We start from the raw sequence: 121,896 nt of genomic DNA on the forward strand, positions 1-121,896 counted from the left end.
CGTTCCAAAAAGGTCCAACAAATGGCGCTTCAACTGATCAGAATAGCAGTAATTAGCATAACAAAGTAAGACAAAGCAAAGATGATCTTCTTTACAGGAAATGCTCAATATGTCCACCATCATTCCTCAACAGTAGCTGTTGTCGAGGAATAATGTTGTGAACAGCACTGTAAAGCATATCCGGAGTTATGGTGAGGCATTTGTGTCGGATGTTGTCTTTCAGCATCCCTAGAGATGTGGGTCGATCACGATACACTTTAGGTAACCCCAAAGCCAATAATCGCACAGACTAAGGTGTAGGGCCCTGGGAGGCCAAGCATGACGAAAGTGGCGGCTGAGCACACGATCATCACCAAACGACGCGTGCAAGAGATCTTTCACGCGTCTAGCAATACTTTGTTTTTCTTTTGGTTCTAATAAAAACTCATGTCATTGCAAACATGTGTGTCAATTTTTACCTCTCTACCTACATTATTCCTTGGTTTATTAAGTTTTCAAATGTATACTGACTTTTTGATCACCCTGTATTTATTAAGTAACTGTTCCGTATAATTTTGAAGATAATTCAGTGCTTCAATTGTTCTTTTTTCATTTTTTCCTCATTCGCAAAATTTTTTCACTCTTTCATCTGAAATTACTTTTTTCCGCCCGCTGCCACCTCTAAAATTTTGCCGCACTTGGCAGACGCCTAATCTTTCCTAATTGTAGAAACGGTCCTGGTTTCATGTAATAAACTGTAACAACGCCAAGTCGAGGGCAGGTACTTTTTTCTTCCATCCTTGTCCCGCCTACAGCTCAGTTATATTGTGCAGTATACAAGATCCCCCCGTTTCTAAACTGATACTGTTATTACTCAGCTCAGCTGCGAGTCCGTAGAGGGTGGTATATGTGACGCACAGTATGACAGCTCTCGTAAATGTCGTCCCGCCCATATTCTTCATCGGCGCGTTTGATGTCTCTGTCGGTGTAAGCTAATTATCTGAAACTGTTGTCGGTCAACTTTGGGGTACCTATTTACTCGAAATTAACGTTCAGAATGCCGTAATATCACTTTTATTCATATTAGATCAATAATGAAACACTCATGTGACAAACTACTCGTATCCGAGAGCATGGCTACCATCGAACAAGACAGGAAGAGCTCTTAACGCCGACTGCCGATATTGGCGCGCAGTCCGTATCTCTCCCTAGTTTCATCATAGTTCGTGGATTTCCGATAAAGTTCGTACTTACTAAGATACGCATTTGTTAATGAACGGGCGTGAATTTTAACGAGGTAAAATTATGATAAATAGTTTTAAACATCCAGAGGCTGCTACTAGTATTCATGTTGTCATAAACGACTTTGATTATTAAATATAAATAAATAACAACGGTGACTTTGGCGCCAAGATGGCGGTACTTCCCGTCATGTATATTTCCCAGGCTGACGCTTGTTGCTAGGGTCCAGCGCCGAGCCCCACCCCACTACGCGCGACACACGGTCGCTTCGTCACCTAGCCAGCCAGCGTGGGAAATGCTCTCCGACTCATTGCCGGCTACGGACTAGAGCACTTCCTAACTATCGTGAATACATCAATAAGAGACAATAATTTATTAAAACTGGTAAAAATGTCTTCCTCGCGTAAGTGGCACCTTACAAGTATCAGATCGGTATTATTGAGATGCGACAGGTATGCGGCCGCTCGCTAGACATAAGCGAGGCCGTCGAAAATTAAAAAATCAGTCACAGGTTTTATTTACACCAGGTCATCAGTATACTGTCAGGAACAGACCTGTGACAAGCTTCCGGAACATGTTTGAAACATTCTTGTTCAGGGAGGAAAGATGCATTGGTCGCTTGCTATTGACAGACAAATTATGACCTATTTTCCGTTTAGTCGTGCTAGATTTCTGTGATAGCATCTCAGCCTGTAGTAACTTTTATTCGTTTTAAGATAATTTTTCCTCTTTTTTCAGGTAAGCCTAGTGAATCGCCTAGTGCTAGAAGTAGCATGTCGATGCTGCCCATGCAGTAAGGTCGACGGTCAACGGCATCCAGCGGGTGCGGCACTTCGAGCACGAAGGGGAAGCTGAAAAATGACGCCGTTGCCGGAGAGGCGTTGGCGAAGACGACGGCGTGATATGGCAGGTAGGAAACTAGGCAAGTGGCCGAACAGCAAGCCGCCATTGCAGAGCAGCGGGAATAGAGCGCACAGCGCAACAAGTGGCCCGTAGCAGGCTTTCTCGCTAACATAGGCGCTAGAAGCTACATGTCTTATAGACCAGCCGACAACCTGCGTATACGTAGATTCCAAACACGAGCTGTGTTCCGAAAGTAAGGTCCGATCGGCTGCTAAATGAAAACCACAGTGAAAATCAAAAATCGTTTTTACTTGCAACAGTTAGCGACACCTCCCAGCTACCTCTCTAAATAGTCGCCACTCCGACTGAGACATTTGTCGTGGCATTGTACAAACTTTCCAGTACCCTCGTCACAGAAAGCAACCGCCTGTGCCTTCCGCCAATTTTCTACACTGGTCTGCCTTTCGTTGTTTATGCCGAAATGACTTCGTAGCCAGCGGTTCATGTGAGCAGCGGACCAGCTTTATCTATTACTGTAAATATTTTCTGTAACTCGGCTACGGATGGCGCAAAAAAAGCTGTGTCGTCGCCATACCGTAAGTCCCATATCTTCACTCCATTTACTTTTATACGAAATAATTATGTCTTCAATGGATCGAAAAATCTTGTCCAGATACAAATGGAACAGTAATTGGGATAGTATACAGCCCTGGCGGACTCCTTTGAGTATCTGCACAGATTCTGTTTTTAAATTTTTGTTAACTCTGACCTCTGCTCTCTGATTGCTGAATGATTCTTATGTCCTTACCATCCACTCCTATTTCTCGTAAGATTGTGTTAAGGGGGTCATGATTAACGGTGTCAAATGCATTCTCATAGTCGATAAAGCGTATATGGATATCCTGCTGATAGTCATAGCATATTTGCATCAGTATATTCATGCCAAATAACGCTTCTCGAGTTCCCATTCCCCTCATAAAACCAGACTGGGTTTCTCCACTATGCTCCTCACATTCATGATAAATTCGGTTACGTATAATTCTTAGAAAAGTTTTCCGAGTATGATTCATCAACGAAATCAATCGAAATTCTGAGAACGTGTTTGCATTTGCTTTCATCGGTAATGGGACGAAGATCGATTTCAGCCATTAGTCCGGGATCTGGTCTGAGCTGTAAATTTCTTTGAATAGAGCTGCCAACGCTGCTGCGTTATGCATTTTAAAATTTCAGTGGGTAAGTTGTCTCCAACAGGCCCTTTTTTGTTCTTTATTACTTTCAGCGCATATTCTAGCTCTGATTGTAAGATACGTTGACCAGATTCTTCTTCATTCTGATTTACTATCAATCAGGAATATACAAACGTAACTGCAACTCATGTCCAAAAACATACATAGGCTAAACAGGGAGAAACTTCAGCATACGGTTTCGAGAACACATGGATGCTCTTCGTTTAAAAAACTTAAATAAATCCACATTCGCCCAACATGTAGCAGAAGAAGAACATCAAGTAACAGACATATCCCATAACCTACAAGTTCTCCACTTAGCCAACAAAGGAAAAAGAATGAACCTCCTAGAAGAAATCGAAATTTATTCACATAAACATGCATCCCCTTCTGAAATACTTAACGACCAAACAGAGCTGCCAAACCGAGTATTTCTAAAAAACTTTCACACTCACTCTACTTATCAAACCACTTACTAAGCACAATCAACAAACAACATAATCTATTATAAATCCAGCAAATGCATGTAATAATATAAAACATAAAAATCTTAATTCTAATATCTTAATTCTATCTTTGTTATATTGTAAATGTATGAATTACTGCTTTGTATAAATGTGTTGTGTTAGAATACTTCTATCAACCCAGTCAATATTTAGAAAACAATAGCTTATCTTAGAACCTCAAAACTTTCGTAAAAATATAACTCTGTCCATAGATAAACCATTTGTATGTAAACAAAAACTGTCAGTCGACAACATGGCGGATAACGCAGTGCGCCTGTGCAAAATACGTGATAAAAAGTGTTTGTGTCGTTGCAAAAAAGAAGAAAAGCCAGGAAAAAACAAGGAGAGGAGAATGTAAGTAAAATGAACAGCTGATAGTGTGTGACTTTAAACTCGCGAAATTGAAGTAAATGATTGGAGTCGTTGCTTTTGCACAGGCCTGCTGCAGCATCCAAACTGCTGTCGAGATTGTACTACTGTAGTAACTGAAGATCCATGTAATTTGCCAGCTGAAGATGGGTGCAAACCCGAAATGCATATTGGCGTAAATAAAAAAACGCATTAAAAAGTGGCTGGTTGCCGTATTTTTTCAGTGAAATATCAGTTCTCTATTTCTTCATCGCTCTTGTCTGCTGTTGGTGCATATATCTGATCTATTTCCGAACTTTGGTTGCCACTCCATCTTTCCCACTTGTAGGAGGTCCTGAATAGAACACTCTTTTGTCTTATTGACTGACACATCCACTATGTGGCCATTAATTTTCACTGATACCGATTATATCTATCTTTAAGCATGTCATTTCCTTGAAGAAATTCTGCATCTTTTCTCCTTCTAATAGACTTCGTACGTTCCGAGTAGCACATGAGAAGGTATTCTTTGTTTTACTTGTATTCTGTCTTTCACACGCTGGTCCAGATTTCCCAGAATTCTCTAGCCTAGTTGCACCACTAATGGTGGAGGACTTCCCTTGCGGGTTACCTCCTAGGGTAGTTTTCCATTTTTGTTTTTCCATCACGTGTTAAAGATGAGGGAGAACAGGTTTACCTGTGAGTGTCCTGGGGAAGGAAAGAACACTGTGGTTTTCCGTTGGCTTCAGTGCTTAGGTTGGAAACTGAAAGACACCCTCAGGCCTCAATACGTAATACCATCGGGGTCGATGTAAACATGAGCTGGCCAAGGTAGGTCGACAGGAAAGAAGACAGAAAGGTGTCACACACAAGTAAGTAGAAGAAATGCCAGACTCAGCTCGGGGCCCCATGGATGCTACCCGCGTACTTGTAGATGAAGTTCCCTTACACCAATATGCTAAAATCTACTCAAATAAGAGCAGCGACTCACATACTGTACCTGCACGAGTAACCATTAGCAGACCATATTTAAATAAACCCATGTAAGTCGCGTGCTTTACGTACATTATTTTGGCTACGTGTACGTCATTGTTAAATAATCAGCATTGGCGGCCGAAGACTTCCGGCATAAAAAGTCAGCGTCATTCTGCCAACGGCCTTGTCAAAGAGGGCGGAGGAGCGGATAGAGGTTCAGGGCACTCTTATGTCCTAGGGGTGAGAAATTTCCCCTAAAGGCAGAAGAATCAGCAATGATCAACGACATGAGGATGCAGAAGGCAATGGAAACCACTGCATTAACGACACGTAACGTGTATCCACAGGACATGTGGCCTGTAGTTGAAGATGTGTCATGATGATCTCTCCATTGGCAAAAGATTCCGGAATAGTCCCCCATTCGGATCTCCGGGAGGGAACTGCCAAGGGGGAGGTTACCATGAGAAAAAGATTGAATAATCAACGAAACGATAATTTTCTACGAGTCGCGGCGAGGTATGTCAGAATCTTGAACGTGGTAGGGAAACTAGAAAATCTGAAAAGGGAAATGCAAAGGCTCAATCTGGATATACAGGTAGTAGGGGTCAGTGAAGTGAGGTGGAAGGAAGACAAGGATTTCTGGTCAGATGAGTATCGGGTAATATCAACAGCAGCAGAAAATTGTGTACCAGGTGTAGGATTCGTTATGAATAGGAAGGTAGGGCAAAGGGTGTGTTACTGTGAACAGTTCAGTGACCGGGTTGTTCTAATCAGAATCGACAGCAGACCAACACCGACAACGATCGTTCAGGTATACATGCCGACGTCGCAAGCTGAAGATGAACAGATAGAGAAAGTGTATGAGGATATTGAAAGGGTAATGCAGTATGTAAAGGGGGACGAAAATCTAATATTCATGGGCGACTGGAATGCAGTTGTAGGGGAAGGAGTAGAAGAAAAGGTTACAGGAGAATATGGGCTCGGGGCAAGGAATGAAAGAGGAGAGAGACTAATTGGGTTCTGTAACAAGTTTCAGGTACTAATAGCGAATACCCTGTTCAAGAATCACAAGAGGAGGAGGTCTACTTCGAAAAGGCCGGGAGATACGGGAAGATTTCAATTAGATTACATCATGGTCAGACAGAGATTCCGAAATCATATATTGGATTGTAAGGCGTACCCAGGAGCAGATATAGACTCAGATCACAATATAGTAGTGATGAAGAGTAGGCTGAAGTTCAAGACATTAGTCAGGAAGAATCAATACGCAAAGACGTGGGATACGGAAGTTCTAAGGAATGACGAGATACTTTTGAAGTTCTCTAACGCTATAGATACAGCAATAAGGAATAGGGCAGAAGGCAACACAGTTGAAGAGGAATGGACGTATCTAAAAAGGGCCATCACAGAAGTTGGGAAGGAAAACATAGGTACAAAGAAGGTAGCTGCGAAGAAACCATGGGTAACAGAAGAAATACTTCAATTGGTTGATGAAAGAAGGAAGTACAAACATGTTCCGGGAAAATCAGGAATACAGAAATACAAGACGCTGAGGAATGAAATAAATAGGAAGTGCAGGGAAGCTAAGACGAAGTGGCTGCAGGAAAAATGTGAAGACATCGAAAAAGGACAGACTCAGCATACAGGAAAGTCAAAACAACCTTTGGTGACATAAAAAGCAACGGTGGTAACATTAAGAGTGCAACGGGAATTCCACTGTTAAATGCAGAGGAGAGAGCAGATAGGTGGAAAGAATACATTGAAAGCCTCTATGAGGGTGAAGATTTGTCTGATGTGATAGAAGAAGAAAAAGGAGTCGATTTAGAAGAGATGGGGGATCCAGTATTAGAATCGGAATTTAAAAGAGCTTTGGAGGACTTACGGTCAAATAAGGCAGAAGGGATAGATAACATTCCATCAGAATTTCTAAAATCATTAGGGGAAGTGGCAACAAAACGACTATTCACGTTGGTGTGTGGAATATATGAGTCTGGCGACATACCATCCGACTTTCGGAAAAGCATCATCCACAAAATTCTGAAGACGGCAAGAGCTGACAAGTGCGAGAATTATCGCACAATCAGCTTAACAGCTCATGCGTCGAACGTGCTTACGAGAATAATATACAGAAGAATGGAAAAGAAAATTGAGAAGGCGCTAGGTGACGATCAGTTTGGCTTTAGGAAAAGAAAAGGCACGAGAGAGGCAATTCTGACGTTACGGCTAATAATGGAAGCAAGGCTAAAGAAAAATCAAGACACGTTAATAGGAATTGTCGACCTGGAGAAAGCGTTCGACAATATAAAATGCTGCAAGCTGTTCGAGATACTGAAAAAAGTAGTGGTAAGCTATAGGGAGAGACGGATCATATGCAATATGTACAACAACCAAGAGGGAATAATAAGAGTGGTCGATCAAGAACGAAGTGCTCGTATTATGAAGGGTGTAAGACAAGGCTGTAACCTTTCGCCCCTACTATTCAATCTGTACATCGAGGAAGCAACGATGGAAATAAAAGAAAGGTTCAGGAGGGGAATTAAAATACAAGGTGAAGGATATCAATGATACGATTCGCTGATGACATTGCCGTCCTGAGTGAAAGTGAAGAAGAATTAAATGATCTGCTGAACGGAATGAACAGTCTAATGAGTACACGGTATGGTTTGAGAGTAAATCGGACAAACACGAAGGTAATGAGAAGTAGTAGAAATGAGAACAGCGAGAAACTTAACATCAGGATTGTTGGCCACGAAGTCAATGAAGTTAAGAAATTCTGCTACCTAGGCAGTAAAATAACCAATGACGGACGGAGCAAGGAAGACATCAAAAGCAGACTCGCTATGGCAAAAAAGGCATTTATGGCCAAGAAAAGTCTACTAATATCAAAGGCCGGCCTTATTTTGAGGAAGAAATTTCTGAGGAAGTACGTCTGGAGTACAGCATTGTATGGTAGTGAAACATGGACTGTGGGAAAACCGGAACAGAAGAGAATAGTAGCATTTGAGATGTGGTGCTATAGACGAATGTTGAAAATTAGGTGGACTGGTAAGGTAAGGAATGAGGAGGCTATACGCAGAATCGGAGAGGAAATGAATATGTGGAAAACACTGATAAGGAGAAGGGACAGGATGATAGGACATCTGCTAAGACATGAGGGAATGACTTCCATGGTACTAGAGGGAGCTGTAGAGGGCAAAAACTGTAGAGGAAGACAGAGATTGGAATACGTTAAGCAAATAATTGATGACGTAGGTTGCAAGTGCTACTCTGAGATGAAGAAGTTGGCACAGGAAAGGTATTCGTGGCGGGCCGCATCAAACCAGTCAGTAGACTGATGACAAAAAAAAAAAAGAAAGTCATGGTTTGTTGGCTGCATATAAGTGTCATCGAGAGATAGTTTACTCCGTGAGATATTTATGGCGATTCTACTACTTTTTGGGGCTTTCTGATAGGGGCATTTTTGCCCTGTGCCACGTCTATATGCAACTTTGTGATACTGAACAATAGTGCAGACAGTTCGGTTTTAATGATGCGTCGTATACAAAAGCAAAAATTTACGGAAATTAGAACTTCATTGTTTGTCTTTCTGCCTTGGCTTTCTTGACCAGGCGTCAACACACTAGTTTGAAATCGATCAGAATTTTCTTTGGTTGGAAATCATGCACGACATTTGACATGGAGCTATGTCTGCTGTATGATGTATATTCGGTCTGTTTTCATTTAGCCACGACTTACAAGTAATTATGAAATTATGGTGCCCTACAGGTTTACTATTTCTAATTCGGCCCTTTTTATTGATCCATGTTTTAAGGTGATAGTTTTATTTTATTGCTACATTATTTCTTTCAGTAAGTAACGTAAGTGTTTGGTACTTATGCATATTGCCATGGTGGTGTTGTTACACTTTTAAAGTGTGCTATGCCAGATTGCTGCATTTAGTTACACGTTACCTATTGTAATTTTTTATAATGACAATATGTAAAAATAAAATTCATATGAAGTTTGTTACAAGTTAATGCAACCTCAGGTGCTGCACTGCTGTTACTATGTTGTTCATAGCGCCTGATAATAGCATAAAGGAATGCCGAAACCGGTTGCCTCTGGAATAAATCAGAGATGAAAACGCAACTGTTCGTTTATTTACTGCTAGTTATATATGTCAGTATATCGGCTGTAGCCCTATCGTCCCTCCTATCAAGGATGGATGAAGTGCTACGAGACGACTGTGGTTTGTTGTAAGACGTTTACAAAGTCCTTAAGTTTTTTTCTGTTAAGTCAAAATTTCAATGTGTGTCTCATGTCGCACGTGGAACATCAAGGCGATATTCGAGTTCTGCTCTTATGCAGGTAAGCACTGTTGGATAACTGTTGTGGTTGCTTCATTGATTTCAGCACGAGGGTAGCGATGTGTCATCGGAAGAGTCGGAGACTACGGATGCAACCACCACGACCCACCAGTTTCTCAGAAACTGTGCCGTTCAACCAATCCAGGACGTTCAAAATCCACTTGTGGATACAGCTTGATGCTGGAAGATGATGGCCGATTGTATTTCTTCGATCTGTCTTAGCATATCCAGGTTCAATCTTCCCGTCGTGGTCTTCTCTGCGAATAAAAAATCGGCCTTTCACCCTATCGTACATTACGCCATATGAAACACTAATCTTCAGGCTATGACGGATGTGATCACACGTCTTGTGCAGGTTTTCGGAGCTCGAAATGATACTGTTGTGGCTACTCACATGTCCAGAAATGTAGAATGTTGCTTCATCATTTTCAGTTTGTCATTGTCGGCAACTATGGAGTCTAGTACGGAACTAGCGAATATATACTGCGCAGGATGATCGTCGGCTACAAAGCAAAAAGGCGTAACCGCTTATGTAACACTTTATGTACAGTATCTCTCCCTGCGATTCGCTTAATGGACAACGAACTGATTTCTGCGTTGAAATGCGGCTAGCTCTCCGTCAACACGTTCGTGGGACACAGGAGGACATTCTCTTCGAGGGAGGCTTTGACACTGCCTGTCTCCTTAAAGTTTTCGGACCAACTCATTACTCTTAATTTTGCCGCTGTTGGCCTCTCATATTGGCTTCGATAATTCCGCAGTACAGTTGTCACAGATTCAGATTCTGTGTAGCAGATGACACATAGCTCTGTTCCCATTTTGACGCACTCCAAGTCAGATCCGCAACAGAGCTCGAGTACAATCACTATATTTAATGGACAAGATTTCGCTAGAACTATTTCCTCTGTCTTCCAAGAATTTCCACGCAGAAATAAAAATTAAAAACATAATGTATTGTGTGGTATCACTTTCAGGAACAGATGACACACTATACGCTAAAAATGACAGTTGAATAAATATAATGTTACGAAAAATTGTGACTTTCAATACGTTATGCACAGTGTGGAAAAATGCATATTATTTAAGTAATGTATTAGACATTTTACTGCAAGTACCTTTCCATTTTATTGAAAAATATTTACGTGTTGTGTTGTTGTGGTCTTCAGTCCTTAGACTGGTTTGATGCAGCTCTCCATGCTACTCTATCCTGTGCAAGCTTCTTCATCTTCCAATACTTACTGCAACCTATATCCTTCTGAATCTGCTTAGTGTATTCATCTCTTGGTCTTTCTCTACGATGTTTACCCTCCACGCTGCCCTCCAATGATAAATTTGTGATCCCCTGATGCCTCACAACATGTCCTACCAACCGGTCCGTTCTTCTTGTCAAGTTGTGCCACAAACTCCTCTTCTCCCACATTGTAATCAATACCTTCTCATTAGTTATGTGATCTACCCATTTAATCTTCAATATTCTTCTGTAGCACCCCATTTCGAAATCTTCTATTCTCTTCTTGTCCAAACTATTTATCGTCCATGTTTCACTTCCATACATAGCTACACTCTATACAAATACTTTCAGGAAAGACTTACTGACACTTAAATCTATGCTCGATGTTAACAAATTTTTCTTCTTCAGAAACGTTTTCCTTTCCATTGCCAATTTACATTTTATGTCTACTCTACTTCGACCATCATCAGTTATTTTGCTCCCCAAATAGCAAAACTCCTTTACTACTTTAAGTGTCTCATTTCCTAATCTAATTCCCTAAGCATCACCCGACTTAATTCGACTACATTCCATTATCCTCGTTTTGCTTTTGTTGATGTTCATCTTATATCTTCCTTTTAAGACGCTATCCATTCCATTCCATTCAACTACTCTTCCAAATCATTTGCTGTCTCTGACAGAATTACAATGTCATCGGCGAACCTCAAAGTTTTTATTACTTCTCCATGGATTTTAATACCTACACCGAATTTTTCTTTTGTTTCCTTTACTGCTTGCTCAATATACAGATTGAATAACACCGGGGAGAGGCTACAACCTTGTCTCACTCCCTTCCCAACCACTGCTTCCATTTCGTGCCCCTCGACCCTTTAACAGCCATCTGGTTTCTGTACAAATTGTAAATAGCCTTTCGCTCCCTGTATTTACCCCTGCCACCTTTAGAATTTCAAAGAGAGTATTCCAGTCAACATTGTCAAATGCTTTGTCCAAGTCTACAAATGCTAGAAACGTAGGTTTGCCTTTCCTTCATCTTTCTTCTAAGATAACTCGTAGAGTCAGTATTACCTCACGTGTTCCAACATGTCTACGGAATCCAAACTGATATTCCCCGAGGTCGGCTTCTATCAGTTTTTCTATTTGTCTGTAAAGAAGTCACGTTAGCATTTTCCAGCTGTGACTTATTAAACTGATAGTTCGGTAATTTTTACATCTGTCAACACCTGCTTTCTTTGGGATTGGAATTATTATATTCTTCTTGAAGTCTAAGGGTATTTGCCCTGTTTCGTACATCTTGCTGACCAGATGGTAGAGTTTTGTCAGGACTGGCTCTCCCAAGGCCGTCAGTAGTTCTAATGGAATGTTGTCTACTCCCGGGGCCTTGTTTTACGTGATCTTTTATAAATCTACAAGTGAATATGTTAAAATGAAAAATCATGTAATACTGCAGGTCACCCACTGATGACATCTTGTTAAAAAGAAGAAATGCGTTTGGGCTTATGAACTAAAATTAATGTGTAGTATGGAAGAAACTTCCTCGCTAACTGCTACAATTTATGTGAGGCTGCTGCGAAAACCGGCGTTACAAGAAACATGCAAACATAAATATACGAGTACTGTATGTTGAATCCTGCCTACTCGTCAAATATCGGGTGCTTAGGAAACCTGCTTTCTCGGGTCGCTAGACAACAATTCAGGCAAATGGTATTAAGGTATTTCGTTACAAAAGGAAGTGATGACAGTACTTAACTTTGTGTTAAACAGATGTGTCGCAAGCAAAGGCCGACATGCAAAATAAACATTGCTTTTCAGCATATACAATTCGTAAGTTGCTGGTCTTGAAGTGCCTAATCTTGATGCTGCTGTACAAGTGGACCGCGACCAGTCTTAGCGGCGCTTATGTCTTCTTCGTATAGAGGGCACTGCATGCGCGTTGTCGTGCTGGAGAGTGGTTGGTCAGCGTGCACTTCTTCGCATCACTCTCTGCTCTCTCATTCCCTATTGGCGTCCCGGCGCTTGACTTCAAGCCATAACATTGTACGCCTTGTTTCTGTTAGTGTTGTTAAGACCACGAGCTTATACGGTGTTACTATCTCTCTTCCCTGTCATTTGGGCATAAACACGACGGTTCAGCTCTCCTCGTCACATTTTCAGTGCGATTTGCCTCATAGTAACTACACGCTGAAATAGTGTTGTCGTCTGCGGATTGCTGATGACTGAATTAATGGCTTGTACGCCATTCGAGAGTTGGAAACGTGTAGAAACCATAAAAACTTCAATTTGCAATTAGAAGACGAACATCATTGCATTTGGTGTCAACTTACTGTATTACTCATTTCTTTGAATGTTTACAGATAGAAAACTAAGTCCTGTTATTATCGTATCCTTCGGTACTTGTGGGATATCAATTAACTTACTGAAAAAGGAAAAATGGTTTCAAATTTTCATTTATAATCGCATTTATTGACGTCTTTCTCAGAAGACAATAGGGTATAGTGACACTATATAATATGTAAATTAACTGTCGAGCTACAGTATATATCTTTGCTCTAGCTTTACATTAGCTCACAATATTTTCTGAGTCTGAGCATTAGGAGACTTAAATTCGCCCTGTAACGGCGGAGGGAATGCATGTTGTGTGCATTATAAGAAATTTTGCTTATTATCAAGAGCATCTGGCAGTTTTCTATGCTATTCAGTTGCCTACAGATCCGAGTTGATTCCATCGGTAACTGTCCAGACCGGTTAACGTTGTATGAAGAAATGAAGCCCATAAAACTCACACAATGTATGGTCTAATTGTCTCTCTTCATTTCTCCCCTGTCATGCACTTCTGTCTTTTTTCATCACTTCTGAGTAATACTGCTTATGTTTCTAAAAATCTATTGTAATATAGTTTCTGACATTAAGACCATCCTGTCAGAGAACAAGATTCCAATTCAATTTGTAAAGAAATGTAATATATTTAGTGTTAGTGACTGAACTATGTGTTTGATCAATAAGTGTTCAGCAGTAGTGATTGTGCATAATAGATGTAATGTGTCACCGCTTTTTATTTCCTAACTTAAACAGAGTGTTTTGAAGACAGCTCTCATTTTCAGGGCTAATACTGAACATACGCTCTTCCTGTATTACTCCTGATGTACACAGTAGCACTGCATACATTAACTTATGACATCCTTTTTCTAAGACGTTATATTACCATGTGCTCAATGTATGATGCACAGGAAATGTTTCCGTATTTAGTCTTAGTGTCTTTGGCCATCATATCCACCGAGCGTGATGACTACTGCTATTTCTGTAGGTTTCAGTTGGTACATACCTTTCTTAGTTGTATGCTGGTGGAGATTATGAAATAACTAATGGGACACCTGCCTGTGGCTTGAAGAGGCTTTCAATTTATTTGGTATTCACACATCGACTTTTGTCGGTAATAGCTCAGTATGATTTCATATAGGCTTATGACACCATATGAATAACATGTATGCGTGTGTATAGACAATACGAGACATGAGTATGTTAAAGGGTACAAGAACTTTCGGCCATGTAATGGAGCTTCCTACATCTATATGTATACTGTGCAGGCTATCTTAGTCAATAATTCAAGTTTTTAAGATTTTAAAGGTGAAAGTGCATGAATTGTTATTTTTTCAGTAAAACCTATAGACACTTATTTACAGCACTATATCTTTAACATTCCGACGTAAGAAAAAGAGTGGTATCATTTTAACGGAGTGTCATTGCCTTTTATACACGAAAACGCTGTTTCACCCTATTTGACGAGGAGAGGCTAGGATCAGTGAGATCCTTTATTGAAGCGTCTTGCCATAGGCCACAGATACAATAGGCAGCATATGTTCTCACTTTACTGTGTTACCGACATCTTGATAGTGCCTTATAGAGTAAACTTTTTCTTTGTTACAGTATTTACAGGCAAGCTATTTACTGTAGTAGTGAAGTCTTGTGAAGTTCACGGAAAACGCATGAAAGGAATAAATATTTTAGTCGTTAAATTTTGATACATATTTTCTATATAAGTTCATTGAATTATACGCTTAAAGGCTGAAATTAAGGAATTATATCTTTTACGACCAGTTTCGAATCGTCTGTTTTAGGGACGATATTTCTGTATAAGTGTTGTGGTTTATTGACAAAGATCATCCTGTATCTGCCTCATGAATGTAGATGCTTAAATTTAATAAATTTGAGTGATATTGTCTTTATTTCTTTAGTTTATTTCACGAACTTTCTTTTATGTAATCATCACTTTTGCTAACATTTTCCCATGGAAAGCTGTCGTAGGAATGTTTCGCCCCTTCCCTACAAAAGGAAGAACATACGTAAATTTAATCTGTATAGCGTTTGAAAGTTAGTGTACCTACAGATTTTGTTTTTTGTTAGGTAAATATCTGTTATTTAATGTATGTAAAAGATAGAGTTGAGAAAGAAACGACTAGGAATACCCTTCTTTGAAATTTCTCTGTTTTTCATTTATAGTATCTGGTGAGTAACAAACGCTTTGTATTACTTTTAGCGCTTCATTCGTAACATCATCTGGCATCATTTAAATTATTGGTAATGAATTTGCTATTAGCACAAATTTTATTTTATATTTCTCTCCTTACACATTGCTTTTTGTAACACACAACTTCCCTTTATTAAGCTCCTGTCTAAGAGATTAAGATATAATATAATAAAAAAATTACATAGGAATTAACTTTTTAACTTTAAGATAACTGCTGTTCCCACAAAAAATGGCATTAACAGAGCTATGTTCTTACTATCACAGCTATTTTCTCATAGTTGTGTTTCATTCATTGTATTAATCTAAGAAGCATTCTCAAATTTTTTGATTCTAGTCCAGAAGTATAATTTTGCTTATGACAAAAATGTATTTCTCAGTTGCACATCGCCATGTAAGACACCGAACGTAATTCTCTAATATACATTCCATAGGTGTTGGAAGATTCTAACTATGTACTGCACTCTATGGAGAATTATTGTGGCCCATTAAGCTCATCTATAACAAAAATACACGATATGTTGAAATATTCAGCAGACATTTACGCAAAAGTGATTATATTCCTTTAGCAGTTTCAGGCAACTGGTGCTATTCTTCATAAGATTATAATTATCGCGTTCTTAGAAAGCGTCAGAAATATCTGTAGAGATATGGAGTATGCAAACCAAACATCAACTACAAACATCATTCCATCTTCTGAACAAGGGCATTAGGTGACTAAAAGCGATAAGAAAATAAAATTTCTTTTGTGTAACTGGTTGCTGTTTATTTCAACAAATAGAAGCACAGTTGCTGAAGACGGATAAAATTCTAAATATACAATAATTAGGAGATTTTAGTTGCAAAAACCAAGTAAAAAAAAGCACTGTCACTACAGTGATATCAAGATTATAGGAATATTACCAGGGTAGTACTCAGGACATACAAAAATGGGTTCTATCTGTAGAACATTATGGTGGGAAACCAAGTATTGATGTGTGGTAATTTTGTCAGAGACACACATTTGATTTTGCTTTGGACAAGATACTTTTGTTGGCACTCAACATATTAGATGAATTCACAAAATGCTTTATAACGAGAACGATTCATGTCAGTTTCTGAACTTGGAAGTTTCCATCTATCACTCAAGTTTAAAGCTGTGATTAACATTAGCTTGAAATCCTTAAATAGCTATACAGTGCATGTTTCAGACGGCAAACCTGTTAATAATGCATGCCTGATCACACTCGCGTTCTCAACAGACATAGCAGTGCAATATATCGTACTTTCAGTTTCTTTTTTTTTTTTACTAGATTTAGTAGAGATCACGAAATGAGAATCCTCATACAGGATAAAAACCGGACATGGATAAAGCGAGTGTTATGTCTGACAGCACAAAAACACATGGTTTTCTGAAATTGTCTAAAGACGTAGTACTTCCTAACAAACTGATCTATTGTGTCCACATCCTGTGTTAGACGTAAACTAGATGATGCATAGTGGGACAAAAATTGAGAATTTAGCAAACAGAAAACATTTATGGCGCTTTTAAAAGATATGGACAAAAAATACCATACATACAATGGATTTGGACAGTATTTTACCTGAGATGACAAATATGGCACGAATATCGGACATTTGGCAGAAATTTCGTTATTTTTAATTATATATACGTGGTACTAACACAGCTGTTCATCTTATTATTTAATCTGTTTTTCCTTTAACCTGAGATAAAGTTGTCATCAGTATGAAGATTGTGATGAACACCAATAGAAATGGTTCTACTGGAGGTATCATGCCCTTGCGACCCTCGTGCTTTTGAGCTGCATTTCCACATTAAGAAACATTGATAGATGTGAGCGGAGTAACGAGTGGAAGAAAAAAATTCTGTGAGCGACCTGGGATCAAACCCCAGAGCTTTAGAGCCGTAGTCGGAAGATTTACTACTGAGGCATAAAGCTTAGGTATCGCAAAAGAACAGTGACAATCACATCCAACTGCGTTAGTGAATAGTGGCGCTTTTAGCCTTATTCCATCTGTCACGTAACTTTGAAAGTAGTTTCAAAAATAAGCAGTATGGAACTTGAAGAGAGCGACATGTCTGTTTATCTGTGTTCTAAGCTTTTGACCCCTTTTCTTAGAAGATGCTGGTGCAATTGATGTATGGGAGTAGAGCTAATGCTTTTACAAGGTGTCTGGGCTAGAGATAAACAAAAACATTTATTTGTATTTCTAGCTATTAAAGTTTACAACTTTGTTTGTCCAGCCTTGTACACAGCATCTCAATATATGCTGGTGCAGTTCATTGTGGACATCGTCTATAGCTCTACAGATGCCGAATCATTATTCCACTTCTCGTCACATGTCCATAAGCATGACAGGTGTTATGGCCTCCACTGTCGCGCATAGCCCCGTTGTCTCTGATCTACCAGCTCTCGAAACCTTGTTCTGTAAGCAATGTCCTTGACAAACCCCTTCGCTCCTTCAGATACAAAACACAGAAGTCAAACCAGGGGGAGGGGCAGGAATCGTCCTGCTGGAAGTGACGTCGGGTGGCATCTATGGAACTGCATAATTCGCTATTATGTCGAGATACGTGTGCTCTGTCACTAGCGAGCATGCCTCATGCAAATCAGCGCTGTTCATAGAATAGCCAGGATCACATCTTGGAGAATTCTTTCGTTACACGTTTTTTTTCTGTATATCTCTTGCCTGCAGACCCTTCATAAGGAGCCGTTCACACCAGTGAAGTTGGTCATCCAGTTGATGGAGCATGTAAGATGAATTTAAATGCAGATACAAACGAATACTATATTGGGAACAATTTGTATATGATGTGAAGTGAACGTATCCTCAGAGTCCTCAGATTTCAATTAAAAAATTTTATTACTGTACATTATAGTTCGGTGTATGTAAATGTATATCTAAATTTCAGCTCCAACTCAGTGCCTTTTTTAATGTGGATTTTTGATTACAAATGTACCATAAAGGGAAGGACCTCTCCCGAAGACTATTCCGCTTTCTTTCGTTCACTTGAAAAGGTGCATGTTCCGCCGCTTTGTTTTTGCCAACCACTGTGGGCTATCAGTGTAGTTGTGGCTTGCAATGCTAGTGAACACATCCAGCCCAGCCGACGTTCAGTCATTGTCGGTCGGATGGTAGCAGTGAAGAAATCGACGATAGAGAACATGGAAGTGTGAGTAGAAGTAGTGATAATTTTAACATTGGGGACAGAGTATTGACGGTGCATGAAAGATGCAATTGTCACATGTAAAATAATGAAACATGTATATTTGGCAGCTGTCTGACATGATTAAGCAAAGTGATGCAATTGGAACTAGCATTATATTGTAATATTTGGTGCTGACAAACAAAGTGAACATTACATTACAAAACAATTTTATCTGGGTTTCTTTTTTAATTTATTCGTTTTCACACAAAACGCCACCCCATAGCGAGTGACGCACATGACAACAGTTCGATGCCATCCCAAAGGTAGAGTAGAACACATTGATATTCTCTGGAAAACATCTGAAGCATGGAAGACGGATCACGACATACTTTTTAACATAAAGACTATGGGAATCACTGATCAACTATAAATATTGCTTGTTGTAGACTCTTACACTAACATTTCCTTTCACAGTTAACATTCAAAAATTGTGCAGTTAATTAACTACACTACAACTGACAATTAACTGTGTATGATATTCATGAAGTAACGGTGCGCCGAACTCACTATAGTAACTAAGCATACAGCAATTCTATTACAATGGAATCTTCCTTCATCTGTCAAAATCTTAAAGCTTCTTCATGTACAAAATACTGTGTATGCATACTCCAGCTCTCTTATCACCATAAGCCTTCTTATTTGACGTTTTCAGTGGTGAATAATTAGATGCACATGCTGAAAAGATTTCTGAGGAGCGAGATTTGGGACAATATCATACACACAATTTCACGTCTATTTTAATAGATTCTTCAAATCAGTGGCTAAAGAAAATAAATTTTGAAATGTAACGCATCAATTATCAAGAAGAGGCACATTTCAGATTACGACTCAGTTTAGCAGTATTCTGGAGACAATGCTTTACTACAGGGTGAAACAAAATGTTATGCAAACAGAAGTGACAAATTTCAGAAATACTTGTAATGCAAGATAGCACATCATTGGGAGTTGTTGATAATGACATCCTTTGCACCACTGAGTTCCTTGATAATGTCCTCCAGAGGTCGTCCCTTGGTTTCTGGTAGCAACCAACATTCGATGAGAGCACAGACCAAACAGACAGCTGCAAAGAACCAGAAGGCGCCGTAAGCTCCCATTGTCTCTGACATGGTTGGATAAAGTTTGGAAATGATGGTTGAAGAGCCAGGGAGAATTGTGTACATGATAATGGCGGCCACAGGTCTGATCCTTGGAGCCACTATTTCAGCTAGCACCACATATGGCAGTGCGTTCAGTCCAGCTGCCAGTGTCAAACAGTATATAGAGAGACATGTGGCAGGAAGCCAGCCAAAGGAAGACAGGTCCACCTCCATCTCTTGCTTGAGGTACATGTAGACACCCAAGATTGCTACCGAAGTCCCGACAACCCCATTAGAGAGAAACAGCAGGGGTCGTCGACCTAGGCGGTCTATCACCAGTGCAGACACCAAAGTGCCAACAACCTGTCGAAAAAGGCAACAAATGGAAAGTCAACATTCAGAAATATTTGTACATTGCTTGTTTTCGAAATATTTTGGTAATGAGGATATGACTGTTTAAGTTATTGTAAATATTATTTATGAATATACATACAGTTTAATTGGAAGTATTGTTATAGGCAGTGCCAGACAGCATATAAGCATGTTAAGAACTGCGTTAAACCATACACAGATGTACTAGTTATTCTATTTTTTAATATTGACTTTGGTCAATTTCAGATATTCCACGGGTCATCTGCACACAGGGAACAAACTATACATAAAATATATACAATGACTATACCTCACAAAAGATTGTTCATACATACATACATACATACATACATTTGATATGTATGAGTATTATGCACACAGTGTGACATAGATATAACAACATATATTCAAACTTGTTCAGCTGCCTATTTCCCAACTGCAATGGTTACTCATTCTGAAATGTACTAATTCAGTATAAGATGTGTTATACACAACATCTCCTATATCATAGAATATAAACATTAAAGTGCATGGAACAGCCAATAGTATGTATTTTACTGCTGCTGTTGTCCAAAGATCTTATGTTACAGACACAACAATATGTCAAACAGCTAATTAGGAAAATTCACTCGCTGTCTAATTACAGTGTGGGATAGTATGTAGTTACAGAAATACCACCAAAAAATAAAAGATGCAGATGGTGCCTATGGTTAAACAGGCACATTTTTATGGATGAAACACAAATGACACTGGCTTAATATTACACGAATAACAAGGCTGAATCACATAGCGTAACTCATTATGATTATATTTATGGGACAAATATATTCTTCCCCCCCTCCCCCTTCATGAACCATGGACCTTGCCGTTGGTGGAGAGGCTTGCGTGATCAGCGATACACATGACGGTACCGTAGGTGCAACCACAACAGAAGGGCATCTGTTGAGATGCCAGACAAACGTGTGGTCCCTGAAGAGGGGCAGCACAGCCTTTTCAGTGGTTGCAGGGACAACATTCTGGATAATTGACTCATCTGGCCTTGTAACACTAACCAAAACGGCCTTGCTGTGCTGGTTCTGCGAATGGCTGAAAGCAAGAGCAAACTACAGCCGTAATTTTTCCCGAGGGCATGCAGCTTTACTGTATGATAAAATGATGATGGCGTCCTCTTGGGTAAAATATTCCGGAGGTAAAATAATCCCCCATTCGGATCTCCGGACGGGGGCTACTCAGGAGGACGACGTTATGAGGAGAAAGAAAACTGGCGTTCTACGGATCGGAGCGTGGAATGTCAGATCCCTTAATCGGGCAGGTAGGCTAGAATATTTAAAAAGGGAAATGGATAGGTTAATGTTAGATATAGAGGGAATTAGTGAAGTTCGGTGGCAGAAGGGACAAGACTCCTGGTCAGGTGAATACAGGGTTATAAATACAAAATCAAATAGGGGTAATGCCGGAGTAGGTTTAATAATGAATTAAAAAAAATTTAGTACGGGTAAGCTACTACAAACAGCGTAGTGAACGCATTATCGTGGCCAAGATAGACACGAACCCCACACCTAATACAGTAGTACAAGTTTATATGCCAACTAGCTCTGCAGATGGTGAAGAAATCGATGAAATGTATGATGAGATAAATTATTCAGGTAGTGAAGGGACACGAAAATGTAATAGTCATGGGTGACTGGAATTCAAGAGTAGGAAGAGGGTGAGAAAGAGACGTAGTAGGTGTATTTGGTTTGGGCTAAGAAATGAAAGAGGAAGTCGCTTGGTAGAATTTTGCGCAGAGCGTAACTTAATCACAGCTAACACTTGGTTTAAGAATCATGAAAGAAGGTTATATCCATGGAAGAACCCTGGAGGTACTAAAAGGTATCAAATAGATTACATAATGGTAAGGCAGAGATTTAGAAACGAGGTTTTAAATTGTAAGACATTTCCAGGGGCAGATGTGGACTCTGACCACAATACATTGGTTATGAACTGTAGATTAAAACTGAAGAAACTGCAAAAAGGTGGGAATTCAAGGCGATGGGACCAGAGGTTGTACATAGAGCATAAGGGAGCAATTGACAGGAATGAGGGAAAGAAATGCAGTAGAAGAAGAATAGGTAGCTTTGAGGGATGAGATGATCAAGTAGGTAAAAACACGAGGGCTAGTAGAAACCCTTGGGTAACAGAAGAAATATTGAATTTAATTGATGAAAGGAGAAAATATAAAAATGCAGTAAATGAAGCAGGCAAAATGGAATACAAACGTCTCAAAAATGAGATCGACAGGAAGTGCAAAATGGCTAAGCATGTACGGCTAGAGGACAAACGTAAGGATGTAGAGGCTTATCTCACTAGGGGTAAGATAGATAAGGCCCAAAGGAAAATTAAAGAGACCTTTGGAGGAATGAGAACCACTTGCATGAATATCAAGAGCTTCGATGGAAACCCAGTTCTAAGCAAAGAAAGGAAAGCATAAAGAAGGAAGGAGTATATAAAGGGTCTATACAAGGGCGATGTACTTGAGTACAATATTATGGAAATGGAAGAGGATGTAGATGAAGATGAAATGGGAGATATGATATTGCGTGAAGAGTTTGGCAGAGCACTGAAAGACCTGAGTCGAAACAAGGCCCCGGGAGTAGACAACATTCCATTAGAACTACTGACGGCCTTGGGTGAGCCAGTCCTGACAAAACTCTACCATCTGGTGAGCAAGATGTATGAGACAGGCGAAATACCCTCAGACTTCAAGAAGAACATAATAATCCCAATCCCAAAGAAAGCAGGTGCAGACAGAAGTGAAAATTACCGAACTATCAATTTAATAAGTCACAGCTGCAAAATACGAACGCGAATTCCTTACAGACACATGGAAAAACTGATAGAAGCCGACCTCAGGGAAGATCAGTTTGGATTCCGTAGAAATATTGGGAGACGTGAAGTAATACTGACCTTACGACTTCTCTTAGAAGAAAGATTAAGGAAAAGCAAACCTACATTTATAGCACTTGTAGACTTAGAGGAAGCTTTTGACAATGTTGATTGGAATACTCTCTTTCAAATTCTGAAGGTGGCAGGGGTGAAATACAGGGAGCGAATGGCTATTTACAATTTGTACATAAAGAAGATGGCAGTTGTAAGAGTTGAGGGGTATGAAAGGGAGGCAGTGGTTGGGAAGTGAGTGAGACAGGGTTGTAGCCTATCCCCGATGTTATTCAATCTGTGTATTGAGCGAGCGGTAAAGGAAACAAAAGAAAAATACGGAGTAGATATTAAAATCCATGGAGAAGAAATAAAAACTTCGACGTTTGGCGATGACATTGTAATTCTGTCAGAGACAGCAAAGGACATAGAAGACTAGTTGAATGGAATGGACAGTGTCTTGAAAGGGGGGTATAAGATGAAAATCAACAAAAGCAAAACGAGGGTAATGGAATGTAATTGAATGAAGTTGGGTGATGCTGAGGGAATCAGATTAGGAAATGACACACTTAAAGTAGTAAAACAGTTTTGCTATTTGTGGAGCAAAGTAACTGATGATAGTCGAAGTAGAGAAGATATCAAATGTAGACTGGCAATGGAAAGGAAAGCCTTGCTGAAGAAGAAAAATTTGTTAACATCGAGTATAGATTTAAATGTCAGGAAGTCGTTTCTGAAAGTATTTGTATATAGTGTAGCCATGTATGGAAGTGAAACGTGGGCGATAAATAGCTTGGACAAGAAGAGAATATAAACTTTCGAAATGTGGTGCTACAGAAGAATGCTGAAGATTGGATGGGTACATCACGTAACTAATGAGGAGGTATTGAATAGAATTTGGGAGAAGAGGAGCTTGTGGCACATGAATAAGGGATCGGTTGGTACGACATGTTCAGAGACATAGAGGGATCACCAATTTAGTATTTGAGGGCAGCGTGGAGGGTAAAAACCGTAGAGGGAGACCAAGAGATGAATACACTAAGCAGATTCAGAAGGATGTAGACTGCAGTAGGTACTGGGAGATGAAGAAGCTTGCACAGGATAGAGTAGCATAGAGAGCTGCATCAAATCAGGCTCAGGACTGAAGACAACAACAACAACAACAACAACAACAACAATAGTATCCTTTCCAATGTATAAGGCCCCAAAATATGTATATCCATTGAGGCGAGCCAATCACTTTGGTTATAGGCATCTACTACTGACCAGGCTGTCACAGTACAACTTCATAATTTGACTGGATACACTGTTCTACTGATTTCTCCTCACAGCTAGAGAATGCATAAGCATAAGAAACAAAATTTATCATTCTGACATCTTAAATGAGTATGGATATCCGCCTTTTATAAGCACATGGTCAACTGATTCTACTTACATAATTTATTTTTGAGTGAAGTATGGTGGATTGATATAGCCACATGCTAAATTACACTAATCGATTTTAGGAGTATTAACTGCACAGATTTAAAAGAGTAAATATACATATATAATGTGTGTGTTGGGGGTGGGGGGTGGGGTGGGGAGGGTTGCAGTGGTGAGTGGGTGTTATTGTGTTGCATTTCTAGTTTACTAAAACTCCTTTGGAAAGTATGTCAATATAAAGTAAGATTGATATAAAGTAAGATTTAACACTGTAATGCATTCATCCTCTTAACATTCAGTGAAATTAGGTGCAGTACCTGACTGGAACAATCCACAGAAGAGTCAATGAGTATGTGGATCATTCTGAAAATTGTTAGATAATTATTCTGACATCTCAACATTAATGGGCATTACTTGTGTTAAATATCAGTGGGGTACTGTAGTCGATATAATATAATTCAATGATAATAGTCATATAATCAGAATAAACTATAATTCCTAAGGAATTTTGATCACATATAGTGCATTAATAACTTTCATTATGAGTTAAAACTGCATTTGGATTTCTTTTCTCGGTATTGGTGCTTTTGATGATGCACTACAAATTCCTAATTAGATCTGATGGACGCGTCATGCTCTTTATATCTGGGCTATGGTTACAGTAACCACTATAATTGGACTATGTTTCTAAAACAATTTCCTCTTAATAGTTTAATGCAATTAGACTGTTTATAAAGCAATTTGCTTTTGTAATTGGACAGTTTATACGTTTTTTATACGTTTTTAATGTAGGAACTGATTTATATTTGCAAAACAATTTGGTTTTTATATGTGGACCAGATCTGTATATTTCATATAATTGGGCTTTATATAAAAATAACCAGTAAATGTTGTAAGATGAACTTTATATAAGTGCATAGACAACCAGTAATGTAATTTTTTATTTCCATTCCTTTGTCACATCATTTTAATGATAATATCGACTTCTTCATTTGCTCCCATTTTTCTTCCTATCTTTCCTATTCTGCTTGTATTCTTAGGTCATGTGTCTTCAATTAATTTTATGTATTAATTTTGATTTATTTTCTTTGGTTTTATCACCCTGTTTGTTTTGTCCACATTATCGGGTTCATTATATCTTTTACTCATTTTTTAAAATTTCGTTGTACTTATAAACCCTGCTTTCATTTGACTCTTCGTCTGCGTTATTTTGTCTATAGTGCAATAGGTATTTAGGACATGTTTTAAATGTTCATATGACGATTACCATCAAAAAAAAGAATGCACATCTGGTAACGAAAGATACACACACCAAAAGAAGTTTTGCATCACCCTAATTCCCAGAACTCCTGAAGATAGACGTTGACTGTGGATATTGTATCACAGACTGTTGAGAGATGTCACTAAACCCGCCCAAAGATGTAAACAACCATGCATGAGCAGCGCCTATTTGACGGAGGGTGTCCGACAGCCGATCAGTTCGTCATTCCACCAAAAAGGAGGTACACTGCTCGCGTTGTCTGTAGTTCACCCGTGGCTAGACGGTCATTACCGCGGTTCGATTGCATCCACATAGTTACTTTGTGCCAGGAAGGGCTGTCAAGAAGGGAAGTGTCCAGGCGTCTCGGAGTGAGCCAAAGCGCTGTTGTTCGGACATGGAGGAGATACAGAGAGACAAGGTCTATGATTTGCCTCGCTTAGGCCGCCCAAGGGACACGACTGGAGCTGATGACTGCTACCTACGGATTATGGGTCAGAGGAAGCCTGACATCAACGTCACCGTGTTGAAGAATGCTTTTCCTGCAGCCACAGGATGTCGTGTTACGACTCAAACTGTGCGCAATAGGCTGCATGATGCGCCACTTAACTCCCGACGTCCATGGCGAGGTCCTCCTTTGCAACCCGACGCCATGCAGCTCGGTTCAGTCGGGCCCAGCAACATGGCGAATGGACCGCTCAGGATTGGAGTCACGTTCTCTTCAGAGATGAGTGTCGCACATGCATTCAACTAGATAATCGTCGGAGACGTGTTTGGAGACAACCGGTCAGGCTGAACGCTTTAGACACACTGTCCATCGAGTGCAGCAAGGTGGAGGTCCCATGCCGTTTTCTGGTGGCATCACGTGGGGCCGACGTACGCCATTGGTGGTCATGGAAGGCGCCGTAACGGCTGTACGATACGTGAATGCCGTCCTCCGACCTGTAGTGCAACCATATCGGCAGCATATTGGCGAGGCATTCTTCTTCATGGACGACAATTGCCGCCCGCATCGTGCACTTCTTGTGAATGACTTCCTTCAGGATAACGACATCGCTCGACTAGAGTGGCCAGCATGTTCTCCAGACATCGAACATGCCTGGGAGAGACTGAAAAGGGCTGTTTATGGACAATGTGACCCACCAACCACTGCGATGGATCTACACCGAATGCCTTGATGAACTTGTGGATAGTATGCTACGACGAATACAGGCATCCACACAGACCTGCTACTGGGTATCAGAGGTACCGGTGTGTGTACAGCAATCTGGACCATCACATCTGGAGGTCTCGCTCTATGGTGGTACAACAGGCAAAGTGAGGCTTTCATGAGCAATAAAAAGGGCGGAAATGATATTTATGTTGATCTCTATTCCAGTTTCTGTACAGTTTCCGGAACTCTCGGAACCGAGGAGATGGAAATCTTTTTTTGATGTGTGTACATGTTTCACAACACTGCAGTCAATATAAACATATTTAGTCTTTCGTTTTTTAACTGATAAATCGGAATTTTTTAAAAAATAATTTAATACTATAATTGATAAATTTAGTGAAATTCATATTCACCAACATTACGATGGAAATAGAATGATATAAGAAAAAATTGAAACAAATGAAAAAAGTTCATACAAAGATTAAAATGATGTGAAATAGAAATTGCAGTTAAAGTAATTAACTGAATAAAAATAATGATCAACGTAATTTCGATAAAGATTTATGAATGGGAAATTTGCTATATGTGACAAGATTCGCACCCACAACTTCAAGGATGTGAAGCTATAATCCTATCGATTACGCTACGCAACTAGAAAACTTTACTCAACTTTTTTAACAATACGGAACATCGCGCAAAATTCTGAAATTTTGTTGACAATACTTACAAATGAGGGCTCACCAGGGTTCGTGGCTACAGTGTGTGATACCCTGGGATATTAACCTACACAACCGTAGAGATGGTTTCAAAAAGTCGATCCCACCACAGGAAATCTCTCCTAGTTAGTGTATTTAATCCTTTATTGAGATAAACGCGAGTTACATATCAGTAATTCTTATTCGATTGTATGGCAATGAAACATGGACTGTGGGAAATCCCGGAACAGGAGAAAAAAAAAATTTGCTCGGAGGACTATCGGCTTAACTTCTGAGGTCATCAGTCCTCTTGAACTTACAACTACTTATAACTAACATCACACACATCCATGCGCGGTTCCAGACTGTAGAGCCTAGAACCGCTCGGCCACCCCGACGACGGCACAGGAGAGAATCGAAGCATTTCAGATGTGGCGCCACAGACGAATGTTGTAAATTAGATGGACTGGTAAGGTAAGGAATGAGGAGATTCTGGCGGGATCGGAGAGGAAAATTATTATTGTTTTTTGGTCATCAGTCTACTGACTGTTTTGATGCGGCCCGCCACGAATTCCCGAATTCCTTTCCTGTGCTAACCTCTTCATCTCAGAGTAGCACTTACAACCTACGTCCTCAATTATTTGCTTGACGTATTCCTATTTCTGTCTTCCTCTACAGTTTTTGCCCTCTACAGATCCCTCTAGTACCATGGAAGTAATTCCCTCATGTCTTAGCAGATGTCCTATCATCCTGTCCCTTCTCCTTATCAGTGTTTCCCACATATTCATTTCCTCTCCGATTCTGCGTAGAACCTCCTCATTCCTTACCTTATCAGTCCACCTAATTTTCAACATTCGTCTATAGCACCACATCTCAAATGCTTCGATTCTCTTCTGCTCCGGTTTTCCCACAGTCCATGTTTCACTACCATAAAATGCTGTACTCCAGACGTACATCCTCAGAAATTTCTTCCTCAAATTAAGGCCGGTTTTTGATATTAGTAGACTTCTCTTGGCCAGAAATGCTTTTTTTGCCATAGCGAGTCTGCTTTTGATGTCCTCCTTGTTCCGTGCGTCATTAGTTATTTTACTGCCTAGGTAGCAGAATTCCTTAACTTCACTGACTTCGTGACCATCAATCCGGATTTTAAGTCTCACGCTGTTCTCATTTCTACTACTTCTCATTACCTTCGTCTTTCTCCGATTTACTTTTCAACCATACTGTGTACTCATTTATTCCGTTCAGCAGATCATTTAATTCTTCTTCACTTTCACTCAGGATAGCAATGTCATCAGCGAATCGTATCATTGATACCCTTTCAGCTTGTATTTTAATTCCACTCCTGAACCTTTCTTTTATTTCCTTAATTGTTTCCTCGATGTACAGATTGAAGAGTAGGGGCGAAAGGCTACAGACTTGTCTTACACCGTTCGTTCTTGATCGTCCACTCTTATTATTCCCTCTTGGTTGTTGTACATATTGTGTATGACCCGTCTCTTCCTACAGCTTACCCCTACTTTTTTCAGAATCTTGAACAGCTTGCACCATTTTATGTTGTCGAACGCTTTTTCCAGGTCGACAAATCCTATGAACGTGTCTTGATTTTTCTTTAGCCTTGCTTCCATTATTAGCCGTAACGTCAGAATTGCCTCTCTCGTGCCTTTAATTTTCCTAAAGTCAAATTGATAATCACGTAGCGCATTCTCAATTTTCTTTTCCGTTGTTCTGTATATTATTCTTGTAAGCAGCTTCGATGCATGAGTTGTCAAGCTGATTGTGCGATAATTCTCGCACTTGTCAGCTCTTGCCGTCTTCGGAATTGTGTGGATGATGCTTTTCCGAAAGTCAGATGGTATGTCGTCAGACTCATATACTCTGCTCACCAACGTGAATAGTCGTTTTGTTGCCACTTCCCCTAATGTTTTTAGAAATTCTGATGGAATGTTATCTATCCCTTCTGCCGTGTTTGACAGTAAGTCCTCCAAATCTCTTTTAAATTCCGATTCTAATACTGGATCCCCCATCTCTTCTAAATCGACTCCTGTTTCTTCTTCTATCACATCAGACTTCCTTCTTTCATCAATCAACAGAAGTATTTCTTCTGTTACCCATGGTTTCTTCGCAGCTACCTTCTTCGTACCTATGTTTTCCTTCCCAACTTCTGTGATGGCCCTTTTTAGAGACGTCCATTCCTCTTCAACTGTGTTGCCTTCTGCCCTATTCCTTATTGCTGTATCTATAGCGTTAGAGAACTTCAAAAGTATCTCGTCATTCCTTAGTACTTCCGTATCCCACTTTCCGTATCTCCCGGCCTTTTACAAATATACCTCCTCCTCTTGTGATTCTTGAACAGGGTATTCGCTATTACTAGCTGAAACTTGTTACAGAACTCAATTAGTCTCTCTGCTCTCTCATTCCTTGTGCCAAGCCCATATTCTCCTGTAACCTTTTCTTCTACTCCTTCCCCTACAACTGCATCCCAGTCGCCCATGAATATTAGATTTTCGTCCCCTTTTACATACTGCATTACCCTTTCAATATCCTCATACACTTTCTCTATCTGTTCATCTTCAGCTTGCGACGTCGGCATGTATACCTGAACTATCGTTGTCGGTGTTAGTCTGCCGTCGAAGCTGATTAGAACAACCCGGTGACTGAACTGTTCACAGTAACACACCGTCTGCCCTACCTTCCTATTCATAACGAATTCTTCACCTGGTAAACAATTTTCTGCTGCTGTTGATATTACCCGATACTCATCTGACCAGAAATCCTTGTCTTCCTTCACTTCACTGACCCCTACGACCTGTATATCTAGATTGAGCCTTTGCATTTCCATTTTCAGATTTTCTAGTTTCCCTACCACGTTCAAGTTTCTGACATTCCACGCCCCGACTCGTAGAACATTATCCTTTCGTTGATTATTCAATCTTTATCTCATGGTAACCTCCCCTTTGGCTGTCCCCTCCCGGAGATCCGAATGGGAGACTATTCCGGAATCTTTTGCCAATGGAGAGATCATCATGACACTTATTCAACTACAGGCCACATGACCTGTGGATACATGTTACGTGTCTTTAATGCAGTGGTTTCCATTGCCTTCTGCATCCTCATGTCGTTGATCATTGCTGATTCTTCCGCCTTTAGGGGCAATTTCCCACCCCTAGGACAAGAGAGTGCCCTGAACCTCTATCCGCTTCTCCGCCCTCTTTGACAAGGCCGTTGGCAGAATGAGGCTGACCTCTTATGCCGGAAGTCTTCGGCCGCCAATGCTGATAATTTATGTAAATTTAGGCAGTGGCGGGCATCGAACCCGGGACCGAAGACGTTTTGATTATGAATTAAAGACGCTACCCCTAGACCACGGGGTGGAAAACACTGTCAAGATGATGGCACAGGATGATAGGACACCTGTGAAGACATCAGGGAACGAATTTCATGGTACTAGATGAAAGTGTAGAGGGCAAAAACTATAGAAGAAGACAGAGATTGGAATATATCCAGCAAATAATTGAGGACGTAGGTTGTAAGTGCTACTCTAAGATGAAGAGGTTGGCGTAGGAGAGTAATTCGTGGCGGGACGCATCACGCCATTCAGAAGAATGATGACCAAGAAAAAAAGATGCAAGTCAAAACGCGAAACAACGCTCATTTCAACAGTCCAGTAACTCGATTTCTTATGCACTGTTTCATTCCCCATCATTGCTAAGCTGTAATAGGCTACAAAATCGAAATACAGCATCGGGCCAGAAGCATCCGTACACCTATGTTATGCGGAATTGTTCACTAGACGTCACACGAGGCAAACTCGCCAGTATGAAAGGAGGCGTGGAGAACTGTGTTGACAGTAGAAAAGCAGTAAGAGCAGAAAGGGTCACTCAAGAGAGATGAATGGCTTCGTATGTCGACTAGTCACTGGATGTCACCTGAGTAACATATCCATCACAGACATTTCATGAATTTTATCCATAGTGGATGCTGTCGAACTCCGTGACTGTTCCTTTATGGGGTTGTAGAAAAATATCCGCTACCAGTCACAATAAAAGGTTGTTTATTCGTCCCACGATCGGTTTCGGGCTTGCTCCCATCTTCAGGTGTTTAAACATTCGTTTACATTTTTGTACTGTTCGAGATCACTGTATAAATACAAATAAAAATTATTTGCTGGCGACTACACTAATACAAGTGGGACAGTTGTAAGTCGTAAGGCAGCATTTGACGAAAATATATCTGTACTTACAAAAAGATGAAGCACCATTATTACAGTCATGCTGTGACGATAGTTTTGCCACTTAGTTACACACTTATGGTCATTTTCACGTCCATATATCAGGTATAGCTCCATATTACACCATTGTGATGTGCACAGATATATGGGGAGATGAAGGATCGTGCACAGTATAAATTAGCATGGAGAGCTGCATCAAACCAGTCTCAGGACTGAAGACCACATCAACAATAAGGCTCAATATCGCTATAACAGCACTGCAAGAAACCAGGCTACCAGAAGAAGGCTCAATACGGGAAAAAAATCTATACTGGTTTCTGGAATGACAAAGATTTTGCTAGACCCAGACAGCATGGAATCGGTTATACTGTCCGCAATGATCTCTGAAGGCATTGTGACTACGATGCACAACAAACAGTGGACCACTGACTCTGATATCTGTATATGCACCGACACTTACCTTAGCTGCAAATGCCAAGGATCAGTTTTATGAACAACTCAGTGACGTAGTACAAGGAGCGCACTCCGGGACCGTATATGCAACCTTCGTCATTTCAACGCTCGTATTACGAGTGATTTTGCCGCTGGGCCTGATTGCCTAGGCAAACACGGAGTGGGCAAAATGAATGATAATGGTCTATGGTTGCTTGAATTCTGTGAAAGCATCAGTTATGTGTCACCAATTCATACTATAAAGGCAAACTGACCCACAAGGTTTCCTGGATGCAACCCAGCTCAAAACATTGGCACTAATTAGATCTTATTCTGACTGAAAGGAAAGATTTGCGTTACTTTCTTCATACAAATTCTGTTCTTAGTGCAGACTGTGACACGGATCAAGCACTGGCAGCGACAAAAGTGCGGTTCGTTTCACTTTGCCAGAACACCTTGCAAAACAGAAATTAATCTTTGCCAAAAAAGAAATACTGCTGCAGTAAATGTATTTAGTAAAGAGACACGAAAAGAGGTTAATCCCTGGGACCCAGCCGCTCCTATTTCTGAAGACTGGCAGAATATAAAATCGCATCTTATCGCTACGGCTGGAAATGTGTTCGTAATCTGGAAGCAAAATCCCAGGATTCGTTCATCGAGAACGTAGATGTCCTGAAACCTCTCCTTAAGGCTAAGCGTCAGGCCACTGTCACCTGGTATAAAAACCCACGCAGTTCTACACGCAGGGAGCTAAGAAACTGCTGTTCAACGCACTCTCTGCGACTGTATCAATACCTATTGGGAACAAGTTTGCACTGGCTTACAGGAGTATCTCAATGCTGGCGACGTTGATGGTGTGGGCTTGAAACGGGCCAGTGGATCCATTCCAAATAAGAGCGTACCACTCAAGGAAATAGATGTAAATGTCATCACACGTCGAAATCGTCAATTGCTCCGTTGGATAGAACATTACTTCAGCCTCTACTCACATCCCATCAACATTAGTTCAGAAGCAATGGATGAAACTCCTCAGATGACACCGTACCATGACTTATAAGTCACGCCTATTATGCAGGAGCTTCAAAGAGAAATTGCACTGTTCAAATGTGGGAAGTGCCCTGGCAAAGACAACATCTCCACAGAAACTGTAAAACATAAGCCAGTTTTTCCGCTCCTTTTCAACCTCTTACTGAAATGTTGGGCTGAGGCTACTGTGCCGCAAGGCATGCGTGATACCAATATTGTTGCACAAAGGTAAAGGCGATCTCGGCGATTGTAACTGTCACCGTGGAATCTCACTTCTAAGTATACCTGGAAAAATCATTTGCCATTGTGGTGTTCGGCAGACTTCAGAAGCTTGCCGAGCGCATATACCCTGAGGAAAAATGTGGGTTTCATCCTCAGCGATCTAAAGTTGACGTGATCTTCACACTCCGACAAATTCAGGATAATTGCCGCGATCAGAAAACCCCTCTGGTCATTACCTTTATCGACCTATACAAGGCTTTCGACACAGTCATCACCGAAGGACTGTATGTAGTACTTTTGAAAACAGGGTGTCCTCCAAAGCTCTTAAAGATGATCAAGGATTTCCAAGAAGATACGGAAGGTGCTGTGGTCTTCGACGGAATCACATCTGACTCGTTTGCGCCGGCCGGAGTGGCCGTGCGGTTCTGGGCGCTACAGTCTGGAACCGAGCGACCGCAACGGTCGCAGGTTCGAATCCTGCCTCGGGCATGGATGTGTGTGATGTCCTTAGGTTGGTTAGGTTTAATTAGTTCTAAGTTCTAGGCGACTGATGACCTCAGAAGTTACGTCGCATAGTGCTCAGAGCCATTTGAACCATTTTTCTTTTTTTGACCCGTTTGGTGTGAAAAGAGGGGTTGCGTATTGGCTCCCACTCTGTTCAATATCTTCTTCTCAGCACTCCTCAAAGTTGCTTTTGGTGAAATTAATCTGTGCATTCGTCTGTATGCCAGAGCTGAAGGGGAGCTCTACAACATTTCTCTACTCAGATCCAAGCGCTTCCGAGAACACTTAATTGTAAATAGCCTTTTATTTGCTGACGATGCTGCATTTGTAGCGCACACTCAAGACGATCTGCAAGAGCTTATGGATAGATTCTCTACTGCATCCAAGCTCTTCTCCATGGCTGTAAACGTAAAGTAGACGGTTGTCATGGCACAAAGATACACAGATCCTCCTTGTTGAAGGTACTCGGTAAGTTTTGCTATCTTAGTTCAATAATGACAGAAGATCTCTCCCTGGATGCACGAATAAGAAAGGCTGCCAGTACTTTCAGGAAGTTCCGCACACGTGTATGGGATAACAGACATCTCACATTGTCGACAAAAATTCTTGTGTATCAATATTGTGTGCTGAGTACTCTCTTGTACGGAGCTGACACTTGGACGTCGTATGCCAAACAGGAACGGAACGAATGCTCAACGCCTTTCACCTGCGGTGCTTACGCCGCGTGTTGGGAATATCATGGAAGGATCGTGTGACAAATGATTTGGTTCTGAAAACTACAAAACAACACATTAACACTGCCACGCTGAAGCAAAGTCGCCTGCGGTGGTCAGGACATCTGCATCGCGTGGACCACCCCCGTCTCCCCTGGCGCACAGTACGCAGTGAAATAGCAGGAGCAAAGAGACCTCGTGGAAGACGTTCACTGCGCCAAGCCTGATACGTGGGCAGTTGATATTGACAGTGACAAGTGGGAGCAACTCGCTGACGATAACAACAAATATAGGAAACTGACTACAGATGGTAGCGAGATGCCCAACCAATTATGGCTTCACAACTTAGCTGTAAAACGATCGCGCACACATGAACTTATGACTAACCCGCCCGCTGGAGCGACTCGTATTTGGCTCGCTTGAGGGCGCCAAGTCGGCTCTCGCATCGGACTTCTGAGCCACCAGCGTAAATGTCTCCAGGATGCCACTTGAATCTTCCGACAGGAAGCACCAGGCCATTGTACATTATACAGGGGGTCCATTGATAGTGACTGGGACAAATATCTCACGAAATAAGCATCAAACGAAAAAACTACAAAGAACGAAACTCGTCTAGCTTGAAGGGGGAAACCAGATTGCGTTATGGTTGGCTCGCTAGATGGCACTGCCATAGGTCAAACGGATATAAACTGCGATTTTTAAAATAGAAACCCCTATTTTATTTACATATTCGTGTAGTACGTAAAGAAATATGAATGTCTCACTTGGACTACCTTTTTCACTTTGTGGTAGAGGGCGCTGAAATAATCACAAACGTATAAGTACGTGGTATCACGTAACATTCCGCCAGTGCGGACGGTATTTGCTTCGTGATACATTACCCGTTTAAAAAGGACCGTTTACCAATTGCGGAAAAGTCGATATCGTGTTGATGTATGGGTACTGTGATCAAAATGCCCAACGGGCGTGTGCTATGTATGCTGCTCGGTATCCTAGACGACATCATCCAAGTGTCCGGACCGTTCGCCGGATAGTTACGTTATTTAAGGAAACAGTTAAGGAGAGAGTTAAGCCACATGTAAAACGTCAACCACGACCTGCAACAAATGATGATTGCCAAGTAAGTGTTTTAGCAGCCGTCGCGGCTAATCCGCACATCAGTAGCAGACAAACTGCGCGAGAATCGGGAATCTCAAAAACGTCGGTGTTGAGAATGCTACAGCAACATCGATTGCACCCGTACCATATTCCTATGCACCAGGAATTGCATGGCGACGACTTTGAACGTCGTGTACAGTTCTGCCACTGGGCACAAGAGAAATTACGGGACGATGACAGATTTTTTGCATGCGTTCTATTTAGCGACGAAGCGTCATTCAGCAGCAGCGGTAACGTAAACCGGCACAATATGCACTATTGGGCAACGAAAATCCACGATGGTTGCGACAAGCGGAATATCAGCGACCTTGGCGGGTTATTGTATCTTACGTCATTATGGGGGAAGGATAATTGGCCCCCATTTTATCGGTGGCAATGTAAACGGTGCAATATATGCTTATTTCCTACGTAATGTTCTACCGATGTTACTACAAGATGTTACACTGCATGACAGAATGGCGACGTACTTCCAACATGATGGATGTCCGGCACATAGCTCGCGTGCGGTTGAAGCATGAATAGCATATTTCATGACAGGTGGATTGGTCGTCGAAGCACCATTCGGTGGCGCGCACGTTCACCGGATCTGATGTCCCCGGGTTTCTTTCTGTGGGGAAAGTTCAAAGATATTTGCTATTGTGATCAACCGCCAACGCCTGACAACATGCGTCATCGCATTGTCAATGCATGTGAGAATATTACGGAAGACGAACTAATCGCTGTTGAGAGGAATGTCGTTACACGTATTGCCAAATACATCGAGGTTGACGGACATCATTTTGAGCATTTATTTCATTAATGTGTTATTTCCATGTAATCACGCTGTAACAACATACGTTCTCACAAATGATAAGTTCGCAAAGGTACATATATCAAGTTGGAATAACCGAAATGTTCAAACTTACCTACGTTCTGTATTTTAATTAAAAAACCTACCTGTTACCAACTGTTCGCCTAAAATTGTGAGCCATATATTGGTGACTATTACAGCGTCATCTACCACAAAGCGAAATAAGTGGTCCAACTAAAACATTCATATTCCTTTACGTACTACAGGAATATGTAATAAAAAATGGGGGTTCCTGTTTTTTAAAAAAATGTAGTCGATATCCGTTTGACCTATGGCAGCGGCATCTAGCGGGGCAACCATAGCGCCATCTGGTTTCCCACTTCAAGCCAGACAAGTTTCGCTCGTTGTAGACTTTTCGTTTGACGCTTATTTCGTGAGATATTTGGCCCTGTCACGATCAATGGATGACCCTGTATATGTAGTCAATGTTAACCGAAGCTTATAATGATATAAAGAGTGACGCCATTGGGCAGTGGGTGAATGGAAATAAATTATTTGGGTTGATGAATCACGTTTTTCCTTATTACAACCCAATGGAAGGGCTTGCAAGTGGCAAATGAGTAAGGACACTTACTAGCCATCCTGCGAAGTGCCAAAAATGAAATACGAAAGAGATCGGGATACGGAAGGTTGGTCAGGGTGTAGTCCCCTTATTGCCCTTAAGAAAACAGTAAATGTAGAAGGATAGCGATACAACTTGTAGAACTGTGTACACCGTGCGGTTGAGGAATAATTGGCACACGATGATTATTTGATCATTCTGAGAATGCACCGTGTCATAAAGCAGCGCGTATGAGGCAATGATTTGTGGAGAATAGCATTCCTGAAATGAAGTGGCCGCCAGAGACTCCCGAACGAAACCTAATGGAACACCTTTGGGATGAATTACAACGCCGACTTTGCTTCAGACTCTAACGTCCTAAAATTTGTGGTTTCGGCTTTTTAGGAAGAATGGACTTCGATTCCTCCACAGACATTGAGACAGGCCACTGAAAGTGTCCGCAGCAGAATTCGAGCCATCATAAACGCAAAGGGAGGGCACACCTCATCTTAATGTCCAGTAATAAGTGTTCAGATATTTTTGATCAGGCAGTATATACTCTTTGCACTTGCGTTGGATCATTTGGTATAAGGAGAGTGGCTTCTTATTTAAGTCGAGCTCAAGAAAAAACGATCTGCACACAAGAGAGAGACGTAGGCCTTATGGAAGTGCTGCTCCTCAGAACTCAATACGAAATTTCTCATGATTTCTTTCCGTATAAACCAACAGAAAAATCGCAACACCGATTGTGTTGCACGGGTGCTGGATACCAGTTTGTGCGCTGGAATTCTATGCCTCTTGCTCCTGATCGGTCAACAAAGGTACGGTTAATGTTGTTTGTCGATGAGACTGGAGTTGTTGTTCTATGACATGCTACATCTGTTTTCGAGCTGTTGATAGAACAGGCCATAGCAACATGTACACACCCTTCTGAACACGTTGGGCTACAACAGCACTAAGGGAACGAGCGTTATCCTGTCGGAAAACACCCGTTGAACTCCGTTCATAAATGGCAACAATGAAAATTGAATCACTAGACTGACTGACAATTTTGCAGTGAGGGTGCGTGGAATAACAACGAGAGTGATTCCGTGCCATACGAAATGGCACCCAAGACCGTTACTTGTGTGTCTAGCAAGCGGACAGGTTAGGTACAGATGCTCAACTGGCCTCCTCCTAATCAACTCATGGCTATCACTGACACTTTTGGTGGGGAAACACAACATACCTGCACCGTGCCCTCCAGCGAACCCTAGCTTGAGACCAACGAAATCACAAACGGCGGTGGTTTCAGACCAGTGGAATGCAGGGTTCAGGGCGTCTGGCTTGAAGCTTTCCTTGAATTAACCGATTCTGTCATTGTGGTTCCAAATGCTGCTCAGATTGCTGCTACAGATTCAGTACGATGCGGCACAGCCACACTCGGAACATGAATGTCTGCAATTGACTGCTTATTATTTCATTCCTTATTTTTGTTCCCCCTCCTATTCCACCCCCCTCTTCCCATTATTTTTGTTCTGGTTCAAAAATGGTTCAAATGGCTCTGATCACTATGCGACTTAACTTCTGAGGTCATCAGTCGCCTAGAACTTAGAACTAATTAAACCTAACTAACCTAAGGACATCACACATATCCATGCCCGCGGCAGGATTCGAACCTGCGATCGTAGCGGTCGCTCGGTTCCAGACTGTAGTGCCTAGAACCGCACGGCCACTCTTGCCGGCATTTTGTTCTGCCTCACGTCTTCGCTTATCAGAAAAATTCGCCTCGTGCAGACCAAGATTTCTTTAAGCGCAACATGTTGTGGAGGATGTTTGGTGTAGTTGTTATGTAGAGATGTAATGAATAACCTGTGGTAAGAGTCAACTGAGTAAGACATCACACCAAATAAAATACTGATGATTAGATTTGTGATGAGACGGGACTTTAGATCTGTCAATTAATTGTGAAACTTCATTGTAGATGACACACAGATGTTTATTTTTATGCTCAATGCTACTTGTTTCGATCAGTAGACCATTATCAAACCGAAGCCTAACGGACAGACAGAACCGTTGAAGTGCGTAGGTAACAATTTGCTGACAAAATAAAAATTATGACTTTAAATAACATAGCAATTACTTACAAAGCGTAACCAGCTTATCACTACCACATTTGAAGTAAACAACATCGACGTAGATACACAAATGTAGCTTCTGTTGAAACAACTAATCTCCAAAAGATATAGTTATACAGGGTACGCACAAAAGACGACAACACATTTCAACTTGAAGAAAAAAAATTTAACAGCATAGATCTAATTAAAATCGCTGCGAATATTGGACAAAGACGGTAAGAGATCTTGAGTAGCTGTATTATCGATCATGTGTACACATCGAAGGTACATGTGAGAGATTTGGAGTGTTTTGTAGTAGATAGATGTAACAACGATGTAAATTTAACGAGAAACGTACTTAACAAACGGTGTCAACAAATCATAATCATGAAAACGCTTACAGTAAAGTGGCATGGGAAGTGATAGAAAGCTTTAGAAAACGTGAAATGTCAAACTAATAAAAAGTAAATACGAAAACATGGAGTTAATATGCTTTAAGGTTATGTGTCGTATTTAAGTGAATTTGAGGAAATTAGCGTTTTTTAATCATATCAGTGAAAGGAATATGTGAACAGTGGCATCTCAAAAAAATGGTTTAATTGGCTCTGAGCCCTATGGGACTTAACATCTGAGGTCATAGGTCCCCTAGAACTTACAACTACTTAAACCTAGCTAACCTAAGAAAATCACACACATCCATGCCCGAGGCAGGATTCGAACCTGCGACCGTAGCGGTCGCTCGGTTCCAGACTGTAGCGCCTAGAACCGCTCGGTCACACCAGCCGTCAGCGTGATCTCAAACAAGTAAACCGGCACATACGAGGAATTAATCTTGCATCACATCTATCTTTTAATAATGTAAATAGTCAAATAGCTGTTGTAACATATATATTTACTACAAGTCCTTTAGAGCCTTCTTCAGTCTGCAATGTACGATCGTCCTGTGTGCGTCTCCTACATATCTATGTCTTTTGCAGATTATTTGTTACAACAGAAGCTACGTTTTTCTATCTATGTCGAAGTTGTTTACTTCAAATGTTATAGTGACAAGCTGGGTACGCTTTGTAAGCAATTGCTGCGTTATTTAACGCCTAATTTTTATTTTGTCGGTGTATTGTGAGCTGTGCACTTTAAGGACTTAGTCTGTTGACCGAAGCCGGTAGCGCGGAGTATAAAAATAATACAAAAATAAAGATCTAATGGTCAGCTACAATGAAGTTTGACAAATATCGTTAACTTAAAAGGGAAACGTTGCAGGCGGAGACTGCCTCACATACTGAGCTACGTAACGTACCTGCAGCGCACCTAGAATGATTGTTGCCACCTCTGAAGGCACAGATCCGCCAGCCTCATCGAACATCATGACGGCGTAGTTAAGCACAGCGAAGGAGCCGCATAGCTGCATATTGGCGCCGAGGATGGTGATGTTGGCGAAGCCCTTGAGCGGGGCTCTCGAACAGATCTCCTTGAGCGTGACGCGTCCGGCGCCGCCATCTTGGGTGCCGTCTCCAACCAGGGACGCCCGAATGCGTTCCATCTCACGCTCCACCTGCTCATCTGAGATTCCACGGCGCAACCACCTCAGCGCCTTTGACACACAACATACGCCTTCTCAGAAAATGCTAATAAATTGTGTGACATTATGATGTTAATAAACGTTTCTTCAAATGGTTATACACTGCCTGCAACTACACTGCAGGAAAAAAAATTACTACACCCTTTTAAATGTTTCCAGTTCACTCAAGATTTATTGTCGCAACAGCTCCTACAGAGTACACGAAATTATTACATTTATAGGTCAATAGCACTCTAACATTCTGCGTGGTGTTTGTTTGTTCTAAGTCGTGTCTCCCTACCACTTTCGCGCGACGACGCTCTGAGCGTGTTTTTTAGGGAATTCACTAGTTTGAACCTGGGACCTGTTGCTGGTAAGGAGACGCCAGACCACACATGACATGCAGAATTCAGAAGAGTTCAGTAAGACTAGCGATGATATAATCAAATACTTAATGATTTCAGCGTCATCTCCACTGCACTCCCTGTAAAAGAATCTTAACACTAACTAAATTTAGTGGAAGGGGTTCAAGTCTTTCCTATTTTTAGTTAGCTGGTAAAATAACATCGAAAAAGCAGTTACGTTTACCACTGGAATTTTTATTCTACTCACAAAGCATTGTATATAAATTGTACTATTGATGAAAGGAAATATTTTAATACAGGATGATAAAAACCAAGTGCGTTCAACAAAAATGTGAACGAATATTCCCTGAATGGGTTTCCAAGTTCTACAATGGATCGAAGGCAGACCTATGCCATATCACATATATAATCTAGGTTTAAATTAAGTTTCATAAAAGAGAAAAGTATCAAAAATGGTCTACATTGACCCTCAATTATCATTAATTACTTATTTACCTTGTTGTGAATTACAGTGGATGATGTGGCTTCTCAGTAATTATATAACAGAAAAATCATCGCGTTTGACATTTTAACTTCAAGCAGCAAATGTGAATACCACGAAGTTTAATTGACGACCGACACTAGCATTACGTAAAAAGGGGGTGTAACAGATGAGACTTCTGCAGTTCTGAGAGAAGCCTTATGCATTCTTATGCAGCACCGAGTCCGTTCATTACCTTGTCGGTGGTTAGCAGCATCAGGGGTGGCTGGCGGCGCATCTGCACACACCTCGCTGTCTCGGTAGCAACTCTCTCGAACTTATCCTTACTACTGTTTACCGAAGTTGGTTTAAGAAAAAGGTATCTGGCGGTGTTTTCAAGTGACCAATCAGGGTCTCAATGTTAAGCTCTGCCTTCAAAAATTCTGTCTATCCAATCAGAAACATTATACTTTTCGTGGTGGGCCAATGTTTTTAATGTTTGCTATGTAACAGAGATGCGTTAAGTCTCACGCTAAAATTTGCTGCTGGTGTGGCCCTTTTAGTGCTATCGTAAGATCTATACTGTTCTTCTAGACGGGTCTATCTTTTAACATGGGCTGGGGGATGGACCTTTTGGTGGTCGACTGGTGATGAGGGTGTCCCATTGTCCCGCTCGTATTGTAGGGCCTTCTAGCCTACACGGCTCTGCTCTCGGCTTCTGTTCTCGTTTCTCCCCTTGAAACTGCGTCTGTTTCACGGTGGGAAGGTATGACATACATTTAGGCGTTCTTGTGTTAGTCTGTGGTATTCCATTTGCTCACTCGTTGATCGTATTGCTTTGGTTAATTTAATGCCAGGATTTATTCGGAGCTGTGTGACATATTGCCGGATTTGCTATCATGTCAGGGTTTTCATGGAAGGCGTTCGATTTGCCTGATACCTTACAGCACAAGCAGCTCTGAGGTACCAGGTATCGGCCCTTGCTGAAATACCAAATTTAGAAAGTGGTGTAATCTTCAAGCGTGGCACTGCAGGCGCTGACTGGCATCCAGTCGATCATACAGTTGTCGAATACTACCTTGGGATACGTTATGCCACCCGTGCTCGATCTGTTCATGTAGTCCTGTAAGGGTTGTTGGTCGTGGAGTTGTAAGCTTCACTTCTCTTCCCATCATATCCTCACCTGCTCTATTGGAGAGTCTAGAGATCTTGGTGGCCGGGGAAGGTACTGCACGTCTCGTCAAGCATATTGAGTTTCACTTGCAGTGTGTGGGCGAGCATTATTTTGTTGAAAAAAACACATCGCCTTCTGGCAAAGGAACTGGTCTAATAACACTCTGCACTCACGGAGCAGTGTTTAACGTCTCCTCCACAAACACCAAAGGTTGTAGCTTGTCGCACCCCTGTCCATGAAACCTGGGGTGCAATCAGTGTGTCTTGGACGAATGCATTCTAGGAGACAGCGCTTGCCAGGTCCATGTCGTACTCGCATACAGGCACAATCGGCTATCGTTGCTGAAGACCACGGCGCTCATTCCATCCTTCAAATCATCCTCTGACGGCACCAGTCGAGTTGTGCCCATTGACGCTGTGACGTGAGTGGAAGACGAGCTAGAGGGGTGCATACCTGAAGCTCCACTGCCAGTAAGTTCGCAACAGGTCGTGTAAACATGTCTGGGCTCACAAGCTATCTCTCTTATCTGCCACTGCTCCCATTACAGTATGACCATCCTGGCGGACGTCTGTGATGTGCCGTAGTCCAAAATTCGTCTACGGGTGTGCGTATGTCACGTGACCAGTGATGTCACTACTGCTGCGCAACTGACGCAGCACGTTGAATTTGCGTAGCAATTCTTCGAAAGGACAATTCCGCCACTCGGAAGGCCATAATTTCACACCTTCCGAACTTGCTCATTTGGCTGGAGGATCCACGAGTCGCCACGGCTTGGTTGCCTGCTTACTTCACACGTTTGCACCACACTGATCTCTCTGGCTGTGATCATTCAGGATTAAAGGGTAGACACAGATGGCACTCTGGTTGTTATACCACTACGCTGTATGATACGCTGTATGATAGCGGACGACGTTGAAACCGTTACTAGTACATCTGCTGTCCCCCAGGTAGTACATGTCGTCAGGGATTAAGATCGACATCGTCTTTCCAGGTGAAGTTTCCGGCTGTGTATTTGGAAACAATCGTTGTTTGTCCCAACAGTACTACAACTTATTTAGTCTCTGCTGGCTAGCGCGGTTCGCGCCGTTCCCTCAGGTACAGGTGAATTTTTTCTCCTTACCGTAAGTTACCCTAGGGACCGATGACCTCAGCAGTTTGGTCCCATAGGACCTTACCATACATTTACAATTTTCTGCTGGCTATTGGCTACTATTTTCACAGGAAACACTCAAAGATGCAAATCAGAATAATACAAATACATGACTTCCTACAATCTTACATTGTGCAAAAATGTTTGAAGCATCGGCGAATGAGCGTCAATTATTCAAACATGAGGGATACCAAGAGATGAATACACTAAACAGATACAGAAGGATGTGAGTTGCAGTAGGTACTGGGAGATGAAGGAGGTTGCACAGGATAGAGTAGCATGGAGAGCTGCATCAAACCAGTCTCAGGACTGAAGACCACAACAACAACAAATTTTCGCCAAATACGGCAACATCAACCATGCCATGTGCAGAATTATTACAGTAATTGTTGCACAGAATTTACACACTCGAATTTTGATAACATGTACGTTCTTGATCTTAACAGCAAAGAACCACCACAGGCTCAGTCCCGTAGGGGAGTATGATCTACACAATCAGTATATAGTACACAGGTCGTAATTCAGTCCAAAGACGGTCCGCAGCTCGTGGTCTTGTTGCTCCAGACGGGGTCTATGGAAAGGTCGCCTGGCCCTGATGACCTCCCACTGGATTTTTATCAGACATTTCGTCCCCTTCAGGCGCCAGTGAGGACGGAAATTTGTCAGGACCTTATGTCACATTTCATGCTAATTCCAGACGGTTTCCTCGATGGTTTGCTCATCCCCATCCACAAGCCTCGGGGTACCTCACGGATGTGCAGTTACCTCCCCTTGACGTTATTCAAAGGCGACACAGGGATTTTTATCCGACTGTTAGCTGCGCGGCCTAAACGGACAGCTCGGTACGTGGTTTCTCCCGATCAAACTTCTTGAAGGAGGTGCTAACAACATCCGTACTGCCCTCTGTCGCTATCAGGACGTAATCGCTCTTCCTCACGCTTATTGTATGACTGAACTTTTGGCAGCTCTTGACTTCAGCCAGACGTTCGATTGGGTCAGTCCCGACTACCTAGAAGGGGTATTCCACAATACGGAATACCAGGATACTTCGAAGACGTCGGAATGCGGATCCTTCGCGGAGCTACGTTCCGTGTACTCTACAATGGCCTTTTCGCTCTTCCCATCTCAATACGTCAATCAATTCATCAAGGCTGCCCGCTCTGTGCACTGTTGTATGTTTTCGCCATGGAACCGTTGCTTTGCAGCCTCCTTTCTGGGATGTCTCTCGGTTACCGTGTATTGCTTATGCGGACGATCTCGTCATCGTTCTCCGTAGCGGTGCTGAAGGTCAGGGAGTCACTGGTTATGGTTACCACCTACGGCGAAGCTTCTGGTAGGTGCCTTAACGTCCACAAATCGAGCACGATGGCTGTAGGTGCGCAGCTTCTTGCGGACAGCGCTGCTCTTTTGCGCGTAGCTAATACTATCCGATGCTTAGGACTCTTCCGTAAAGGCTTCATCGCTACTGCTGTGGAGGCCGAGTCGCCACTTTTGTTACGGTAGGCCGAGTTTGTGAGTTCGTCAAACGGCTTCTGGTGTAGTACACCGCTAAGACAATTTCTCCCTGCCACTATTACACAGCTATGCCCAAGGGTCAGGTAATAGGATAGGAGAACGAAGGTTCTACAACACTCCAACAAATTAGTAACAAAGTCACACATATGAATTAAAAAGGTTTACTTCGTGATTTTGAATAATGAGGTTTGCAGCACTGCATGATGGAACACAACACAAAAAATTCCTCAACTGCTAAGTGACTATAATCTTAAGTAAACTTCACAGTAAAATGCAAATGCAATTCACAGAAACTGCCTCTTCACTTCTAAAATTTCACCAATCGACGCTCCCTGTCTAAGTCAGACCTGGAGAATGATCTGCAACCAAGTGGGCGAGAGCTGTTCTTCTGTCTTCCGAGTAGGCTTCTGTCCGTTGTCGTCCGGTCATTAGGGGATTGTACTCGTCCGGCATTTGGCCGAGGCAAAGTAAATATCTTCATCCTCAGGGCAGCCCGTGGCGCTGGTAAAAACTTGCGCAAGTGGCCAGTCTCTATGATACTGGCACCAGATCGCATCTTTGCGCCTGTGGAGCTTTTTCCCTGTCTGTGTCTTGTTCGGATGACGCAGGAGACTCGATTACGCAAATGATCTGCGGTGCAGTACTACCCTCAACAGCCGGCGTCTTCTTTCCCAACTACGTGGTGGGCTGTTAGGTCACCGTTTATGAGAAGCCGATCTTCTGCAACGGACACAATATCCTTATGTATAAAATCCTCGTGTCACAGTGTTAGTTGCATACTCCTCCGAAACGGCTCGATCGATTCTGATGAAATTTGACATGTATGTTTGGTAGGTCTGAGAATCGGTCGCAATCTACACTCCTGGAAATGGAAAAAAGAACACATTGACACCGGTGTGTCAGACCCACCATACTTGCTCCGGACACTGCGAGAGGGCTGTACAAGCAATGATCACACGCACGGCACAGCGAACACACCAGGAACCGCGGTGTTGGCCGTCGAACGGCGCTAGCTGCGCAGCATTTGTGCACCGCCGCCGTCAGTGTCAGCCAGTTTGCCGTGGCATACGGAGCTCCATCGCAGTCTTTAACACTGGTAGCATGCCGCGACAGCGTGGACGTGAACCGTATGTGCAGTTGACGGACTTTGAGCGAGGGCGTATAGTGGACATGCGGGAGGCCGGGTGGACGTACCGCCGAATTGCTCAACACGTGGGGCGTGAGGTCTCCACAGTACATCGATGTTGTCGGCAGTGGTCGGCGGAAGGTGCACGTGCCTGTCGACCTGGGACCGGACCGCAGCGACGCACGGATGCACGCCAAGACCGTAGGATCCTACGCAGTGCCGTAGGGGACCGCATCGCCACTTCCCAGCAAATTAGGGACACTGTTGCTCCTGGGGTATCGGCGAGGACCATTCGCAACCGTCTCCATGAAGCTGGGCTACGGTCCCGCACACCGTGAGGTCGTCTTCCGCTCACGCCCCAACATCGTGCAGCCCGCCTCCAGTGGTGTCGTGACAGGCGTGAATGGAGGGACGAATGGAGATGTGTCGTCTTCAGTGATGAGAGTCGCTTCTGCCTTGGTGCCAATGATGGTCGTATACGTGTTTGGCGCCGTGCAGGTGAGCGCCACAATGAGGACTGCATACGACCGAGGCACACAGGGCCAACACCCGGCATCATGGTGTGGGGAGCGATCTCCTACACTGGCCGTACACCTCTGGTAATCGTCGAGGGGACACTGAATAGTGCACGGTACATCCAAACCGTCATCGAACCCATCGTTCTACCATTCCTAGACCGGCAAGGGAACTTGCTGTTCCAACAGGACAATGCACGTCCGCATGTATCCCGTGCCACCCAACGTGCTCTAGAAGGTGTAAGTCAACTACCCTGGCCAGCAAGATCTCCGGATCTGTCCCCCATTGAGCATGTTTGGGACTGGATGAAGCGTCGTCTCACGCGGTCTGCACTTCCAGCACGAACGCTGGTCCAACTGAGGCGCCAGGTGGAAATGGCATGGCAAGCGGTTCCACAGGACTACATCCAGCATCTCTACGATCGTCTCCATGGGAGAATAGCAGCCTGCATTGCTGCGAAAGGTGGATATACACTGTACTAGTGCCGACATTGTGCATGCTCTGTTGCCTGTGTCTATGTGCCTGTGGTTCTGTCAGTGTGATCATGTGATGTATCTGACCCCAGGAATGTGTCAATAAAGTTTCCCCTTCCTGGGACAATGAATTCACGGTGTTCTTATTTCAATTTCCAGGTGTGTATCTTAGCCTTCTGTAATTATGTGAATGTGTTTTAATTCACTTAATAGCTCACGACAACAGAAATCCGCATTGTATTCATTTGACATAAGAGCTATTGTAAACGAAGAGGAAACGGCAAAATCACCAAACGTAAACATGGATCACGTGGAGACTACCCTCTCCCCTCTACAACTCAAGACTGCTCTGCGCATACGCGGATCTGACAGCTTGGGCGCCGATATAGCTAACAGCCACATTTTAAACAGCCAGAAGCAGGAGAAAGTACTGCTCATAGGCGACCAAACTGCGCATGAATCCACTGGCGACTACATGGAACCTAATTTAAACAGTTGTGACGTTACACTCATCGGAAGCAGTTTGCTGTTACAAAGTACTGCATAGCCTCCATCCTAAGGTCCTCGATACGTTTCGCTGTTGTCAGACGTTTGTGTGTGCTTTGTTCCTTTGCAACTACAGTTTTACTTCTTTTTTTTCTCTCTTTTATGTTTTATCTCTGCAGTATTATACTGCAGTAGCGGGATACACTAATATTTTTCTTAGAATGTCAGTTTTAACTGAAAACTGAAATAATGAAAAATTCCCGTGTTTTGCGCGTTTTCTCCCGGATGCACTCTGATAAGGTACGAGACCCTAACCCTTCCGCGGTGCAGGGGCGGTTTATGTCTGTATCATGTGCCTGACAAAGGGTAGCCCTTTTCAGTGGCTTTAAAATGACGTTGTGGCACCGTCGCCCTACGTGCCTTATTAGCTTATTGCTGGAGGCCCTCGTGCCACACGCACTCTCAGCATCTATCCTGCTTTCGGTTGTCCGTTCACCGTTCTTTTACTTCCGCCAATTTTTCGTTGAACTGAGCTACGTCCGTACTGCTATAATGCCAGCGCACTTGACATCCACGAAGGTGATCTGTGGTTTTCTTCAGCAGCACAGGACACCGGATGTGGTTGGGGGGTAGCATCCCCATGTCGGCTTGCTTGCTGTTTGGCGATCGGTGTGCGCTCCTTATCTCGACACTGACGTCCAGTCTGCATGGTACCCCTTACTGTCAATGTGAAACATGTATGCCACACACGCATTCACCGGATTCATCTCGCAGATACCCCGTTGTGTATCATCTGTGATGTTTTGGACACAGATGAGCACGCGCTGGTGTGCAGATCGGCAAGGGGTGTCTGTTTATTGTTGCGACAGATGTTGTCCGTAATTATCCGTACGATTCCTCATCAGATATCTATGGAAGTGCTCCTATAAGACGAATTCTGTGAAGTGGATTTGTGGACACGCAGCTCATTACTTGTTTGCTGATTGAGAGAAAATTATCCTTGATTTTTGGCAGTTCCATAACGGATGCTATAGTGCAAAATACAAACGATTTTTCTTCAATTTCCTTTGCAGTGTGTTTCTTAACCCATCCCAGAGCTTGATGTTCCTGTCATGAAGAACTGATCCCCACCTCTTCCACACTTAGAACCGATATATCCTCTCGTCATCGGAGTATCCTCGCAATAACTACAAGTCGCTAGTCTCAATGAGTTAGTTGTCTTGCTGCGCCCTCCTCCTCGCGACGCAGTTTCGCAGATTTCCTGCTATTCTCCGTGGCATCAATGTTTATAAGAAATGTAAATAACTAAATAAACCATTTATGTTCATTGTATCCCTACTCCACGTTCGCTACGCTTCCGTTGGTTCCTGGAAGGTGGAACGGTACATGGTGGCCAGACCTCGGGTTGCGACCTCTGTCCACTTTGCTTCCCACCTCTCCCTTTGGGCGCCAGGAAGGCACCCAAAAAAAAAAAAAAGTGCCTAGCGTTGCTGCCTCTGGATCACGGGCTCCTGATTCCCGATTCCCGATGTGTCGGAGAGTTTCTCCAACCACCGACTGGGTGTTTGCATTTCCCCCTCATTTCATTATCATCGGGAAAGTGGCGAGGCTAGACTGTGTAAAGATTGGGACTTTTACGTGCACTGATAACTGCGCAGTTGAGAGCCCCACAAATCAAACATTGTCATCATCATCATCAGTCCAAAGATAAAATTACAATGTTAAAAATTAATATAACTGAATTAATATTAATTAAATTAAGATTAGTAAGTCTGTACATGTTAACTCATTTTGACTGTGTAAATCTAATAAAGTGGAAATTCATTGAAACAATTTTTATGATTATTCGACACACATATGTTACCGTATTTGACACAGAAGTATTTCTGAATAATTGGTGTAGATCAAGTAAATCATATGTGATGCTTCAAGAATTTTTGCGGCTACTTTTATGTTGTAGGATTGTAGGAAAGAATAAACTTGTGTTATCCTGTGTTGCACCTTGCAGCAGTATCTCATGTGAAGACAGTAGCCAGTAACGAAACCGGTAGAGACTAAATAAAATTGTGAAGCTGGTGGTAGAAAAACATGATATTTTCCAAATTCCTGGGTTTAACGCTGAGCGTTTCTTCTGTGCTACCCTGAAATCCATGCTCAAGGCAATCGGGTGGAAAAACTATTGGTCTCTGCACGATGGAAACATTTAGCTCCAAAATAGCGGTCTTGTGGAGTATCAAACAAAATATGGACTGAGTTATTTGAGAACGTAGTTTTCCGTGGCGACATTCTTGGATTAATGCTTCGCAAATATATATATCGATGTTCTTCACCTGTTCATTGATCGTATGAAGAGAATACACCTTACTAGCTGTTCCACAAAAAAATGGTTCAAATGGCTCTGAGCACTATGCGACTTAACTTCTGAGGTCATCAGTCGCCTAGAACTTGGAACTAATTAAACCTAACTAACCTAAGGACATCACACACATCCATGCCCGAGGCAGGATTCGAACCAGCGACAGTAGCGGTAGTTCGGTTCCAGACTGTAGCGCCTAGAACTGCACGGCCACTCCGCCCGGCGCTGTTTCACAGCTGGGATGTAGAGAAAAAGAATATTTTACGATATTTTGCTCGAACGAAAATCAGATGGGCTATTAGAACATTCTGTTTACTGGAAGGCGACACACACTGGCCCATATCTCATGGCGCAAAGCTCTTGAGTGTCAGACCCCTGGCTGATTTGATGGAGCCCACCGCGAATTCCTCTAATGTATCAACCTCTTCTGCATCTGCACCCAACGTCCTTAGTTACTTGTTGGATGTATTCACATCCTTTTCTTTCCCTATAGTTTATACAACTTACAGCTCTCTCTATGAACAAGGAAATTATTTCCTGACGTCTTAACATATGTCATACCATCCTCTCCCTTCTTCTTGTCAGTATTCTCCACTTGTTTCACTCCTTACCGATTCAGTGAAGGAACTCCTAATTTCTTACGAAATACCCAGGTTTTCAACGTTCTCCTGTAGCACCACATCTGAAATTCTTCTATTTTATTCCGTTCCGGTTTTCCGATAGCCCACGTCTCATTGCCATACAATGCTATGCTCCAGACGTAAATTCTCAGAATTTCCCTTTTCAAACTAATGTGGATGTCTGGTACTAATACGTCTCTGTGTGTTACTCTTCTCGGCAACTTTGATGCCTTAGTTCTTAAGCGGACTGCTCGATAGTTCTCGCACAGGGTCGGATAATTTGTCGCCAATCTGATAGACTGTACACACTGACTTGATTACTCGTTTGTTGCCACTTCCCCCAATGATATCAGAAATCCCTAAGGAACGTTATCAATGACTTCCACTTTACTTGACTGCAAGTTTTCCAAAGTCGTTTTAAACTCTCATTTTAATATTGGAGCCCCTGTGTCCTCAATATCGATTACCATTTCTTCGTCTATCACGTCATCAGACAATTCCTCGTCCATGGCTTCAGTGCACTCCTTCTACCTGTCTCTCCTCAGAATTACACGGTGGAATTCCTCTTGCACTTTTATGTATGTTGAATCAGTCCTAACTAGGGGAGGAAAGGAAAGGAAATTCAATGAAACAATTTTCATGATTATTCGACACACAGATGTTACCGTATTTGACAGAGAAGTATTTTTGAATAATTGGTGTAGATCAAGTAAATCATACGTGATGCTTCAAGAATTTTTGCGGCTACTTTTATGTTGTAAGATTGTAGGAAAGAATAAACTTGTGTTATCCTGTGTTGCACCTTGCAGCAGTATCTCATGTGAAGACAGTAGCCAGTAACGAAACCGGTAGAGACTAAATAAAATTGTGAAGGAAAGGAAAGGACAGGACAGAGATTGCCGATGTAGGCTGCAGCGGGACAGTACGCAGAATCAGCAGCGACGAGTAAAAATGTGTAATGGACGCGGATTCGAACCCGGGATCTCCTCCTTAGTAGGAGTGTTACTGCAACTGCGTGGACTATCTCGACACGCCTCATGACCGATCCACATTCTCAACAAGTACCACATGTCCTCACTCCCTGTCCATTTCTTCGAATCTCGCTACTCTGAGATTCCGACATTGACATATAGATATTCGTCACTAGAAAATGCTGTCAACGACACACTGTTATCAGACTCTGTAACTACACTGTAGACGGCTAGGCTTTTTGTAATGAATTGCACTACAGAGGGTGGGGCAAATAGAAGTGGCCTAGACGAGTGGATACCATTTGTGGCAGCATTAACGGAGGAGGAAAAGACCTACATTTACTTCCTACAGAATGGAGAAGCTGTCCATACAGCCAGCTGACCCTCGGAGTACATTTATGCATTTTTCATGACAGAACTGTTAGCAGAAATCAGTCTAGTTGCTGGCCTAGCTTGTCACCCAGGTCACCTGATCTGTCGGTGTGTGATTCATTTGTCTCGGGAGCCCTCGAGTCTAAGGTATATGTAATGTATACCATAGTCTTCAGGAACTACAGTAGAACTGTACGGGTGAGATTTCAACAGTTCCAGTAGTCCAGCTTCGATCTACCTTCAGCAACTTCCTCACCAGTACCCACAAGTGCCAAGAGATGAATGTTGGTCACTTTCAACATCTGGGATAGTCAGCTTAGTACTGTATTCCCTTTCCTCTGCTGTGTTTCTTTGACCCTGGAACTCCATTCTCCAGACCACTTTTATTTCTACAACTGTGTAAGTCCTTAATTACCCACGAAATTCATTAATTATAATTTTTTGTGTTGTAGAAGAATTGCCTTGTTCGCAACACGTAGTTCATTCATAAATATTTTCTTCTCGTTCTTCGTTTTCCGTATGCGAGGCAATTTCGTCTTCTAAATTTGTTCACAATCACGATTTTGCCTTCAAACCGTCCAGCTGTTTCCTCTTTAACTCTGTTAGAATTGCATTTATTTTGTGTATTCCCGAAAAGTGTTGATCAGAAAAAAAATGTGGTGATCATAGTGTTCTCTCAAACAAGAATAATAAAATTCCAAAGTGTTCTTCGTAAGTTTGCCCTTATCATTTCCCTACTCGATCACTGTCATCCGCAGTTTCTATTTCTCGAGTTAATTTCACCATTCGATACTAGAACTGTTTTCTTTTTTTTGATCTGAGACACTTTCTTCATGTCACACTTATGGATTTATCAAATTGTCCGTCCCGAAGAATACTCACACTGAATTTCCAAAATCCTCAAGCTCAGAAAGTTTTATGCCTACTACAACATTCTCCACATTGGTCGGAAAGGCTGGTTGGAATTGTGTCTCCGAAGATATACCCTCCATTAGGCTCTCCGTTATACACTGAAGAGCGAAAGAAACTGGTGCACCTTCCTAATATCGTGTAGGCCCGCCGCGAGGATGCAGAAGTGCCGCAGCATTACGTGGCATGGACTCGAATAACGTCCGAAGTAGTGCTGCAGGGAACTGACAACATTAATCCTGCAGGGCTGTCCATAAATCCGTAAGATTATGAAGTGGTGGAGACCTCTTCCGAAGAGCACGTGCAAGGTATCCCAAGTATGCTCAATAATGTTCATCTCTGGGGAGTTTGGTGGCCAGCGGAAGTGTTTTAACTGAGAAGAGTGTCCCTGGAGCCACCCTGTAGCAATTACGTGCGTTTAGCGTGTCTCATTGTCCTGCTGGAATTGCCCAAATCCGTTGGAATGCACAATGGACATGAATGGATGCAGGTGATCAGACAGGGTGCTTACGTACGCGTGACCTGTAAGAGTCGATCTAGACGTATCATGGATCCGATGTCACTCCAACTGTACACGCCGATTCTGAAATCTTCATTCTCTACAGATATTTCGTGTTTCACTAAAACTGGAGGCCCACATTCACTTTTGAAAGACACTCTTAAAATTTCTTGGCCGTATCGTGGTCACAGGAATCGACTGTTCAGTCCTTATTCTCCCTTTAACCACACTGGTTCGCTCTTGACCCGCAGCGTATTTGTTATGTAACCTATGATTACTTTAAGTTCTTGCAGAAGTCTCTGCCTAATATTCCTTCACATGAGATATCTAAGTCGACGCCTGCTGCATGAAAGTTGGGTTTCACACAAACAAAATTCTCCACTACCAATGTTAAATCATTACTCCTCGCATCTCTGTTACTGCATTCGTGATGACTAATGAAATGACGCAATTTTAGAGACTTTGTTGGTGTCGATACAGATATGATTTTACGCACATACAATGAGGCGGCGAGTAAAAATTTTTACCAAGACCGGGAACCTAACCCAGGGCTCCTGCTCACGATGCAGGTGCGTTAGCCATTAAGCCACCTTGGCATACACAACTACACTGATTATACTGGCACGCCACTCTCCTCTATCCACTTGCCACTTAAGCCTATGTGGATTATAACATATATATATGAGTAAATCCTCTGAAACTACATCATTTCAATTGTATAAGTACCTACACGTGGGTTTCAGGCTGGATCTCCCATTTATGTTCGATGCTGAGATGCTATTACAGAACATGGATGGCCACGGCTATTCTGTTCGTGTGTATAAGGGGGAATTTAAAGTACTCTCCGCTGTCTGTGAGAACTTGGATCGAGGAGGGAGGCTTGCCAGTGTAATCCGTGCAGTTGTGTGAACAGCTGTGGCAAGGTAACTTACTGGCTAAAGCACCTGCCTAGTGAGCAGAATACCCGACTTTGATTCCGGGCGTTGGTACAAATTTTCACTCTCCACTTCGGTGTGTGTACATAAAATTTTATTCTTTCGTTGATGCTTCTGCTCACCATACTCTTCAATGCTGACTCCTTTATTAGACTATCCTGAGTTATAGTGTGTACTCTGAAATGCGGGGTTCCTGCGCTTCCCTGGGTACATCCTATAATTGGGAAATCACTTTTGTCTTTGCAGTTTAATGGGTATAACTTTACTGCACGGGTCGACTGTATCCTCATGTAGTTTCATATTTTCGTTGTTTGTACTTGATAGCCTAGGATTGGAATTACACTGTTGGGGTGTCTTGGTTGATTACAAACGTAACATCTCACGGCTTTCGCCTTATTACAACGCTCTGAATGTCCTTGAGGACCACATCGACGACACAGTTTGTCGTGTCCTTTCAGTTTTCCTGTAATGCCCTCTGCATAACCTCCCTCTCCTTCTTAGGGATGACATTAGACTGGGTTTCATTTCTCTCCTCCTTTTCAATTCATGTGCATAGCTGATGTGACACTCTTAGTGCAGTTTCTATCGTAACGGCCTTCACATTTAAAACAATAATCTCTTGGACGGCTGGATTCATCGAACACTTCCTTGCAAGAGACGTCTGAGGCTCGTTCTGTTAGTGCTAGATCCACCACAAGGGCTAATGCTAACCCCTCTTACTCTCTCAACTGTTTTATTCCTTTCATCTTCTATTCCTTTTAGGAATGCAGCTCGTGTTAGCTTTCCAATTAGAACCTCGCTCTACGTAATGTTTGATTCCCTCACTGGCGGCCAGGTTGGCCGAGCGGTTCTAGGCGCTACTGTCAGGAACCACGCGACCGCCACGGTCGCAGGTTCGAATCCTGCTGCGGGCATGGATGTGTGTGATATCCTTATGTTAGTTAGGTTTAAGCAGTTCTAAGTTCTAGGGGACTGATGACCTCAGAAGTTAAGTCCCATAGTGATCAGAGCCATTTGAACCATTTTTTTGATTCCCTAACTACCCCTTGGACGGCTTACCGTAACTGGTGCTACATTGCGTCAACCCGACTTACCCATTTGGACAGAGACTGTGAAACGCAATTAAAGGGTAACTTTTTCGGAAAGCCGAAAAAAGTGAAGAGGTTGAAAAAATGAGCCAATAAGCTGCAAAACTAGGGTTTATTAGCCCTTGACCTAGCTTTCGATATTTCTAAAAATACTTCCTTCAGGTGGTGTGGGCCCTGAAAATGTAGACTACCATTTACTAAATTATTTTCCACACATAAGAAAATATTAACAGAAAAATTTTGGGAGGTAAGCGTACTCAGTCGTTACATCACATGATGAAACATAACATTACCTGAAGCCAAGCTGCTTTTGTCATATATAAAATTGACAAAACAAGAATTATCTGTAGCCATGGCATTAGATAGCAGCCAGATTGCATTTAGCTTACTTCAGAATGAGCGCTCACTGGTAAATACCCACTGGTAGAGGCTTTTGTCAATATAAAATTCTAAAAGAAGTCAGAGGATAAAACTTTTGCATAAGGTTAGTGTACAACATGCCAGAGGCTGTGGCCAACTGTTGCGATTATACAGGCTCAAGCGACCAGGCAAAACTGGGCTGCAGAGGGCGCTAAACACACGCGCATAAGAAAAGCGTCTTGCTTTCTTGCTTATGTTGAATAACATTTTACATTAAAGTAAGCATGAATTTACCTTTATAAGGCTACTAAAATGTAATAGATTACTGGTCTACATTACTTATAAAATTACTGATACATTTGCTGACAGATTAATAGTGTACGTAAATTCAGAATGCAGAAGGTAAAGTTATGTTTACAAAATATCACCATGCATGGGGAAAGAAGAGCAAATATAAGCTAAACAATGTCAGTAAAAAGAAAAAAAAATCTGCTTGACGCTACGGTAGCTTAAGCGATAAGCAAAGTGGGAAAGCAGATGGCGCTGTATACATGCGCACAAACACTGCGTCTTGCTGGGCTTAAGTATGACAATTTCTTATAGGAGGCCACTAAGAAATGCAGTAATTTTAGAGGTATACACTAAATAGAAAATTAACTGTAAAATATTTATGTAGCAAAGTGATACTGCACGTAACTTTAGTGTGCAGAAGGTAAGTTACAAAAAATTAATTCTGTTACTACAAAGGGTGGAGGACGTAATACGTTGATAAAGTTACAGCTCAACATAAAAAAGAGCATCTCCTGCTTAACTGTATCGATACGATTTTTGGAATATTAACTGTGGTAACAGTCGCTCGAGCACTTGTATTCGTAACACTTGGCCTTAGTCTCTAGCATGATATGCACGTAGCTTAAGCAAATATTTTATCCTGTGCCTCCTGTTACAATTTTATGTTGACAAGGGCCTCTACCTGTGAGCTTTTTAGTGTGAGCAGTCATTCTGAAGTACACTAACTGTAATCTGGCTGCTATCTAAAGCTAAGGCTTGGGGAATTCTTATCTTGTCAATTTTATATATGAGTAGAGCCATCCGGCTTCGTTTAATCTAATGTACCATCGCATGATGTAACGAGTGAGTACACTTACCTCACAAATATTTTCCTATTAATATTTTGTTACATATGTAAAAATAACGTACCTTACAAATATTTTTCTATTAATATTTTGTTACGTATGTAAAAATAACTGGTTATATACATTTTTAGGGCCACATCCTCTGAAGCAAATATTTTTAGAAATATCGAAACCTAGGTCAACGGCTAATAAACCATTGCTTTGGAACTAGCTGGCTGATTTTTTCAACCTTTTCAGAGACACACAGTTGCTGTTTTGCATCCACGTTTGAGATTATTCCAAAAACGTCTTTTACTGCGGTGTAGAAGTTTCAATTTGGGTAAAAGCTGTCTACAGCCTTTCTCTGTTATGGTGCAAAAGCGTGGCTTCATAGCGCAAAGTGTCGATACATGCAGAAAAACAAGGCCAGAGCTCAGAAACTGATGTAGGTGTAATGTGGGCCAATGATGTCACATTGGCACCAGATATCACCCCAATCCTGTCCAACGCCACCGTGGACGGGTCACACAATGGAGATCGTCACACCCCTTCTTACACACGTTACCACGTCTTTCAATACCTCTGTGATACAGGTCAGAACCGCGACACACACAGTCCTATTCGCGCGGTTTTCTTATTGGCCGCTCGTAGACTGGGTGTTGTGTTGTCCTCATCATCGTTTCATCAACATCGCTGGCGTGGAAGCCGCCCAATGCGGCGTTGCCTGAAATAAGACTTGCAACCTGGAGGCCGAACTTCCCCGGCCTGGACCTCTCGGCCATCAATGCCACACGGCCAATTTTTCTTATGGGTGACTGGAGCAGACATTTAAGACCCACTGTCAAAAAGCACCAGGGGGTGGCATAAGGACCATTAATGATCGAAAATGAAACCACCTCTTGCCTTGAGAGGATGTTTGCTGTCTTTGGCCCGAAAAAAGCATGTTCTTTGAGAATTTTTTTCTCGGGATGTATTAAAGATATCAACTGAAAACTTGGTCAAAGTGTTTATTGATGTTTTCTCTACAAACTATAAATTGTAGACAGGAAATGTCGAAGATCAAAGGCTGGAGTGCCGTCGGAATGAAACAAAATTTCAATGTAGACCTCCACGCACTGTATGTCACAGGTTATCCGGCTCGTTTGAAATCAAAATTGAGTTGACGTCAGCGAGTTATATAAGAGTCCTAAGAGCTATACTTCGCATAAGTTATTTGGACCATAGGAAACAAAATGGCGGCCATTTGGAAAAAATAGTGCTTCTTTCATCGTTTTTTTCGACTTCGTCGGCCAAGTAAGAATATTTATAGTTGATGGATCGAAATAAAAGTGGTAGAAATCCTACACAATTTAGTTAGTTTCATCGGAAACAAAGAATCATGCCAATCAGTTCAGTAGATTTGAAGTTACCACACCGTGCGTCAAAAAGAAAGTCATATCGAGAAAAACGCGTTTCAAGTTCTGACTACATATAAATGCAATATTATGCAACTTACGTTCGATCTGCTACTCCGGGTCCATAAACTAGTCCTTCCTCTTCCTCATAGAGGGCGTTCTGCTCGATCTGGGCCATCCTGCGCTGCTCCACAGCCGCTCGTACAGCCGGTGACAAGCGGTTTTCGGACGCTTGAATCTGGTGGTCGACCGAATGCTTGGCGAACTGCGTCGAATAGAGTCCCAGGGTGACGTCCATCGTTGTCATGGTCTTCAGAACTGCTGAATACCTTTCGTTGAAGCTGCTCATTGCCAGGAAAGTCGCAATCTCCACAGTCTTCGCGCCAGAATGCAAATGCTTGGGGGCTAACTTTCAAACACATGCATTCAAACATCCATTTGAATTTTGTGTGTTTCCTCCCAAGCACCGGTAAAGTAACTGGTGCGGGAAAAAGGCCGATTTCAGGCAGGGGCATTTTTTTTGTTCAACCGCGAATAACAAACATTTACGTCCCGTATTCGGAAAAACAGTTTCAGATGTAGATTCTAAACACTTTTATGGGTCCAAAAATGCTATTTAAAAGAAATCGATTTTTTGAACCAAAAGATAGTAAACCGCGCCTTAAGGCTTTGACTCCCACATATTTCAGATACATTCCTAGATCTCTAATATTTTCGCTAGCTCAGCGACGTACCGCCATTCAGCTCTGTCGAAATAGGTGCCTGTCACACTGGCGCCTATGAATCGTTGAATGGCTGTCTCTGTACAGGGATAATACATTAAAGTGTCCAACAAACGTGATTGGATGGCATCGATGGAGTCTCGCAACTGGGGAGTTTAGAGGGATGTATTGCCGTTTTATTCACACACGTGTCAATATCACACCGCTCCATCATTTCGTCAAGGCCGGGCATGAAGCAGAGAGTCTAGAAAAGCATAAATATTATTTCTAGCCTCAGATGACATTCAAATTTCGTCGGTTTTGAAAGGTCCTAGTGGTTCCACCCTCCTTATCAGAGCAAAAATTTCGATTGCGCTGCACTAAAAAATGGTAAGGTCACATTCAGTGAGGTAGCACACCCAAGGTGTGGACAGTCCAGCAGAACGTCAGCAAAGGTTGTCAAGAACGTCGTCTCGTTGCTCGACACACTGGGAAATGTTTTCGACCGCGAAATGTGTGAGAATCAACTCTACAAGGAAGGTCTCGTTTCGTTGGTGCCCCACTATGCCAAAGCTTGAGACATTTTCGTGTCTCTTCAGAACGACAGTGTGTCTAAAATGATATCTTCCGCAACCCTAAAGGAAACAGCGTGACTTCAAAACTAGGCACCTCGTTTCTGACCTCAGTCACAGGCGGGTCAAGAGAAGGAGTAAAATGATTCTAAGAGGGCTGTGACGACTTTCCATCGTGTGGCACGTCCACAGTGGCGTTAGGCAGAAGTGTGGTGAAATTCGGTGTCGATATCACATCATTAAGGGGGGTAGGACGTCAAACGGGCCGCCGTGGAGCAGGAGAGGCACCGCAGGACATTTTAATTTCCACTGTCTATAATTTTACAAATAAATTCATAAAACTTTGTCAGCATGACCAGAAAGGATTCAGAATTCACACTCATAGCAGTGGAAGTTCGAAAACATAACGAGGTAATTTTTTTTTACATTTGAAATTTCATCATTTTTTTCACTTACAAATGAAAGCATTTGTTGCTATAGGTACACTTTTCTTCATAAGTAAGAGAGATTCTTCTATGAATTTTGCACAGCATAAAACCATACTTAAAGGTGTATGAAACTCTAGAATTTTCCAAATGTATTAAAAACTGTGGTAAAAATTGAGGTAATTAACTATAAAATTTGTGTTTTTCCTAAACACGAAGTTTAAAATATAACAGCTCATTTGTTTTTTCATAAATTAAATAAATTCTAGAGTTTCATGCACTTGTAAGTATGGTATGTATGCTGTGCAAAATTTATCGAAGAATCTCTCTAACTTATTAAGAAAAGTGTACCTATAGCAAGAAATGCAGCCATTAGTAAGTGAAAAAATAATGAAATTTCGCACGTAAAAAAAGAAAATTATTTTCTTATGTTTTCGAATTTCCACTGCAATGATTGTGAATCCAGAATCCTTCCTGGTGATATTGACAAAGTTTTATGAACTTATTTGTCAAAGCATAGACACTGTAAATTAAAATGTCGTGTGATGCCTCTCCTGCTCCAAGTCTGCCCGTTTGACGTCCTACTCCCCTTAACTCACCTTACACCCGACATGAACTCCTGTGCTCGCATTTGTCGACAGTATGCTGCTGGAAGTTTCGCCAAGCCTGAGGCTTATGTCGCAGAGCGATATTCTTTTGCACCGTAACAGAATAAGGCAGTAGGCACCTTTGAGCCAAATTTCAAACTTACGCTCCGCAACGGGATGCAGTTACGGGGTTTCCAAAAAGTGGCTCTTTAATTGTGTAGGGCAGTGAACTTTTTGCCCTAGAACGTCTATCAGAAAATAACAGACAAGCATTGTAATCCGAAATTAGTTCGACTCATAGTTCTGCAAGAGGATTCTCTTCACATCTGCCCAAGTAGTGCTGCTATCATGATCCTAGTTTTAACAGATTTTGATAAAACATCAAGACTGTGGTTTGTTCAAATGCTGTCACAATCTTCTTCGAGCTATAATTTCCCCTCAAAAGTTCCAGTAACTAACTCAAATGCCTAATATAAATTTGCAGTACTAGCACTCCTGAGGTAAAGAAGAACCTCTGTAAGGTTTGGAAGGTAGGAGACGAGGTACTGGCAGAAGTAAAGCTGTGAGGATGGGGTGTGAGTCGTGCTTGGGTAGCTCAGTTGGTAGAGCACTTGCCCGCGGAAGGCAAAGGTCGCGAGTTCGAGTCTCGGTCCGAAACACAGTTTTAATCTTCAAGGAAGTTTCAACTACTGCATCTGTTCACTGAACTAGAAAAGAAAGCTCCACCTGTTCATTGCACCTCATCTACATCGAAAGCCACGTGGAGACTTGTCCAAAGACAAGGGTTGTTAGATTTCCAGAGAGAAACTCCTATCTTTCGGACTTTGAGGCACCTTACTTCTTAGTTAACATATTCGGCCAGGTGTCGAAACGTGAACTGAACACTTGGCATCAGATTATATGTCATGGGTCGTAGCATACTTCTTGTGAATCTGATAACTGATTTGGAGATCCTTCAGATGTTTCACGTAGTCTCTCTCCTCCACTTCAGTGCAGCGCACAAAACTTTCATAAAACCATGTGAAACTGTCAGAAGAGACCTTCTGTGAGGCGTTTGTCAACTCGCATGTCACACAGGCTTGACTGTCGTAATGTCGTGGAGGCGTTGACCGTTCACGTGAATTTCTGGACTTTATTGTTTCGCGGTGGATTCGTATTGATTACACGTGAAGGACCGTCACCTGTGATGATTTTTTACAGAAAATGATAGTCCGCATTTTTAATCTCAGTCAAATTGAGGAGGTGTCCACGCGTCGTCTTTGTTTTGGAGTCGAGGTGTATAGCAGAAACTTTGTTCAAAATGGTTCAAATGGTTCTGAGCACTATGGGACTCAACTGCAGTGGTCATTAGTCCCCTAGAACTTAGAACTACTTAAATCTAACTAACCTAAGGGCATCACACACATCCATGCCCGAGGCAGGATTCGAACCTGCGACCGTAGCAGTCGCAAGGTTCCGGACTGCGCGCCTAGACCACCGCGGCCGGCCAGAAACCAAGTACACTATTTTCTTTGCAGGAGAATGTCTTGAGACCGGATGTGTTGCCTCACAACGGATGCCTGGTTAGGGGAAATAAATACGAAAATAAACAAATAAATAGCTCCATTCATCTTATTTAAATTCAATTGGTATAGATCCTGAAGACACGGTTAGCCGTCGTCTCCTATCATACGTGGTGCATCCTTACATCCCATAAATAAATTCTGGCTCTTTTTTTACATGTGGTACCACCAGTGACAATATAGGTTAGGGTCAGGTCTGTACTCATTATCAGACAGCCATCTCGTTAAAGTGACAGTTTGCGAAAAGCAGGAAACCCAGGATTATGTCCTAAGTTTGTCCAGATTTTCATTACTGGAGAAAAGCTTCCAGACTTACAAGGAGACGGCACGACGGTGGGATCGGGGATTTGTCCGAAATTTTGTGTGGTGCAGGAGGACCCCTAACACCTCACGTGGTAAAAATATTAGGACGCACTACCCGGAAAATCCCGGGAAAAATCGATCCAAAATTCTTAGGTGCCGTATGAGTATGAAATGTTAGTGCTTTGCCGAGGCGCCGTCAGGCCTAGATGTTTAGGGCTCGGACTCTTACGCCAGAGGTCTCGCGTTCGATTCCTCCTCCGGCACTTTTTTTCTTCTGTTTCATTTTCTTTTGTTATTCCACCAATTATTCAGAAAGTTTCCCAAACCTACATTGTATTTAACAAATTAGTTACATTATTGAATAAAAATTATTTTCTTTTTGTCCAACAACACAATTCATGGCGGTGGGTTTCCCATTTTTCATTGTAAAATATATGAGGAGAAACATTGGGTTTTTAACCAGAATAGCAAAGTCGATTGGGAAACATTCAAGTTTTAAACATATAATAATTATAAACAAGAACCGCAGTGGTAATTATCGTAAATACAAACAAAGCAATCGTTTTTTCGACATCTTGGGCAACATATGAGAGCCGAGTTTTTACAATCACAGGGCGTTTGAAAAATCTGTACAAAAACATGCCCCGTTAACGTTTACGAAAATGTTTTGAGTTTCTGATAATTTTGATGCAAACCAGGAATATTGAATGATGTCTCGGAATATTGGTGACGATAATTTATGGTGAATTATAGAATGAATTTTTATACAATCTTCCCGAAAATTAATTTCACTTTTCTCCTGTAACAATGCGCTGCAATTTTGCAAGCAACAGAAGGAAAAAAAAATGTGCATGAGGAGGAATCGAACCTGAGACCTCTGGCATAAAGGTCCGAACGCCATGTAGGCCAAAAGCCGGCTCCGCAATAGACTAACACTTTATACTCATACGGCACCTAAGAAAGTTTGGATCGATTTTTCTCGGGATTTTCCGTGTAGTGCGTCCTAATATTTTAACGACGTGAGGTGTTAGGGGTCCTCTTTCACCACACAAAATTGCGGACAAATCCCCTACCCCACGGTCGTGCCGTCTCCTTGTTAGTGTGGAGGCTTCAAAAAGTGTAAGTAAATGGCAGTATTTTTTAAAACAATAACACAATTTGTAGCAATAAATCTTTTTCACAATTGTTTTGATAAAGCCACAAAAGGTAAGCCACAGAACACCATTACCTTTCTTGCCTCTTGATATCGATGAGTAGATGCCAGCCTGTATGGGGTCTCAGGCATGAAGGCGAAACAGATCCAGAAGATGGCCACAGGAACGACGTTCACATACAGGACGACGTAATAAGGCAGGAAAGCGCCGATGATGTAAGCGAACAGGATGCCGCTGTTGCACATCAGGGGCTGCATGCAGGCCAGGCTGCCCCGCACCTCGTCGCTGGTTGTCTCGCTGACGTACAGAGTCGTCAACATCAGACAGGCGGCACACTGCACACCAGCCAGCACCCTGCAAGCCGAGGAGATATGCAGACGGTTGTTGTGTTGCGTACACGAAGTATAGAAATGGCAGTGCGTTGCCAGAGTCATTTGTACTCGCGTGATGCGAAGTACTGGCTATACAGACACATACATACCCTTACTTGGAAATTTTACGAGATAGAATCAATAAACAAAAGTGAAGATAATGTGTTTAATGTCACTGTAATTCTGAACTAAATATATGTACAGTCTACTCTGGGCCCTTCCTTGGGAACCTCGATAGGAGAAATCAGCTTTGAGACAAGTAAAGAGACAGTGTAGTTCCTGGCTCAGGCAGCCCACAAGGTCAAGGTCACTCCCCCACCTTCTTCCCTGCTCGCCTTCTCCTCCTTACTTTTCTAGACCAACGGGATGAGTTACAAATGCTGGGAAAGTCAAAACTGCCCACCCCACAGATGTTGTATGGCCACGCTTGACACCACTAGACTCTTGTCTACGATGCGAAACCATGTCAGCCACAGTCAACACTAGGGAATGTGACACCTTGGATGAAGGCTGTGGCCGATCCACCCCCCAAGCAAAACGACGAGTTTTTTTGCCTCTCTACATCGAAACAGATTATTAAAGGCCATGATCAGCCACATGTCTTATTGCCAGAACATTGCCTCCCTCTACTGATACTGTAAGCAAATCACAGCAGGTAGGACTGGTGCTTCCTTAGAGAGAAGGACCTCAATGAACTGTGTTTTATTGCCAGAAAACTTCCGATGTGTGGAGAACCTATTAAAGAAAGTACACCTATCAGTCCTCCTTTACAGTACTGTATGATATCCCTGTTAGATAATACACTACTGGCCATTAAAAATTGCTAAACCACGAAGATGACGTGCTACAGACGCGAAATTTAACCGAAAGGAAGAAGATGCTGTGATATGCAAATGATTAGCTTTTCAGAGCATTCACACAAGGTTGGCGCCGGTGGCGACACCTACAACGTGCTGCCATGAGGAAAGTTTCCAACCGATTTCTCATACACAAACAGCAGTTGACTGGCGTTGCCTGGTGAAACGTCGCGATGCCTCGTGTAAGGAGGAGAAATGCGTACCATCACGTTTCCGACTTTGATAAAGGTCGTATTGTAGCCTATCACGATTGCGGTTTATCGTATCGCGACATAGCTGCCCCCATTGGTCGAGTTCCAACTACTGTTAGCAGAATATGGATCGGTGGGTTCAGGAGGGTACTACGGAGCGCCATGCTGGATCCCAATGGCCTCGTATCACTAGCAGTCGAGATAACAGGCATCTTATCTGCATGGCTGTAGCGGATCGCGCAGCCACATCTCGATCCCTGAGTCAACAGACGGGAACGTTTGCAAGACAACAACCATCTGCACGAACAGTTCGACGACGTTTGCAGCAGCATGGACTATCAGCTCAGAGACCGTGGCTGCGGTTACCCTTGACGCTGCATCACAGACAGGAGCGTCTGTGATGGCGTACTCAACGATCAACCTGGGTGCACGGACGAATCCAGTTTCTGTTTACAGTATCGTGATGGTCGCATCCGTGTTTGGTGATATCGCAGTGAACGCACATTGGAAGTGTGTGTTCGTCATCGCCATACTGGCGTATCACCCTGCATGATGGTATGGGGTGCCATTGGTTGACTCGGTCATCTCTTGTTCGCATTGACGGCACTTTGAACAGTTGACCTTACATTTTAGATGTTTTACGAACCATGACTCTACCCTTCATTCGATCCCTGCGAAACCCTACATTTGCGCAGGACAATGCATGACCGCATGTTGCAGATCCTGTACAGGCCTTTCTGGATACAGAAAATGTTCGACTGCTGCCCTGGCCAGCAAATTCTCCAGATCTCTTACCAACTGAAAACGTCTGGTCAATGGTGGCCGAGCAACTGGCTCGTCACAATACGCCATCACTACTCCTGATGAACTGTGGTATTGTGTTCAAGCTGCATGGGTAGCTGTATCTGTACACGCCATCCAAGCTCTGTTTGACTCAATGCCCAGGCGTATCAAGGCCGCTATTACAGCCAGAGGTGGTTGTTCTGGGTACTGATTTCTCAGGATCTATGCACCCAAACTGCGTGAAAATGTAATCACATGACAGTTCTAGTATAATACAATTTGTCCAATGAATACCAGCTTATCATCTGCATTTCATCTTGGTGTAGCAATTTTACTGGCCACTAGTGTATTCTGTTTCATGAGTTATCTCGCCTTGCCACTTCAGAAAGTGATTTGTGTCATTATGGAACACCCTCGTTTCTTTGCACAGAAAATCGTTCCAACCTGCTACCTATTACTGGTTATGCAGACTGATATCACAATGACAAAAATAAATCCCAAAAAACTACAATGAACACTTATGGGAGGACATAACTGATTTACCTTTCAACCCTGACACAATCCGTACCTACACTCCCTATAGAGTTTATAATGGATCACATTGTATAAATGTGGTTTTCCCGCAATATGATATAGTTTTTATGAGGATTATACTAAAAAAATCATATACATAACACCCGCATACCATCTTAAGATATTTGGTGTAGAGTACAGCAGTCAATTTAACCTCTGTTTCCGCTCCAGTTGTGTGGTAAATAATTTCTGCCCATATCAGCCGCTCATAGTGTCCTGTGTTATCGACATTGTACACACACACTTATTATAAGCATCTGAATATCTGCTGGTGTACATTACTATGGGGTGAGTTTACTGCTCGAAATGAAGACTGTTTTTTGCTATATTCACTTGGGCAGAATTATTGTTAGTAAATCTTTTTATTAACAATAATTGCTCATTGTGGTCATTTCACAAGACATATATGGAAGTTACGTTACCCTGAGTGTACACTATCAGAAGTGAAACAGAGGTCATCCAGTGATAAGCGACATGTATCTTGTACCAAATACCATTAGAGTTTGTTGTCTAGCGTCTCCATAACAATTGTGCACTGTTTTGCACTGGGTCTACTCATACTCTGCAACCACAGGGGACATATCGTAACTGTGGTATCGATTTTCTTTCTTATCCTGCTCCCATGTACTGATAATACACTTTTTTTCCTTCAGACCTAAGGTAAAGCAATATGCATACCAGATTTAGGTACAATATAACCATACTTTTTAAACGAATCCAAATATGAATGGATCTTTGTAAAGAAAACTGCTGTATTCTTGCTGTATTAAGTATCCATGGATCCACTGATTTCTGCGAGTTTTCCAACATATAGCCACTTTCCATCGGTATTAACGGCAAATGCTGGTATTCTGTACTCGTTGATCATTTCCAAAGGTTCCCCTTCACTGTGGTTAAAGTAATATGCGAGCCTTACCCTCACAATTGCAGCGTCCTGCTGTCTTTCCAGCAGTAGTTTATGACAATCGTTTTCGTCATATACCACAGAATTCTTTTCTATGTGCAAAACATATTAACTGCACTTCGCCCTTCCGCTTCCGTGGGAGTGTGTGTACATATCCTGGTACGGCGTTCCCCAGGTGCTGTGGACGTGTATACACGCGCCACTTGGGATTTTTACAGTGTTTTGGACATCTGTATGTGTCATGAGCTGCCGACCTCTCACTGCTGCGGATGAGTTACTTACACATTAAGATGAATAAAAACATTTCGAGTATTTATCATACTATATATCTGACTCATTGCGTACTATGATTCGGTTCGAGGCCTCGAACAGTTTATGAGATATGACGATAGTTATGACCACGTTTCGTGAAGCGCAAGGACGTGAAGGGGAGTGTCGGTCTCGACCGTCCTTCGGTTATAGAACCCAATAACTCGAGAAAGAAATGAAATATCCTTTAGCTCCCAGTTTTAAATAAAATTTCGGTACCTTATCTGCATTTTATTTGCTTCTGGGATCTAAAATCAATCATATACAAAGTTTACGCAGTGCGTTTGTACCTCAGCAAAATCTTTAATATTTCACGTAATGTTTTACTTAATTTCATGCAGCATTGTAACTATGGCATGTAACGAAAAGAAATTCAGTCCTTAATGATATGAAAATATAAGACTGTAAGATGTGAAAAAAAATCAGATTTTTTCACCTAATACTTTTCTAGAAAACAGATGAGGAGTAATTCTTAGCTGCCAGCAAGTCCTCATGGACCGATGTGGGGCACGCCGCGCTTGCCGTCCATCTGATATAAAACCCAATAACTTGAGAACGAAATGAGATATCGCTTTGCTCTCAATTTTAAATAATATTTCTGTAATGCTTCCTGGCAGATTGAGACTCGAACCCGGGACCTTTGCCTTTCTCGGGCAAGTGCTGTACCAAGCAGGAGAGCTTCTGTAAAGTTTGGAAGGTAAGAGACGCGGCACTGGCAGAAGTCAAGCTGTGAGGACGGGGCGTGAATCGTGGGTACCTAGTTCGAGCGTCGGTCCGGCACATAGTTTTAATCTGCCAGGAAGTTTCATATCAGTGCACACTCCGCTGCAGACTGAAATTCGCATTCTAAAAATTTCTATATCTTACGTACATTTCACTCACTGCAATGTACGACATGAAATCAACCACACGCAAAGTTAAAACAATGCAAACTTTAAAATTCCGTGCAATGTTTCACTTAACCTGGTGCCGCGCAATAAGTAAGTCGTATAACAAAAATAAATTCACTTCTATATTAAGTGAATTCATTAGAATGTAATATGTGAAAGAGTCAATATTTTCACCTAATTGTTTTCGAATCATCAGATAGTAAGTATTTCATATCGACCAGAACGCCATCTCTTCGCACAAGCACCAATACTTAGCGAGGAGTACAGCCATAACAAAAGCCGCCCCAGGACGGAATTCAAAGAGCACGTCTCTAACAGTGAGAGTGTTAAAAGGAGTAATGTCTTTAATAATTCCATTTGGCAGACTTGTTACTTTTCCCAAGATCATTGAACCAATTTTGTTTGTGGAAACCAGTAATATGTACATTGAAGAGCCAAAGAAACTGGTACATCTGCCTAATATCGTGCAGGGTCCCCGCGAGCACGCAGAAGTGCCGCCCACGACATGGCATGGACTCCACAAATGTCTGAAGTAGTGCTGGAGGTAACTGACAACATGAATCCTTCAGGGCTCTCCATAAATCGGTAAGAGAGGGTGGAGATCTCATCTGAGCATCCCATATATGCTCGATAATGTTCATCTCTGGGGAGTTCGGCTGCCAGCGGAAGCGTTTAAACTCAGAAGTGTGTTCCTGGAGCCACTCTCTAACAATTCTGGACGTTTGAGGACGTTTTGTCCTGCTGGAATCGTCCAAGTCTGTCGGAATGCTCAATAGACATGAATGGTTCAAATGCCTCTGAGCACTATGGGACTTAACTTCTGAGGTCATCAGTCCCCTAGAACATAGAACTACTTAAACCTAACTAAGCGAAGGACATCACACACATCCATGCGCGAGGCAGAATTCGAACCTCCGACTGTAGCGGTCACGCGGTTCCAGACTGTGGCGCCTAGAACCGCTCGGTCACTCCGGCCGGAAGACGTGAATGGATGCCTGTGATCAGATAGGGTGATTACGTACGTGTCACCTGTCAGAGTCGTATCAAGATGAATCAGAGTCCCATATCACTCCAACTGCACACGACCCACAATGTTACAGAGCCTACACCAGCTTAAATAGTCAAATGGTTCAAATTTCTCTGAGCACTATGGGACTTAACATGTGTGGTCATCAGTCCCATAGAACTTAGAACTACTGAAACCTAACTAACCTAATGACATCACACACATCCATGCCCGAGGCAGGATTCGAACCTGCGACCTTAAATAGTCCCCTGCTTAACTACAGGGTCATGGATTCATGAGATTGTCTCCATGCCCGTACACGTCCATCCGCTTGAAACGAGACTCGTCCTGCCAGGAAACTTGTTTCCAGTAATCAAAAGTTCAATCTCGATGTTGACAGGCCTAGGCGAGAAGTAAAGCTTTGTTCCTGCAGTAATCAAGGGTATACGAGTGGGCCTTCGGCTCCGAAAGCCTATATCGACGATGTTTCTTTGAATGGTTCGCACACTGACACTTGTTGATGGCCCAGCACCGAAATCTGCAGCAATTTGAGGAACAGTTGTACTTCTGTCACGTTGAACGATTCTCTTCGGTCATCGTTGGTCGCGTTTTGCAGGATTTTTATTCCCAGCCGCAGCGATGCCGGAGATGTTTTACCGGATTTCTGATGTTTACGGTATGCTCGTGAAATGGTCGTACGGGAAAATCCCCACTTCATCGCTAAGTCGGAGATGCTGTGTTCCATCGCTCATGCGTCGTCTATGACACAACTTTTAAACTCACTTAAGTGTGTAGCCCTTGTAGCAGCAGTAACCGATCTAACAGTGGCGCCAGATACTTACTTTCTTATATAGGTTTTGCCAGTCCTGGCAGTTTACAAACTTCCATATCTGGATACGCATGTCTATACCATTTTCTTTGGTGTTTCACTGTATATTGGATTGTGTTGTGAGGAATAATCTTCTAAAACTATACAGACTAGAAACCACCAATCCGTCCCAATCTGTTTGGGTTGTTTTCGATGACTAAGTTCAGTGATCAAAGATCTGTAAGCATCTGAACAGCACATGGCTGCAGGGACAGAGAAGTTAAATATGAGGGATTATACACTATCATCATTTTCATGGAGAGTTTACATCGGAAAATGAAGAGCTGCAACATATTTTAAAGCTTTTTCCCCTGTTGATCATAACTTAGAAGTATATGCTTGTGAGTTGTTTCTACAGCGTAATTTTAACAGTTCAAATGGTTCAAATGTCTATGAGCATTATGGGAGTTAACAACTGAGGTCTCCAGTCCCCTAGAACTTAGAACTACTTAAACCTAACTAACCTAAGGACATCAGACACATACCTGCCCTAGGCAGGATTCGAACCTGCGACCGTAGCAGTCGCGCAGTTCCAGACAGAAGCGTCTAGAACCGTTCAGCCACTGCGGACGGCTAATTGTAACAGTCTACAGATTAACTCTAGAGAATTTTCAGCTGTTTGTGAAAAATCTGGATGCATTATTTAGGTAACTGGAAGACAAGAAGGATCAGTAGTTCGCGGAGATTTCAGTGTAGCTTTCTTAAAAGACACGGGCAGTAAAAATGAACCAGAATCACTACTTGGGTGTTTCACTCTAATTTCAGTAATCATCATTTTTATAGACAGTGCTCAGGCTGCAGCAATTAATGTGTACCCAATCGTTAATGGAGTATGTGATCACAATGCATAGCTAATGGAGATAAACAATGTGTCACCTTCCAGCCCTGATAGAGTTCATATATAGCAGCGGGGCCTATTAATGATAACAGGCTAAAATGTTTTTAAAGGAAGTTAAAAGAGATGGAATGGAATGAGGTGTACGTATGAAGACATACTAACGCCAAATTAAATTTATTCCTTAGTAAATTTGTGTCAATATCTGAAAGTTACTTTTCTAAAAAGACTCATATAAAAGTAAGTCATAGCTGTGGAAGGGAATTAAAATGTCATATAACAGGAAGCGGCAATTTTGTATAAATGCCAGATTAAATTAGATCTGACGTTATTAGTATATTACAAAAAATTCTGTAGTATTTTAAGGAAAGTCATTAAAATGTATGCACGTCCTGGCGGAAATAAATAATGCAGATAATAAGATTAAAATTATGTGGGATAGTATCAAACAGCTGGACAGACAGCCAATCATTGTACAAGATACCATATCAAAGTAAATGCTAATGTAGTGATTGATAATTCTCAACTTGTAAGTACTTGTAACAATCACTTTCTAAATGTAGCAGCAAAAACAAGATTAAATTGGTCCAATTGAAGGACCAAAGACTATATTCGAAATGTCATTCCACAAAACTTTAATCAGTCAGAATGGGCACCAACTTCCTTCACTGTAATTAATAGCTCATGTGGTGCTGATTGAATTTCGAACAGAATTCTGAAAAATTGTTTCCACTTAACAAGTAATGTCCTCATTCCTGTACGTAATGAATAACTGGCACAGGGAATTTTCCCAGAGAGGTTAAAATAATTAATTGTTAGACCTCTTCATGTGAAAAGTGACAGGCCAGACTTAAACAATTATCATCCCATTTCTTTACTTACCTTTTTCCAAAATACATGAAAAAGTAATTGCTCAAGAATAGTGTGACGCTTACATAGAAGCAATTTGCTTTGCATACCACATTTCTGATTCATTGCTCGACTGAGAATGCTATTGACACATTTGTTCATCAAATATTAAAACATTTACCTATAAAACATTACCAGTTGATATTTTTTGTGATCTTTGTGAGGCAAACGTGTTACTCTCGTAGAAAAACTAAAGTTTTATGGAATTCATCGTTTTATATACAGATGGTTTGAATGTACTTAACCTGCAAAATGTTGTTCTGAATAACTGAAACAATGTTGAAACGGTAGAAAGTTTTAGTAAATGGGAAGAAATTACAAAGGGAATCGCAGCCTGAAACGCCTGCAAATACTGCATGCCTGGTTTCCATATTCTCTCACTTGATATGCGCAAACAGTTAGTCCTACAGAAACAATAAACCGGACCTTTTTGTAGGAAAAATGGTAATGCAGCCCTTTCTGCAAAGATTACGTAGTCTCCGAGAGGCCCCTGATGTAGTGGTACTAAAGGCTGACAAAGATAATGCATCCGCTTTTTTACCTGTGTTTAACGATAAGATGCATGGTCGGCAAAGCTATTCTACCTATAGGGTCCATTACGACCCTACAGGACATGTGCTACGGAAAACGTCTGACTGTTAAATTCCTCCTTCAGTATCTCAGAAGATCATTAAGAGGTTAAGACCACATGGTTGTGTACCACCAAGACTGTATGGCTTTCCCGAAATTCACAACGAAAGTGTTCTACTACGTCCAATAGTGGGCAACAATGAAGCGCCTAAATATGATTCACCCGTGGTCTTGATTCATAATCAAAACGCCTTCGGTCCCGGCTTCGATCCCCGCCACTGCCTAAATTTTGATAAATAATCAGCATTGGCGGCCGAAGACTTCCGGCATAAGAAGTCAGCCTCATTCTGCCAACAGCCTTGTCAAAGTGGGCGGAGGAACGGATAGAGATTCAGGGCACTCTCTTGTCCTAGGTGTGGGAAATTGCCCCTAAAGGCGGAAGAATCAGCAATGATCAACGGCATGAGGATGCAGAAGGCAACGGAAACCACTGCATTAAAGACACGAAAAGTGTATCCACAGGACATGTGGCCTGTAGTTGAAGAAGTGTCATGATGATCTCTCAATTGGCAAAAGATTCCGGAATAGTCCCCCATTCGGATCTCCGGGATGGGACTGCCAAGGGGGAGGTTACCATGAGGAAAAGATTGAATATTCAACGAAAGGATAACGTTCTACGAGTATGGGCGTGGAATGTCAGAAGCTTGAACGTGGTAGGGAAACTAGAAAATCTGAAAAGGAAAATGCAAAGGCTCAATCTAGATATAGTAGGGGTCAGTGAAGTGAAGTGGAAGAAAGACAAGGATTTCTGGTCAGATGAGTATCGGGTAATATCAACAGCAGCAGAAAATGGTATAACAGGTGGAGGACTCGTTATGAATAGGAAGGTAGGGCAGAGGGTGTGTTACTGTGAACAGTTCTGTGATAGGGTTGTTCTCATCAAAATCGACAGCAGACCAACACCAACAACGATAGTTCAGGTATACATGACGACGTCGCAAGCTCAAGATGAACAGGTAGAGAAAGTGTATGAGGATATTGAAAGGGTAATGCAGTATGTAAAGGGGGACGAAAATCAAATAGTCATGGGCGACCGGAATGCAGTTGTAGGGGAAGGAGTAGAAGAAAAGGTTACAGGAAAATATGGGCTTGGGACAAGGAATGAAAAACGAGAAAGACTAACTGAGTTCTGTAACAAGTTTCAGCTAGTAATAGCGAATACCCTGTTCAAGAATCACAAGAGGAGGAGGTATACTTGGAAAAGGCCGGGAGATACGGGAAGATTTCAATTGAATTACATCATGGTCAGACAGAGATTCAGAAATCAGACACTGGATTGTAAGGCGTACCCAGGAGCAGATATAGACTCAGACCACAATATAGTAGTGATGAAGAGTAGGCTGAAGTTCAAGACATTAGTCAGGAAGAATCAATACGCAAAGAAGTGGGATACGGAAGTTCTAAGGAATGACGAGATACGTTTGAAGTTCTCTAACTCTATAGATACAGCAATAAGAAAAAGCGCAGTAGGCAGTACAGTTGAAGAGGAATGGACATATCTAAAAAGGGCCATCACAAAAGTTGGGAAGGAAAACATAGATACAAAGAAGGTAGCTGCGAAGAAACCATGGGTAACAGAAGAAATACTTCAGTTGATGAAAGGAGGAAGTACAAACATGTTCCGGGAAAATCAGGAATACAGAAATACAAATCGCTGAGGAATGAAATAAATAGGAAGTGCAGGGAAGCTAAGACGAAATGGCTGCAGGACATCAAAAAAGATATGATTGTCGGAAGGACAGACTCAGCATACAGGAAAGTCAAAAAAACTTTTGGTGACATTAAAAGCAACGGTGGTAACATTAAGAGTGCAACGGTAATTCCACTGTTAAATGCAGAAGAGAGAGCAGATAGGTGGAAATAATACATTCAAAGCCTCTATGAGGGTGAAGATTTGTCTGATGTGGTAGAAGAAGAAACAAGAGTCGATTTAGAAGAGATAGGGGATCCAGTATTAGAATCGGAATTTAAAAGAGCTTTGGAGGACTTACGGTCAAATAAGGCAGAAGGGATAGATAACATTCCATCAGAATTTCTAAAATCATTAGGGGAAGTGGCAACAAAACGACTGTTCACGTTGGTGTGTAGAATATATGAGTCTGGCGACATACCATCTGACTTTAGGAAAAGCATCATCCACACAATTCCGAAGACGGCAAGAGCTGACAAGTGCGAGAATTATAGCACAATCAGCTTAACAGCTCATGCGTCGAACGTGCTTACGAGAATAATATACAGAAGAATGGAAAAGAAAATTGAGAATGCGCTAGGTGACGATCAGTTTGGCTGTAGGAAAAGTAAAGGCACGAGAGAGGCAATTCTGACGTTACGGCTAATAATGGAAGCAAGGCTAAAGAAAAATCAAGACACGTTAATAGGATTTGTCGACCTGGAGAAAGCGTTCGACAATATAAAATGGTGCAAGCTGTTCGAGATACTGAAAAAAGTAGTGGTAAGCTATAGGGAGAGACGGATCATATGCAATATGTACAACAACCAAGAGGGAATAATAAGAGTGGACGATCAAGAACGAAGTGCTCGTATTATGAAGGGTGTAAGACGAGGCTGTAGCCTTTCGCCCCTGCTCTTCAATCAGTACATCGAGGAAGCAATGATGGAAATAAAAGAAAGGTGAAAGGATATCAATGATACGATTCGCTGATGACATTGCTATCCTGAGTGAAAGTGAAGAAGGATTAAATAATCTGCTGAACGAAATGAACAGTCTAATGAGTACACAGTATGGTTTAAAAGTAAAATGGAAAAAGACGAAGGAAATGAGAAGTAGTAGAAATGAGAACAGCGAGAAACTTAACATCAGGATTGATGGTCACGAAGTCAATGAAGTTAAGGAATTCTGCTACCTAGGCAGTAAAATAACCAATGACGGACGGAACAAGGAAGACATCAGAAGCAGACTCGCTACGGCAAAAAAGGCATTTCTGGCCAAGAGAAGTCTACTAATATCAAATACCGGCCTTAATTTGAGGAAGAAATTTCTGGAGTAGAGCATTGTATGGTAGTGTAACATGGACTGTGGGAAAACCGGAACAGAAGAGAATCGAAGCATTTGAGATGTGGTACTATAGACGAATGCTGAAAATTATGTGGACTTGGGTCTCTCCGTCTAAGCAGTTCTCACCGCTGGGTTAGCTTTTTACAACGGTCCCCCTTGCAGATTCATTGGTACTAATTGGTAAAAAGTGTGAGGCCGTCATCGCTGCTTTGTTTCAGCATTCTCTATCCTCAACCTCTTTTATGTTCAATCAAAAATATTTTAAACAGACTGACTGTGTGGCCATGGGCGGCCCTCTGTCTCCCTTGGTGGCGTACCTTTTGTTATGGATGATTAAGAGGAGAGAGAGAAAGAGAGAGAGAGAGAGAGAGAGAGAGAGAGAGAGAGAGAGAGAGAGAGAGCTTGAAGCAGTTCTCCTTAAACCTGCTATGTTTTGGAGGTACATGGACGATAGTTCGTGTGGCCTCATGGAGAAGGTAAACTGACGGTATTTCTTCTCCATGTCAGCTCCATTCATAACATCATTTCGTTCACCGTGAAAATAGAAAAAGAGGGTTATATGCCTTTCTTGGATGCCTGGGTTAGACGAAAGAATGATGGGTCTATGGGCGTACTAAAACTTCAATAGGGCGGAACGGAGCAACAAGTCTTTGATGGATGGCCTGGTGGTGACTGGCAGGTGCACAGTCAGAATCGTTCAATGACGAACGGCTGCAAGCCCGAAATTTGTTTGAAAATTCAATTTCCTGGAAAATTTATAAAATTCGCATAGAGCTATGCAATTGTAATGGTCAATGGGTGTATTATTCTACTAAATGCCTGAAGATTTTACTGTCATCAGAGTAGATTGCCACAATTTTGTTGTAAAATGGAGATGTAAGGAGTAAATTGTCGCCGCTCTGTTAGCTTACTGTTAGAATACTATTGAGGCTCCTAAAAGAATCTGTTACCTATTCTGAGAGAAAATTCTTACAAAGTGATTGATTTCCAGTCCGTACAGATGAGAAAGATTTTTTAACTCATAATTTTGACATCTTAATAGATTGCTTCTATCAAGATTGTTGCTATAATTTTATAGAATGTGGAGGATATTTCTTTAGCAATACTACATTTACTTAAGTGTAGATATTTATTAATGCCTATACATAAAACATATAGCACCACCATGAAGTTGCAAATAGCAGCTTAATACCACATTCTTCAGTCGGAAACAGACATATCAGGATATTTAATAAGGTCGACGAAACATGGAACATACATTTGTCTTTTGTACACTTAGTCGCACTCTGCATTTAAAAACATTTACTTAGGGAAGAAATTTAGCGACGTGTATTTATTAAAGTATCGGTCCGGTCTCTTTTTAAGATGTGATGCCTTGGTGAACAACCGAAGAAGAATCACTGGGAAATGCCAATCAACTGTTAATGTCAGAATTTACCCGCGTATAGTGGTCACTATAATGTGTGGATAACATTGAGATAGGTTTCAGCAGATGGGTGCACATAAGCAGCAGCTTTCCCTATATACTTGGGTATAGAACTAGAGTTTCTGCAACTTTAACAAACAAATGGTTGTTTGTCAATTTATGCCACAATAGAAAAAATAGAACAGGGTATATAAAGTAAAAACCGACTAGTAGTATGAAAACGACATAGTACCACCATGATGACGTAACCAACAGCTTAATATTATGTTCTTTAGTCATGGAGACACATATTAGGGTATTTTATAAGATGAAATGTGTCATTTTTTATTTAAACATTTACAGTGCTACCACAACTTTGTGTTGTAGGATAGGGAGGTGGGTCAGAATTCTATTTCAGTACTGGGGCAGTGAGGTTGTTTCACTTACCTGAATGTCTTATTCCAACTGCGTGAACATATATAGACTGCTAAGATGTCCACGGTAACACGCACAATCAATTCACTGCGTGTGGCTGTATATAAAGACACAACATTTTACTATTTCTACGGTAGGATTTGTGACCGTGTATCTAAACCTCAAGGTAAGCTATATACAATGTAACGCCAATGAAAATAATATAGGCATGCATATTGACTTACAGAGATAAGTAAACAGGCAAAATACGGTGCAGCGGCTGGCAACGCCTATATAAGACAAGAAGTATCTGGCTCAGTTGTTAGATAGGTTACTGCTGCTACATGGGCAGGTTATCAAGATTTAAGTGAGTTTGAACGAGGTGTTACAGTCGGCACACGAGCGAAGGAACACAGCATCTCCGAGGTAACGACAAAGTGGGGATTTTCCCTTAAGACCATTTCACGAATGTATCGTGAAATCAGGAATCCTTCAAAACACAAAAACTCAGACATCGCTGCAGCCGGAAAAAGATCCTACAAGAACGGGTCCAACGACGACTGAAGAGAATCGTTCAACGTGACAGAAGTGCAACCCTTCAGCCAATTGTAGCAGATTTCAATGCTGGGCCATCAACAAGTGTCGGCGTATGAACCATTCAACGAAATATCATCGATATGAGCTTTCGGAACCGAAGGCCCACTCGTGTACCCTTGATGACAGCACTACACAAAGTTTTACGCCTCGCCAGGGGCCGTCATCATCGGCATTCGGCTGTTGATGACTGAAACATGTTGCCTGATCGGACAGTCTAGTTTCAAATTGTATCGAGCGCATGGACGTGTACGGGTATGGAGACAACCTCATGAATCCAATGACCCTGCATGTTAGCAGGGAACTGTTCAAGCTGGTGGAGACTCTGTAAGAGTGTGGGGTGTGTGCAGTTAGAGTATGTGTGTCCCCTGATACGTATAGATACAACTCTGGTAGGTGACACGTATGTAAGCATCCTGTTTGATCACCTGCATTCATTCATGTCCAGTGTACATTCCGACGAACGACGCACTTGGCCAATTCCAGCAGGACATTGAAACACAACGCTCATGCAAAATTGCTATAGAATGCCTCCAGGGAAGCTCTTCTGATTTTAAACACCAAACTCCTCAGACGTGAACATTATTGAGCATACTCGGGAAGCCTTGCAACGTGCTGTTCAAAAGAGATCTCCTCCCCCTCTTACTCTTACGGATTTATGTTGTCAATTCCCTCCATCATTACTACAGTAGAGTCCATGCCACGTCGTGTTGCGGCACTTCTGCGTGCTTACAGAGGACTGTACACAATATTTGGCAGGTTTACCAGTTTCTTTGGCTCTTCAGTGTAGGGTATCCAAAAGGTCAACTTATCGTCCACGTCCCCTACGTCTGAAATATAATGTAAACTATTGTGTATTGCAATATGTCACAGCAGTCATCCACAGGCATTTTATACTCCATAACTTTAATACAGATTGATTTAACTATGTGTGAGACAGCATTTTTTCCTTTAAGGCCTGTGGAATAACATTGTAGGAATCAATCCTAATTCGATAATATCTATATCTGATGGTATTGTGGAAATCGTCGTCCTGGTTTCAGATAATTATGTTTCTACACCTTTAATACAACATTTATGTATAATACTTACGTCTTCTCTGTTGGAATCTGCATTAACAATTTCCACATAGAACACGGTTTATAATGTTTTATAGCTCCTGAGTGCCTGGAAAGTTTACTTATAGACCATTTACCTTGTGGTTGTTCTTATAGTCCCTCAGTAACAAAGTGCAGAACACATTTAAACACGGTTGCTAACAGAAATATTCCCTTTGCTTTTCAGAAGTGATTTATTGACACATTTTGGGCTCTGCCCACCGTCAGAACTCTTGTCAAATAACAATGCAAAGCCATAACCAGTAATGTAATGACCAATACATCACTTGTATAAAATTTATCAAGAGTTGTTGCATGAAGTACAGGAGGAGACACATCAAAAATAAGAACAAAATCTTCTTATAGCGAATGTAGTCATGTATATCATAAATCGTAACCAGAACTTAATAGCAGGACAGCGTTACACAGCTTTACTATTTCATTTGCCTCCAGGTGGTGTGAATGCATAAGGACTGTAGCACTATATCGTACCAAAAGAAATAGCCGAACAACCTTATATTAAAAACATAAATAATGAAAGCAAAAGAATCTGTGTATAAACCTAGAAAAAGAGGAGTATATACAATAATGCATACAGTTGACTTTGTCAACATTTTTCGAATATTTTATACATTCTACCATATTTGTGATTTGTATTGTAACGATATAAGGAAATAATTAAAAAAGCACACATAGAGTTTTGAGCCAATGACTATTATAAAATAGCTCACACACTTAATGTTTTGTCAGAGTGGCACCATCTATGTAATAAACATACCTCTCCTCATCCTAAATGTGCCTTTTCATTGCAGTGCTTTATGGTATGCATTGTCACTCACTATTTTACTTTATATTTTGGTTTTTGTATGAATAGTGGGGAATTTAAGGAGATGGGACCTGGATAAACTGAAAGAACCAGAGTTTGTAGAGAGTTTCAGGGAGAGCATAAGGGAATAATTGACAGGAATGGGGGAAAGAAGTACAGTAGAAGAAGAATGGGTAGCTCTGAGGGATGAAGTAGTGAAGGCAGCAGAGGATCAAATAGGTAAAAAGACGAGGGCTAGTAGAAATCCTTGGGTAACAGAAGAAATATTGAATTTAATTGATGATGGGAGAAAATATAAAAATGCAGTAAATGAAGCAGGCAAAAAGGAATTCAACCGTCTCAAAAATGATATCGACAGGAAGAGCAAAATGGATAAGCAGGTATGGCCAGAGGACAAATGTAAGGATGTAGGGGCTTATCTCACTAGGGGTAAGATAGATACTGCCTACAGGAAAATTAAAGAGACCTTTGGAGAAAAGAGAACAACTTGTATGAACATCAAGAGCTCAGATGAAAACCCAGTTCTAAGCAAAGAAGGTTAAGCAGAAAGGTGGAAGGAGTATATAGAGGGTCTACGCAAGGGCGATGTTCTTGAGGACAATATTATGGAAATGGAAGAGGATGTAGATGAAGATGAAATGGGAGATATGATACTGCGTGAAGAATTTGACGTAGCATTAAAAGACCTAAGTCGAAACAAGGCGCCAGGAGTAGACAACATTCCATTCGAACTACTGACGGGCTTGGGAGAGCCAGTCCTGACAAAACTATACCATATGGTGAGCAAGATGTATGAGACAGGCGAAATACCGTCAGACTTCAAGTAGAATATAATAATTCCAATCCCAAAGAAAGCAGGAGTTGACAGATGCGAAAATTACCGAACTATCAGTTCAATAACTCACAGCTGCAAAATACTAACACGAATTCTCTACAGAGGAATGGAAAAACTGGTAGAAGCCCACCTCGAGGACGATCAGTTTGGATTCCGTAGAAATACTGGAACACGTGAGGCAATACTGCCCTGACGACTTATCTTAGAAGAAAGATTAAGGAAAAGCAAACCTACATTTCTAGCATTTGTAGATTTAGAGAAAGCTTTTGACAATGTTGACTGGAATACTCTCTTTCAAATTATAATGATGGCAGGGGGAACATACAGGGAGCGAAAGGCTATTTACAGTTTGTACAGAAACCAGATGTCAGTTATAAGAGTCTACAGACATGAAAGGGAAGCAGTGGTTGGGAAGGGAGTGAGACAGGGTTGTAGCCTCATCCCGATGTTATTCAATCTGTATATAGAGCAAGCAGTAATGGAAACAAAAGAAAAATTCGGTGTAGGAATTAATATCCATGGAGAAGAAATAAAAATTTTGAGGTTCGCCGATGACACTGTAATTCTATCAGAGACAGCAAAGTACTTGGAAGAGCAGTTGAACGGAATGGGCAGCGTCTTGAAGGGAGGATATAAGATGAACATCAATAAAAGGAAAACGAGTATAATGGAATGTAGTCGAATTAAATCAGGTGCTGTTGAAGGAATTAGATTAGGAAATGAGAGGCTTAAGGTTGTAAATGAGTTTTGCTATTTGGGGAGCAAAATAACTGATGATGGTCGAAGTAGAGAGGATATAAAATGTAGACTTGCAATGGCAAGGATAGCGTTTCTGAAGAAGAGGAATTTGTTAACATCTAGTATAGATTTAAATGTCAGGAAGTCGTTTCTGAAAGTATTTGCATAGAGTGTAGCCATGTATGGAAGTGAAACATTGACGATAAATAGTTTGGACAAGAAGAGAATAGAAGCTTTCGAAATTTGGTGCTACAGAAAAATGCTTAAGATTAGTGGGTAGATCACATAACTAATGATGAAGTATTGAATAGAATTGGGGAGGAGTTTGTGGCACAACTTGGCAAAAAGAAGGGACCGGTTAGTAGGGCATGTTCTGAGGAATCGAGGGATCACTAATTTAGCATTGGAGGTCAGCGTTGAGGGCAAAAATCGTAGAGGGAGATCAAGAGATGAATACACTAAGCAGATTCAGAAGGATGGAGGTTGCAGTAAGTACTGGGAGATGAAGCAGCTTGCACAGGATAGGGGTAGCATGGAGAGCTGCATCAAGCCAGTCACTGGACTGAAGACCACAACACAATGAATAGTGTAGTAGGAGTTATTTGTATTTTATAATTTACTACTAATGTGACGCACATAACGTCATTTTAACTCAGTCTCGCCACATGGTAGTTGCTCCTGTCAGTTACATTTTGTTTATTGAATCCTGTATTCTGTATACACTGTTGTATATACTCTTGTTTTATAATATTTCTTTGTTTACGCTTAAGTTTTTTCTCTTTTATTATTTACATTTTTAATATATGGTTGTTCAACTACTTCTATGAACACAATATATTGACACTGTTATGTATCCATGGCACCCAGACTGATACCGGTTAAGCTGCTTCATGCCATTCTGCTGTCAGTTCTGATACTGATACTGATGGGTGTTATAATGCCTCCATACTCTGTATGACTTGATTCTCATTTTTAGTATGTCTACTCATGTACTATATGTAAAATCTTTTGTAAAATTTAGTATAAGGGATATGTTGTTAATTACATTTACGGTTATGACTTTGCATTGTTTTTTGGTAGATATTTCTGATGGTTGCCAGAACTCGAAACACACCAATAAATCACTTCTGAACAGCAAAGTGAATACTTACTTTAGAGACCTATTGAACAATGGATAAAGTTTTAAGTTTACATAATGGTTCTCAGATTTATCAAGACCGAGTCAATTCATCTATCAATGAGGTTGGATTGTGCTCAAGTTCAAGGTTGAGATTTATTAGATAGGATGATTTAAGAGCACAATTACAATGGGAGTTACAATGATTCTATGTATTATTACATGAATAATGTAACTCACTTTTTCAATTGAACGGTGGTGATGCGTTTGGGAAGAACGGCTGCAATTATAAAAGTCTTTATTATGCAAAAAACCTGGTTGCAAACTTCATGTTCAAGATTTATTGAACAAGATGACTCACAAGCACATTTACACAAGTGCTCACTTTGGCAATTACACTTTGGAGATTAGCACACTATTTAACAACCATTTAGATGTCTATGTTACATGATGCATACTTGCAAGTACACTGTGGAGAAGGAATGGTAGGAAGTTGTTGTTATGCAATAATGCTGTCCACATGCATACTGGAAAATCGACAGCCAGTGAGTGTAAACCAGCATGCACACATCGCATCTGGAGTGTGGTTGCAACTTGGCTATGGTGTCTGAACGAGCCACAGCAGGGTCGTGCCATTTCCCCTTCCACCCAATGCAGGCTGCATATGAGAAAAATGTGCCCCCACATGCATTACTTTGTGTATGTGGTGGTTCGTGGCAGTGGCCCCGGACCACAGTATAGGTCTGGAGCAGTGTGCTGAGGTGGATTCATCACTGCTAACTCAAGGTCTGGTTTGGAGGTGACTCCACCCTCACTGGGCCAGAATAGTGTTTGGAGATGGGTGCACCAGCTTTAGGTCTGGGATAGGTGAATCTATCAGCATTATGTCTGTGAAGGGTTCAGAGGTGTACCTACCCATGGTATATCTGGAACAGTTTTTGGATATGTCCACCTGTGTTAGGTCCAGGGTAGTGTCTTGGGGCATTGGAGACAAACCAGCATATACACAAAATAGGACTACGGGCTAGATGATTACAATTATTTCCAGCTATTGCATCCATTTTGGATTTTCAGAGCCAATACAAAGCTCTGACAGCTGGAGTTGATCAGTACTCTGAGTTATTAACATATGAGAAAATGAGATTGGGTGTCACATTCGTTAGGGGCTCATTGAGTGACTTTTCCAAGAATCACTGACCATAAAGCTGTATTTCAGATAACTAACACTTTAATGCACTCCATCGCAGACCACATAAGGGGTGGCTTTGGCAGTTTGCATTGTGTGTGTTTATGAAAGTTTACCTGGGTAATCAATTGGTGGAGGAAGAAGCAGAAGTGCTCCTGCAAGCACTTTGTAGATACTCTGGTTGGGTGTGGCTTATGTATCGCTGTTTGATGGTAAAGAAAGCTGCCTGCAACTGATAGGATAACCAATAAGAATAAAATATTCTTGTTCAAAATCTTTAATTATTTGTATATGCAATTCGACATGTAGTATGAAAAAGGTCTGGATACAAAAGGCAAGAAAGGATATCTGCATTCACTGTATGTGGAAACGGAAAGTAGTCACATGTTGGCATACTTGCAGAAAAATGGTGGATCTGGAGTCAAGCAGTATATTGCTCCCTCCTACTTATATCTCGCGAAGAGACCATGAGGATAAAATCAGAGAAATTAGAGCCCACACAGAGGCATACCGACAATCTTTCTTTCCACGAACAATACGAGACTGGAATAGAAGGGAAAACCGATAGAAGTACTCAAAGTATCCTCCGCCTCACATCGTCAGGTGGCTTGCTGTGTCTGGATGTAGATGTACATTTGAAGCTGACTGCAGAACGATGCTCCTTTCACTTACATAGATTGGGTGTAACGACCACGAAGATAAAACACGACAAGTTAGGGCTCACACGGAGCATACAGACACCTGTTTCTCCCTCCTCCACTTGCGACTGAGCAGGAAAGAAAATGACTAGGAGTGGTAGAGGATATCCTCTGCCACGCGCAGTACGGTCGCTTGCGGAGGATCTATGCAGATGTAGATGTCAATAGCTTTACTGTTCCGCTGTTTCCCCACTCTTGTGTTAAAATCTCCTGCCAGTAGCAATTCATGGTCACTTCGAACGGCTTCTATAGGCTCTATTAGCTAATGTTCAAAATCATTTTTACTTTCGCGGGTGCATTGTCGGTAAGAGCGAAGACATATTCATATTAATAGATCTATTACTTAGACTGATCATTTTTAATCTTTCCTTAACTGCTTTTCTCAAGGTAACATATTTAGACCATCGTCCTTCTGTTTTTGACTACGCCACTAAAACAATGGGCGAACTCCTGCAGATATTCACAACAATACCTTTCCTCTTTGTTTCGGTAAGCACAGCTACATCACTGTTGTGCTGTCTTATGGTGTTTATTCCGGGCGCTGTGTACAAACTAGAAATCAAAATTCTAAGTCCACTTTCATATCCGTTGTCGAATTCCTCGAAAACCAGCCGGAAACCTTGTCATATTACCAGGTATTTTAGCTGGCTATCGGCGAGGAGCTGGCGATACAATTCCCAAACAGGATTTGTCATCAGGGTTTTCTTTCTCTAGGAATATTAGTCTCACCAAGTCTCAGAGTTCTTTCTAAATTACAATGAAGAAGAAGGAAAATGAATAACTGATGGTACCAAAAGAAGCTGAGTTACTTACTTCATCCACCGATTCTTGCGTGAAAGGAAACGGAATTGAAGGTCGTTGCAGGACACAGTTCGTAATTCATTAATCGAAATTCATTGAGATTATCTTTAACAAAATCATAGAGTATTTGCCATATCTCATTTCAGGCGCGAGGAACTGATTACAGCAGCAACTAAAAAGGTAAACCATTACTAAGATAACTGTCTCCCGTTTCTAAGAAACAAAGTGTAATGTCAGACTTTCTTCAAATTTTTTTCGTCGTTAATTAACGTCGTGCTTTCAAGTATTAAGGAATGGTGGAGCTGCAATTCAGTCACAAGTGCGCTACCTCCATGAGTTTGGCGCCGGCCGCGGCGGTCTCGCGGTTCTAGGCGCGCAGTCCGGAACCGTGCGACTGCTACGGTAGCAGGTTCGAATCCTGCCTCGGGCATGGATGTGTGTCATGTCCCTAGGTTAGTTAGGTTTAAGTAGTTCTAAGTTCTAGGGGACTGATGACCACAGCAGTTGAGTCCCATAGTGCTCAGAGCCATTTGAACCATGAGTTTGGCGCATGGTATTGGTTGTGGTGGTGGTGGTGGTGAGTTCCTGTGTGACCAAAATGCTGCGGTCATCAGTCCCTAGGCTTACACACCACTTAATCTAACGCACCCACACCCGAGGGAAGACTCGAACCTCCGAAGGGGAGAGTCGCTCGAACCGTGGCAAAGTGCCTGAGCACGAGCGACTATCCCGTTCGCGCATGAGTAAAAATTCAGATCTCTACTGTTTATTTTTCCTATGCCATTTTTCTTGTTCTCGGTGCAAAATTATCCTATCCCTATAAAGCGGCTGACGACTGTTAGCTCTAGAAATAAAATAGCGGACCTTTCGTAGGGTCGGCGTGATATCCTCGTTGTCTCGCTTTTCTGTGCCGTTCCCTCCGGTGTAATCGCTTGTTCACAGATACGAACAAATGATAGTGAGCACTGGCAAATTATCTGAGAATGCTCGTTCGCTTTTGACCGCTTCCATTCGCTGCAGTGTGAACAATACTGTACTCTTCAATATGTTCACTTTCGTTTCACTTGAACATCGGTATCTCTCAAGATCCCATATCCCGTGATCATTTGGAACATCAGCTGTATAGCCCACCACAATTTATGCTTCATACACTATGCAGACCTTTCCCTGTAGCATAGAAACATTCACGACCAATCATCTCAACATCCCCATCGCTGTTATTTACTGCCACTCGTGAAATGCGTACATAAACAATGATCTATTTCGTCTTCTACTAATCGTCTAAGTGTTACAGTACTTCGTGATTTTGGGAGAGCATTTGTGACATGTCCATCAGATGTATATTATTCCTATTACACGAACAAAATGACAACATTCTCATCTCATCACTGCCTGCCAGAATTACATCGTATGAGCCTAACACAACAGTCGCCCCAAATGTAAGCATAAATTAAGCTATTAATGAGACCAGGGTACGTACGAGGTGCACTCGCAGGTAATCCAGGTTTATGACGTGTTTGTCGTCCCCTTGACTTCCTTCAGCGCCAAGATTTCCGTGTCGCTGAAGTCGGCAGTGCCCTCATTAAGACGTTCTTGGAATATTTTGGTCCACTGTCGTGTTCCTATTCCGTCCATATTGTTCAAAGACAACTATTTCTATGGTAAACAGAAAAACTCAGTGCGTTATCTCAGTCTCTTGCCACTCGGTATCTTGTTAAATTAAGAATAACGTAAAAACTTTGAATGTATATACACGTAATAAACTTCCCGGAAAAGAAATTATCGCCTGGGAGATGAAAGTTAATTCTGTTTCAAACGAGAGTATATGGCTTTGGACGAAACAGAAGTGTGGTACTATTAACACATTCTAGGAAGACGCTCTACCAGATGGATGAATCAATAGAAATCCAATGACTTCTATTTCTTTTCTAGATGCTGCCAAGGTCACCTGGTAGACAACCTGATACATATGGTCATTCTATTTAAAAAAAACAGAAGTGACTCAGAGATTCCGACCCATAAATGTTATATGTAATCCAGCTTGGAATCATTCTATTTGATAACATGTTGCTCCTATGGTACACTGTTGCCGATGGGAAAATGATTTCTGGAGTAGCCTTGGAACTGGTGCAGGGTAATGCCCATTTCGCCTGACGAGTGTGACGTGAACCCAAGGCTGATGTGGCGGGGTGGCAAAAGAATTTGACCATACTAAGGATAGTCCAAAAAAAGTTGATGCAGTTTTTGGTTGATCGATCGCACCGTCATTTGTTCCCAGATAGGAGCAGAGACATTAATGTCAAAATTGTAGCAGAAATACTATCATGTCATATTAGGATTGTCAGCATGTTTACACCCTCGTGAGTATTTATCAATTACCTGTGGATACTGAAAATATGCAGTCACTCTGTAACGGAACAGTGTTGTTCCTGGCTCAGGCAGCAGAAGGACAGGAAACCTGCAAAATAAAGATCAAGGTCGCTCTCCCCCTACCCCCACCCCTCCCACATTCTATGTCACGATATCTATGGGCCAGAAACTGTGGGAGACTAAAAGGGGCCCTGTTGTGTTGGTCAAGAAAGCTACATGAAGTGGAATGATCATATAAAATTAATAGTTGGTAAGGCGGGTACCAGGTTGAGATTCATTGGGAGAGTCCTTAGAAAATGTAGTCCATCACCAAAGGAGGTGGCTTACAAAACACTCGTTCGACCTGTACTTCAGTATTGCTCATCAGTGTGGGTTCCGTACCAGGTCGGGTTAACAGAGGAGACAGATAAGATCCAAAGAAGAGCGGCGCGTTTCGTCACAGGGTTATTTGGTAACCGTGATAGCGTTACGGAGATGTTGAACAAACTCAAGTGGCAGACTCTGCAAGAGAGGCGCTCTGCATCGCAGTGTAGCTTGCTCGCCAGGTTTCAAGAGGGTGTGTTTCTGGATGAGGTATCGAATATATTGCTTCCCCCTACTTATACCTCCCGAGAAGATCACGAATGTAAAATTAGAGAGATCCGAGCGCGCACGGAGGCTTTCCGGCAGTCGTTCTTCCCGCCAACCATATGCGACTGGAACAAAAAAGGGAGGTAATGACAGTGGCACGTAAAGTGCCCTCCGCACACACCGTTGGGTGGTTTGCGGAGTATAAATGTAGATGTAGATGTAGATGTAGATGACTGCCAGATTTATCCAGACCTAGTCATCTCACCTAATAACAATTAGATTGTGGCCAAGTTCAAGGTTGAGATTTCTTGGATAGGACGATTTACATACACAATTACACTGTCAATTACACTTCTCCCAAACAACTTCATGTCGCACTGAATACAGTTAACCACAGAGCAGCTGTTGACTAAGTTATTCATTAGTTGACCACACATTAGGTGACTGGCACAGAGTTAAGCAGAGCACATTGTAAATACTCTCTGTTGGTATTTAATACAGTTTAATGGTCTTTAGAGCATCCCTATGAACATCAGAAAATCTCACTTTATACAGTATAGCCACAGGTTCTTTTATACTTCCTCGAAACTATTTCGATTGCTTCCTTTCGAATATGCCTATTGCTGCCTCAGTATTATTCCCACGAAGGGGAAATAGATCGTCTTGACACTCTGACTCTAGAATGCTTCGTCTCTCTTCTACTAAAGTACAGATATGCACTGTCATCCCTCACTTACTTATCGAGCGCTTGCATTAAATAATCATACCTTCTATCATAAAGTCCCATTACTTCCACGGTATAGTACTTATTTCCAACAGTAAGTGTATGTATACAATCAGTTTAATATTACGAAAGTGGGAGAGTTTGTAAACCATTCTAACACAAGAGTGTAGGCAACAAATTATAATTGTAGTGTTACAGGGGATTGTGTGGTAACAGAATCAGGTATTTTCCATGCTACCCGTCCTAATGCAGCCTAGAGTCGATACTAGGTTAGTGGAGCATACAAGTTGTCGTTGGCGGGCTTTTCCTAGATAGCAAAGCACTTCTTAACACATGACATGGAACAGCGCAGTGTAGGTCTAAATATCTTAACAACAGGTTTTTGCACAGAATAAAATGATATTTTAGCCCTGTGGAAGGCGTCTACGTAGAAAAACGTTGATATTGTCTGAAAGTTCTACGTTTTGACAAAAAATTCAGGATTCTTTTCTACAGGTCAGTTTTCCGAAGCAAGTTTTAACATCATGGTATAATCATATTAAGATCTGACCTACCTAGGTATTATTTGTTTCTACTATGTGTTTCTACAGAATGTTTTGCACTATGCCTCACTGTAACAAATTTAGATGTCTTGCATCCTCCTTTTGTATCCAGATTTATCCCATACACTCTGTTTAAAGTAATATGTAAGCCTTGCTTACACAGCGGCAGTGGTTTGTTCTTGTTCAAGTAGCAAGCCGTTTATAGTTTTCCTTCATGGCAAAGTTTTCACATTAACTGTATTTGAAGCAGTTATTTCTCTAATAAAGAGTGGCCTTATTATATTTGACACATTGCTTTTTTTGTTAAGGCCTCAAGACCTGGAGAATAACATTATTTGTGGAAGATGTAACCGTTTATGAAGCTTTTTTCGTAAGACAACATGTGCAATGTCCAGTCCACAATAAAATATAACCACCCTTTTTTTAAGAAGATCCAAGTGAGGTTTATAATCAGGATTTTTGTATCTTCTCTGGTATAATCTACATCTACATCTACATCAATACTCCGCAAGCCACTTGGCGGTGTGTGGCGGAGGGTACCCTGAGTACCTCTATCGGTTCTCCCTTCTATTCGAGTCTCGTATTGTTCGTGGAAAGAACGATTGTCGGTATGCTTCTGTGTGGGCTCTAATCTCTCTGATTTTATCCCCATGGTCTCGTCGCGAGATATATGTAGGAGGGAGCAATATACTGCTTCACTCTTCAGTGAAGGTATGTTCTCGAAACTTCAACAAAAGCCCGTACCGAGCTACTGAACGTCTCTCCTGCTGAGTCTTCCACTGCATTTTATCTATCATCTCCGTAACGCTTTCGCTATTACTAAATGATCCTGTAAAGAAGCGCGCTGCTCTCCGTTGGATCTTCTCTATCTCTTCTATCAATCCTATCTGGTACGGATCCCACACTACTGAGTAGTATTCAAGCAGTGGGCTAACAAGCGTACTGTAACCTACTTCCTTTGTTTTCGGATTGCATTTCCTTAGGATTCTTCCAATGAATCTGTCTGGCATCTGCTTTACCAATTATCATCTTTATATGATCATTCCATTTTAAATCACTCCTTATTCCTACTCCAAGATAATTTATGGACCTGCTATATTGTGGATAAATCATAAACGATCTTTCTTTCTATGTATTCGCAGCACATTACACTTGTCTACATTGAGATTCAGTTGCCATTCCCTGCACCATGGGTCAATTCGTTGCAGATTCTCCTGCATTTCAGTACAATTTTCCATTGTTACAACCTCTAGATATACCACAGCACCACTTGCAAAAAGCCTCAGTGAACTTCCGATGTTATCCACCATGTCATTTATGTATATTGCGAATAACAACGGTCCTACAACATTCCCCTACGGCACACCTGAAATCACTCTTACTTCGTAAAACTTCTCTCCATTGAGAATGACATGCTGCGTTTGGTTATCTTGGAACTGTTCAATCCAATCACACAAGTGATCTAATAGTCCATATACTCTTACTTTGTTCATTAAACGACTGTGAGGAACTGTATCAAACGCCTTGAAGTCAAGAAACACGGCATCTACTTGGGAAGCAGTGTCTATGGCCCTGTGAGTCTCGTGGACGAATAGCGCGAGCTGGGTTTCACACCGTCGTCTTTATCGAAACCCATGCTGATTCCTAAAAATTAGATTTCTAGTCTCCGGAAAAGTCATTAAATTCGAACATAATACGAGTCCCGAAATTCTACAACTGTTCGACGTCTATAGTTTTGCACATCTGCCGGTTGTCTGAATTTTCTGGACAGTGTTTCTCGAACATCTGCTTCACGCCAGTGACTCCCATTTGTGTTTCCGAAGCATCTCCGGAACACGTGTTGCTCCAACCTACAAGTAAAACCTGTAAACCGAAGCCGAACATTCGCCTTCCCTAACACAGTCCTCACATCCTCGCTCCATTTCATATCTCTTTGCAGTGATATGCCCAGAATTTTAAACAACATGACTGTGCCTAGCAGGACACTACTAATGCTTTATCCAAATCTTACAGGCTTGTTTCTCCTACATATCCATATTACCTTACATTTTCCACATATGGAACTAGCTGCCATTTATCAACTAGAAATTTTGTTAAATTCATCTGGTATCCTCAGACAGTCACTCAACTTCGAAATCTTACCCTACACGACAGCATGATTAGAAAAAAACTGAAGTTTTCAGCCCACTCTATCCTCCAAATCATTTGTGTATACAGAGTGTTACAAAAAGGTACTGCCAAACTTTCAGGAAACGTTCTTCACACACAACGAAAGAAAATATGTTATGTGGACATGTGTCCGGAAACACTTACTTTCCATGTTAAAGCTCATTTTATGACTTCTCTTCAAATCACATTTATCATGGAATGGAAACACACAGCAATAGAACGTACCAGCGTGACTTCACTTTGTTACAGGAAATGTTCAAAATGTCCTCCGTTAGCGAGGATACATGCATCCACCCTCCGTCGCATGGAATCCCTGATGCGCTGATGCAGCCCTGGAGAATGGCATATTGTATCACAGCCGTCCACAATACAAGCACGAAGAGTCTCTACGTTTGGTACCGGTGTTGCGTAGACAAGAGCTTTCAAATGCCCCCATAAATGAAAGTCAAGAGTGTTGAGGTCAGGAGAGCGTGGAGGCCATGGAATTGGACCGCCTCTACTCATCCATCGGTCACCGAACACTTCGACTGAACACTTCGACTGAAATGCACAGGAGCCTCATCGTGCATGAACCACATGTTGTGTCGTACTTGTAAAGGCACATGTTCTAGCAGCACAGGTAGAGTATCCCGTATGAAATCATGGCGGTGAATCGAGGAAGTACAGTAAATACTGACGAAACTAAAACGAGCTCTAACATGGAAATTAAGCGTTTCCGGAAACGTGTCCAGATAACATCTTTTTTTATTTGTGTGTGAGGAATGTTTCCTGAAAGTTTGGCTGCACCTTTTTGTAGCTCCCTGTATAGAGAACAACAGCCGTCCTATCTCACTTACCTGGAGCAGTCCTGACGATACGCTTGTCTCTGATGAACTCCGGCTGCCGAGAACAAAATACTGGATTCTATACCTTAAGAAGTTGAGGATGATTTTAGGAATGAGAATGTGAAAAGTTTGGTGGATTTATTAGAGCGATATAATTTACGAATATTTGTAAGGATATACATAAATTCTAGTAGTGTAACCATACGAGAGGGCTGAAATCAATTACGAATTATCTAACGTTTAGGCAAAAGGCCAATATAAAAATAGAGAATGTCAGAGTTAAAAGAGGACCATATTGTGGAAGTGACCATCATCTGGTGGAATATAAAGTATGTTTCTCCTATACTTCCAGAAGCAGTGGCGAACAGAAGACGTCGCAACATTCTGACCAGCCCGACGTAGGACAGTACTAAGTACTTATACCAACAGCACCTGTCAAAAAAACTGGAGAGTGCAGAGAGAAAAGTGGAAGAGGAATATGAGCACATAAAGGCGATAGATAAAGCAGCAAAAGGAGCATTTGGAGAATATGAAAAGAAGAAAAAATAAGTTTGTTGGGATCTAGAATTAGCTGAGATGAAAGGAATGAAAAAAAAAATGCTGAATGTGAATGGCAGTCAAAGTATAGGACCCTCAATACAGAACTATAAATAGACGTGTTAGAAAGGAAAAAGTAGATGGGAGGCGATGAGGCAATACGAGGACACACGGCCTTTACAAATAAAAGTTCATCAAGCTGTGAGGCTCTATGAAATGAGTTAGGCAAGATGATAAGGATCAATATATCCAGAGCTAGTGGAGTTCAGACCACTGAAGTTGTTGGAGATACTAAGGAAGTTGTTTGAAAGTATACTAAATGGATAAGATGTTCCATCGGAATGGATAACATGTTTCATAACACCGGTGCATAGAAAAGGGCCACAGAATGACCCAAATATTTTTAGAGGATTGGCAGTTACCCGTTTTGTTGGAAGACTATAATCCAAGATACTTAAATGTATGATGGGGAAGAAATCAGGCAAAAGAGGCTAGAAGAAGAAGCGAGATTGGTCGGTAGTGAACACCAACTTTAGAATGAAATTGTTGTTGTTGTTGTGGTCTTCATTCCAGACACTGGTTTGATGCAGCCCTCCATGCTACTCTTTCGTGTGCAAGCTTCTTCATTTCCCAGTACGTACTACAACCTACATTCTTCTCAATCTGTTTAGTGTATTCATCTCTTGGTCTCCCTCGACGATTTTTACCCTCCACACTGACCTCCAATACTAAGTTGGTGATCCCTCGATGTCTCAGAATATGTCCTACCAACCGATCCCTTCTTCTTGTGCCACAAGCTCCTCTTCTCCAAAATTCTATTCAATGCCTCTTCATTAGTTATGTTACCTACGCATCTAATCTTCAGCATTCTTCTGTAGCACCACATTTCGAAAGCTCTTATTCTCTTCTTGTCTAAGCTATTTATCGTCCACGTTTCACTTCCATGCATGGCTACACTCCATACAAATACTTTCAGAAACGATATCCTGACAGATCTATACTCGATGTTAACTAATTTCCCTTCTTCTGAAACGCTTTCCTTTCCATTGCAAGTCTACATTTTATATCCTCTCTACTTCGACCAACATCGGTTATTTTGCTTCCCAAATAGCAAAACTCATTTACTACTTTAAGCGTCTCATTTCCTAATCTAATTCCCTCAGCATCATCCGATTTAATTCGACTACATTCCATTATCCTCGTTTTGCTTTTGTTTATGTTCATCTTATACTCTTACATCAAGACACTGACCATTCCGTTCAACTGCTCTTCCAGATCCTTTGCTGTCTCTGACAGAATTACAATGTCATCGTCGAACCTCAAAGTTTTTAGTTCTTCTCCATGGTTTTTAATACCTACTCCGAATTTTTCATTTGTTTCCTTTACTGCTTGCTCAATATACAGAATGAATAACATCGGGGAGAGGCTACAACCCTGTCTCACTCCTTTCCCAACCACTGCTTCCCTTTGATTCCCCTCGATTCTTATAACTGCCATCTGGTTTCTGTACAAATTGTAACTAGCCTTTCGCTCCCTGTGTTTTACCCCTGCCAGCTTCAGAATTGGAAATAGAGTATTCCAGCCAGTCAAAGGCTTTCTCTAAGTCTAAAAATGCTAGAAACGTAGGCTTGCCTTTCCTTGCTCTATTTTCTAAGATAAGTCGTAGGGTCAGTATTGCCTGACGTGTTCCAACATTTCCACGGTATCCAAATTGATTTTCGACCAGTTTTTCCATTCGTCTGTGAAGAACCCCATTTCAGACCTCCTTACTTCACAAAAATCCGAGGAGATATAGACAATAAAACGCAAGTCTTTCTGCACCGAAGGTAACTGCGCTAACCATTCGCTACAATGCGGTATAGAACATAAAATATCTACATGCAAAAAGCTGCAAAAATATTTATAAGAATACATGCTGGCCGTTTATAGGTTTATCTTCTAAAAATGACTGATTACTTTCTATTCAAGAACTATTCTTTTTATAGGTGTTGGTAACGTGAACCTATGGAAATTTTGGAAATTTTTGGTACGTTCTATGGGACAAAACTGTTGAGTTCATCGGCCCCTAGGCTTACACCCTACTTAAGCTAAGTTAAACTAACTTACGCTAAGGACAACACACACACCTACGCCCAAGGGAGGACTCGAACCTCCGACGGGGCGACCCACGCGAACCCTGGCAAGGCGGCCCAGACCGCACGGCTACTCCGCGTGGAGTTAACCTATGAAATTTACGTATGAAAAATACTTCCGCTATCTGTCAGACGTTTTATTTTCCTGGATAGATTGCCAAACAGTTATGCAGCTACGTATTTCACCCCTTTTTGCGCCAAAGCTGGAATCGTTAAAGACTAATGCAGATAATTTTCTTTCTAGTATAATCATTGTTAATGTCTCTGTTTTCCCAAACAGATGGAATGTTCATAGCAAATTTTGTGAATGCGTAAATGTCTTCTGAGGCCATAGTTGATGTTCCCAGGTGGTTAGAGATGCCTGAAAAAAGTACACGTGCGAATCCTCCACATAATTATAATTACTTTTTTTGTACAATGATTTTTTTGCGGTATACCATAATTTTATCTTGTGCCGCGTTTGACAATGAAAATATTCAAAATATCCCCAAAGTTGACATTCTATTTTTGTGGTAGAAGCAAGAGAGTGTAAGCGTAGCAGCTCTGCCAAGCACAGATTTTTAAATTTAAGTTTACACGAGTACGAACACAAAAGAAATTTTAACTTTCTTCCCTATCTATTGCGTTTTATTATAAGAGGCTAATACGTGGTGGCATGTTTGCAACAGAACTGGATGAACTGTGATTTTTCATAATTAAAGTCGAGATAGAGGAGAAGTGGGTTTGAGATGTACTTTTACAGAAGGTTTCTGGAAATCGACAGGCGTCAATTAAGTTCTGGGGTAATAACAATCGCGGACCAAAAACCGCAGTGATTATTTCCGTTTAAAAATTTGGTATATGGCTGCAGCACCAACCGTAGACTGAAATGTTCTTGTAGAAACAGTGGCAGCCAATTAGTTGTAAAACGGAAGGTTTATTAATGTCCCTTTATCATGGTTTAAACGTTAGAAAAAAACCTTTTACACAGAGGGAAATATTGACAGCTACATTACATCTTAAGGCAGACACACCTTAAAATATAGTCGAAAGACGCGCCATGTTATGGATGTCTTAATTATTAAGGAGGTGAAATTTTATAATTGACTGATGCCTTTCAGCTGTATTGTAACGTAGCTCTGCCACGACATGTAATCCAGTCGTCAATATTTCTTTCTGAATAAGACGTTTTTATAAACGTTGAAACAATGGTGAAAGAGTTTTAATAAACCATCCATTTTGCAACTGTATAGCTGTTTACTATTTCTAGAAGAAGATTATTTCTGTGTTGAACTTAAAGTGTGTACGTGATGATGAATTAAACCAACGAACAGTAGCTTTTAGTTTCGTAGAAACTAGTATAGACATGCGTATTCAAAGACAGAGATACGTAAACAGGTAAAATACTGCGCTGTGCTCGGCAACGCCTATATAAGACAACAAGTGTATGGAGCAGTTGTTGGATCGGTTACTGCTGCTACAATGGCAGGTTATCAAGATTTAATTGAGTTTGAAAGTTGTGTTACAGTCGGCGGACGAGCAATGGGACACAGCATCTCCGAGGTAGCGATTAAATGAGGTTTTCCCGTGCGACGATCTCACGAGTGTACTGTGAACATCAGGAATCCGGTGAAACATGAAATCTCCGACGTCGCTGCGGCTGGATAAAGATCCTGCAAGAACGAGACCAAAGACAGTTAAATAGAACTGTTGAACCATTCCGCAATATGATGCAGATTTCAATGCTGGGCCATCAACAAGTGTCAGCGTGCGAACCATTCAACGATACATAATCGATATGGGCTTTCGGAGCCGAAGGCCCACTCCTGTATCCTTGATGACTGCACGACACAAAGCTTTACGCCACTCCTGGCCCCTTCAGCACCGGCAGTGTACTGTTGATGACTGGAAACATGTTGCCTGGTCGGACGGGTCTCATTTCAAATTATATCGAGCGGATGGACGTGTGCGGGTATGGGGACCACCTCATGAATCCACAGACCCTGCGTGTCAGCAGGGGACTGCTCAAACTGGTAGAGGCTCTGTAATAGTGTGGGGCGTGTGCAGTTGGAGTGATATGGGATCCCCGATACGTCTAGATCGTCTCTGACAGGTGACACGTACGTAAGCACCCTCTCTGATCGCCTGCATCCATTCATGTCCATTGTGCATTCCAACGAACTTTGGTAATTCAAGCTAGATAATGCGACACCCCACACGTCCAGAATTGCTACAGAGCGGTTCCAGGAGTACACTTCCGGTAGCCACCAAACTCACCAGACATGAACATTATTGGGCATGTCTCGGATGCCTTGTAACAGAGATATCCACCTTCTCGTACTCTTACGGATTTATGGACGGCCCTGCTGTATTCATGTTGTCAGTTCCCTACAGCACTACTTCAGACTTTAGTGGAACCCATGCCACGTCTTGTTGCGGCACTTCTGCGTGTTCGCGGGGCCCCTACACGATATCAGGCACGTGTACTAGTTTATTTGGCTCTTCACTGTATTTGGAAGGCACGATGCAGGCTCTTACAGTGAAACATCCCCTTAGAACAACTTATAAATTACTGTGCTGGTAAACCTCTAACGTTATTTGATTTTCAAACAGGTGTGCAAAACTGAAAGTACTCAGACATTTCTCTCTTTACTTATTCGGATCGTCACTAAACTGACACAATATTTTTAGCGCAACGCGATCTGACTTTCAATAATCCCTACAAAAAAAATGGCCCTGACCAACAATAGCCTACGCCTTATATGAATCACTTACCTCACAAAAATCTTCGTTACTCAAACTACTGCAATACACCGAGCACCAATACTGCCACCTAAATAAAAGATTCTAACTACTGAAGGCACTAACTACTGATAGGCATAGTTAGCAAATGGAAGATTTTGATACAGAACAAAAGATGTATTTACCTTAACAGTGTTCAAAAGGTCATTATTCATTATATGATTTGTGACATCCAGTTTGGCAAGATTCCTTTTCCTGACGGACACACGTTCAGATCGTCCGCTCATATTAACATCTCAAAACTCTGGTTTCTCTCTCCCCACATCCACCACTGCTGTTTGCTCACCTCCAACTGCACAACGCTACGCGCTGTTAACAGCCAACTGCCCAACACTACAATAACAAATATTCCAACAATGCAAACCAGCCACAGATTGCACACAGCACAGTCAGTGATTTTCATATAGACGGCTACGTGTCGTTACCAACATAAAAACCTAAACAGCCTACTTGAAACAGTTCTGCAACGGAAAACTCTCTCGTGGCCAAAAGAGAGGACGCATATCGCCTTCTCGCTAGGAAACGTACTGGCCTTGGGCAGTGACTCATGTGACCTGCCTCTGGCTGCTGTTTCTCAGATTAAAGCCGCCTCCTTATGCAAATGAAGAAGTTCTCCAAAGAACCGGCGGGGAAAGGAATTAGCGGAAAACAGTGACTAGAGGAAGTGACGTACTAATTGTAGCCGTAGAGGAGAAATGCTGTACGGAAAGACAGAGGTTGGAACATACCCAACAAATAATACAGGACGTTGTGTACAAATGTGAAGGTGAAGAAAGACTCTGGCGCAGGAGGAGAAGTCACGGTGGGCTGCGTTAAATCAAGGGGGAAAAATTAAACAGGTTTCCATAATTCTTAAGAGTATCACTCTTACCTTGAGATATAGAGAGCTTCGATGGAAGTTGAGAACATCTGGATGATCAGACTGGCGAGAAGCAGGGTTGGTGTGGCGTAGCCGAGCATTTTGCGGCCCACGTGAGCGCTGGCAGCCGCAACCAATGGAATGAACGGGATGGTGCTGAGTTGCAGCAGAGAGGCTACCCAGGAGGCTTCATCCACAGTTATCGGCCGATCTCGGAGTCCGCTGTCTGCAGACATCAGCTGTGGCAGCGCCATCGCCGGCCACACCATCGCCGAGCCCATGGCGAACATGTTCACGTTCACTGCCCAAGCGCATAGAGAATTCGGTACAATCTCCAGTGGAATTAAAAGCAAAGGCGTCAACATTAAGAGTTTAAGAGGAATTCTGATGTTAAACACAGATGATTTAAGGTGTCAGGCAAATCCAACACCTTCCATGAAAACCCTGACATGATAAGCAAATCCAGTAGTATGTCACATACCTCCCAATAAATCGTGACATTAAATTAACCAAAGTAATACGAGTAACGAGTGAGCAAATGGAATACCACAGACTAACACAAGAATGCCTAAATGCATGTCATACCTTCCTACCGTGAGACAGACGCAGTTCCGAGGGGAGAAACGAGAACAGAAGCCGAGAGCCGAACCGTGTTAAGCTAGAAGGCTCTACGATAAGGGACGGACACCCATGTCTCCAGCTAACCACTAGGGCTCACCACCCGCACGTTTTAGCGTGAGACTTTTTCGCGTCTCTGTTACGTTGCAAACTTTAAAAACATTGCCCCACCACAAAAAGTATAACGTTTCTCATTGGATAGACAGAATTTTTGTAGGCGTAGTTTAAGGTTAACATTGACAGCCTGATTGGTCAGCTGAAAACACAGCCAGATAGTTTTTTTTAAAACCTACTTCGGTAAATTGTAGTAAGAAGAAGTTAGGAGAGGTTAGTTAGTTCCGAGACGGCGAGTTGGATGGCTGCTGCGCCGGCCGCTGCCCCCCTGAAGTTGTCTAACCAACGACAAGGTAATGAACGCACGCGATGCCGCATAACAGCGCATAAAGCTTCACTCAGAACTGCAGAAGTCTCATCTGTTACACCCCCTTATTGCGAAATACTAGTGTCCATCGTAAATTAAAGCTCATGGTGTTCACATTTGACACTTGAAGTAAAAATCTGAAACGCGATGATTTCTCTGTTATATAATTATTGAGAAGCCACATCATCCACTGTAATTTACGACAAGTTAAATAAGTAATTAAAGATAATTGAGGGTCAATGTAGACCATTTGTGATAGTTTTCTCTTTTATGACACTTAATTTAAACCTAGATTATAGATGTGATATGGCATAGGTCATCCTTCGAGCCATTATAGAAATTGGGAACCCACTCAGGGAATATTAGTTCACATTTTTGTTGAACACAGTTGGTTTTTACCATCCTGTATTGAAACATTTCCTTTTATCAATAGTGCAATTTATAATCAATGTTTTGTGAGTAGAATAAAATTTCCAATGGTAAACGTAACTGCTTTTTCGACGTTATTTTACCAGCTAACTAAAATAGGAAAGCCTTGAACCCCTTCCACTAAATTTAGTTAGTATTAAGATTCTTTTACAGGGAGTGCAGTGGAGCTGACGCTGAAATCATTAATTATTTGGTTATATCATCGCTAGTCTCACTGAACTCTTCTGAATTCTACATGTCATGTGTGGTTTGACGTCTCCTTACCAGCAACAGGTCCCAGGTTCAAACTAGTCATTCGCTAAAAAACACGCTCAGAGCGTCGTTGCGAGAATGTGATAGGGAGACACGATATAGAACAAACAGACACCACACAGAATGTTAGAACGAGAGAGATGACAGGTGGTAGGAGTACACTGAAGACCTCTAAGAGGGTGAGGAAATGTCTAGTGCCGTGAATAAATTTGAAGTGTCTGGAAGCCAAAGCGAAATGACTGCAGGGGAGGTGTGAAGAAATCAGAAAATAAATGGTCGTGGAAAGGAGCGATTCAGCGTATAAATAAGCCAAAGCGTCCCTTGTTGAAGAAAGCAATAGTGGAATGGGAGTTCCGATGTTAAACGCAGACGGGGAAGCGGATTGATGGAAAAAGTAAGCTCAAGACCTCTACGAGGATGACGACTATCCTGGTGTGACAGATGAATTGGAGTCGCTACGGATGACACTGGAGAGCCAGTATTAGAGTCTAACAGAGCTGTGGAAGAGCAGTTGTCAGATGTGGAGAAGGGCAGAAATAATATTGCATCAGCATTTCTAAAACCATTAGGAAAAGTGCCAACCGTACGACTACTGACGTTGATGTGTAGAATCAGCGAGATACGAGTAATATCTTCAGATTTCTGCGAAAATATCGTCCACACAAACCGTAAGATAGAAAGCGCAGGTAAGTGCGAGAACTATCGCACAAGCATGCAAACTGCTGACAATAATAAGGCACAGAACGGTGGAAAGTAAAATTTAGGAACTGTTCGAATACAACCAGTTAGGCTGTTGAAAAGGCAAAGGCACCAGAGTGGTATTTTTGACATAGAGCTTGATAATGGGAGACAGGCATAAGAAAAATCAAGACATGTTCTTAGGATTTGTCGACCTAGAAAAAGCCTGCGAAAATGTAAAATGGTGCAAGATGTTCGGGATTAGCACAAATAGAGGTCAAAGGTATGGGGAAATACGGGTACGTGTGGAAAATGCGAATGGAAGGTAAACAACGAAATGTTCGAATTAAGAAAGGATATAAGACAAAGAAGTAGTCCTTCCCTCCTACTGTTCAGTCTACACGTGGAAGAAACAATGACGAAAATAAAAGAAAAGTTCAGTACTGGCATAAAAATTGAGAATGAAAGGACAGTGTTTATCTAAGATTCTCTGATGACAATGGCACTCTCTGTTAAAGTAAGGAAGAACTGCAGAACCTGTTAAATATAAAGACGAGTCTAATACATACAGAATATGGATTGAGATTAACGCAAAAAAGACGGAAACCATGAGAATTACCAGAAATAAGATTACTGATAAACTTAACATCAAAATTGGTGACCACACCGTATGTGAAATGAGGCACTTCTCCCACCTTGAAAGTAGGAAGGAAGAACTCCTGTTGATAATGATGTCATTGGAAGAGTCACTGATTTAAGTTGAAAATGTATGCCATTTCAGGATTGGAACCGGGTCTCCTGCTTCCTAGGTAAGTAAGCGGACCACTATGTCATCCGGACACAGTAGTCATCACAACCACATGGACTAGCCTAGCATACCTCCCGTCAGGCTCAAACTCTCTACTTATAGTACACACTACTGAAGTAGTGCCACTGCTCTTTAGCCTTATTAGTCGCTGCATCTCACCAATTCCAGTAAGAGTCAGAGCTTCGTGTGCCTCTACACTGAAGGGATCATTGGCCGTCATTGCCTGAAGTGGTATATGTCCGTTCTTTCGGACATGTCCGAAATTTCTTTCACTTGTTCACTCACAATCCCACACAGAGGCTCTGGTGGAGGAATGCTCCTATTTATTAATGTTCTGCCCACACACAGCCCCACTTCCTTGCATGCAACCTCTATGAATGAGGATGAATGAGGAAACAGGGCAAAAAGAACACAAAACTCGCTTCAGCATTGTCAGAATGTTTGGTAGTCTATTAGGGTTTAATGTAATACTGCAAACTCCAACTGTTGGGTAGGTAATGCTGGGACCGAAGAAGCTGACCTACTGGTACTGTCGAACCACCGTCTCCGCATGCATCTTATTATCAGTTGGTACCTGTTTTCCCACCCAATGACTAGTCCTCTCGTTGGGACAGAAAGACGTGAGTGAGTTGTTAGCTTCCTGGCAGCACGACCGGTAAGGTGTGGAAGTCTCTTAATTCTATCGACAGAGGTCCTTGGCCCTTATGTAGCGTTTTTTTTTCAGTTTCTAGGCGTTGTAGGCTTTACTAGGGCTCATGTTAGTTTTCGTATGGAAAGCATGAAACCTCATCATTATAGCTAGTTTTCTTTATGGTCCATATCTTTGCTGTTGTGGTCTTCAGCCAACCAAGTGTCTTTGAACTCTCCCCAGCCACTGTAGAACGATTAGAAAATGACCGCGCGTGTTATAATAAGCGTGTTGATATACAACTAAAGTGTAAATTTTAGTAATTTTAGCTAGTTTTGCTTCTGATTCACATCTTCGTTATTGTGGCCCTCAACCAGATACGTCGTCGGTTATTCTGTCTCTAAGACAGAACATTTCATAAATGACTGCGTGTGTTGTAATCAGTGTATTCATATGGCACGTGAAGTCTCATATTTGTGACTAATTTTCTCTCTGAACGATACTTTAACTTTGTCCCATGATCCAACCACGTGGTATTTACTTCGTAGTTCGTTGTTTTTAAGTTTGAAAGAAAATTGTTTAAATGGCTCTGAGCACTATGGTGCTTAACATCTGAGGTCATCGGTCCCCTAGAACTTAGAACTATTTAAACCTAACTAATCCAAGGACAGCTCACACATCAATGCCCGAGGCAGGATTCGAACATGCGATGTAGCGGTTGCTCGGTTCCAGACTGAAGTGCCTAGAACCGCTCGGCCACAACGGCTGGCTTTGAAGTTTGAGAACGTAATTGCTAGGATTTTGTTTCAGCAGTACGTCAGCGGAAATTTCATCTTCTTTTAGTAACCGCTTTGTGTATATTTTCTTTTCTATGCTCTCTACCGAGATTATTTACGCACATGTATCATTTTTAGTACATACATTGTCAGATCCTGCCGTCAGATTTTGTGCCTGAGCGTCTACTGGATGGTAAAGTTCAGTAACTTAAAGGGAATATACCGGTGGATGTTTGAGAAAGCGAGTATTTCCTTTCTTTTTAACAGTGCACAGTTATCGCTTCCTCACTCCTATCAACACTGTGAAAGGTTAAATAAATCTAGTCTGTGTGTTTCAATTCACCTTAAGGGATCACTTTTATCGTAAATATTTTGTGTGCAATGAATAATTAATCCGGAGAACATAAGCTACCAGCATGTCAAGTTTGGTTTTCCGAAGAGTAATAAAACAATTCAAATTAAATTAAACCAGTTTAGAAGCTACTATCCCGAATCACTTATTTCTTCCTCATGTCGTCGCTGCAAGCAACTTTAAAGCATTATTTTTTTTTGTCATCGGTCTACTGACTGGTTTGATGCGGCCCACCACGAATTCATTTCCTGTGCTAAACTCTTCATCTCAGAGTAGCACTTACAACCTACGTCCTCAATTATTTGCTTGACGTATTCCAATCTCTGTCTTCCTCTACTGTTTGTGCCCTCTACAGCTCCCTCTAGTACCATGGAAGTCATTCCCTCATGTCTTAGCAGATGTCCTATCATCCTGTCCCTTCTCAGTGTTTTCCACATATTCCATTCCTCTCCGATTCTGCGTAGAACCTCCTCATTCCTTACCTTATCAGTCCACCTAATTTTCAAAATTCGTCTATAGCACCACATCTCAAATGCTTCGATTCTCTTCTGTTCCGGTTTTCCCACAGTCCATGTTTCACTACCATACAATGCTGTACTCCAGACGTACATCCTCAGAAATTTCTTCCTCAAATTACGGCCGGTATTTGATATTAGTAGATTTCTCTTGGCCAGAAATGCCTTTTTTGCCATAGCGAGTCTGCTTTTGATGTCCTACTTGCTCCGTCCGTCATTGGTTATTTTACTGCCTAGGTAGCAGAATTCCTTAACTTCATTGATTTCGTGACCATCAATCCTGATGTTAAGTTTCTCGCTGTTCTCATTTCTACTACTTCTCATTACCTTCGTCTTTCTCCGATTTACTCTCAAACCATACTGTGTACTCATTAGACTGTTCATTCCGTTCAGCAGATCATTTAATTCTTCTTCACTTTCACTCAGGATAGCAATGTCATCAGCGAATCGTATCATTGATACCTTTTCACCTTGTATTTTAATTCCACTCCTGAACCTTTCTGTTATTTCCATCATTGCTTCCTCGATGTACAGATTGAAGAGTAGGGGATAATGGCTACAGACTTGTCTTACACCCTTCGTTCTTGATCGTCCACTCTTATTATTCCCTCTTGGTTGTTGTACACATTGTATATGACCCGTCTCTCCCTATAGCTTACCCCCACTTTTTTCAGAATCTTGAACAGCTTGCACCATTTTATATTGTCGAACGCTTTTTCCAGGTCGACAAATCCTATGAACGTGTCTTGATTTTTCTTTAGCCTTGCTTCCATTGTTATCCGTAACTTCAGAATTGCCTCTCTCGTGTTTTTACTTCTCCTAAAGCCAAACTGATCGTCACCTAGCGCATTCTCAATTTTCTTTTCCATTCATCTGTATATTATTCTTGTAAGCAGCTTCGATGCATGAGCTGTTAAGCTGATTGTGCGATAATTCTCGCACTTGTCAGCTCTTGCCGTCTTCGGAATTGTGTGGATGATGCTTTTCCGAAAGTCAGATGGTATGTCGTCAGACTCATATATTCTACACACCAACGTGAATAGTCGTATTGTTGCCACTTCCCCCAATGATTTTAGAAATTCTGATGGAATGTTATCTATCCCTTCTGCCTTATTTGACCGTAAGTCCCCCAAAGCTCTTTTAAATTCCGATTCTAATTCTGGATCCCCTACGTCGTGACAAAAGTGTAATAGTATCGTTAGAAAGGGCTGATTACCTGTATGTAGAAGATTCAGACAACTTTTCATGTTTATGACTCTCACTAAGCCGTACATACTTATGTAGTATTCACGCAAAATTAACATCCGCGTTACCCGTTCCCTAATTAAATAATTCATTGGTGATCGTTTCGTATTTATTATCGGGCCAAGCCTTTGCTTTCTGGGCTCAAATCTGTGCAGGGGATGTGCGGAAAGTGAATTTGGTGTACTAAGGACGGCGATGATAGGCAGTTTTTGTTGCAAATGTAAGGAAATCAAAGTAAGACAGTGCTCACATCCACTATTTTGGCCGGCCGCAGTGGCTGAGCGGTTCTAGGTGCTTCTGTCCGGAATCGCGAAACTGCTACTGTCGCAGGTTCGAATCCTGCCTCGGGCATGGACGTGTGTGGTGTCTGTAGGTTAGTTAGGCTTAAGTAGTTCTACAATCTAGAGGATTGATGATTTCAGATGTGAAGTCCAATAGTGCTCAGAGCCATTTGAATTGTCGTCCATGAAGACGGATGCCTCGCCAATATGCTGCCGATATGGTTCCACTATCGGTCGCAAGATGGCATTCACGAATCGTACAGCCGTTACGACGCCTTCTATGACCAACGCAAGGTACGTCGGCCCAATATGATGCCGCCCCAAAATAGCAGGGAGCCTCCACCTTGCTGCACTCGCTGACCAGTGTGTGTAAGGCGTTCAGCCTGACCGGGTTGCCTCCAAACACGTCGGTTGTCTGGTTGAAGGCATATGCGACACTTATCGGTGAAGAGAACGTAATGCCAATCCTGAGCGGTCCATCGGGCATGTTGTTTGGCCCATCTGTACTGCGCTGCTTGGTGTCGTGGTTGCGAAGATGTACCTCGCCATGGACGTCGGGAGTGAAGTTGCGCATCATGGAACCCATTGCCCACAGTTTGTGTCGTAACAGGAAATCCTGTGCCTGCACGAAAAGCACTACTCAACTTGGTGGCGTTGCAGTCAGGGTTTCTACGAGCCATAATCCGTAGATAGCAGTCATCCACCGCAGTAGTAGCCCCTGGGCGGCCTGAGCGAGGCATGTCATCGACAGTTTGTATCTCCTCCACGTCCGGACAACATCGCTTTGGTTCACTCAAACATGCCTGGACACTTTCCTTGTAGAGATACCTTCCTGGCAGAAAGTAACAATGCGGACGCGATCTAACCGCGGCATTGACCGTCTAGGCGTGGTTGAACTACAGACAACACGAGCCGTGTACCTAATTCGTAGTGGAGTGGCTGTAACTTATCGGCTGTCGGACCCCCTCCGTCTAGTAGGCGCTGCACATGCATGGTTTTTTACATCTTTGGGCTGGTTTAGTAACATTTCTGAATAGTCAAAGGGACTGTGTCTGTGATACAATAGCCACAGTCAACGTCTATCTTCAGGAGTCCTGGGAACGGTGGTGATGCAAACTTTTTTTGGTGTGTGTAGGTATAGAAATAAAACTGTATAATATACCGTGCAATGTTCAAACAATTCACAGACTTAGCACGAGCCTGACATTTGGTGGACCGAATGTTTTGAACGGGAGAGGAGTATTGCGCCAACACCCTTCCTAGCAAACTTCACAATCCATGGCTAGGTGAGAGAGCCTACCTCATGTAAAACTACACAGTGAAGGCCAGTATAGTGCTGAAGTGGTATGGTGTAACACACCAGCCTGTCACAGTGGTACAATGCACACCACATGCTGCATGCTGCACTTTTTCGGCCCCTCATTGTGCCTAGTAGGCTGTCACAATAGAAGAATACCAAGCGAGCATAAATACTGTCTACGCCGATAATTATTTCATGCTACCCATCCACCCAAGGTGGATTACCTATCCTAGCTGCCGGCTCCGCCATCCTTTGGTCTGTGTGCTGACCCTAGGCCTATTGGTGCCTGATAGGTCGCCATGCAGCTGGGGTCTCCTCCCGGCTATCATCAACCGACTGCTGGATGGATTTGAGGGATCCTCGGTTCGCGACCCGTACCTGGGTGCTCCCTGCGCCTGGCCGACTTCTGCGGTTGTTGGCTGTCCGACGCCTTGCTGTCGACAGAACGCATGATGTAACACGCTTACGAGGCCGCCAATGCAGGGACTCCGCCAAAGCCTCCAGCCTGCCTGCGGGCGACCTTGGGGCGCCAGCACGCCACCTTGTGTCATGCTGACAAAGACGCTCCCACCAAGTGTCGACGCACATCATCGCGACGCTACATAAGGTGTGATTATATCGCCACATTTCTGATCCCGCGGCTGCCGAAGAACTGATGTTTCGCACCCATCATTCTGAGTCGTTGTACTGGCACGTTACGGTGACAGTGACTATCAGACCACACCGACGCTTATGGGGCTGCCGGTACATAACATTTGTGTTGATTCAGTTTAGTGCTAACAAAAAGTATTCAAGGCTGCATGGCAGGAATATGTAAATATCTCCTCGTGGGCAAATTACAGAGGCCAAGAACTGTTACCTCATGTCTGATTTTTGTTTCTGCCTTCCCGACAGCACTGTTCACGAGGTCGTTATACCTTCAGTCGCTCCTGCCATGCAAGTGTACGTGGGTAAGACACTTGTCGGTAACTGTCTGTATGACCTCCAATTTCGCAGATGTATTTGTTATTGCCTTCCTGCCAGATGTATGTTACAGATAGTAACATTTTTGCCTGTCTGTTAACGAAACTACTGCTCGGAAGTTTTAAAAGAAACCTCTTTGTGGTTCATAACGCATCTCCTATTGCAGCTACCACTGAAGCCTGACGAGTATTTCCTTGGTCTCTCACACTTGCTAAAAAGACGCGTGATGAACCTCGCAGATACATTCAGGATCTTCTACGTCTCCTACATCAATTCTGTTTTATAAAGATCCTAGACGTAATAATAGTACTCAGGAATCGGTGGAAGGAAGGTAAAAGCTTGTGGGAACTGTGGTGACATTCAGGAATTGCGAGGAATCCATTGGTCATCAGCAGATCTTCATAACCGAACACAAAATATATTTTGCAGCCAACCATAATACATCTGTTCTGTGACCTTTCTTAGAGATGAAGACGATCCATATCTTTTCTCCAAACATGTGGGGTGCGTCATTGTTCAAATGACGTAAGACAAGATGTTGCTAGAAGTTGTTATTTCCCATACTCTAAACTGAATCTAATGGATAACCCCAACAAGTGCAGACGATACTCCTTCATGAAACATCTGCTGCTGTTTACAGTTCTGCCTTGTAGGGCGTGGTAGTATACAAAGCGAGTGCCTGCAGACTGAAATGTAATGCGATCGAATCCATGTGGGACCACGGATTTTTATCAATCTCCCTTTAAAGTAGCCTTCCCATCTCATTCAGATGTAAGAAACTACTGTGGTTCGGATTCCACGTTAGACTGTAGCTCCTCTTTGCCTTGTTGGATAAGTGGGGTAACTCAGAGACACGCAAGTCGCCGAAATGGTGTTCACTTGAAATAATTGCAGCAGGCCGTTGAGCTACACGAAATAATAATAATTGTCCGCCCTCGTGTATTTTAGAATCTGCCATTTTGACATGCGCTCTACGATCAAAAATAAGTATTGCGTAGTCTGTTTTATAGTAACTCCTCAGTTCTCTTGCATGAGAAAAAAAAAAAAAAACAGCTACAGAGGAGGAAATCACGAATGACCAGGAGATAATCATTGTTGAGCTATGGTGGCCTCTTGATTACCACAAACGACAGAAACGTTCACGTGACTTGCGTTTATTAGTTTCAGTCCACGTTGTTGACGCAGTGACTGCACTGTTCACTTTCTAGCGTATTAGCGCGTACCTTCCTAATCAACGTCATACATCATAAACACGAAAATCTGTAGGATCCCAGGATCCCCTTGTCTATAGTGGATACACTTTGAAATCGTCAGATCCATTGCTTTATGTTTCTTCAAAATCTTGGTACATAATTTTTAAGTTATCACAAGAACTTTGGCTGATGTACATTACGTTGAGCACTGATATCTCCTACTGCTCCTGCTTCTTGCTGAATGAATGCCTGTTGAGCTGCACGACCCATGCTACTCATAGATCGCAATGAAAAGTGTGTTATACGTGGTACCATCTCACTTTTAATAGGCTATGCATACTAACCATTTAAATGTCTTACTTAGGGGAGGAAACGTACATATCGGTTTTTTTGTTGATTGAAACAAATGATTAATACGTGTCAAAGCTTCCTAATAATTACACTGAATTTGTGTTCGTTTAGAAAACCACAGTTTTTTGGAAGATTCAAAACTGTTTTTTGAAGGACAAAGAACTTATTACTCGTGACCAAGGCGGGAGAAACAAGGAGGGAAAATGAACTAGTTGCCAAATCACAATCGATGAAAAAACTGCCAGACAGAGCATCGTGTGAATGATGAAAAGGCGTAATAAATCTATGACTATTCAGATCTTTGACTAGAACTGTTTGAGGCTGGTAGTGAATCGAACTTGCGATAGAAGTGAGAAAAATTTCTGTAATGTTTAGAACATGTTGAATCGTAGGCCAAGTAAGATAGATGCTGGCTAATGATAATGAAAAGTTTCTGAGCTGTTGAGGTTTCCAAGCTCTTACTCAAGCGCTAACCTACTACAAAATGGTTGTTTCTCATTACCAAATTCTTGTATAAATTCGTAGGTCTAAAATCAGAGACAAATTAAATTTCATATTACGCTTCGCGGAAAAGATCATGTATATACAAAGAATTACGACAGAAATAGTTTCAAGCCAGTTTTAACTATGAGAGAGTGTGACAGAAATATTGAAAACACGTAAGTCGCAGACAATTACAGAAAGAGACATTGTTTATCTTACGAAAAGTTGTTTATAGAATTGCCACAACCAGTTTAGGGTCAGAGCTTCCGTATTTTACAAGTACGTTTATCAAAGTAATAGAGGCAGCGAACAACTGAAATTGCGGTGTTCTCTTTTCTCTGTCAAGTACTGAATTGATTAAACAGAAGCTTTCGAACGCTAGGCATCTTTTTTTGATTTAACTGAGCAGTTCGATTGTGTTGATCTCAAAATATCGCCCCAGAAGTTGGACCATTCTGGAATATGGGGAATAGATCACAATTGGCTCACCTCTTACTTTAAGAACAGGCACCAAAATTATTTCTCCCAGTACTGAGAATGGCTAAGATGTTGGGTCCGAGTACAGAACAGTTAATTGGGGGGGGGGGCAGGAGAGAGGAGAGAGAGAGAGAGAGAGAGAGAGAGAGAGAGAGAGAGAGAGAGAGAGAGAGAGAGAGAGGTGCCTTAGGGATCAGTGCTGGGACCACCATTTTCCTTATCTATATAAATGATATACCTTCTTGTATTACTGGTGAATCTAAAATATTTCTCTTTGCTGATGACACTTGCTTGATATTAAAGGATGTTGTGTGTAGTTCAAGACGTAAGGTAATGGCCTGTAGAAAATAAACTAACGCCAAATCACAGTAAGTCACAGTTTGTACAGTTTATAACACACAGTTCAATAAACCTGACGTTTTACCTACACAGAATCGACATATGATTAGTAATACTGAACAGTTCAAATTTATAGGCGTTCAGCTAGGTAGGAAAGTGGTTTGGAAAGCCCATGTTCAGGATCTTGTTCCAAGACTTAATGCTGCTATTTTTGTTTCTGTAGTAACTGATGGTCCGACAAGAAATGTAGTCTATTTTGCTTATTTTCATTCGTTTATGATGTATATTTTTATAATTTGGGATAACTATTCCCATTCTCAAAGGGTATTTTTGGCTCAGGAACGGGTGGTTCGCGCAATAAGTGGTGTAAGTTCGCGCGAACCTCTTGTGTACCTTGTTTGTGTCTATATACACCTTAGTGTCGTTTCTTGTTAACAGTATAAGCTTCTTCGCAAGAATCAGCAGCTTTCACTCAGTTAATACTACGCAGAAATGCGATCTGCTTTTGATCGCACTTCCTTGACTCTTCTGCAGAAAGGCGTGCAATATTCTGTTGCATCAATTTTCAGTAAGGTACCGCAAGAATTTAAAAATCTTAGCAATAATCCACGCGCTTTCAAATCTAAATTGAAGTTTCCTTATTAGGTACTCCTTCTATTCTGTCGTTGAGTTCCTTATAAAATTAAACTCATTCGTGTGTTATGTTGTTCATTGCGTTTATATAAGCTTATAGCTTGTCGTCTTTTTAAGATTCATAAACATTTTATTTTATCTATTATTACTTTTTTGTAGTAATTTCAAATACTGACACGTTCCGTAACCATGAAGATTTGCCCCGCAATTTGTTCCAACGGCTCTACGGTTGCAGGTTCGAATCCTGCCTCGGGCATGGATGTGTGTGGTGTCCTTAGGTTAGTTAGGTTTAAATAGCTCTAAGGTCTGGGGTACTGATGATCTCAGAATTTAAGTCCCATAGTGCTCAGAGCCATTTTTTGATCCTACGGACCTAGACGTTTAAAATAAACATAACAAGAAAAACACCTTTCTACATTGTACAGAGCTCAACAGAGCATGGACGTAGCTACAGATGTTAGCATGACGCTAAAGAATTTAGTGTTTTTCATGCTGCAGTATGTGTTGGCAAGAATTTTCTCTGTCATGCCAATAGCTGTTGTGTGAAAAAGCGACTGGCAACTTCCGTAGCACGTGCTGACTGTTTGATTCTAAAGTTCTGCAGCAACTAGTGAAGATTGTAAATAATCTGCTCTTCGAGACTCGGTTCTATTTGTGGTTATTTTGCATGAGCAACCCCGCACCCCCTTTCTCCATTCCACCCACCCACCCACCCACCCACCCACCCACACACACACACACACACACACACACACACACACACACACACACACACACACACATACATTCAAATAGCGATTTATTTGTCGCCTTACCCACAATAGCAGCAAATAACTGAGGCCACGTAGCCAGCTTCGCTTCGGCCACCTGCCCCTCTTCAACCATCTTCCCGTTGGTGATAGGTTTGGTATTGGGCCATGACGCTGCCGTGTTGTTGAAGACACCAGCCACTCCGCATCCGTCAGCCACAGTCCACCGTTTGTTAGTGAATGTCTTCATTCCCGCATTTACCTGCAGTAAGACGTCGTTGCTTAAGTACCTGCGAAAAATCCGTGCGATTATCCACACGTGTCTGCTCAGGCGCCAGTGTTTGTATAAAACACGCTGGCACAGCGAAGGACTAGGAGCTTATTAATACCTACACCAAAGCCTAAGGAGTGATGTGGCACAGATGATGCGAGAATCAGTTTTGTTGCTAACCACGGTTTCTTATTATAGAGTAGGTAGTGTAACGACAATCACGTGATATAAATACATGGACGCCACACAAAAAGTATACAAAACAAGTAAATACATCAAAGTGCTGCTTTCGCAGATTTACGTTTGGCAATGTTACGAGATTTCTGATGTACACAAGTAATCTTTATCTTTTATAGTTGGCGAAAAATGACATCGACTTGGAGCTTTAACGGAACTGTACACATTTCCGCTGGGGGACTTGAAAGAACCTTCGGAAAGGGATTCAGTGACAAAACAGGTTGAACTTGATCAAGTACTAGAAAGCTGACAGGGCCGCAAACAACTGTGCTACATCCAGGAAATGAGGCCCCATAGATGTGTGGCCTAACGTACCAAGTGTGAGCAAATGACCGGCTCTGTCCGCTCTTGTGTTTGTTGTTATGTCGCGTCATGTGTTCAATACTGCACATTCATTTTCATCTGAACTTATCGGTACACAGCTGTATGTCATACGGCGCTTCATGTATTCAAGAGTTGTAGAAATTTCTTGGTAATCTCTTGTTTTAATTTTCTCAAATATAAAAATCTAGAAGTGTGCAGAACAGTTTTTTGTTTCCCCAGCGACCGATCTATCGATATCTCTTCTGTTAGGAAGGTCTGTAATTATCGGTGTGAATTGGTGAGGAGATCCGTCACGATTGATTTTCCAGTAGAAATGTATAAGTCTGAGGGGTGTCTGTTTTGCTGAACATATTCCATGGAACAGACACCACTATACACTGGCAACGGTCGTCACAAACGAAAACCACATTCACACTCGCAACTGTCGTTAACATTTTCTAAAGCTGAAGAGATTCAGGGACAGGTTATGTCGTCGCTACAGCATTAGAGAACAACTGATGATGGCCTTCAAGCGTACCAGTACACACATCAATCGATCTGAGTTAAGTATTTACTTACTTTTGTTAAATACAGTACTACACTTCTTCAGACGCACTTGGGGCGTTGTTTTATTGTATTTGATCAAGTTCCACATATCTTATGTTAAATGTTTGTTTTAAGGCTATTTTCAGTGCCACAAAGGAAGACGATATGTTCACCCACGACGGAATATTTGGTATATTCTGTGACTTTTTTTTGTAAGTTTACTGATAGGGGTATATACGAGTATTACTTCAGTTACTGCAGGTTCAGACGTGTCCAGCATTTCTGTTGCGTTTCTGTCTCTTGCTGCTGTTTTTCGTTGGTGTGTTTTGTTCTTCACACCTCATATTCCTTGGAATTTAACACAAGTTTGATAATGCTATTTTGAAACTGTGATTGTTGCTTCATGCGTGCATGTGTGCGAGTAGGTTCAATTGGCTCTGAGCACTATGGGACTTAACATCTGAGGTTATCAGTCCCTTATAACTTAGAACTACTTAAACCTAACTAACCTAAGGACGCCACACACATCCATGCCCGTGGCAGGATTCGATTCTGCCACCGTAGCAGTGGCGCGGATCGGAACTGAAGCGCCTAGAACCGATCGGCCACCATGGCTGGCACGTAGCGTTTAGGCAGCTACGATAGTGCGTCGGTATTGGCTGTTCACTCTCGCTAATTGCACACGGTTGTAATGTGTATGTTTGAATAATATGTCATGGCTAATTATTCGCACTGAGCTCTCATGCTCAGTTGCAATGGATGTAGGTGGTACCTGTCGTTATCCGTTAGCCAGCCTCGCTCGCGTTAAGACATGCTGTTCGAAAGTTACAGATTCAGTATAATTATTCGGGCAGCTTTCTGCCAGTCGTTAACTTTCGTTGTGAAATGAACAACGCTGTATTATGGCGTACGGGACGTTGCTATATCAGAGTGTAGTTAAGCATGTCTGAAGTGATTAACAACTTCGTTAATAAATCGTGTAGTCAGTGATCCGCCTGTAACTGGTATAAATTGAGCCATTCAGTGTCCGCTTTCTAATAATTGTAAGCAATTTGAGATCTTTAGATGCTGAGCAGTAATGCAACATCTACTGAGGTGACTCACCGTCATGTGGTATTACACTAAATATGGAGACCGGTGGCGGGACACAGTATTCTGCAACTATCTTCGAATGCGGAGCTGCAGCGCCAGCGTGGAACGTCCCCTTTGAAAATTTATGAATGACAGTGCTGGAAAAACTTATATGTTATTTGATTTTCAAACAGCTGAGTAATACACAACGTACCCAGACAGTTCTCTCTTTACTTATTCTGATCATCACTAAACTGACACAGAATATTTTTAGCGCAACGCAATCTGACTTTCTATAATCCCTACAGAAGAATGGCCCTGACTAACAATAACCTATACCATTCATGAATCACCTCACAAAAATCTTCGTTACTCGAACTACTGCAATACATCAAGCGCCAATACTGCCAGCTAAATAAAAGATTTTAACTACTGAAGGCACTAACTACTGATAGGCATAGTTAGCAAATGAAAGATTTTGATAGAGGACAAACAATGTATTTACCTTAATACTGTTCAAAAGTCATAATACGTATATAATTTTGTGACATCCAATTAAACAAATTCCCTTTTTCCGACATCACACGTCCTGATCGTCCGCTCTCAAAACGCTGCCATCTCTCTCCCCCCATCCACCACTACTGGCGGCTCACCTCCAAATGCGCAACGCTACGCGCTGTTCACATCCAACTGGCCAACACTACTATAGCGAATATTCCAACAATGGGTCCAACCAGCCACAGACTGCACACAGCGCAGTCTGCGATTTTCATACAGAGCACTACATGGCGTTACCAACATAAAAACCTTAACAGCCAACATACAAGTGTCTATGTATTGTCAGTGATTTTGAAATATTCAGCTGCGCCTCGATTTTCCAAGCAACGTTGGACAGGAAGAAAGATACAGACATTTAACTATTATTTTGGTTATTAACTGAGTGTGTAATGTACATATTTGAATTACAATGTCTAATCAAAAATATAAATGTGACATAATCAGTGAGGAAAAAAATGTCGTCCAGGAAAGTTTTGACGAGGATGTTATCAATGAATCGGTACTAATCAGCAGACTCAAACTGCAGAGGCAACTGAAAATGAAAGTTAAAATTTTAATGCAGTCACTTGATCGTGAGAGGCATGAACAAATAGCAGTCATGTTGATAATGTAAGAAGAGATGGTAAATTAATTCATTATTTACGGGTGTGCAGGACATATTTGTCCAAAATACTATTTATCTATATCACTTCACGATCCTTGGAAAAATAACAGATTACCGAGAGTTGAGAACAGATTTGCAAAACGAGCCTATGCAGTCGACGAATACGGAACAGTCTGATGATACTTAGGACAATAAAGTACAAGAGAAGACGAAGAAGACAAGGCGGCTGAAGTCAGTCTCAGTTAATCGCGTAGCATCAAGAAATTCTTCACACTACTGAACCAAGTACAATGATTCATGATGTCATTGTTGACACGTTAAAACTATGTGAAAAATAATTCAGACGTCAAGCTGATTTCTAATGGACGACGACATTTTTTATCTTGAAATTAATAAACTGGATAAATATGTCAAGGGTAAACATAACTGTAATTTATTGGAGTTTGGTACGAGAAGATACTGATTTGTTGATGCAAGGTAGCTACAACGTTAACATGTAACATAAGATTGACAAGTTTATGTTTCATGCTAAAGATTTTCTAATGAGGCAGATGTGCAAAGCACTACATTTTGGGAAAGTTCATCGTGGAAAAATTTAAAGATTCTGCGGGCCTTGAAACAGCATTCTCAGGTGCATAATTGTCCAAGGATCGACAGAACTACGTACGTAATTTACTAGGCCGCGACAAGTACGCCGAGGTACGATATCTGAACTTCACAGCAATCAACAAGCAGAAATTAAGATGGAAGAGTAAATTTGTATGCTAATATCAGAAATAAGAAGAGAAAAAGTAATTGGAAAGGGAAGGGGAACAAACTTCATGTTTACTGTCGAGACATGACAATTGGTGATTACTTTCAAAATTTCGAATTGGATAGAAATTCATTAATGCTTTTCCAAATAGGTGGATAGAAAATTACAACTTGCACTGTTTCCTTGATTTCCCTAAACCTCTCTAGCCAAATGCTGAGATGGTTTCTTGGAAAGGGACACGACCGATTTTTTTCCCAATCCATTTGTAATTCCAGCATATGCTCCGTCGTAATGCTCATACTGCCAAAGAGACATTAAACTCTTGATCTTCTTTACTTCCTTTCTCCAAGCTATTATTTACGTGTGAGTATTTACATATTCGAAGGTGAGCGGCGCAGGTTTTGTATTTATGTCAACTGTAGCAGTTGGCGTTCGTGGAGTCGTGGCGCCTGCACAGCCATCGTCTACCATCATGGTGTGAGATCCGAAAATGGTCCAAAACAGACCGAAACCAGTAACCTCCCAAAAAAAAGAAGTTTCCTGGAGTTGTGATTGTTCATGCTCATTTTTAACTAATAAAAAAACCACTGTTGTCCAAGAGAAACGTTCTCAGTAATTCTTGTATTTGTGAGATAGTTACTGCTGCTTGTTTCAGACATGTTGCCGAGGCCCACGAGAAAGACAGGCAATGGCGCGTACATCACAGCACGTGTTACTTCAGGTCTTTCGAGTGCCAGTAGTTGGGTTCCAAAAATGGTTCAAATGGCTCTGAGCACTATGGGACTTAACATCTGAGGTCATCAGTCCCCTAGAACTTAGAATTAGTTAAACCTAACTAACCTAAAGGCATCACACTCATCCATGCCCGAGGCAGGATTCGAACCAGCGACCATAGCGGTCGGGCCGTTCCACACTGAAGCGCCTAGAAATGCAAGCAAGTTCTCGATAGCACACGGCAATACAAGGACATTTGGACGGTACCTTTCCGTTTAGATATTGATTTCTCGAAGGCCTTGCAGGGAGCCGAGCGCTCGCATAGCGTGGCGGAAAAGACTACTAGTGTGACGTCACAAGCTCTACATTTAGATCTACAACCATACTCCACAACCCACCTGACGGTGTGTAGCGGAGGGTACCGTGAGTACCTCTATCGGTTCTCCCTTCTATTCCAGTCTCGTATTGTTTGTGGAAAGTAAGATTGTCGATATGCTCTAATCAATTTGATTTTATCCTCATGGTCTCTTCGCGAGATATACGTACGAGGGAGCAATATACTTCTTGACTCCTCGGTGAAGGTATGTTCCCGAAACTTGAAAAAGGCCCGTACCGAGCTACTGAGCGTCACTCCTGCAAAGTCTTCCACTGTAGTTTATCTGTCATCTCCATAACGCTTTCGCGATTACTAAATGATCCTATAACGAAGCGCACTGCTCTTCGTTGGCTCTTCTCCATCGCTTCTATCAACCCCATCTGGTACGGATGCCACACTGGCGAGCATTATCCAAGCAGTGGGCGAACAAGTGTACTGTAACTTCTTTTGTTTCCGGATTGAATTTTCTTAGGATTCTTCCAATGAATCTCAGTCTGCCATCTGATTTACCGACGATCAACTTTATATGATCATTCCATTTTAAATCACTCTTTATGCGTACTCCAAGATAATTTATGGAGTTAACTGCTTCCTGTTGCTAACCTGCTATATTGTAGCTAAATGATAAAGGATCTTTCTTTCTATGTATTCGCAGCACATTACACTTGTCTACACTGAGATTCAGTTGCCATTCCAGCACAATGCGACAATTCGTTGCAGATCCTCCTGCATTTCAGTACAATTTTCCATTGTTACAACCTCTCGATATACCACATCATCATCCGCAAAAGCCTCAGTGATCTTCCGATGTTATACACCAGGTCATTTATGTATATTGTGAATAGCAGCTGTCCTACGACACTCCCCTGCGGCACACCTGAAATCACACTTACTTCGGAAGACTTCTCTCCATTGAGAATGACATGCTGCGTTCTGTTATCTAGCAACTCTTCAATCCTATCACACAATTGGTCTGATGGTCCATAAACTCTTACTTTGCTCATTAAACGGCTTTGGGTAACTGTATCGAACGCCTTGCGGAAGTCAAGAAACACGGCATCTACCTGTGAACCCGTGTCTATGGCCCTCTGAGTCTCGTGGACGAATAGCGCGAGCTGGGTTTCACACGATCGTCTTTTTCGAAACCCATGTTGATTCCTATAGAGTAGATTTCTAGTCTCCAGAAAAGTCATTATACTCGAACACAGTACGTATTCGAAAATTCTACAACTGATCGACGTTAGAGATATAGGTCTATAGTTGTGCACATCTGTTCGACGTCCCTTCTTGGAAAACAGGGATGACATGTGCCCTTTTCCAATCCTCTGGAACGCTACGCTCTTCTAGAGACCTACCGTACACAGCTGCAAGAAGGGGGGCAAGTTCCTTCGAGTACTCTGTGTAAAATCGAATTGGTATCCCATCAGGTCCAGCGGCCTTTCCTCTTCTGAGCGATTTTAATTGTTTCTCTGTCCCTCTGTCGTCTATTTCGATATCTACCATTTTGTCATCTGAGCGACAATATAGAGAGGGAACTACAGTGCATTCTTTCTCTGTGAAACAGCTTTGGAAAAAGACATTCATTATATCGGCCTTTAGTCTGTCATCATCTGTTTCAGTACCGTTTCGGTCGCAGTGTTTCTGGACATTTTGTTTTGATCCATCTACCGCTTTGACATAAGACCCAAATTTCTTAGGATTTTCTGCCAAGTCAGTACATAGAACTTTACTTTCGAATTCTTTTAACGCCTCTCGCATAGCCCTCCTCACACTAAATTTCGCTTCGCGTAATTTTTGTTTGTCTGCAAAGCTTTGGCTGTGTTTATGTTTGCTGTGAAGTGCCCTTTGCTTCCTCAGCAGTTTTCTAATTCGGTTGTTGTACCACGGTGGCTCTTTCTCATCTCTTACGATCTTGCTTGGCACATACTCACCAAATGTATAGTGTATGACGGTTCTGAACTTTCTCCACTGATCCTCAACACTATCTGTACCTGAGGTAAAACTTTTGTGTTGAGCCGCAAGTACTCTGAAATCTGGTTTTTGTCACTTTCGCTAAACAGAAAAATGTTCCTACCTTTTTTTAATATTTCTATTTACGGCTAAAACCATCGATGCAGGAACCGCTTTACGATCGCTGATTCCCTGTTCTGTGTTAACTGTTTCAAATATTCGGGTCTGTTTGTCACCAGAGGATCTATTGTGTAATCGCAACGAGTCGGTTCTCTGTTTAACAGCTCAAGGTAGTTTTCGTTCGGATAATGCACTTAAAAAGAATTTCACTGGGTGCTTTGTCCCTGCAACCCGTTATAAACGTTTGTGTCTCTCAGTCTTTATCCGGCAAATTAAAACCTCCACCCAGAACTATAACATGGTCGGGAAATCTACTCGAAATATTTTACAAATATTCCTTCAGGTGCTCTGCCACAACAGCTGCTGAGCCAGGGGGCCTATAGAGACATCCACATACGATGTTTGAGCCTCCTTTAACTGTGACCTTCACCCACATTATTTCAAATTTTGGATCTCCGTCAATTTTCTTCGATACTATTGTATTTTTTATCGCTATAAACGCGCCTCCCCCTTCACTGTCCAGCCTGTCTCTGCGGTATAAATTCCAATCTGTGTTTAGAATTTCATTACTGTTTACATCTGGTTTCAGATAACTTTCTGTCCCTAGTAATATGTGGGCTTTGTGGCAGTTCTGGGACCTTTCTATAGACACTACTGCAGTGTGCTATTAGCAAATTAATATTATTATTCCCTGTTGCGTTTTGGCTACTAATACCTTGTCGCGTCTCAGGAGGCGTCTTGGCGGTTCTAGGGAGGGAATTCTCTAACCTAAAAAAACCCACATGTGCACTCCACGCGTCCACCGCTACCTGTGTAGCTGCTTCCTGCGTGTAGTGCACGCCTGACATATTCAGGGGTACCCTACATTTCTGCATCCGATAGCGGAGTTCGAGAAATTTGCACCCCAGACCTCCGCAGAATCGTCTGAACCTCTGGTTTAAGCCTTCCACTCGGCTCCAAACAAAGGACCGCGATCGGTTCTGGGAACGATACTACAAATAGTTAGCTCAGATTCCACCCCGCGAGAGAGGCTTTCCGCCTTCACCACCTCCACCAACCGCCTGCATGAACTGAGGATGACCTCTGAACCCAGAAGGCAGGAGTCATTGGTGCCGACATGAGCAACAATTTGCAGTCGGGTGCACCCAGTGCTCTCTATCGCCGCCGGCAGGGCCTCCTCCACATCTGGGATGAGACCCCCGGCAAGCAGACAGAGTGAACACTGACCTTCTTCCCCGACCTTCCCGCTATCTTCCTAAGGGGCTCCATCACCCGCCTAACGTTGCAGCTCCCAATCACTAATAAACTCCTCCCCCCTTGTGCCTACTCGGACCTTGTTGAAGGAGCGGCCACATGTCCACTCACAGGCAGAGCGAGCGATGCCACACGGCCAGCCTCCACATTGACCTTCCGCCTCCTGCGCCGCGAACGCCGTTGAACCCGCCACTACCCTTGGGGAGAGCGTGGCCCAACCGCGCCCGGTACCCGCGAATATGCCTCGACAACAGGAACCGTGTGCGAAGCATGTAACACCTGGGGTGTACCATGCGACGCACCAGACTCCCCACTGCCGCTGCACTCCGAGACAGCAGCCTGAAGACGGCTGACCGCAGCCATCAGCACGTTCAGCTGTTCGCGAACAGTGGCCAACTCCGCCTGCGTCCGTGCACGGCAGTCACACATCCTATCCATCCTAAGAAATCAATATACTG

The 121,896-nt window shown here is 42.0% G+C and overlaps 1 protein-coding gene across 2 annotated transcripts; it reads right to left on the reverse strand.

The window, feature by feature from the left end:
* Window positions 1-15,276: 15,276 nt before the first annotated feature.
* Window positions 15,277-112,937, reverse strand: LOC126278012 (facilitated trehalose transporter Tret1-like). Of its 2 annotated transcripts, none has more exons than XM_049977717.1 (5): window positions 112,747-112,937; window positions 99,202-99,490; window positions 63,903-64,182; window positions 40,380-40,673; window positions 15,277-19,865 (listed from the first exon to the last, which is right to left on the reverse strand). In XM_049977717.1, exons 1-5 carry the CDS (start codon window positions 112,928-112,930, stop codon window positions 19,362-19,364), a joined length of 1,551 nt encoding a protein of 516 aa, XP_049833674.1. In that variant the 5' UTR covers window positions 112,931-112,937; the 3' UTR covers window positions 15,277-19,361. The 2 variants fall into 2 exon arrangements, with proteins under 2 accessions (XP_049833674.1, XP_049833675.1); XM_049977718.1 differs by having other exon boundaries at window positions 15,301-19,865; window positions 40,391-40,673.
* Between the last annotated feature and the right edge of the window lie 8,959 nt (window positions 112,938-121,896).

The sequence above is a fragment of the Schistocerca gregaria genome, chromosome 6 (genome assembly GCF_023897955.1).
Source record: "Schistocerca gregaria isolate iqSchGreg1 chromosome 6, iqSchGreg1.2, whole genome shotgun sequence".
Lineage (NCBI taxonomy): Eukaryota > Metazoa > Arthropoda > Insecta > Orthoptera > Acrididae > Schistocerca > Schistocerca gregaria.

Excerpts from the sequence above, each read along its gene's own strand:
- LOC126278012 (XM_049977717.1), bottom strand. The coding sequence starts at position 112,930 with ATGAAGACATTCACTAACAAACGGTGGACTGTGGCTGACGGATGCGGA. Across the intron at positions 40,674-63,902 it reads GATATCAAGAGGCAAGAAAG|GCGCTGAGGTGGTTGCGCCG; the intron begins GTAATGGTGTTC and ends TGTGTGTCAAAG. Across the intron at positions 19,866-40,379 it reads TCATTCTAGGTGCGCTGCAG|GTTGTTGGCACTTTGGTGTC; the intron begins GTACGTTACGTA and ends CTTTTTCGACAG.